This window comes from Oryx dammah, unplaced genomic scaffold (assembly GCF_014754425.2).
Source record: "Oryx dammah isolate SB20612 unplaced genomic scaffold, SCBI_Odam_1.1 HiC_scaffold_27, whole genome shotgun sequence".
NCBI classification, from domain to species: Eukaryota; Metazoa; Chordata; class Mammalia; order Artiodactyla; family Bovidae; genus Oryx; species Oryx dammah.
The window spans coordinates 14,447,620-14,571,771 of NW_024070211.1; the positions used below are offsets into that span (position 1 = coordinate 14,447,620).

A 124,152-nucleotide genomic window follows, 5' to 3' on the forward strand; every position below is an offset into this window, starting at 1 on the left:
TTCTTTCTCACCCAGCTTGCCCTGTACACTGAGAAGTTTGAGGAGTTCCAGAACACTCTTTCCAAAAGCAGTGAGGTGTTCACCACATTCAAACAGGAGATGGAAAAGGTAACTGTGGTCCAGATTGGGGGTGGCTATGGGGGTGCAAGCAGCTTCATTCTGAATTGAACACTGGGCCTGCCTTCAGGAAGCCCCCATCCCTGGAGTGCTTCATGTGGCAGTGTTTACAGTAATATGTGATTGATACCATAGAGGGGTAAGAGTGGGCCGTATTTACCTGGATCCACCCTGGGGTGGCTCAGAAAGCACTGATCTCGCCCCCTTGGGACGGTTTCCCACCTTGGTGACACAGATGCACAAATCACCTGACCTCCTGATCATTTCCTTCTATGTGTCACATAACCCAGATGACCAAGAAGATCAAGAAGCTGGAAAAAGAAACCACCATGTACCGGTCCCGGTGGGAGAGCAGCAACAAGGCCCTGCTTGAGATGGCTGAGGAGGTGGGCTGAGTACGGTGTGCAGCCGGGCTGGGGGTGTGTGAAATTCTTGGCCCTTTGCTGTACTTTCTACCAAGAAGGATGCAGTGAGCCCCGAGTGGAGCTGGGATTCGTGCACATGTCTGTCCAAGTCCAGAGGCACCAGCCGACTCCTCAAGGGAGGTAGTGAGCTTAGTGATGGGTCTGTAGTGGAAGCAAAGAGAGGAAATGGAAGAAAGGGGGAAACAGCAGAGAAAGCAAGGGGTGCCGACGTGTGTGCAGCTGGCATGCAGAGCCGTGCAGATTATTTGATTTTGTGGCTTGAAGGGAAGGAGGAGAAAGTAATTGATGGCGAGGCTGCTGTGTGCCAGACCCTGCTGTGTGTATGGATGCCCCAGCTCATTGAGCTTTCTCAAGATCTGTGAGGTGATGTTAGTAGTCTGACTGATAAGGCTAACTGATAAGGCAACAGACTCAAAAGCCAAGCACTTGCTAAGGCCATCTGGTGAATAAACAGAGGAATCCATCACCTCCAAGCCATGCCCCTGCTCTATACCACACCTGTCTCCAGCTGGCAGCCATGTCTCAGCATAAACCAGAACTGTTTACTCGAAAGAGGCCAGCTTTTGACTCTGGCCAGTGCCCGGTGTTGTTAAAATGTGAATGGTGAATGTTTTCCACCAAGTGGCGGTGGGTGGGCGGTTGATGACATGGAACTGAAGGCCCCATTTCTCTCCCTAGAAAACACTCCGGGACAAAGAGCTGGAGGGCCTGCAGGTGAAAATCCAGCGGCTGGAGAAGCTGTGCCGAGCGCTGCAGTCAGAGCGCAATGACCTGAACAAGAGGGTGCAGGACCTGAGTGCTGGAGGCCAGGCTCCCCTCACTGACAGTGGCCCTGAGCGAAGGGCAGAGGCTGCCAACGCCTCTAAGGAACAGGGTGGCGAGGGACCCAGGGTTCAAACACCAAGCTCCCCAAGGGCCACAGAAGCTCCTTGCTGCCCCGGAGCACTGAGCACAGACCCTTCAGGCCAAACGGGGCCCCAGGAACCCACCTCCGTCACCGCCTAGGGTGCCCATGCCAGGGGGCGCTCTGGGAAGGGAGCGAGCCTCTCAGCCAGGCCCAGCCTGTGCGAGGCTCCCGCCGCTGAGGCCCAGGGTGCTCTGACCTGGCTGACATCTGACTCTGCAGTTTTGGATTTTATGGGTCAGTCCTGCATACATACGGCATATGTGCAAGGCCTCATACATTTATATATCTGTAAGTGTAAAACAGGCTTGCATCACAGGTGGGGGTGTGTACACATCAAGTCAGTGCCTCTTCTGTGAGCTGAAGCGTCTTAAAGGGGAGCTGCCGTCACAGGAAGCTGGCAGGACAAGTGTCTTGAGCTTTCCCCTGCCTGATGTGAGGCTCACCCCTCCCTCCCTGCCCTTCAGAGCTCATGACGGGTGACACACCCAGGCCATGACTATGTTTCTCCTGTTAGCGGGACTTGGGCAGCTCCAGCTCTCCCAGCTCCCCTGGAAGCTCCTTTGCTTCCCTGGAAAAGGGGTCTCCAGGCAGAGCGTTGACAGAGCACTTGGAGCTGGTGATCAAACTGCTTCCCTGCCTAGGACAAGGGACCTGGAGCATGCTCTGTGCAGGGTGATGTGCTGGTAGGGAGCCCCTCAGGTGCCCTTCCCCTGCGTGCTGGTGGTGCCAGGACCAGGCCAATGATGCTTCGCAGTAGCCTTATCATTCACAGGTGCCTCTCTAGCCTGCACAAATGATGGACAAGAGATCACCCAAAGGATTCTTTCTGAAGGTTTGGGGTTTTGCTTCCTTTATGTTTGTTTTGCACATGGCAGTGTTTATAATGAGGATCTTCTGAGGAGGAAGGGGTGCCTAGCGGTGGTGCCTGGGCTCCTGGCCTCTAGCACCCCACCCGCCTCAGCACCCTGCCTGGCACCTTGGCCACACTGGTGCTTAGGTTTCCTGCTTGATGAAGTCAGATTATTTATAGTGAGAGAAAGGCAAGGGTCCCCATGGCTTTGCCACAAGCTTACTGGTGGCTTCAGTCCTGGGTGGCCACTGCTGATGCCATCACCGCTGTCTCCACGCGGCAGATGCTGGGCCCCGGGTCCAGCCGTCCCCTTGGCTTGACGAGTCTGCTTCATATATCCATGCCCACAATGTGCATTCTTTTTTGAGATTTGCCCTGATTTTGTTACCCACGTAATAAGAGCTGAGATATGCCCTCCTTGACATCCTGCTTGTTCCTGTGTGAGAACCCCCAGGTCTTGTCCAACAGCTAATGGATAAGAATGAGACTTGGCCATTGGCTGATCCCCAGAAGTCCGCAGAATGGCTACAGATAGTTGTGTCTGTTTCTTCTCTACCCTGACTCCCACCCCTCACACATGCTACGCTGTACTCTGAAACACCTACTGTTTGCAAACTTGCCAGCGCATTAGCCAGTCTTTGTACAAAACTTCTGGGACAGCAGAATGTATGAGTCTTGCATCAGGAAGCAGGGGTACGCTGGGTTTGGGGTACCATAACCCCATTTCCAGCTGGGCCTCAGCTTCATTGTAGCTGGAAGCCATAGACCAAGATGGATTGAGTGGATGAGTTTTTGCTTCTTGCTGTATTTCTTCGAAGTTAGTTCATTGTCTTATAGCTCCCTTCATCTCACAAACAGCCCGCTCTTAACAGCTCTTAAATCCCTCAGGTGATAAGGTTCATAAAGAGTGTGAAGTACTCCTGAATTATGTTAGGACTTAAACCAGAGATGGCAAATGAATGACACACCATTTCCCCTCTTCATCCATGGGTGGTACCACTAATCTGAGTATTTCCTGTTACATTCCTGGTATACCCTCATTTCTCAAGATTCCCCCAGCAGCTAGTGTGAGTGTTGAGACCTGTTTGCCATCTTTGGCTGAGATCCTGCTCTGCTGAGGAACAGAAGAGCTGCCAACAGGGTTTGCTGGGCTAAGGAAGCACAGGAAGAGGCAGAAGTTTCTGCCTGCCCCTTTCAAAGAGCAGGGAGGCCAGCAGTGGCCCACAGGATCACCTGCCCCACTTCAGCTACCTCTTAAAGCCTATAGTGTTGGCAGGGAGGGGACTGCCAGAGCCCAGTATGGTGTGGCAAGTTACAGTCTTCAGAAGCCAAGAATAGCTGCTTGGTGAGCAAGGTGGCCCCAGCTGTGCAGGGTAGAAGCTCTGCTCTCAGCTCAGCCGTCTGTCTGTAGCCATCCAGGCCAGGCTGTAGGTGGGGTCCCATTCTTCTCTCCGTTGACCAAATCTTTTCAATCACTACAGCTGCTCTGCTTGCTCTGCTTTCCAAAGTCAGCCCAGGTTCCTGGGTGCTGCCCACACCAGCCAGGGTCCTGGGCCAGATGCAGAGGTGGCCTATCCATGAATGAAGGCCAGTTCCTTCCTCACTGGGGCAGGTCTCATGCCCGTGACCTCAGTTTTTGGACCAAGAGCTGTGCTGGTTTCTTAGGTTGCTAGCTTTTCCTCTAGGGGACCACCGCGGGTGAGGCTCTGCTGACAGTAACTTGTGTTCAGGGTCTTGTCCAGCTGAGAGCTTCGTGTCCACCAGATTCTGAGAGGTGGCAGCAGCACTTTTTAAAAGGTTTGTTTTCCGTGAGGTTTTTGGACCATGGGCTGCGCTCAGGCACTTTCTATGAGAGAATGTTATGTCTGTAAAGGATGGTTATTTCCCCACCCCTGCCCCCACCCTGGTGTCTGCGGCAGGGGGGCCCAAGCCTGCTGAGGTGGTTCTCCTGCTGCTGCTCCAGCCCTCCCACCTTGCACAGCACAGAGGAGGTCACCCTAGGGACAGCCAGGCACCTGCCTGGGGGAGGGGTGCTGCCTTCTGTCCCTATAACTGCTTCCCTTATGGCCCAACCTGGCCGTCCAGATTTGTTTGAAGCTGTGCTGACAGCTTTTTTGTCTCCTTTTGGTATTCACAACAGCCAGGGACTTGATGTATTTTAAAACCACATTAAATAAAGAGTCTGCTGCCTTAGTTTTTCTCTTCCAACCTTCGTGGTCCTTTGCTACTTCTGGATCCATCCGGCCATCACTGATGTGTCCAGATCTGTGACATCTCTGGTTCGGCCCTGGTATCGTGCACCTTCCAGGGTGCCCTCCTGCCTTCCAGCAGTCACCGCAGGCTTAGGACACTAGCAGATTCTCTTCAGCTGCCTGAGCAGGGCCCTTGGCAAAGTTGGCATGATGCTCATCAGATATATATGATTTTTTCCCATCAAAACTTGTCCCTGGCCTCTGAGAGTTCATGGGCTAGTGAGGAGGAAAGGTGCTTTTAGATACAGAAAAGATGGTTGTGCTGTGGGAGCAGAGAAGAGGTCCTGTTCCCTTCACCAAGGGGATAGAGTTGGATCCCAGAAGAGCCTTAGGACCCAAAAGGCAAGTGGAAGTTCAACATTTAGTGAGGAAGTGGTTGATTTGGCAAAGCGGGTGCACTGGAGGGTAGTGGGATGAAATGAGACTAGCCAAACCACCATGAGCCCCTGTGCCAGGCTAAGGAATCTGGGCTAGGTCTAGAGAGAAGGAACCACTGAAGTTTAAATACGAATCAGTCAAGTCTATGAGGAAGGCACAAAGAGGGGAGACTAGAGAGTTTGGCATAGGCCAACTAGTGGGGCCCAAACTAGGGGAGTGGATGCTGCCGCCATCGCCACTGGGCCTATCCACCGTGGGTTGTAGCTCTGGCACTGGCCCACCCAAGAGAATACACAGGAACCTCCAGGTCCCTTTGATTTCATGCTTTCCATTCCAAGACCAGAAGCTGCACTTAATGCTTATGAATGGGTGTGTTTCTTACTCCTGTTCACCCACCCGAGTTGAGGTGTAAAAGTTGAGACTCCTGTAAGGGAGACAACCTACTGGTACCTCACCCGGCATCCTGTTCACCTGGGCTGGTCTGGCCCAAAGGATTACATATGAATAACTGCCACATGGCAGAGACAAGTGTCCTTCCCTCCAGGCTTCCGCAGGCCTACGTGTCCACAGTGATTGTTGAAGTCTTAATGTCTTCCCTTGTGGAGCAGTCTAGATGTTAGAAGCACCTGGGAAAGAGCCCCAATGAGGTGCCTTTGGAAAGGGTGCCCACCCCTCTGGAACTCGGTGAGGCCCAGGCCCAAGAAAGATGCTCCTGCTCAGTGGGGGGTGGGGGGAGGGGTAGGTAGGTGCGGTGGTGGTGTGCTGGCCCTGGGGCAGTATCTGAGACTGCAGGGCAGCCTCCTGTTGCATCAGATGCTTCTCAGGAGACCTGAGCTGGGAGCCTCCGACTGGCCTTTCAATAGCTGCCTCATTGATCTGGCCTCCTGGGGCAGCACCAGCAGCGCTGGCTCAGCCTTCATCAGATACTCAGGTTTCCCTCCTGGGGACTGGTGTCAAGTGCTGGGTTTGCTCTGACCTGATGCTCCCCACACGTGTCCCCTAGGCCTGGGGGTGGGGAGAGGGTAGGCTTGGTCTTGTCATTTCGTGAACGGCTGAACACACCCCCATCGCCTGCCAGAATGGGTGCTCTGGAGGGAGTGGTATTACCCTCAAAAGAATATTGTTGACTTTTAGTAAAACGGGACAATGACTACCTTCCTTCAGGATTGTTAAAAGGATACATAAAATGCATAATAGGGGGCCTGGACTCATTTGAAAGATGGTTGTCTTCTCTTGCAGTTTCTTTCTGCTGCTGCTTTGTGTTTAATATTTGTCGTTGTTCAGTTACTCAGTTGTGTCCAACCCTTTTTGACCCCATGGACTGCAGCACGCCAGGCAACCCTGTCCTTCACCAGCTCCCAGAGCTTGCTCAAACTCCTGTCCATTGAGTCGGTGATGCCATCCAACCATCTCATCCTCTGTCGTCCCCTTCTTCTACTTTCAATCTTTCCTAACATCAGGATCTTTTCCAATGAGTCAGTTCCTCCCCATCAGGTGGCCAAAGTATTGGAGCTTCAGGTTCAGTACTTCCAATGAATGCTCAGGATTGATTTCCTTTAGGATTGACAGGTTTCTCCTTGCAGTCCAGTTCAATTCAGTTGCTCAGTCGTGTCCGACTCTTTGCGACCCCATGAATTGCAGCACGCCAGGCCTCCCTGTCCATCACCAACTCCCGGAGTTCACTCAAACTCATGTCCTTTGAGTCAGTGATGCCATCCAGCCATCTCATCCTCTGTCGTCCCCTTCTCCTCATGCCCCCAATCCCTCTCAGCATCAAGGTCTTTTCCAATGAGTCAACTCTTCGCATGAGGTGGCCAAAGTATTGGAGTTTCAGCTTCAGCATCATTCCTCCCAATGAACACCCAGGACTGATCTCCTTTAGGATGGACTGGTTGGATCTCCTTGCAGTCCAAGGGACTCTCAAAAATCTTCTGTAACACATTCAAAAGCATCAGTTCTTCAATGCTCAGCCTTCTTTATAGTTCAACTCTCACATCCACACATGACTATTGGAAAAACCATAGCTTTGATTAGACCTTTGTCAGCAAAGCACTATCTCTGCTTTTTAATATGCCTTCTAGATTTGTCATAGCTTTTCTTCCAAGGAGCAAGTGTCTTTCAATTTCATGGCTGAAGTCACCATCTGCAGTGATTTTGGAGCCCAAGAAAATAAAGCCTGTCGCTGTTTCCATTTCCATTGTTTCCCCATCTATTTGCCATGAAGTGATGGGACTAGATGCAGTGATCTTCATTTTTTGGATGTTGAGTCTTAAACCAATTTTTTCACTCTCACTTTTTCACCTTCATCAAGAGGCTCTTTAGTTCCTCTTTGCTTTCTGCCATTAGGGTGATGTCTGCATATCTGATGTTATTGATATTTCTCCCCCGGCAATCTTGATTCCAGCTTGTGCTTCATCCAGCCCGGCATTTTGCGTGATGTACTCTGCATGTAAGTTAAATAAGCAGGGTGACAATATACAGTCTTGACATACTCCTTTCCCAATGTGGAACCAGTCTGTTGTTCCATGTCCGGTTCTAACTGTTGCTTCTTGTCTTGATCTGAATACAGGTTTCTAAGGAAGCAGGTCAGGTGGTCTGATATTCCCATCTCTTTAAGAATTTTCCAGTTTGTTGTGATCCACACAGTCAAAGGCTTTGGCGTAGTCAATGAAGCACAAGTAGATGTTTTTCTGAAACTCTCTTGCTTTTTCTAGGATCCAGTGGTTGTTGGCAATTTGATCTCTGGTTCTCTTGCTTTTTCTAGGATCCAATGGTTGTTGGCAATTTGATCTCTGGTTCCTCTGCCTTTTTGTAAATCCAGCTTGAACATCTGAAAGCTCTCCGTTCACAAACTGTTGAAACCTAGCTTGGATAATTTTGAGCATTACTTTGGTAGCGTGTGAGATGAGTTCAATTGCGCAGTAGTTTGAACATTCTTTGGCATTGCCTTTCTTTGGGATTGGAATGAAAACTGACCTTTTCCAGTCCTGTATCTCCCAGCTCCCCACCTTTCTCTCCTCCACTTCTGACAAAGCTTCCACCATTTTGCAAGGGACTATAGCTTCTCTCTTAAACTGATAGGCACTGAAAGGGTTTTTTGGATTGTCCTCACATAACCAATATCAGCACCTTAATTCAAATGGAGACGTGAAGTCGAGTGAAAGAGACAACTCAATAAATGGTGGAGATGCTCCTCCCATCTTACTCCCTCCACTCTATAAAAGGTCAGTTTCTCTTTAAATGCAAATTACCTACTGCGAGCACAGCTTCCACCCATTCGTTTCCCTAGTTGGAGAGAGCTGAGGGCGGAGGGGACCGGCACGGAAGCATCACTCCAGACCCTAAATCTTCAGGTTAGTTTCCCCCTTGGGGGTGGGTACAGAGGCGGAATGACGCTGATCTCTCGCTCCATTTCGGATCCTGGCTCCCTAGCTGAGATCTTTTTGGCACGCGACTTTAGAGACTGATTGTGGAAAATAGATCCCAGGTCGCCACCACGCATTCCTAGGGAGCTGGGGCTCCCGCTGTAATTCTTCTCTTGCGTCTCTAATTGGACTAAGCTGCTGCTGGGTCAGGCATTTGACGCGCTTGTTTCCCCAGCACCACACCCCCTCAGTGCCAGCCGGCTTCGTGCCGATTTAAATGCTTATGCCCCAGGCGCCACCCCAGAGTGCGGAGTAGAGCTTGGTGGTGGAACCTGGGAGTAAGCAGCTTGGGGAAACCTCGTAAAGGGCCTCCAGACCTCAGGCCAAGGGACCTCCGCGGACCTGGAAGCCGAGGGGGCAGGCCGGGAGGGAGGCCGAGCGGTGCGAGCTTCAGCGCCGCCTTTGTTGGAGGTCCAGCCTGCCGGCTGCCCTGCCGTACCACCCGGCCCTCTCTGACTACAGCTGCAGCCAAGAGGGGACTTCCCCACTGGGGAGGGTGAAGCAGCTGGAAGGCTGTCCCAGGGAACTAACGGGAGTCTCCTGGTGTTTACCGTTGGAGGTGGGGTGGAAGAGAAAGGATGCCAAGTGTCTTAAGTGCGGGGACTGAGCCCTGCCAGCTCAACCATTGATGCCCATCCTCTAGGGGTCCGACATGGGGTCTTCCCAGGTGATCCTATGCACGTTTTGATCCCCTTCCATGCTGAGGTTCGTCGGGGTCTGTCCAGGCAGTTGCTGAATAGAACCGGAGTCTAATTAAAACACCCCTAATCCCCAGCTGGGCTCCTGCCAGCTCACTTCCACCCTGACTCTCCCTACATTTCCTCCGCCGGCGCCACACCCTCCAATACAGGGACTGGAAACCCTGGGAGCAGCTGCAGCCTGAGAATAGTGTCTGGTCCAGTCCTTTCAGGCAAGACCTAGGCTTCAGGCTAAGGCTCGCGGGCAGAGGAGACCTGGATTGGGCCGCAGGTCTTTCAAATACACAGCTGTGATCTCAGCAGTAGGTGCTGGCACCTGGCCTTGCCCATACTGGAGTGATGAGGGGACACTTAGAAGGTCCTGGGGCCATCCTTTGCAGTTCTCAGGGATAGGTGGATGGAGGGATGGCTTTGCCCACACCACCTCAGCGGGGCTGCCTCCCTCCCAGGGCCTGAGGCCTAGCCAGCATCCAATGGAGGACAAGAAGAAGAAAAGGAGTCCCAAGCCCTGTTTGCCCCAGCCAGCCCAGCCCCCAGGCACACTACGCAGGGTCCCAGTGCCCACAAGCCACAGTGGCTCCTTGGCCCTGGGACTCCCTCACCTGCCATCCCCCAAACAGCGGACCAAGTTCAAGAGGTAGGTACAGATGGGAAGCAGGGCAAGGAGGGAGGGGCCCTAACTCTGGCCTGAGCCTTGTGGGCAGCAAGGTAAAGAGGGGTTTAGCCTATAATTACTAAGCAGGAATCCATGCCTTCCCTGGGGCTCCCCCTCCCTCCACTGGCCCCTGAGAATTCAGACCCAGTCCCTACTTTCAGGTGTGTTGGGAAAAGACCAGGTGGGTCACAGGGATCACCCAGTGTGATGATGCACCTCAGAGCAGGGAGTGTGCAGACTTCTAGAAGTGAATCAGAGAAGGCTGTTGGGCACACTGGAGACAGAGACTGTTCTAAGTGGGGGGGGGGGGGGGGGGCCTGCCTGGCAGAAGTATGGAAGAAAAATATTGCCTGCAAGGTTCCAGGAATCACAAAGCGGTCTGGTGGTCCCAGAGTGTCATGGGGCAGGAAATGGTGAGGGGATACTCAAGTAAACAATTTGAGTTCGCCTCCTACCCTACCTTGCCTGTCTACCCTATAGTGCATCCACTAAACACACATTCCTCCTCTGATTACTATGTTTCCCTGTGCCTTTGGCACTGCCTGCCTAAGAGGCATGTTTGGACACAGCCAAGTGAGTGTAGCTGAAGCTCAGGGCTGGGACAGGAATAGTAGGAAGTGCAGTTGGAGAGGCATGGAGGCCAAGCTGTGAAGGTCGTTCAGTGTTCTCCTGTGGGCAATGGAAGATTCAAAAAATGGTTTTTACATACAAGAGGGGCAGAAAAATGTTTTTGGAAGTGGTAAAATGGCTCTCATGGCAATAAGGAAGTAACTGTCCCCAAATTCACTGAGGACCAGTAAGGCCAAGTGATCACAGGAGGATTGAGTGAGGGGTCAGACAGGAACCCAAGAGCCCTGCTCCAGGCGTGGTTCTGGCTGTACCACTGGAAGAAAACGACTTCTGACCTCTCATCCTCACCCCTCTTTCTCCACTTGCTTCCCTTAATGCATCCTAGTGCCCCAGACAGGATCAGAAGAACATCCACTTATGTGGACAGGTGGATAGAAAGATGAATTAGTGCATAGACAGATGGCACAAAAGACCTGGGGTACCTGGCTTCCCCCACCCTGTGACCATGGCCACGCCCACTCACCCAGGGTTGGCAAGGAGAAATGCCGCCCCGTGCTGGCAGGAGGTGCAGGCGGCTCTGCAGGCACGCCCCTGCAGCACTCTTTCCTGACCGAGGTGACCGACGTCTATGAAATGGAAGGGGGGCTGCTGAACCTGCTCAACGACTTTCACTCAGGCCGGCTGCAGGCCTTCGGTGAGTCCTGGGGGTGGGGCTGGAGGGCTGGGTCTCTGGGGGGCGAGGCTGGGACGTGGGTCCCAAGCTCGCTCCCAGAACTGACAGGTGCTGTCCAGGGAAGGAATGCTCCTTCGAGCAGTTGGAGCACGTGCGCGAGATGCAGGAGAAGCTGGCCCGGCTGCACTTCAGCCTAGATGTGTGTGGAGAGGAGGAAGAGGAGGAGGAAGAGGAGGACGGGGTGACGGACGGGCTGCCTGAGGAGCAGAAGAAGACAATGGCTGACCGCAACCTGGACCAGCTGCTTAGCAATGTGGGTCAGGGCTGCGGGATTCAGTTCCTGAGGGCACCAGGGGATGGGAGGGTGCATGCTTCCAAGACCATTCCTGGCCCCTAGGTGAAAAACTGGGGGTACATGGAGGCAAAAGCTCTGGGCCTCTCAACGCCCACCAGAAGATGAGCCCCAGAACATCGAGAGTTTGGTCTGGTGCCCTCCTTACAGAAACCCCCTTTCTCTTTCTGTTGACAGCTGGAAGATCTTAGTAATTCTATGTATCCTTTCTAGGGAACTTGACAGTGGGTGTCCTCCACTCCCAGATATAAAATCAGCTTCCACCTCCCCACCACCCTGCAGGAACATTTACAGATAACCAACGTCCTCACCCCTTTCAGAATTAGCCCCAAACTCCCCCTATCCTGGTAGAGGTGCAGAAAGAATTCCCCAAATGTTAGGTGAAAGAATAGTGGTTGCAGGAAATACGTTCTACGTACTTACCAAAATATTTTTAGGCACTTTAGCTTACACCAATCTATGACAAAGCTTGTCTGATGTCTCCCTATTCTTTCAGCACTGAACAATTATTTTTACTGATCAGATTATCTCCCATCTAGTCCTAAGAGAAGTAGTACACACATCTGCATGATCTAAACCATAAGTGAAAGGGGTAAGGCACCTGGCAAGAGGGGCCAGCAAGGGCTGCAAGCCTAGATCACGGACCTCCCCAGAGTCCCTGACCCCCGCCCCTTTGCAACAGTTGGGGAAACTAAGCTTGTGCAGGCTGGGACAATAGGGCTGGAAGGACCTGGGGTCCAGAGCATTACAGTCCTTGACCCGCACAGACAGAAGCTGCACCTGGCCGAGAACGCCGAGCCCGAGGAGCCGTCAGCTGTGTAGGTGTTAAGACCCAGGCCTTGACTGTCCCTTCTCATTTCCTTCAAACTGTGACTTTTTTACGGACTCTAGTGGGTGTTTAGCGGCCCCCCCCAGGTGCTATGGGAGAGGGGGCACTGGATGGAATTAAACCAGAAGGAAAGAAAGCGGTGTGTGTCTTCTCTCATTGCGCCTTTTACTCGGCAGGGGCGCCCGGGCCCAAGCTCTCGCAGGGACGCCCCTGCGCAACACACTTCTGGTTTGGGAGGTCCCGCTCGGGCGGTTAGATTCCCCGGAGCTGCTCGGGGTGTGTGGGAACAGCACCGGCTCGCGCCGGGTCCTGGCTGGAACCCAAAGGAGGCCACGGAGACGGCGGGGCGGGGCCTGAGCCCATCGGCCCGCGGCGCAGGCCGGTGACGCGCTGCGCAGGCGCCGGGCGGGTCAGTTTGCGCCCGGATGGGGCCGGAGCGGTTGGTTCGGAAGGTGACGGCGCTGCAGGTGCGGGGCGGGAGGCTTGCCTGTGATTTCCCCCTACGGGTTCTCGGACTGGGTGGGACCTATGGACCAGATGAGGCTCTCACATCTAGTAACCTGCCCGCGTGCCCACGTCCGAAGCTACCGACCCACCCCCACCGGCCTGAAAAATGTGGGGACCCCACGGATCCTCGGAGAAGGCGATGGCACCCCACTCCAGTACTCTTGCCTGGAAAATCCCATGGACGGAGGAGCCTGGTAGGCTGCAGTCCATGGGGTTGCTAAGAGTCGGACACGACTGAAGCGACTTAGCAGCCGCAGCACGGATCCTCCCGCGTCCCCCCACCTCCACCCCCAACTGCCACCACAAGCTCTTACGCGATCAGGGAAAAGGTGGGAAGGGCCTTCAGTCGAAGAATTGTGCTGGATGCAGCCCAGCACACTCCCTCGAACCCCCAGAGCCCCAACGCACAGCGTCACCTGTCCTTTCCCCGGGGCCTGGTCCCCTCTTGCAGTCACGCCGATGACCTCTCCAGGAGCGTTCCCCAAGATATCCCCATGTTGCAGTGATAAGCGTTTTCTCTCCCCTCGTTCTCCACACCAGGCCTGCATCCGGGGCTTCTTGGTCCGACGCCGGTTCCAGAATCTTCGACGTGAATATGAAGCTATTGTACGAGAGATCGAGGGTGATCTGGGCACGCTTCAGTGGACTGAGGGCTGGATTCCCAGGCCCCGATTTCTCCCAAAGGTACTACACACCCTAGAGGTAAAATGGGCAAGGGCATTCCACATTACTTGCCGACAAGCGTTCCTCAATGGAAAAGGGAGCAGACTCACCTCCTCACACCCCAATCCTTAGTCCTCATCAATTGGTATGCTAAATCAGAATGTCCAGATCCTTGGAGGGTTTAGCCTCGGGGCTCTCACACCTTTGATTTCTCAGAAGGCAAAATCCTGTCAGACCTGGAAAGCCGCTAGAGAGAGGGCACCAAATCCAGAGCAGGAACTATGGAGCCACTTCGCACATAAAGAGACTGAGAAAGAGACCATCCAGGAGGATATGATACTGAAGAAGTCAGGAGAGAGCTTCACAAACGCCAGCAGTCTTCCCTGCAGAGATGCCAGTGCCTGGCTTCAGGATGAGCAGAGCAGGAGGACCAGGAAACCAAGCCAAGAGACCAGAGACGTGTCAAGGATGAAAAACCCAGGTACACCTCTACCTAGGTCAGGGCAAGCCTCTGCCCTCTGGGCCTAAGCGTTCCCATCTGAAAAGTGAAAGGCTTGTGCTAGATAAGCTGCATCCCTTTCTTCCCTCCTTCTGGTTGGGGGCGACTTACGGGTGCGTAGGGGGAAGGTGCCAGGGTCTAAGGACTAGGCCAGCGCCCAGTGCCTGTCCCCTCAAGGCTTTCTCCCTTTGCCCTCCTTCACAGAAGCTGCAGGTCCAGGACTGTCCCACAGCCAGACTGAGCTCCAGGAGCTCCAGAACCACCGCAGCCACTTGGCCATGGAGCTGCTGTGGCTACAACAGGCCATCAATAGCCGTAAGGAGGTAGGCACTAATTTGGAGCCTTCTTTGCACATTTAGAGCCAAGGGTGGTGGTGAGGGAAAAGCCTCTTGCCAGGCCCAAGAAGTCAGGAGAGAGCTTCACAAACGCCAGGACTGTCCCACAGCCTGGTACAGTGTCTCTTCTTTTCTCTAACAGTACCTAGTTCTCAAACAAACACTGAGATCCCCAGAAGTGAACAACCAGAACAGACATGAGCCCAGCTTGTGCCAAGATCATGGGGGACAGAGCTGTGAAAAAGCTGGATCACAACCAGGCCCACCGCTGGAAGACCAGCCCTACAGAGGCAGGACCCCTGGAGAGCCAGGCCATGTGGATGCCTCCTGCTGGAGGCTCAGATCACAACCCCACAAATTCCCAGAAAGACTGGCCACTCCAGATAAAACAACTGCTGAGGTCAAGTACAGGGACCCATCCTACAGATGGCCTGGGCCACAGCTGCCCACACCATCGGAATACCAGGCCACAGGGAAGAGGCTCACCAAAGAGCTGGACTGTGGAGAAGAGATCTCTGGAGAGACCTGCCTGCAGCTGACAACACTTCTAGAGGATGAAAGCCACAAAGAGCTCAAATCTAAGGCCTCCTGTCCTGGAAAGGCCAGGGCACAGTTGCCCACACTCCATGAGGACCCAAACATTGAAGACAGCTCTCCCAGGGGGCCATGCCAGAAACAGCCTGATTTGCAAAGAGCTGTGCCGCGAGAGTTGGGCGTCTCAGAGGACCATATCACCTGGGATGGGTCTCTGGCAGAGCATGGTGGCCTGGATCTCTGGAAGAATAAACCACCCAAGGGCCAGACCCCCAGTGATAAAAGATCCATGGATAGAACCTCCAGTGAATCTAGCCATGAAGGATGGCAAAACCAGAGGACTGTACCTTGTAGGTCAAGGCCACCTGAGAAACTGTCCACAGGGCCAGACCACACAGGAGAGGATCACTGGAGGGGCAGACAGTGGAAAACAGGACCAGCAGGCTAGACCCTGGGGAACCAGGGAGGACCGGGTGCCAAAGGGCAATGCTATGAAAGGGCAGTGGGGGAGACAGGACCTCATCCTAGCTCCCTGGTCCCAGTTGTACCTCCTGCCCCTGCCCCTGGGTATTGGTGGCTAGTGAGGCCAAGAGAAGCTGGAGCACAGAGCTGGCACCAGTAGAGGGAGAAGGTAGGAGGCTACTTTCATCCTCTGCCCGTGGTTCAACCCACATTTGGGGATAGGGAGCAACCTGGGGCAAGTCAAGTTGGAGAATAAAGGTTGAGAATAAATCAAGATGGAGAATAAAGGTTTTCATTAGATTCTGAGCCTGGTTGTATTTATCTTCTGCCCCTGGTCAGGACAAGCTTCCGGGACCTCCTGCTCACTTTCTGCTGACATGGGGCATCCTCTCCAGAGCTGGCCGAGAGCCACAGCCCAGGAGCAGACTAACATCCTTGGGGAACAGCCCCCTAATGCTGTTGGGCTACAGTGGTGGGGAGGCTCTGAGAATCCCTGCCCCGACCCAGTACTGAACAACTGTGTTTCAGTGTGATCTCTGCCACTGCCCCTCTCACTGAGCCCTGGCTCTTCCTTCCTACCTAATGACCAGACCCACCCTACTCCTGTGAGGCCCCACCAAGAGCAGACCAGATGAGACCCTGAATGCAGACAGATGCTCCTATGGAGGCTCTCCCTGCCTTCCTGGGTGAAAAGGCAAGACTCCACCTCTGGCATTGCTCCCAACCCTGTCTTAGTTGCCTGGCAACAGCTCTGCGTCTCTAGCCAGGGACACACAATGGCCGGTGGCAGTCCAGCAGCCAAGAAGGTAGTGGTGTACCGGAACGGGGACCCCTTCTCCCCAGGCCGCCAGCTGGTGGTGACTCAACGCCGCTTCCCCACCCTGGAGACCTTCCTCTGTGAGGTGACATCGGCTGTGCGGGCCCCAGTGGCTGTGCGTGCTCTCTACACCCCTTGTCATGGCCACCCTGTCACCGACCTGGCAGACCTGCAGAATGGAGGGCTGTATGTGGCTGCTGGTTTCGAACATTTCCACAAGCTCCCGTGAGTGGGCTGGGGGTGGTCAAAGCCTGGGGAGGGAGGTAACAGCAACAGCAACAGTCAGTACTGACCAAGTAGCTCACTCATGGGACATTAACAGTCCTGTGAGGTGGGTGGTCTTATCCCCAGTCTTTAGAAGGGTAAATCAGGATAGTCCTAAGCTGCCTAGGAGTAGACAACACAAGTGGCGCCACTGTTCAAGTCAAGAGTCTGACGCTGATGATCATGCCTATCCAGCCAGGACCAAACCATGGGAAGAACAACATTCTCATGCTAGCTGAGCCCCCTTTTCCAAAGGCTCTTCCTGATGGGATCCTTATCATCCCCATCACCACCACCACCAAATACTCTAAATCCATCCATAGGCATCTCGTGCTCTCCAGTAGGCTGGGATCACCCTTTACAGGGTGTGGCCGTGCTTTCCAAGACGGGAGACTAATTTCAGTGTCTGAGCTTCCAACTCAGATCTGACTTCCAGGTCTTCCTCCACTCTCAGCTGAGAGGTTGCTCGCTGTAACCTAAGGAGCCAGGAGTGGGGAGCTAGACAGACTTAGAATCTAGGCTTGGTCACTCCCATGTTACTTAGGGAGTCCTTGTTCTGTCTCATACAAAATGAGATGAAACCACATACCCCATAAAGGAGAACATCTGAGATACAGGAGGATTTAGACCTTTAATTATGTGGTTTGTGCCCTGGACTGGATGTGCAGCCTGATACATGCAGGGCCTAAGGCAGGTTCAAGTGTCAGCATCTGTTTCTGGACTGAGATGGCTTGAGACTGTTTCACTGGGAAGGGAGACCTGGTGAGCTGGGCCCAGCCCCGCCCTCTGGCAGCTGCTGGGCTGCTGAGTCCACGGCTCCCCAAGATGACCTGTGACCTCTCTGTCCTTTCAGCTATTTACCCCCTGGAGGGAAGGACCCAGGTGGGAAGAGCAGCAGACTGGCAGTGAGTCCTGGGGCGGGCCAGCCCCAGCCCTCTGTTCTCCCCCTCCTCTGGGACGGCTCCCACTTTGGTCTGGGAGGTCAGGGGCCCCAGAAGTGGCTGGATCTGCCGCTCTCCACACCTATTCTGGAGTCAGCGGCTAGCCTTCCCAGGGTGCAGGATTTCAAAATGCTGTTCCCTGCGCCTTTTGCAACCTTTTATCTCCAGGTTGTGGTCCTCAGAGGAAAGAGGATGCTATAAAACAGAGGGATGGGAGGGGATTAAGAATGTGACTTAAGGAGGTACCCTGTGGTAAAAGGTGACCGGTCCCACCCTCCTTACCCCCTCTTCCGCCCCAGTCTGGTTCCTTTCCCTCACCCTACCCACCTTAGACTGACCTACCCCTGACCAAAGGCCTCAATGCGTTCCTGACCTGGGGACCTGATGGGTTTCAGGGTCTTCCCATGACTCGGCAGCTGTGTGACAGGGCCCTTGGACGGCAGCTACCTGCAGGTTCCCCCTGCTACATCCAGTGAGTGCCTGTGTTGGGGAGGCGGGGTCATAGATTTTTGTTTCAGTGAGGCCAAGGAAAAGTAGGTGGATTTGTTCCAGGAGCTCCTGGTGACTGGTAGGGATGGGAAAAGTCCAACATGCTTACTAGGTGAAGGGGGACCCATCCACGGGGTCTCAGACTGTCTTCTGGCCCCAGTGCCATCCTTCATCCTCTCACGTGTAAGGAGTTCTGAGGACCATTCCCCTAACCAGGCTGCTCTTTGTCCCAGTGTGTTCAGGAATGGGGACCTGTTAAGTCCTCCGTTCAGCCTGAAGCTGTCCCAGGCCGCCAGCAAGGACTGGGAAGCAGTGTTGAAGCTCCTGACGGAGAAGGTGAAATTACAGACTGGGGTTGTGCGCAAGTGAGTCTGGGGACTGTGGAAACCCTAATGTCCCCAAAGGGAGCCGCCCTACTGGTTCTGGCCTTCCTGGAGGATGAAAAGGCCAAAGGAAAGTATGTTTCCCCAGAGGAGACTTCTTTCTGTGCCAGAGGGAGAGGCCCTTCCGGCCCAGCCCTTGGAAGCCAGGGTGGAGCCTGGGGGACCAGCCCTGGTGCCCGGAGGACTAGCAGCTGCCAGGCACCTTGGAAGAGCTGTACCCACCCCCTCACAGTCTGCTGAGTATCAGTCCACCTTGTTCACTGGCCCTTGTTATACTCACCTCTCTCCCAGGCTCTGCACCCTGGATGGGCTCCCACTGTCAGCGAGGGAGGCTCTGGTGAGCGGCCATTACTACGTGGCCGTTGGAGAGGATGAGTTCAAGGCCCTCCCCTATCTGGAGCTGCTGGTGCCCAGTCCCTCACTGCCCAGGGGCTGCTGGTATGTATATATGAGGGAGAGAGGAGGCAGGTTAGAGCAAAGGAAGCCACCCTGATTCCATGTCCTGCTCTCCCCCTATAAGCCTTCTCTTTTTTCATTGCAGGCATCCCCCAGGTCCAAAGTCCAGGCTCCACAAGCAGGTGGTAGGTGACCCAGGGTGTTGGTGGGGGGAGGCGGGGAGGGCGGGAAAGAAGGAAGTGACTAGCTTCCCTCTGAGGCTCTGACCTTATTGTACTGTATCCTCTCAATAATTTTGTGAAATAAAGATTGTTATTCCCATTTTCTAGAGGAGAGGCTGAAGTTCAGAGGAGTGAAATGGTTTGTTCAGGGTAACACAGCTACTGACAGCAGCCAGACCAGAACCAGGTCTGAAAGCCAGCTTATCTGGGCTCTATGAAGATCTTCAGGACTCTGAGTTGCTGGACCTGATGCCAGATTGGATGCTGGGAAAATCAGTATATCTGGCATAGCAGGGTCGAAAATGCTTGTCAGCTTCCCATCTTATCCCAGGCCTGAGCCCTCCCAAGAGATGAGCCAGTGAGTTGAGGGTAGGAGGACACAACCTGATTTCACTGGGCATTTAGAACACCAGGCATCATCTACTATGTCCCTGGATAAAGCAGCCTGATGGAAGAGGGAGCAGGGAGGGAAGACGCAGGCTGTGAAGATGGATGGCTTCTCCTCTCCCAGGCTGCCAAAGGCATCAGAGGCATTCACACCTGGACTGGGAATGGAGAAAGCAAGGACTGCCTGCAACCATGGCCAAGGCTCAGTGTTCCCTCTGCAGGGCCACAGGGCACAGGCAAGCCAGTCCTCTCCAGACGAAGCCAGACAAATGGCGCCATCCGCTTTCTATGCCAGACCCCAGCGAGCTACTGAGCCGAGAGGCATGCTCCCCAAGCTCTCATTTCCATCAGGTGAGGGGACCCCAGAATTCAAGGCCTTCTCAGCCAGCCTCTGACAGTGACATGGGATGGTCGCTGGGGATGACACAGGAGGGTGAGGGAGCTCCATGGTCCAGAGCTCGTCTTGACTTCAGCACAACTGTCTCTTACCCCCTCATGTGCAGAGCCAGTCCTTTGCCTTTTCATGGGGGCCTGGTTTACGAAAAGAAGCACGTAAAAACTCGAAGCCATGAATTTCAGGGGTGGGATTTGGAAGGGTTGGGGATGGGGGCCAAAGGCCTGCCCCTGAACTAACCTCCATCCTCTGCGGTCATGAGCGAGGCTCAGGGCCAGGGAGGGGGCTGATAAAGTCTAAGGAAAGAATGTTGAAGGCTCCTCAGCCTCAGCGGTGGTCTCTTGCCTTCCACATCAGGAACCAAGGGAGTGTATGGGGCTCCCCACCCAAGGAAGGAGACGGCAGGGGCCCAGGAAGTAGCAGATGATGAAGACACCCAGACAGAGGAGCCCTGGGATCAGGTGGGCTGGGGCTGGAAGCTGTGTGTTGGCTTTTGTTTTGCTTGTATGGTTTGTTTTTTTGTTGTACCCTGCAGCATGTGGGATCTTAATTCCCCAACCAGGGATCAAACCCACACCCACTGCATTGGAAGCCAGAGAAGTCCCTGGAAGCCACATATTGGGACAGGAGTTCTGAGCTGGAAACCAGCAGCCCTGGGTCCCAGAAACAATTCTCCCTTGTGTCTGTGAACAAATCTAACCTTCTCAGAGCCCAAGTTCCTATGTTAAATGAAATGGTGGATCCAGATTTCTGGTCTCTTCCTTTCCTGGGGTTGGGAAACCCCAGGCTAAAGGTTGGAGGCTAGACTGGGGTGCACAGGCTCCGTTCTGTGTGGCCTTCTTCCTCCTCCAGCGGACAGCACAGATAGTGGAAGAGGCCCTGTTCCTGGAAAAACAGCCTGGGGCTGGGGCAGCTATCTCAGCCTGATGCCTGGTCTACCATCTTGAGATCCGGCAGCTCCAGCCAAGAACTGGGGACCTTCACTCTGCAGTCACCTTTTATCCTTAGCCTCCAGCAGCCTGTTCTCAAGGAACCAGCTTCTCCTCTGGGCTCACAGGGTATGATGCAACCCCTTCAGTCCGGCTCTTCTGCTCATAAACCTACACCCCCGTCTTCCTTTCCTTTCAGAGCAGAGAAGCCCCAGCTACAGAGGCCATTTCCTTATGAGAAAGGAGAGAAAGGAGTAGCCAGCTGGGTTTGGGGGAGAGACCACAAACATGGGAGTGGGTCTGTCACAATAAAAGAATACTTATTAACCTCCATCTGTTTACTACAGATTTATTACAGACAACTGACTTAGCGACTCAACAACAACTGCTCACCCAGCATTGTTCCACACGCTGGAGTTGGGCAGTGCCAGGGCCCACATGCGTTTGAGGGAGGCAGGCAGTTGAGGATTTACACCCACCTCATGGGAGGGACAGGGAGGCTAACAGCCATCTCCTCTCCTGCATGTCATCTGCTATTCTTACGCACTTTCCCCTCAGTTCCCCCCTCAGCCAGCGAAGGCTGAGCCCTGGAGGCCTTCTGTTTGCATTTCTGGCCCAGAGGCTGTAGCTGGCCTTCTCCTTGCAGCTGGGGTTCTGCAGTCCACCGCCCAGCTGCTGGGATAGTCCAGGTCAGGCCATAGTAACAGTGACAGGTTTGGGGACCTGATGAGACAGCAGAGAGAGTGCTGCTGGGGTACAAGGGCTGCTGAGGGTGAGGGTGAAGTCTCTTGTGCTAAATCTGAGTGGTTGAACAGCACGTGAAAGTTACAAACCCTTTCACTCTTGTTCTCTTATTACGATCCATGAGGTAGTTATTATCCCAGGAGGTGAGGAAGCTGAGGCTGGGGCTGGGGCTGGGGTGGGAGGCCTAATTCCCAGGCTCACTGCCTCTACCTCATGGCCCAAGGGTTTCCTGGAGATAGCAGAGCTGGAGGTGGCCTTGGTTCACTCAAAGTGCAGACGGTTGCCCTTGGGTCTTGGTCACTGAGCTTGTGATGCAGAGTGTAATTCCTGCCACGGTGAGCACCATGCCAGCAAATGCTCCTGGGATAATGGGTAGAAATTGAGGAGCTCTGAGACTAGCCATGCCAGTAGGAGCTGACACAGGGCTGAGGGAAGGGCTCAGATGGGAACTACCCAGGGGAAGGCAACTCTGATGGCAACAAGGAGGCAGGAGAGCTACAGAGGAAAGGGCAGGATGAGGGAAGAGCCTCTCCTCACCTGGTCACAGGAGACGGCTCTGGAAAGAAACTAACCCAGGGGTGTCAAAGTCCAAGTAGTGGCTTCCCGAACTTGCAGTGTCCTGACTTACGTTTTCCACCAATATCTTCTCCAAGGACCTTCCCAACAATCAGTGTAAAGATGATGGCCAGAGAGTTACTGATGGGCACAGCTAGGGTCAGATCTGGGTGATCAGAATGAAAAGAATCTCTGAGATGCAAAAAAAAAAAAGTCTTTCTAGGCACAAAACACTTTCATTACATCATCAAGACTGTTTTAAAAAAGGTGTCTCATGACCCGTTTTCAGATAAAGTCACAGCAAAGCTCAGGATTCAAACCCAGGTCTCCTGACTTCAAATTCAGTGCTCCCTCAGGATTCCAGCAAGAAAACCTAAACTACAAGGTCTGGGACCATCTTGGTTTGCTGGTAAGGATGAGGTCTTTGCACTGAAACAGAACTACCGTGATCTCAAGGACATCTGGACAGAGAGACAGGTACCCCAAACCCAAAGGCTACAGTCGTATGAGTGCAGTAACGCCAAACACAGCGCCACTTACCAAGCACACGGCTGCTCTGTGTACACATCAAGTCAATCTTCATAACAATGCAGGGAGCACATTAGCATCATAATGGAAACAAAGGCTCAAAGACACCACATAAATGGAGGCAAACATTTAAACCGAGGTCTGCCTGACTCCAAAGGTAGTAGAACTAAATGGATAAGGACAAAGCAAAACAGCAGGCGAAGCACATTTGTTTCTGTTTCAGTTCGGGCTTGGGCCTCATGGAATTATGTAAGACAAAAAAACGTCAGAGATAGGAACGGGTACAGGACAGGCCCCACAGGGCTGGTTCTTAAGTAGAGGTCACCACAGTCCAGGATCTGTTGCTTAGTTTTGAAGCTCTGACTTCAATAAATGAAACTTCAAAAAGACTTAGCGGAGTTAACAATACTCTTAACTTAAAAAAAAAAAAAAATGTATTACACTTAAATTTTGTACATTTGAAGCTATTTAAGAAGACAGATTTTATGTTGTGCTCTTAAAACACATACCAATAAATAAATAAATAAATAAAACCAAAAAAACTAATGGATAAGTCAGAAACTGAGTTACTTATTTGCAAGACTCATAACTGCCAGGCAGGCTGTGCACGTTGGCTCCTCAGCACATTCTTTCCCAGCCCTCCCAGGCCTCACCTGTTCCAGGCAGAGGAGGAGAGAACTGCACAGCTGCTCATCCCCTGGGGGGCGCGGCATGGCTGCTATTGGCCATCCAAGAAACGACAACTGCTGCCTACTCAGAGCGCTTTCCTTAACCTTACACAACACAGAATGTAGTGGTTGCTAAAGAGTGGTTGGCAACAGTAGATGGGAGAGGGAAGCAGCATAGTGTGAGGAAAGAATAGGACACTGGAGTGAAGCAGATCCAGGTTTCCCGACGTGATCTTGGCTAGATCAATCAAACCCCGAGCCTGTTCCCTACCTGAAAACCAGTGACAGCAAAATAACAGCGTCGTCTTACAAAAGGGTTGTTGTAAGATGAAATATGATAACGTGTGCATATCCTCGCCTGAATAAATAGTGACCACTGTTCTGATTATTAGAATGGATACAGGCAGGGTAAGTGGTGAGATAAGAGGATCCTAAAATTCCAATTTGCTCAAAACTTGGTAAAAGGCTAACTGCAGGCATTTTTCCAGAGCACTCAGTGTTCTGGGCAGCAGGGAGTGCCAGAGGCTTTCAAACTTTCTTTTAAATGAAGTCTTATGAGAAGCCCAAAATGTGAAACAGATGAAAGTGGAGTGATGCTAGTTGAAGCTGACATGGTAGATCTGGAGGTGGGCCTAGCCCCTCCCATGACTTCTGAGGGGTTTCCCAGGGTTATTTGGGGTCCAAACTCCCCTCAAATCCCTGGTGGGGGGGTGCCCAGGTGAGACTCCAGGTGAGTTATAGCAAAGTTATAGCAAAAACTTCTCTTAGCAAAGTTCAAGAGCATAAACTTTAGCAATAGATGGCTTCGCATCCTTCTGCACTGACATTCTGTGGGACTTAAGAGATGAAATAAGTTGCCCAAAGTTTTGTAACTTCATTGCCTTGGTGGAGACAATCATGTCCACTTTATAAGGTTGGGCTGAGAATTTTTTAAAATGTGTAAAACCAGAACAGTATCTGGTGCAGGAGAGGGCACACAACAATAGGGGGAAAGAAATTTATCCTTATTGAGCCCTCTAGTCTATCGTGCTCCAGGTACTGCTCCGGATGCTTCTCAATACTGAACTCAATTCTCGGATGCTTCTCAATACTGAACTCAATTCTCTCAGTGCTATAAAGTCAACCATAAAAAATCAAGGTTCAAATAAGAGACTTGCCCAAGGTCAGGCAGGCAGTTAGCAGTGGAAGCAAGAGTGTCAAAGGCAGCCCTTGGGGAATTTGCTGTCGGTCCGGTGGTTAGGACTCTGTGCTTCCACCGCAGTGGGCCTGGGTTTGATCCCTGGTCAGGGAACTAAGATCCCATAAACTGCATGGTACAAACACACACATACACACACAAACCCTTCACACAGCCAAAGGAACTTTCTTTCTCTGCTGCTGCACAAGATTGCCAGGCTTCAAACCAACCCTGTGCCTGGCAGCATACTCATAACCAAACCACCATACTCTACTGCCTAGAGAAGAGGGTGCAAATATGGAACCAATCCCTCACTCATGGCAACAAGGTGTTTGAGACATTCCCTCCATCCTAAGTATAGCGGTTCTAAGCCAGAGACCCACCTGCTGATGCCAAGGTGAGGTAATAGAGAAGGGAGCCACACTGGTTGAGAGAAAAGGGCATCAGGTACTGGAAACAGAAGAAAACTGCAGTCAGTGTGATTGCTTAACTGAGCAGGGCTGCCTTCTTTGAGCTTCGAGATAAGCCTTTCCTTGGAGGGAGGGGTAGCTGTAAGGGCCTAGGGCCCAAGCCATCTGAAAAAGACCCTTCCAGGGCAGAGGGAACATCACTGACTGAACCCCATGCCTTTGCCCTGAATGCCCTCCCCCTCAGCCCCGCTGGTTTCTATCCTCCTCATCCTGCAAGTCCCTGAGTGCCAGTGTTCCTCTCTCCAAGAAACCTTCCCTCAGTCACCTAGCTCCAGCCTCCCTCCTCTGAACTCACAAAGCACTTTATCTGTACCTCACTCAAAGCCCTTAGCCCTGAGAGGCAGTTGTGTCTATGACTTTCCCACCAGCCGAGACTGGCAGCACTGAGCTCAGAAGTAGTACTCTAGATTCTCCCTTATCCCCCTCTCCCAGGGCCAATTTGAGCCCTAAGCCCTCCCTCCGGAAAAGTCTGTTGGAAGGATCACCATAATAAAATATTACTAGCGGCTCAAGGCATCAGAGACTTGAGATCTAATTATAATATGTATAAGGCCCACTGCTAAGTGCTTTAGTGCCTCACCTCACTTAACCCTCACAACTGCCCTGTAAGACGGTTACCCTTATTATCCCCATTTTACAGATGACGAAACTGAGACTCAAGGCAAACAAGACTCATCCAAGAGCTTCTGGCGAGTAAGTGGTGGAGCGCAGATTTTTACCCTGATCTGTTTGACTCCAGAGACCAAATTCTTAGCTGCTCCCCTCTAGAGAGGACTCATTCACAGACGCACCTCGGGATTCAAGAACAGGGTTTTCATTTCCTGCAGCAGCTGCCGGGCCCAGGTCTGCTCATGAACCTGCTGCAGGCGAGAGGAGGCCCGCTTCAGCAATGGCTGTGTGCCACCCCACAGCGCGGCCACCAGCACCAGAGCCAGCACCTGCTCTGGATGGAGATACGAGTGACGTCCCCGCCGCCCCACCGCACGGCCTTAGCCCTCCTCCGGCCTCCCATTCCCACCCCGCCGCCCCCACATCCCTTCTTTGCTCTCCGACGCCCCGGGTGTGATTGGCGGGTAGGACAGGCCCCGGGAAGCCGGGGAGATGGATCCTGGAGCCCAAGTTCGGGGTTGTAGCAGGGGTCAGGGTTAGGTGGTGGAGGGGGAAATAATCGGGATAGCAGTCTGGAAGCCAGGGGAGGGGCGGGGCCCGCTTACCCAGGGTCGCCGCCATGGCAACGCCGATCCTCTTCACTTCCGGGAATAAAGGGGGCGGAGACTCGTAATCCGGAAGTGGCTCCAAAGCCTCTTCCGGTTCTACTCACGTTGCTGCTTTCTTCGCGTCACCGCCGGGATGGTGAGTTCTCGTGTGTTAAAGGTGTTGCCGTGGGGGTCCGTACTGGGGCAGGGGCCAATTCTTGGCGCTGACACTGCCGTCCTGTCCCCACAGAAGCCGATCCTGCTGCAGGGCCATGAGCGGTCCATTACTCAGATTAAGTACAACCGCGAGGGAGACCTACTCTTCACGGTGGCGAAGGACCCTGTGAGCGTCGGCCGAAGGGCGGGCCCGCCGGGACCTTGCGGAGGGGACCCGGGAGCGGGCGAGTTCATTCTCCCGGGGCGAAGGGTGGACAAGCTAGTTTTGCTGCGAGAAAAACCAAGGAGTGCCCCGTTCTGAGAAGTAGGGAGAGATCATCCCGGGGTTTGGAGGGCAAGAGCATTACACTGATAGATGTGGGAAAGGACTTCATTGTTGATAGGAGGAGGGAGTAGCCAGGGAGAAGAAAAGCAAGGGGACCTTGTGGAAAGGGGACGGGGACGTGGGTCATCTTGCTCATGGGGCGGAGAGGAGCTCATTCCGGGGAAGAACAAAACTATTCTACAAGGATAGGGGAACAGACCACCTGGAGAAGGGGGAGGTTGATCCTGGGGCGGCGAGGGATAAAGGCCTTAAAGAAGGTGTCCTTGGTATCATTTCAGTCATCCCCCTTCCTGCCACTCACTCACTGCAAACAGCCCCTCTGAGTACTGCGTTTTGAGGCACCTCCATACGGAGAAAGTTAACCCTAGTGGCTAAACGTGGCGGCTGATACACCTGATTTGAATCCTGAGTCCTGTATTCACTAGCAGTGTGACTTTGAACATGGCATTTAACCATTATAAACTTTCAGAGCCCCTTTTTACAAAATATGGGTAGTAATAGTACCTCCCTCTTGGGGTTGTCTTTAGAATTAAATGAGATTATTCAAATAAAGAGCTTACTTGAATAAAGAGTGTTTGTGAGTACCATATTAATGTTAGACACTTACATTTTAAATTCCTTAGACATTATTTTATTGGAGTCTCACAGCTACTCTTTGAAAAAGGCGTTATTGTCCTGGCCAGTTTACACGTGGGGAAACTGAAGTTCAGAGGGGAAAAGCACACATTTTGATAATACAGTGAGATTGTAGCAGAGCAGGGACTGGAACCCAGGTTTCCCTCCTACCAACTGCTCCTGTTTGGACAGAACACCAAAACACTACTCTTTTGCTAGGCTGATACTCAGCTTGACCTTTTATTCCTCAGAGGGTTTAGGAGTCTGGGGAAAGGCTGGTATGATGGAGACTTTTTCGCAAGCAGGAGGAGAATCCAGGAGTTGGTCTTCTTACCAGCAACCTGCTGTTCCCCAAGAGATGAGCAGGGGAGGGTAGAATCTGGCCTGGCTAGAAGCTTCTGGGGCAAAATAGGCCATGGCTCTGCCTGCGATGCCTATCATCCTGTCACATTGTCCTTGATCCTCCAGATTGTCAATGTATGGTACTCTGTGAATGGTGAGAGACTGGGCACCTACATGGGCCATACCGGAGCTGTGTGGTGTGTGGACGCTGACTGTATCCTTATCTTTGTTCTGAGTCTGTGCTCCCAGGGTCTGCCAGCAATGGAGAAGCTGCTGACCTGAAGCTGAGAGTTTGAGATGCTCTGGTGGGGTCTGGAGAATGGTGCTACCTACCTCCTACTCCTTGGTCTGTTCACTAGTTTGGGGAACACTTAGGACAGGTTCCAGTTCTGAATGAGGAGGTTAGGATGAGAGAAGGAAGACTCTCTGGTGCTGAATAGGGAGGTGATTCACTTGGCCTTCCAAGAGGACAAGGACTCAGGTGAATTCTGTCATGCTTCTTAACACCCTCTTCAGGGGACACCAAGCATGTCCTCACTGGCTCAGCTGACAACAGCTGTCGTCTCTGGGACTGTGAAACAGGTAAGCCTGGATCCTTCACTTTTTCAGCAAACAGTGAGGACCTACAGTATACTTATTGAGGCCAACAGGTTCTGGGGAAATAGAAATCCAGAGATGGTTCCCAGTCTAGGGAAAAAGAGACAAGAAAATAAGGAAGACAGAGGTGAAAAGAGGCACTCCAGTGAGATACAAGCTTTGTTAGAGGTAGCACAGTGCACTGTGAAAGCCGAGGGGGAGGCCCCTGAAGGCTGAAATGGGGATGGGATCAGCCTGGGAAGGCTTCCCAAAGCAAGGGTCATATGAGGCGATCACTGTGGCACATGCAAGAGTGAAAGCACAGCGAGTGTCATGTCCAAGTCATCTGATCTGGCAGGAGCTCCTGCTTCTTGGGGATGAAATAGGCAGCAGTGGAGCAGCTGAGGCAGGCTAGGGCCAGAACGGGCCTTGAATGTGAGCTCAGGAACACAACTGTTCTGTAGGACTTCATGCTGGGGAGGGTCCTGAGCAGGGAAGAGCCTGTTTAGTTCTTTTTTTTATTTTTTTATTTTTGGCCACACCCTGTGGCAACTGGGATCTTAGTTCCCTGACCAGGGATCAAACCCACACCCCCTGCAATGGAAGGCAGAGTCTTAACCACTGCTGGGGAACATTGCAGGAACAGACAGAAGACAGGGGAGCCTATTGAACTGCTCCATTTAGTAAATATTTTCTGGGTACCCAGATCTCTCCCAGGTCTTTGCTGGGCACTGGTGACATGCAGAGAAGTTAGAGCAGGTCTTTGCTATGGAGGAGCACATTCTCCACAGAGGTGGAGACATACAGTGCCACAGTGGCGGGATGTCTGAGGAGGGACTGTGGAGAAGTTAAAAGACCTGACCCAAACCACAGCAGCGAGGGAAGAAGACTGGCCGGGGGGCTAGAGTCACCAGTGCAGGAGGAACAGTGCATTGTAATGATAGGCAGGGGTAGAGGGCATCCTCCCGGCATCAGCAGGGGGCAGGGACTAACCGAGACTCTTGCCTGTTCCTAGGGAAGCAGCTGGCTCTGCTCAAGACCAATTCAGCAGTCCGGACCTGTGGCTTTGACTTTGGGGGCAACATCATCATGTTCTCCACAGACAAGCAGATGGGCTACCAGTGCTTCGTGAGCTTCTTTGACCTGCGGGATCCAAGCCAGATCGGTGCGCTGGGGTTGGGGCACAGGACTGGGGTGGAGGTGAGGGGCACGGCTCCAGAGCCCAGGGCCTGACATGTGCTGCCCCACACAGACAGCAATGAGCCCTACATGAGGATCCCTTGCAACGACTCCAAGATCACCAGTGCCGTCTGGGGACCTCTGGGAGAGTGCATCATTGCAGGCCACGAAGGTGGAGAGCTCAACCAGTATAGTGCCAAGGTAAGGTGGGTGAGGCCTACGCCCATCAGAATGATTCTCTGTGAGAGGCAGGATGAGCTTGGGGGTTGAGAGCGAGGGCCAGACTCACACAGACTTCACCATTTTCTAAGTATGTGATCTTGGTCGTATTACATAACTTTACAGAGCCTGTTTATCTGTAAGATGTTTCAAGCATCAGATGACCTCAGGTGTTTGGAAAAACTTGTCATAGAGTACTCAGGACATGTTACCAGTGATCACAATTAAGCGTTTCCCTGCCCCCACTGAATGGCAGGCCCCATGCTAGACTCAGGACAGAGAAGGGAATCAGACATGGACCCTGCCTTGGGAGACAGGCTGCAAACAGTTAGCACATGGGTCAGGTTGTGAGCTGTGCCACTACTGAGGTCTCGACCAATTACAGAAAGTGCCCTCTGTCACAGAAGAGGTGGCATGCACATTAAGCTGTGAAGAATAAATGGAGCTTCAAGCCAAAAGAGAGGGTTGTTCCACAGACACAGGAGCAGTGTGTGCGGAGGCACAGAGTTAAGGGAGTAGGCAGATTCTTCAGGAATGGGAGTTTGGTCTCACTGGAGTGCGGTGTTGGGGAAGGGGGGCCAGGACTAGATTGCGGGTCCCGCGATAAGGGGGCTATGATTTCCCCTTCGGCAGGAGGAAATCTTCAAATGGCTATGATGATCAGGTTTTCTCTTATTTTTTAAAATATTTGTTGATTGATTGTATATTGGCTGTATCGGGTCTTGGTGGTGGCACCCCAGAGTGTGTGAACTCAGCTGTGGCTCTCAGTCTTCATGTGGGATATTAGTTTTCCGACCGAGGATCAAACCCACATCCCCTGCATTGTAAGATGGATTCCTAACCACTGGACCACCAGGGAAGTCCCAGGTTTCTTCCTTTAGAAAGCTCTCACAGGCCAGACTGGAGAATGCATCAAAACTAGGCAGTAGTGACAGGGATGTGGGGCACCTGGCAGGAGACATTCAGGGTGACCGGTGAGAGGGAGGGTGACCGAAAGGGTGGGGTCCAGGCTGTCTCAGATTTCCCATGTGGGCTCCTGGGTTTATGGGGAATGCTGGGATGTGATATCATAAAGGTTGGTCAGTCACTCAACAAGCACTGGCTGTGGTCCACTGAAGTACCAGGCCTACCTGCAGGAAGGGAATGAGAACCAAGGTGAAGGCCATAAATAGTGCTTGATGCTGGCGAACAGTGGAGCTGATCTGTGCCCTCAGGTAGGCCTGACTGCAAAACTGGTGCTTGTTCCCCAAAATGGAGGCCCCAGATGCCTCCCTACCGTGTGTCCATGGAGGAGACGAGGATACAGTCTTCCCTGACAGTAGGTGAAGTAACTCAGGGAAGGAGATGGCAGTCTTCTGAGGGTCTGTGTGAGGCCCAGTGCTTGAGGCCGTTTAGTCTTCACAAATATTTGCAGAGTGCATGCCAGGCGCCCGTTACTCAAATTCAGGTAAGACCCAGTCCCGGTGTCCTCGCATCAGGAAGACCCCCTGGAGGAGGAAATGGCAGCTCACCCTGGAATTCTTGCCTGGAAGATCCCCTGGACATGGAAGCCTGGGGGGCTGCAGTCCACGGGGTCACGAGGAGTCGGACATGACTGAGCACATGCACACACAGTGTCCTTACAGGGATCCTGGGGACTTGTTTGTTACTAGTCCTAACCACTGGACCACCAGGGAATTACTCCTAGGGGCTTTTAATAATCTTGTTTCCTAAATAGAGAAATCAAGGCACAGAGAAGTTGGGTTTTTTTTTTTGGCCATGCTGCAAGGCTTGCAAGATCCTAGTTCCCCACTTAGGGATTGAATCCAGGCTGTCAGTAGTCAAAGCACTGAGTTCTAACCACTGGACAACCAGGGGACTCCCACAGAGAAGTACTTTTAAGGACAGATTCTGAAACTCTGTGTACTACATAGTCTGGCAGGTTCTGTAAGTGGGAAGGGAAATCAGATGAAAGAGCCCTTTGAGAAGACCTGAAAAATGGCTGGATGAGCATCGGTCCTCATGAACTGTGCCCAAGACCGTGCAAGGGAAGGAGATGCCAGTGGGTTCTGCCTTTTACTGGTTTTGAGATCTCCAAGTCACACCACCTATCTAAACTATAGTTTCCTTTTAAAATTGTGGTAAAATATCCACTTCATAGGATTGTTGTGGGGATTAAAAAAAAATAAGTGTTGTTAAGTGCTTAGCACAGTGCTTGGGAAATAGTGTTGCTGCTGCTGTTGTTATTCAGTTGCTAAGTTGTGTCCACGTCTTTGCAACCCCATGGGCTGCAGCATGCCAGGCTTCCTCTGTCCGCCACTATCTTCCAGAGTTTGCTCAGATTCATGCCGTGGAGTCAGTGAGGCTGTCTAACCATCTCCTCTTCTGCTTCTGGCAGATAGTAGCCATTCAGTATTTTTTGGAAGAAGGATTAAATGGAACTGCTCTACTGTTTCATGATGATTAATTAATAGGTGTCACCATAGTGTGTGTTTTCCTAGGTGGACTAGCACTGTTTATGAAACCTGCACACTTGGGCCAGATTGGGCTTGGTAGTAGGAGTAAATGTTGATTCAGGGGATACTAAGGCAGACCCCACCTGACCTCCTCCTCTTTCATGGGACGAGAAAGAGTCCAGAGTTCTGGCTGAGCCTGGGGTGGTGGGAATGGAGCCGGTCAGAGCCTCCCTCTTCTGTCCGCAGTCTGGGGAGGTACTGGTGAATGTTAAGGAGCACTCCCGGCAGATCAATGACATCCAGTTATCCAGGGATATGACCATGTTCGTCACTGCATCCAAGGACAACACTGCCAAGGTGAGCCTGGGCAAGGAGTCTGGCAGGCCTGCTCCCATCTTCCCCCAAGAAGACTCCTTTTAGAGACATCTCCTCTGCCTTCTCTCTAGCTCTTCGACTCCACAACCCTTGAACACCAGAAGACTTTCCGGACAGAACGACCTGTCAACTCAGCTGCCCTCTCTCCCAACTACGATCATGTAAGGAAACCCACCCAAGCTTCCTGCTAAAGACTCGTAGTGTTTCCAGGATCTAGTTGTTTGTCTAGCAAAGAGGGGAAAATAGTGTCAGGCAGAGAGGAGATCTCAGAGCAAGAACAAAAGTGAATGATGGGGAAGCTCTGGGGGCAGGGCAGGAGGTGGCTGAGGGATATTTGTTCCTTACCCTTAATATCTTCCCAGTCTGATGTAGGAGATACTAAAGGCTTTTAGGGTTGGGGGAAGAAATGGAAAATGGACTTGCCTGCTCTTTGGGCCCATCTAGAGTTTCTTCCCTTCAGGTGGTGCTGGGCGGTGGTCAGGAAGCCATGGATGTAACTACCACCTCCACCAGGATTGGCAAGTTCGAGGCCAGGTAAAGGGGGAAGGAGCGCTTCCAAACAGAAACATCATGAAGCGTCTCTCACAATGGCCACAAACCAGATAACCAAGGAAACTTTCCTTAATTCACTGGCTGCTAGGGAGTGCAGCCAGATTGGGGGCCCTCCTATGACAAGTGTCTGATACAACAGTTAAGAGCATGAACTCTTAGGCTCACTCTGAAGCCCTGCACATCATTGGAGTTGTCTATGCCCAATCACCCTTGACTGTATAATGGGCACAGTGATATTATACTTACCTCATAACACTATGCAGATTAAATAAGTTAATAGTTGTGAAGCTTTTAAGAGCACTGCCCAGCACATAGCAAGGAAGACATTTGGGTCCAGTCTTCTCCCAACTTCATCTTGTTTTGTTCTCATTCATTTCCCCCTTATCCCAGTTTCCCTGCTTTATGGTTTTGTTTGGGGAATGGTTCCCGTTGACGTGTTTTCATAGGAGATGGGGACTGAATGAACTGTTGCTTCCCACCCTGCTCTTTCCTCCAGGTTCTTCCACTTGGCCTTTGAAGAAGAGTTTGGAAGAGTCAAGGGTCACTTCGGACCTATCAACAGTGTTGCCTTCCATCCTGATGGCAAGAGGTAGGGCCTGGTGAAGGGGGCTGAGCCAGCCCTGGTTTGCCCACCTCTGCTCCTTTCCCATGTCCTGTCCCCCAGGCCTGCTTCCCAAAGGGCAGGCCTCTGACTGGGCCCTGGCTGTCTCTTTGCAGCTACAGCAGTGGCGGCGAAGATGGTTACGTCCGCATCCACTACTTCGACCCACAGTACTTTGAATTTGAGTTTGAAGCTTAATAAGCCAGACCTGGGAATTCCCTGGCAGTTTCGTGGTTAGGAGACCACACTTCCTCTACAGGGGCCACGGGTGATCTGCAAGCCTCACCATGCGGCCACACACACACACAAGGAAGCCCGACCTCCATCTGAGCCAGGGTCACAGGAGCTTTTGGACTCTATGAAATAAACTAGTTTGGAAATAAGTGGTTTCTGGTCAGATATTTGATCGTTTTCCCTTCTCAGTGACACCCCAGCCAGCTGATACCAATCATGGATGCTTTTATTATTTGGACCTTCCGCCTATACTTTGGACACTTCACACGTGGATCCAGGCTGGGTTGTAGGCACTCTCTTCCAAGATCCAGAGGTGCTGAGGGGCCTGGAGAGCTTCCAGGAACATCTCAAACACCATCTAAGGACCAGTACTTAGGGTCCAGGCTCACAGGCTGAATCTGTTGGCTGAGAGCCTTCTGTCTTCTGATCTGTCACTATTTGCCACACTTTCTCCCACACTACCTCTGAAGGCTCAGGTGGACGGGTCCCGCGCAGAAACAGGCCTGAGGAGGAGGAGGACAGGTAAGGAAGCTGAGCAGAGGCGAGAACTCCCCCGGGGAAGAGGAGGAGGGTCACCTTGCCATAGTCGCAGGCTCTGGGGCTCCGCCGAGGGCCAGATAGCCAGGGGGTTGGGGACGTAGAGCGGGTTCCGGAGCTTTCGTTGCTCTTTTGGCTGACTGAGCCCAGACCACAGGGAGTGTGTTCGAGTTCTTACTTCACACAGGCATCTGGAGGGAGTGAAACAATGAGCTTCCAGACTTGGCTGTATACTCTAGGATTCTGGGAGGGGGCCCTGGTTAGTAGGGTGACAGATCCCCTAGGGCAGTGATAACACCTGCAAATGTTACTGGGAGTCAGATCCTGAACTACGATAAAGCAGGAACAAGGCAAAGTCCTAGTTCTTAAGGAGTTCTGCTTATCTTTGCCTGAAAGGATCATGGAAGGCTACTTAAGAATGTGCCATTTGAGGGATTTCCCTTGCGGTCCAGTGGTTAAGAATCTGCCTTTCAATGCCGGGGACGTGGGATCAGTTCTTGGTAAGGGAACTAAGATGCTACATGCTACAGAGCAACTAAGCCTGGGCACTGCAACCACTGAGCCCACATGTTCTGGAGCCCATGTGCCACAAGAAGAGAGTGTGCACCACAAACAAAAGATCTCCGTGACGCAACAAAGGTCCCACATTCTGCAACTAAGACCTGACGCAGCCCAGTGAGTAATGAAAAAATTTTAAAAAGAATGTGCCATTTTAGCTGGGTCTAGCAGCAAGTCACCAGGTGTGCAACAACATGGAAATACAAAAACAAAAGCAAGGAAGTGGGAAAGGGCTCAATATGAATACTGATAGGTCTAGACTGATGAGTTTAAAAGAGAAAAAAAAGAGGAAAGTGAAGATACTATAAGCAGTGAGGAAGCTATTCCAATGGTCTACATGGAAAGGAAAGTCTGGATTAGGGAAGTAGAAGGGGCCTTGGAAAGGACTAAGAAAAGAAATTCTTAAAAGGTGAATATGAAGGATGGGGAGAGAGAAAAAGTTTCTAACCTGGATAAGCAGAATTAGTGAAAACAACAGGACGGGGAGGCCACTGGGCAAGAAAAGATCACTAAATATATGATCGCCTTCGTGGAGAGGAGTGAACCCTCCCTCCCCTTGTCTCAGTCTGATGAAAGAAAGATGGCTAACGGGAGCAACAAGTCAACCAAATAATGAAAGCAACTACCACTTGTGTGCCCACTGTTAAGCATTTGCTAGGCTTTAACTCAGCTAATCCTGTCACATACACATATAGCCCACTTCTAAATCATGGTGACTCTTATGATCACCTCCTTGCTACTGATGAAACAGACTCAGGGTTGCTTTTGATCATCCATTAGGTGAATGGTGAGCCAGAATTTGAGCCCAACAATTTGACTCCGCTTTCAACCTCCAATCTATTGCTTCACTAGAATCAACCCTGCAAAGTGGTAGAGAGCCCCAGAAATGATTTTGGCAGCAATTTCCCCCTTCAGTCCTCGTTTTTAAGCTAGGAGTGCATGGTTCTTGGCTGTGGACAGGGTAGGTAGGTCTGAAGGACTGACCATGGACCCACTCATTTCTAGCTTTGCAGAAGTTAGGGGAACATGTGAGATCTGGAGGCAGGAGAGGAGAGGACACACGGTTTTTCTACAAGAGAAACTCAAAAGGGAAAGATATCTTCTTTTTTGGAGGGGAGGAAGGAGGGGCAGTCTTAGTTCCCTGACCAGGGATTGAACCCAGCCCCCAGCAGTGAAAGCCCTGAGTCCTAACCACTGGACCACCAAGGAATTCCCAAAGATGTCTTCTAAGGAAGTAGGTACCCACCCCCCCTGCCTTGTGCCTGCCCTCTGGCCCACCTGGACACCCCCTTAGCTCACCTCTCCTTTTCGGTGTTGCACAGGAAGGTGCCAAAAGGGGAGGCATAGGCGTGATCAAACAGCGCCAGCAGCATCCCCTCGCCAAACTCCAGCGACAGCGGGAACTGGCGGCCCAGCTGCCACACGCAGTCCAGGAAGAGGAGAAAGGTGGGGGCCTCGTGTTTGGGGCGGGCGTGGGAGAAGGCTGAGTGAGCACAGCGCAGCTGGAAGGGGTGGCCAGCCTGGGGAAGGGGCAGAGTGATGGGCATGAGGAAGTGGGGTTTCTGGATAAAGGGGGGTAGGGCTGGGCTGGGTGGCCACTCACCTGGATCCACTCTCGCTCTATTAGTTCCTGGAATCCAGCCATGGTTCGGCTCAAGGGGTCTAGGATGAGTTGGACCAGTGAAGTGATGAGCAGGGTGCTGTCTGTGCCTTCAGCCCCATGTACCAGGATGCAGGCCCCTTCCCTGTGGGCCCAGGGCTCATCAACAGTGGCCTGTTCTTCCCTGCCTGGAGTGGCCAGGTCAGGAATAGAATGGGCCCGTTTGAAGGCTACCTTTGCTTGCTTACTGAGACATGGCTTTGCATCCAGGCATGGAGAGCCCTGCCCACCCTGCCCTGTTCCCTGTCTTGTAGGGCGGTGGTCTTACTGTTCCATGCTCTGGGCTGCTAGGCAGGCGGTGCTCAGAGTCTCCTTCACATGTGACAGCCAGCGGCAGCTCTCTAGTCGATTAAGCCAGCGGTCCATGCTCTGCTCCAGGTCCCCACAGGCCTCCACCAGGCGCACGAAGCTCTCCTGTAGGGGCCGCCCCCTGCACACGCGGGAGTCTGGTCATTGTTCCTCCAGCCTAAAGCTCTGGTGAGCACAGCCTTGGAACAAGGGCTCCAGGCCAAGGAGGGAGACACAGAGCCCTCAGGGGAGCCCATCTGACAAGAGGGACACAAGACCCTTTGGAGAGCCCACCTAATCTGATGGAAGTGACTCCCTAACCTTGAGGATTCCCAATCTGCTGGAGGAGACCCAAGACCCTTTGGGGAAACCTAGTATCGTAGAGAGGCATAGCATTGCCTCCTGGAGAAACAGAATGCTCTGTTGTTGTTTAGTCGTTAAGTTATGTCCGACTCTTTGTGACCCCAAGCAGCACGCCAGGCCTCCCTGTCCCTCACTGTCTCCCAGAGTTTGCCCAAGTTCATGTCCATTGAGTCGGTGATGGTATCCAACCATCTCATCCTCTGTGCTTCCCTCTTCTCCTTCATGGATCACAGCCTTGTCGTGGCGAAGGGGCTTATGTAACTCAATGAAGCTATGAGCCATGCCATGCAGGACCACCCAAGACCAGCGGGTCATAGTGGAGAGTTCTGACAAAACATGGTCCACTAGAGGAGGGAATGGCAAACCACTCCAGTGTTCTTGCCGTGAGAATCCCATGAACAGTATAAAAAGACAAAAAGATAAGATATTGAAAGATGAGTCTCTTAGGTTGGAGAGATGCTCCTGGGGGAGAACGGAGGGCAATTACTAATAGCTCCAGAAAGAATGCCCTGGGAAACTCCCAATTTGATGAAGGTGTCACAGTCCCCTTGATGTACCCCAGCCCAGTGGGAGCTACACAGTACTCCCTTGGGAGAGCCAGTCTGACAAGAGGTATAGAATACTCTTTGGATTCTGGAATCTTCTCAGGAACTGTTCTGTTCTAGATCACCAGGAACCTTCTGCCAGAAAATCTAATTGGTACTTTTTTCAGGCTTGTTTAAAAGCCTTCAATGACTCCCCATTGCCTTTAGGATAAAATCTAAGCCCATAATCATGGTGCTCAAGACCCTTGCTCTGGCCTGGGTCGCCCCTTTAGCCTCCCTACCTCCACCTCACACTCCACACTCCCACCATGCTGTGCTGTGCGTGCCAAGTTGCTCAGTCATGTCCAGCTCTTTGTGACCCCATGGACTGTAGCCCCCCAGGCTCCTTTGTCCATAGGATTCTCCAGGCAAGAATACTGGACTGGATTGCCATGCTCTCCTACAGGGGATCTTCCCCAACCCAGGGATCGAATCCACATCTCTGCATTGGCAGACTGGTTCTTTACCACTAGCACCACCAGAGTCCAAACCAGGGCAATTGACTAGGCTGCCTGCTGCTACACACCTGGAGGGCCTTCCACCTGGAATGTCCTTCTCCCACCCTCTGGCTTACCGCTCCTGTGTTTCAGATCTCACTGCTACTGCTGCTGCTAAGTCACCTCAGTCGTGTACGACTCTGTGCAACCCCATAGACGGCAGCCCACCAGGCTCCCCCGTCCCTGGGATTCTCCAGGCAAGAACACTGGAGCGGGTTCAGATCTCACTAAAGCACCCTATTCTCAGGGAAGCCTTCTTAGGATGACCTGTTCTAAGGGGGGAGTGCCTCCAGTACTGCTGCTTATCACACTGAACTATAATTGCCCATTTACTGCTGATCTGCCAGCCATGTCTGGGCTGGCCACCATCTCAGCCTCTCTGCTGGGTCAATGTCGGTCATGAATAAACAGTTTTGTATTCTGAATAGGGGAGCATTCCACTCTCCTCAAAGCACAAAAGTCCCTCAGGACCTCCTCTTGGTACTACCAGCACCTGGAGATGGTGGGAACAGATAACAACTGTGTGGGTACAGCCCTCAGGGCAGGGCTGGGACCAGTGCAGAGAGAGAGAGAGTGAGTGTGTGTGTATGAGGAAGTTGTTCCTGGAAGACAAATTTCAGTTTAATGTAAAAAAGAGATTTCCCTTTCGAGGCAAAGTTGGGATGCCTAGAGAGGAAAGAGCTTTGTCAATGGGTGCCTGCAAGTGGCCATGCCCACCTGGCAGGGTGGCTGCCAGGGAAGATCAAACAGTCTTGGAAGTTCCTAGAAGACACCAGTCCCCCACCCCCATCCACAGAGAGTCCTAGAGGAAAGAACCTAGGCGGGCATGAGAAAGCCCCTTACGTCTCCAGGGGCCGGTGCAGTCGTTTCCAGCCAGGGTAGGCAGCCTTGGCCTCGGTGCCTCCACCAGTCATGCGGGCCTGTTTGGCAGCCTGGGGCGAGCGCGTGTCCACGATGACGCCCCGGGCCCCGGGCCGAGCCCCGGCCAACACAGCTCTCAGCAGGTCCTCGTCCTCAGAGCAACGCCGCTTCTGGGGCCCAGTCAGGGGCTGACCGGCACGAAGCAGCACCTGCAGACAGGGATCCAGCTCCAGAAACTGTACCCACCCAGGCTTGGTTCAGGAACTTCGCTCAGAGCATCCCTTGGAGCGGATCTAGAGCTGGCTGGGTCAGGCTAGATGGAGCTCAGGAACCTTACGGCCTTCGAATCAGGTCTCGGTGGGTTGTGGCCAGAGCGGGAAGGGGCCCGAGAGTAGGCCGTGGGCGGGTCACGGGTGGACAAAAGAAGAGGAGGTTTCGGGGAGGGGGCCAGACCAGCCGGAGGCGGAGCCAGAGGCGGGGGAGACTCCAAAACTGCGGAGAAGGGCGGGGTCAGCACCGGTGAAGGCAAGATTGAGCCGAGGGGGCGGGGCCATGTTACGGCAGAGCCCGCAGAAGAGCCAGCCAGTGCAGAGTGGAGCCAAATAGGGAGGCAGAGGGTCCTAGCGGCGGGGTCTGGGGAGGGGCGGGGCTCACGGTTCCGCTGGGAGCGTGGTAGTAGCTGAGCACAGGGAAGCGGCCTCCCTGGCGGAAGCGGGCGCTACGCGCCAGGGCACTGTCGTCCACGGCGCGAGGCACGATCACGGCGCGGGGGTAACTGGGGCACAAGCTGAAGTCCTCGTTCGCCTCGCTCAGCCGCCACGCGTTGGTCTGCGGCACAGGGACGAGTGAAGACCCGGTCTATGGCACCCGATGAGTGCCCAGTCCCCGCGCCCTCTCCCATATCCCCAGCCCCGCACGACCGTGCCCACCTCGCGAGCTACTCGCTTGTAGTAGCATTCGGGAGGGTGGAAGTGCCAGGCGTCGCCTAACCTCAAACCTTTGGGACGGTAGAAGAACGGAAAGGAGGTGATGACCGATTCCAGGGAGGACAGCGCCTGGGGAAGGAAGTCAAGAGATCTGGAAAAGATCGGAATCCAGCCCTCCGTCCCGCAGCTGCTGCCTCTCCACGCATTCCAGACAACCCTGCATCCCCTTCTGCTCCCGGACAAACCTGGACGCTGAGCCCCCTTGAGAAGTAAACCCTGCTGACTCCTCCCGTTACGGCATAGGGCAACTTAAGTGCCTCCGTTGCATCCTTGGGATACCTCAATGGAGCGGGCGATGTCCAGCGTCGCCTCCACGCCCTCTATGTCCAGCTGCCACACTCGCAGGTCCTTACAGCGCAGCGTGATGGTGCCCGAGTCACCCGCGACCCTGGGAATGCACAAGCTTTAGGTTTAATGTCCACTGACCCAGGGGGAGGAGAAAGGAGTTTCTTAGGATTGTACGTTATGCAGCGGGGCACCAGCTCCAACTACGCTAGCCCTTTTCCCTCTCCCTGCTGAGCCACGCGCTCCCCGACTACAGGGACGCCCCCGCCACGTCTCACCGCTTCTCGATGGAGTCAACGTTACGCAACAGCAGCAGCCACAGGTCTGGAGTCGTCTGGGGCCCTGGCGACAGCAGCAGGTGGTGGCCGGTGATGCAAAGCGTGCCACGCAGTGGGGGCTCCTCCGGACCCCGCAGGAGCTCGGCTTGGGCCTGGCCGGTGCGGATCAGCTCCGCGAACTCCATTTCTCCAGCGGCGGGCCTGACGCCGGCAGGGATTGACTCGCGCGTCAGGCGGGGTGAGCGCGGGCTCTGAAAGGGACAGGAACTGGCTGGGTAGCTGGCGACTCTGGCAGGACAGCTGTTAAGGAGGCCCCTTGGAGGAAGAAATCTCACAGTTTCACAGGAATTCCCCCACCCCCACCCCATTGCTAGCACTTCTTAGTGAAGACCTCGGGACTAGAACCTGTTAGGGAAACCTCAGTTTCAGCATCTGTGAAATGGGGGAGAAAAATCTTGCTAAAGTCCTTTAAGACTTCGTGTCTGGGTCGCAGGAGGCATTAAAAAAAAAAATCTCTAAGGTGCTGGCACTCCCACAGATTTAAAAAACAAAGAAAAATACCCATCTCTTCTCCTGTACCCTGGTGGGAGGGGTGGAAAGGGTGAGTGTGAAACTAGGAAGTGTCTGCATCCTCTCCTGAAGCTGAGGCTGGGTGGGGAAATCCCTGGGTCCACCTTAAATGCAAGCAGCTGTTTAGCTGGCACCCCTCCCCCACCACAGCTGGCAGTCCCTGCCTGAGGGCGCCCTCTATGGGGGGCCACTTCTGGTATAGTTCTGCCCTCTGGAGCCCCACCCCTCATCACTCCATCCTTTGACCAAAGGGGAATTGCCTATACACTGAGCTGGGCCCTAGGGACCCAAGCGTGGCTGAGGAAGGTTTCCTTCACAGGGTTTTCAGTCTGGCAAGAGACACACTTAAGCTGGTAAATTACAAGAGTTTAAATCTATTTACTGGAGGACCCATCCATCCAGATATTCTTTTATTTCTTAAACAATGATGCCTACAATGTGTTAAGTGATAATAACTAAGAAAAATAAAAGGTACTCCTGCCTTTAAAGAGCCTTCTGGTCTACTAGGTTCCAGGCTTTTGTGTGTATGCAAAACCCTTCTTTCAAATAATGAAATCATAAGTGGATTCCCCCCACACCACACACACATATACATAATATAAACACAAAGTTGGAACTGCTCTATAAAAGGAACTAGATATAAAGAGTATAAATTGCAAACTTCCAGACCAGGAGCATTAGCTGGGATGGGAATTCATTAAAAATGCAAATTATAGGCCCTACCCCAAACATACTGAATCTGAATCTCTGGGAATGGGGCAGTCTATTTTGATAAGTTTCCAGGGGATTAGGATCCATGTTAAAGACTGAGAAACACTGGAAAGTATACAAAAGGCAAAACTAATCTAAGCTGTCAAAAATTAGGGCAGTATTACTGAAACTGGGTTCCCCAGAAACCAAGTTCCCTTACTGAGTTTATGATTAATCACTCTATCCAAAACTTTTTTATCTTATTTATCTCCTCTGTCTGGTCAAAGCTTTGGTTTCTCCAGTAGTCATGTATGGATGTGAGAGCTGGACTATAAAGAAAGCTGAGTGCCAAAGAATTGATGTTTTTGAACTGTAGTGTTGGAGGAGACTCTTGAGAGACCCTTGGACTGCAAGGAGATCCAACCAGTCCAGCCTAAAGGAAATCAGTCCTGAATATTCATTGGAGGGACTGATGCTGAAGCTGAAACTCCAATACTTTGGCCACCTGATGCGAAGAACTGTAAATTTGTAAAGACCCTGATGCTGGGAATGATTGAAGGTGGGGGGAGAAGGGGAAGACAGAGGATAAGATAGTTGGATGGCATCACCAACTCAATGGACATGAGTTTGAGCAAACTCTGGGAATTAGAGACGGACAGGGAGGCCTGGTGTGCTGCAGTCCATGGGGTTGCAGAGTCAGACAAGACTGAGCGACTGAACTGAACTGACTTCAATTCTGTGCTGGTGCTGGTGTTAAGTCGCTTCAGTTGTGTCCGACTCTGTGTGACTCCATAGACGGCAGCCCACCAGGCTCCCCCATCCCTGGGATTCTCCAGGCAAGAACACTGGAGTGGGTTGCCATTTCCTTCTCCAATGCATGAAAGTGAAAAGTGAAAGTGAAGTCGCTCAGCCGTGCCCGACCCTCAGTGACCCCATGGACTGCAGCCTTCCAGGCTCCTCCGCCCATGGGATTTTCTAGGCAAGAGTACTGGAGTGGGGTGCCATTGCCTTCTCCGCAATTCTGTGCTAGATGAACACTAATCAACCAGAGTCAGAAAACTCCCTGGTGGTCCAGTGGTTAAGACCCTGGTTGGGGAACTAAGTTCCCCCATGCCTTGTGCCTAGGCTGAAAACCAACCAAACAAAAAAACCCCACAGAGTCAGATGTCTAAAATTGCTATTGTCGATAATATCATTAATGTACTGAAATTGCTATCCTAGGTATCATCATTAACATACAAATTCAAGCTGTTTCTCTAGGACAAGATGAACTCATCACCCCCGAGCCATGGGCCACCCGGCCAGATAATTATAAACCAGAGACATTCCTGTATGCAGGTCAGGAAGTAACAGTTAGAATTAGACATGGAACAACAGACTGGTCCCAAATAGGAAAAGGAGTACGTCAAGGCTGTATATTGTCACCCTGCTTATTTAACTTACATGCAAAGTACATCATGAGAAATGCTGGGCTGGAAGAAGCACAAGCTGGAATCAAGATTGCTGGGAGAAATATCAATTACCTCAGATATGCAGATGACACCACCCTTATGGCAGAAAGTGAAGAAGAACTAAAGAGCCTCTTGATGAAAGTGAAAGAGGAGAGTGAAAAGGTTGGCTTAAAGCTCAACATTCAGAAAACCAAGATCATGGCATCCGGTCCATCACTTCATGGCAAATAGATGGGAAAACAGTGGAAACAGTGGCTGACTTAATTTTTCTGGGCTCCAAAGTCACTGCAGATGGTGATTGCAGCCATGAAATTAAAAGACGCTTGCTCCTTGGAAGAAAAGTTATGACCAACCTAGACAGCATATTAAAAAGCAGAGACATTCCTTTGTCAACAAAGGTCTGTCTAGTCAAGGCTATGGTTTTTCCCGAGGTCATGTATGGATATGAGAGTTGGACTATAAAGAAAGCTGAGCGCTGAAGAATTGATGCTTTTTGTTGGAGAAGACTCTTGAGAGTCCCTTGGACTGCAAGGAGATCCAACCAGTCCATCCTAAAGGAGATCAGTCCTGGGGGTTCATTGGAGAGACTGATGTTGAAGCTGAAACTCCAATACTTTGGCCACCTGATGCGAAGAGCTGACTCATTGGAAAAGACCCTGATGCTGGGAAAGATTGAGGGCAGGAGGAGAAAGGGATGACAGAGGATGAAATGGTTGGATGGCATCACTGACTCAATGGACATGGGTTTGGGTGGACTCCAGGAGTTGGTGATGGACAGGGAGGCCTGGCGTGCTGTGGTTCCTGGGGTCGCAAAGAGTCGGACACGACTGAGGGACTGAACTGAACTGAACTGAAGAGACATTCTGACTCTGAAACTACTATTAAGAAATGTCACAGAAACTTCACAAGGTGATGATTAATCCCAGCCTCTTTGTTCTTCCCCCTTTTTTTTCTTTTCTTTCTTTCTTTTGGCCATACCACGTGGCATGCGGAACTTCCCCAACCAGGGATTGAACCCGTGCCTACTGCGGTGGAAGTCTTAACCACTGGACCACTGGGGAAGTCCAGTTCTTCCCCTTTAAAAACAAAAAACAAAAACCTAACACTCAAAGACCAAGTTGATGTGGATCTGAGACTTGTCTCTCACTACCCTGCTTGCCCCCCATGCAATAAACCCTTACTTTCTGCAAACACCCTGTCAGAGTTTGGCTTTCTCAACCGTAGGTACATGAGCAAGCTATGCTTGGTTACATTACCCTTAGGAGAGTTGGTCTAGACCAGCAACACGAAGGAGCTTCCTGGGTGATGGTAATACTCCTTTGCTTGATCTGTTTACATCAGTGTGTTCAGTTGGGGAGAATTCACTAAGCCATGTATTTATGACATGTAAATTTTTCTGGGTGTGTGTTATATTTCAGTACAAAGTTTTAAAAAGGGAAATACTCTGGTTGAAGCCCTGGGAGGGGCAGCGAGAGGAAGGTCGAGGAGCCCATCCACAGCTCTGCCCTTACCCGGCACACAGTCCTTGTGGGATCTCCAAGGGAACCTAAAGTTCCTTGGAATATAGCTTGAAATCACTGATCTGTCCCAACAGAGTCAGTGACTTGTCCAAGGTCCCACAGAGCCAGCACCTGAACCCAAGTCTCCTGACTCCCAAATTGAGGATCTGGACACTATTCCTTTGCTGAAGGGCCACAGTCATGAGTCAGGACTGGGGGCAGCTTGTCAGCCTCCTGTCCCCTCCCCAATCCCTTAACTTGGGTCTTGGGAAGAGGGCCAAGACTCTGGTGTGGACGATGCTTTTCTTATCCTGCAACTTCCTTTCTGGGAACTGGGTGTCTCCTTTTGGGCAAAGACAATAAATTTCATCCAAGGGGCCAGAGGCGCAGGGCTCCTCCTGCCCCCACCCGGATGGGCATCACGTGGCTCCTGGGATAACAGTCCAGGAAAATCCCAGCCCTGGCACACTCAGCCTCCCACACCCATCTGCTTACCCTGACACATTCAAGCCTCCTGACCCACCTTGAAGGTTCACCATTGCACACTCCCTGGCACATTTCTTTCACCCTCAGCTTCTCCCACCTCTTCCTGGGTAATACTGCCAGCCTTTCCCTAACCCCAGAGCTGCAGCCTTTCCGTCACTGCTCACCCCCTACCATGTCCCTGGGACCATTAAAATTCCAGGCAGTGGGTGAAGACGAGGAGGCTGAGGAAGCAGAGAGCTTGGACTCTGTGAAGGCGCTCACAGCCAAGCTGCAGCTGCAGACACGGCGGCCCTCATACCTGGAGTGGACAGCCCGGGTCCAGAGCCAGGCCTGGCGCAGGGCCCAAGCCAGGCCCGAGCCCGGGGGACCTGGGGCCATTTGCGGATTCGACTCAATGGACTCTGCCCTTGAGTGGCTCCGACGGGAGCTGGTGAGTCTGGTGGGGTGGGCAGCCTTGCAGAGGGCCCTGAGGGCAGTCCTCAGGACCCAAAACCCCGGGTATGGGGAGGGGATGAGAATGACCCTGCCTCCAGCAACTGCCCTCTTCTGTGGCTTTGTCCCAGGGTTGAGGAGCCAGGAATGGACTTGTCCAGTGTTTGATTCAGGGAGCCTTACTGAGGAAGGAGTCCATCAGTCTACTGACCTCGTGCTCCCGTGGCTCAGGACAGAGTCCTGCCCTTGGGGGCCACCAGGGATAGCTGGGGAAGGCATGGCCTCCCAGTCTCCTCTGCAAATTGCTATACCCCAAAGATACAAAGGAGGCACTAACCACGCTGTCCCCAGAGGAGGCCAGTATTAACTAGGTGGCTCTTAATCTAATATGTCCAAATATAAAAATGTCCAGCCTCCAGACTGGAGATTCCATCTAGTTGATCTAAGATCAGGCCCCAGGTACCTGTACTTGTTTAGCTTAGTTTTAGAGCAAGATCTATGAGGTGGGCTGTAGAGAGCTGGGGTATGAGCGGGTGGGAAGGACATAGCCAGGGCAAAGCCCCTGGGGTGTTGACCGGAAGGGAAGAATGGAGGTTCAGCAGGCTCATGCCCCCTCTCGGCCGCAGCGGGAGATGCAGGCACAGGACCGGCAGCTGGCAGGGCAGCTGCTTAGGCTGCGGGCCCAGCTGCACCGGCTGAAGGTGGACCAAGTCTGTCACCTGCACCAAGAGCTGCTGAACGAGGCCGAGATGGAGCTGGAGCTGGAGCCCGGGGCTGGCCTGGCCCTGGCCCCGCCACTGCGGCACCTGGGCCTCACCCGCATGAACATCAGTGCCCGGCGCTTCACCCTCTGCTAAGGGATCCCTGCGTGTCTCCTGCATCACCCACTACCCATTCCCCAGCCCACCTGGGACTAAGGAAGAGAGGGGCACCCCAGAGGAGCCAGCACCTGGGGAAGGGTTGGGGTAGAGTTGGGGAGATGCTCAGCGCTCTGGGAGCTTAAAGCCCCAGCATCCCTGGGCCCTGCTGCCCGGATAGGGGAAGAGGGTGGTTTGGAGGAAGGGGAGGAGTTCACAGACCCGTAGTCTCCTCAATAAATCTCTGCTTCCCATCAAGGTCTCTCCAGTCCTTTATTCAGGCCCGGGTTCACTGTCTCTCTGGTTGCTAAGGCCAGGGGTTCTACCTCGGGAGAGGAGACTGAGCTTGCGGGTAGAGAAGCTTTGATGGATCCTCACCTCCCACACAGTTCCACTTCTATTGCTCTATCTCATCAAGATGAGGACTGGAAAAAAATTTAACAGTCTAAATCACCCCTATGGAATGTGACTCAGATAAATGAGCAGCTGAAGAAAGCAGGATCTTGTACACCCGGGTTCAGTGCCAGCTGCAACATTGATTCTATCAGACCTGGAGGAGCTCTCTTAACCCCTGCATCTGTCTCTTTATCTTTACACTGGAAAATCCAACACTACAAGTAGTTAGATACATCTTAAGTGAGATAATGTACAGTAAGTCCTCGATAAAATGTGCATTATTACCATTAGCCCCAGTCGTGTTCTTACTGTGGTTCTGGGGCCCAGAGATGGACTGTGAAGCGCTCAGGTTCATAGCACGGGGAGCTGGGGCCTGCAGCCGGGACTCTGGGCTCTGTGTCATTCTGTAGGGCTGTTTTTTAGTTTTGTTTTTTTGTTTTTTGTTTTTTTTTTCAAAAGAACTTCGTGTTTCTCAGCTTTTGTTTCTGCGTTGCCCTCTTTGGCTGACTTTCCAACTCAGGCTTCCTCTCCGCCCCCCCATTTCCTGCCTCCCCCTTCTCTCCGCAGCCGCTGAAGGTGCACACAGCACCACCTCACAAACCCCAACAATGCTCTGTGGGCTTCCCCTCCCCCAGCCTGCTGCCCCAGTGCAGCCTCAGGCGGTGGCAACAGGCTTCTGTCTTCCCAGGGGTGCGGCCAAGGCCCAGCTCTTGGGCCCGAGAGAGGCCACCTAGAGTTCCTCGTAACACTGGTGACCTGGCCCTCAGCCTCTGACGTATGCCACCCTCAGCCTGGCTCCTGGGGAAAGGGAGATTGTTGGCCTGCTTCGTGCTTGTGACAGGGTCCCTTCCTCCTGCCTGTAGCAGAAAGTGCTGCCAGTCTGTCACCTGTACCAGGGGCCTGGGCAGGAGTGTTTGTTCTGTCTCCCACCTGTTGCAGGAGGTGGTGTCAGGCCTTCGCCTCTGACAGGGGCTGTGGCCTTGTCTCTACCTGGGTTAGAAGGGTTGCCTTACTCTCCAACCATAATTAGGGGGTGTTGTCCTGCCCTCTGCCCACAAAAGAAGCTGTGACTCTGCTCCCTTAAAGACATCGGGTTGTTCTGTCTGCTTCCTTGAACAGCCTGTTGTCCAGCAGACTGTCTGTAAGAGGGGTCTTAGCCTCCCCTCTGCAAATAATAAAGCTGTTGCCCCATGCCCTGAGATGGCATGGCTGTGGTTCCATTGTGTGGCTAGCAGCTGTGTGCGCCTGGTATCTATCTGACTATCTAGCATCGTATCCGCCCTCCAGTGATTTTACAGGGATGTTGTTCCCCCCTGACTCTGAGGTGATGTTACTTTTGCCCTCTGACTGTAGTGCAAGGATCACCTGGCCCTCAGACTGATAGCCGTGCAGCTTGCCCTTCATTGAAAGCTGAGTGGGTGTCTCCTTGCCTCCTGCTCACTGGGGCTTCAAGGCGGCCCTTGAATCTCCGGTCCAGGTGCTCCCTGGGGGGGCGGAGGAAGTTCCATCCAATATCCTCCTCCACCTCCGGGTGCCACCTTCGGGGTGAATGGGGCCTGGACTGGGGGGAAAGGACCCTAGAGGGCTGAGAGGCAGGGGGCGACGGTAGCAGGAAGCTTGGGGTGCTGGAGGCTTGCGGTTGGGCTGCTGGGGCCCGGTTGGCTGCGGAGCCCTCAGGAGGAGGCAGGAAGTCAGGGTGGGACGTGGGCGCGGGGAGACAGCCAGTGGCTACGACAGTGAGGGGAGCCGAAGCTGTGTCTGGGCAGCCAGGCTGGGCCAGGAAGACCATGTGAATGGGGCCAGGGGGCTCCTGGGCTGGGCAGGTAAGGAGTACCGGGAACAGGGGCCTAAGGGCTGGGAGTGGGACCTTCGAGCAGAAGGCTGCAGCTGGGCCTAGGGTCAGGCTCCCCTGGGATGCGCAGCCTTTCAGGCTGGGGTCAGAAACACCTGGAGGTCAGGTGGGAGGCAGGCTGAACAGCCAGATCACCTCTTTCCTGTGTAGTCGTTGCCTCCTGCCTCCACCACACTGCCTGCCATCAGAGCCCACCTCACTGGAAGCCTTTTCCTTGGGGATCTCTTAAGTACTGAAAAGGCCTTCAGAAATCCCTGCATCCAGCCCCTCATCCCATGATGGATAAGCCTCCTGAGCCCCAGATTGGGCAAAGTGCTCCCTCCCCATAGTCCGTCAGCAACGCAGAGGCAGAGAGGGTGATGGCCCTGGGAGAGGTGATGGCCTAGGATGTGATTCCCCCCTGGAGCAAGGTGATAGACAGGCTTGAGTCAAGGGTCCCAAGAGTCCTTCCACTTGCTGGTGCAGACCCCAGTGACAAGACTCTCTTGAGAGAGCAAGGGGAATCACCCAGAGCATCCCGACAGACACGTGAGGAGTGACTTTAGCCTCGACCCACACTGCTTGAGAGAAGGAGGGGGGCTTCCTTTGGGAATGGATGGGCATGCAAGGGGATATTTATCATCTGGGGTGGGGGCTGGGGCGGAAGTATCTGACAGGACTCCGGGATGTTAGGGGGTGAGAGGATGATGGGAGAAGGGAAGAGGAAGGGCTATTTTTATCCTGGACAGGGGTGCTGTTGGCCCCGGGCAAGGACCGTCTGGATTTCCATCTGGAAAATTGCCACTCCTGCCCCTGCCAAGCGTCCACAGGATGTCCTTTCCTCTTCCCTTTGCTCCCTCCTGCCCCCTACCCCCGCCCCTGCCACTGCCTGATTAGGCCCAGTGGGTCCTGCTGGTTCCTGCTTCAGACCCCAGGAAGGTGGAGGCCCAGGGAGGCAGAATCAGCTCCTTGTCCATCCCCTCACTTTTAGCTCTCAGCCTGCAGTTTATGGGGGTAAATCCCCACCTGAGCCACACTTTCCAGGTTTCCCCTGCCTCCCCCACCACCACTAGAGTTTTTCTTGAAACAGTTTCCACTGTCTCAGCCATGTCACAGTCTTTCTTCCGTCCCCAGCTCCAAGGCCTGAAGCCTCTTGTGGGGTCTGGAAAACAAGCTGGGTCTTCCCTAGACTCATCCAGACCCTGGACTGGCATCAGCCGTCCCCCACCCTAGCCTATGCTGAAGGATGATTCAGGGTCCCTCGCCCTCAAGGCTCTGGGACAGAGGCGCTTCTCAAGGGAAAAGGGGCCAAGTGATGGAGCAAGAGAATGAGCGGAAGCTCCAGAGGTCGAGAGGAGGCCTCGCTTGGGTGATCGGAAGGCTTCCTGGAAGAGTCAGGCGGCTATGAGAACAAAGGCCCATTTTGCAGAGTACCTAGGATATGCAGCCAGGGTCACTGTCTCTGGGTTGTTCCTTGGGTCCTAGGAGGGCAGAGACCTCAGGGCAAGACCAAACACAAGAGAGCCAGCGGGTTTGGTGTAGCCCAAAGGACACGCATTTCACAGTCAGGCTGACCCAGGCACAATTCTGGTTCTGCCATTTCCTTGAACAAATGACTTCACCTCTCCAAACTCCAGTTGCTTTATTGGTAAAGAGGCAATAATAAATCCCTCCTTACAGAGTGCTGGTGGGAAATCAAAGAGAAAATGGCTGTGATGTGCCGTGGGTAGTAACTGGCATGCCGAAGGTGCTTAACAGAGGTTAGGCAACTACTTGTCCTGCAAATGGTGCACCCAAGGGTGTGTGTGTGGTGGGGGTGTTGGGGGGTGCTGTCCGTACCCGGAATTACTCCTACTCAGCACCTTGGCAGGCCAGTGGGCAGCCCATTCCTTCACACTTGTGGTGTAGCTTTGCAAATGAGCTTGTTTCCTGTGTGTTCTAGTGGGTGTGAGAATTCTAGGCTGGGCCACAGGGTCTATCTTGGAGGAGGGTCCCACACATACCTTCCTACAGACACATAGATACACACACACACACATGATCCTTCCCTCCCTAGCCCAAATACCATTCATATCATCATTGGAAAATGTAGGTGTGCACGGATGTTCAGAGCCAGAGGCAGGGACCACATATATATCACACATCAGTTCAGTTCAGTTCAGTTCAGTCACTCAGTTGTATCCGACTCAGCAACCCCATGGACTGCAACACACCAGGCCTCCCTGTCCATCACTAACTCCCGGAGCTTGCTCAAACTCATGTCCATTGAGTCGGTGATGCCATCCAACCATTTCATCCTCTGTCACCACCTTCTCCTCCCACCTTCAATCATTCCCAGCATCAGGGTCTTTTCCAATGAGTCAGTTCGCATCAGGTGGCCAAAGTATTGGAGTTTCAGCTTCAACATCAGTCCTTCCAATGAACATTCAGGACTAATTTCCTTTAGGATGGACTGGTTGGATCTCCTTGCAGTCCAAGGGACTCTCAAGAGTCTTCTCCAACACCACAGTGGGATCCTATAAATCCATGCACACACCCACAGACTGATGGCTTCAAAGCCAAGCTCAATTCAGTGAAAGCAATGCTGAGGGGAGCTGAGTTTGTGGGTGGAATGGAGGGGCCTCCATCTAGGTGTTATTTGGAAGGTGTCTGAGCTATATTTCCAACGCTTGGTCTAAAGAATGCTAGTCCCACGAGGCACCCAGAAAGGAAACAGTTCTGGGTCCAAATCAACACGGCCTCAGCTATGAAGTGTCCCATGTGAAATTTACCATCAGTGTTGGCTTGTGGAAACTCTGAAAGTCTCCCCAGAGAAGGCGGCTGTTTGCTTTTGTCTAACCCGGTGTTTCTCAGACTTCGGTGGTTGCAGAACCTTTTTTTATTGTATCCCTAGTTCCTTGCCTGCACCTCTGGAGACAAGGGGGAGCGGTGGAAGGACAGCTGTAAGGTTGATTCTTCTCAAAGGATTGTGTCTCTTACCAGAGTTTTTGCGTTGGTGGGGACTTGGTTGTTTCTGTTTTTCAATTATAAAATTAGCACATGGCTGCTTCTAAAAATTTAAACAGTAGGGACTTCCCTGGTGGTCTAGTGGCTAAGACTATATGCTCCCAGTGCATGGGGCCCAGGTTCAGTCCCTGGTCAGGGAACTAGATCCCACATGCCACAACTAAAGATCCTGCATGCTGCAACTAAGATCCTGTGCCATTAAATAAAATAAATAAATATTTTAAAAATTTAAACAGTACGGAGACATATACAGAAATATAAGAAATGCAGTTCCCTTCAATTTCACTCGTGGGCTATGCTCACTGTGAACAGTTTGGTGTACAACCTTCCAGATTTTCCCCTATGTGGCCACTAAAAAGCAAATTAGTTAAGAACTTAATCCCTAGAGGCAGATAGCCTGAGGTTCAGCCACTTATTTCTATCACTTATTTGTTATGAGGCCTCAGACAAATAGCTTTACCCCATTTGGGCCTCAGTTTTTGCATCTGTGAATTGGAGATAATAATAGCACTTACTTGATAGGATTATTATAAGAATAACATGAAGTCATGCAAATGAAGGCTTAGGACAGAATCTGGCTGAAAAGAATCCCTTAGGTATCCATATTCAAATGCAAATAGGAGGATTCCCTGGTGGTCCAGTGGTTAAGAATCAGCCTGCCAATGCAGGGACACAGGTTCTATCCCTGTGCCCCCATACACATTTGCTTTCACATGCCGCTGGGCAATTGGACAGCAGCCCCCACTCTCCATAACTAGAGAAAGTCTGCACACAGCAACAGAGATCCAGTGCAGCTGAGAATAAACACACAAGTAAATAAGTGTAACATTAAGAAATAAATGCAAACAGGCTTATACTCTACTTTCTGTTCTGTGACTTACTTGCCATGTTATCTCTGGAACATCTTTCCGTGTCTATGTGGAGATCTACCTCACCTTTTCAGTGAAAGTGAAAGTGAAGTCGCTCAGTTGTGTCCGACTCTTCTCGACCCCATGGACTACAGCCTACCAGCCTCCTCCGTCCATGGGATTTTCCAGGCAAGAGTACTGGAGTGGGATGCCATTGCCTTCTCCGAAAACCACCTTTTCAGTGGTTTTAGCTAATTATCGTTAACTTGGTTAGTGGGCAATGTGGTGATTTTAAGATGCTGCTTCCTGGACAGTATTGCTGTTTGGCATTGTTGGTGTTGTCAGGAGTCCCAGACATTACTGATCAGTGAGCTAAAGACAGGCCTTACTGTCTCCTGTGAAAATAGAGTGACCCACCAGAAGGGCACCCACCTCTGTCACAGAGGGCAGAGTCAAATGGACGGGAACCTCTGACTATTCACCTGTGTGTCCCCAACTCTAGATCAGAGCCTGGCACATAAGACATACCCATTAACCTGTAATCGGTAGGCTGGCCAAGTAAGAAAGTCGTGCCTCCTCTAACCTACCAAGCGAGGCCTAAGCTCAGAGCTCTGTTTCACAGAGTGGCATTTCCCCAAATATCTCATCATTCATGCAGGTGAGTGATCTTAGGGGGTCATGAATGAACATGTGCAAATGTGAATTTAGGTATCATACCATGTGTTTATTTTAATATACACTGATTTCCATTTATAGATGGTGATACTAATTTTCCATTTTTTTAAAAAAATTAAAGTACACTTGATTTACCGTGTTCTGTACTCGTTTTCCATTTATGGTAGCAAAGTTTTCATTTGAGGTAAATATATTAAACATGAAAAATGGTCTGTGGAAGTGCCAAAAATCAAAAAGGAAAATGAATGTTTAAGGCTGGGGTCATGAAATACCCATGCTGGCCTCAAATAACAATTTTCATTTACTTAGTCCTTACTGTGTACCATGTTAAGTACTTTATTATATGAGGTCATCTATAAATCACATATTGTGTTCACAACAGCCCTGGACACAGGTCCATTTTTAATTTCCATTTTGAAGATAAAGGAACTGAGGGAGGTTTATGTTCTTTTTGTTTTTGGCCACACTGCGAGGCATGCAGGATCTTAGTCCCCTGACCAGGGTCCAGGGATTGAACCTGTGCCCCCTGCAACGGAAGCACAGAGTCCTAACCACTGGACCACCCAGGACTTCTCTGAGGGAGGTTTAGACAGGTGTAGTAACCTGACCAAAGGCCCTCTATCAGTGAGTGACTGGGAGGCCTTGGGAATGAACTTGGGTGACTGACATCCAGAAACTTTAATAGAGTGGTGCGGATTGCCAAATTTTAAGTAATACTTCGTCCTGATAAAACCCACATGATGAAAAATACAGACAGAGGTACATAAGGAAGGGGACTCAATAAGAAGAATTACTCAGTATATACAAGTTATTAGTTGGAGGACCTCTACCCAAAATACAGCTTTAGAATAATCACTCTATTGCCCTTGTTTATGGCAATAACTAACTAGGAGAATCAGTTTTGTGTTCAAACCACTACCAGTTTGTGAGACTAAATCCATCTTATTTGCATATAGGAAAAGACTCATCTTTTTGTTCTCCGTTTTTGTGAACTCTGAACTCACAGGGTTTATTCCAAACCAGTATTATATCAAAGAGGAACACATGAAAAAGGAAGGAATTCAGGATGCATCCCTGTTTTACCCACTAGAAATTACTTGCCATGCCTGTCAACCCTGATTCTCAAGTACCGTGCTAAGGGTTCGGCAAGGGCATCCACAGCCCAGGCTCTTCACTCAACATATGCATCTTCGCCAATAATCAAATCTTGACCAAAGGAAAAGGCCAAGAAAATGCTTTGAATTATTCCCAACAGATTTTGCCACAATGTGGCCCAGAGTACGACAGTAGCCTGGGTCAGTGAAATAGCTTGCCTGCTCTTGACATACGCATTGCCCGGGCAAGAAGCTGGCACACATTTTGGACAGAATGTTCAATAAATGAATAGGTTTACAGTTCAGGGGAGGGAAAGTCTCGTATTTTTTTTTTAAGGGGACAAAACACAGTCTAGGCCCAGTCAGGTGAAACAATGTCTATGGAGTTGGTAAAAGTGAACGAGCTGGCAAGAATCAGAGCTTGTTATGGTTTTTTGTTGTTGTTGTTTTAATACTGATGCTTTATTATTAACTAAAGTTCATACTGTATTCAGGTTTAAAAAGTAATGAATTAATCTGGCTGAGTCAGGTCTTAGTTGCCACACGAGGGATCTTTAGTTGCAGCGAGTGTGATCTACTTCCCTGACCAGGGATCAAACGCAAGCCCTCTGCCTTGACTGCTAAGTGGAGTCTTAGCCACTGGACCCCCAGGGAAGTGCAAAATAGAGCTCACTGTGGTATGATTGGTAAACAACCCTGGGATTGGAAGATTTGGTCCAGGAACTTCATGAAATCTGGGATTTCTGATCAGTTCTACACAGAGTATGAGCAGGGAGATTACATGGGTGGAGGAGCCTGGCAGCCTGTAGTCCACGGGGCCACAGAGAGTCAGATACCCCAGTGCCTAAACAACAACAATGGTGAGCGTCGGGCTCTGTGAAGAGAGACAAGAGAGATGGGACCTGAAATCCAGCCCTCGCTCCACTCTCCAAGTTTGAAAACCCCGGGAGGGCTGGCCCTTTATAACTGGCACAAAGCCCTCTGTGGACCGTGGACAGACCTTAAGTTTGACCGAGAACATTACAAACACCAGTCAGAGAAGGTCTAGAATCTACAAAGTTCCTCCTATTGACCTTGATTTCTTGAGTTGGGAGAAAAGAATGTCCTGTTTCATTCACCCCAGAATCTGCCTTTGTTACTGATTCTGAGAGTCCTGGTGATTCTCTGGATCTGCTTCCTTTTTCTTTTTCTTTCTTTCTTCATTCCTCTCCTCTCTGACTTTCAATGAAAAATTTATATTAAGCTTTAATTTTTATTTTCTTTTTGCTAACCTCATTTATTAACCTGGTTTGATCAGACTAGAATGGTACCCATATTTTGTACGAAGAAATATATGCATATACAACCTCACAATTACATAGGGACCCATACAAACCATACATGCTCCCATTTCATTGTACAGCCATCTGCATACATGGACTCCTACACACCCATGGGTATGTACACATGACATGATGCTCAATGATTAATGTGCCTCGGTAGGCACAAACTTGTATTCACCAGCCAGGGAAATGTATACTCAAAAACATGCATTTTAGGGGACTTACCTGGTGGAGCAGTGGATAAGAATTTGCCTGCCAATGCAAGGGACATGGGTTCAATCCCTGGTCCCAGAAGACCCCACATGCCGAGGTGTGACTGAGTGCGTGAGCCACCACCGCTGAGCCCACTCGCCTAGAACCTGTGCTCTGCAACAAGAGAAGCCACTGCAGCGAGACCACACATCGAAGCGAAGAATAGCCCCCGCTCACCGCAACCCAGAGAAAACCCGAGCAAAAAGCAGCGAAGACCCGGCACAACCAAAAACCTGAAAAATAAATAAACCAAAAACATGCATTGGAGATAGATGGAGAACTGTCTTGGAGGGGAAGGCCTCTTGACAGCGCAATGTCACATTTCTGATGGAGAGTAGATTCCATTCCGTCAGACCTCCTTCCCTGCTCCTTTTTCTCCATCACCTCTCAGGATTCCTTACACTCTTTAGATTTTCCAGGAAGTGAAGAACAGAGCAGAGTACCTGGACAGAGGAGGTAGGGGACTGATTGGAATTCTGCCTCTGCCAAGAGCCCTCATGTGCTTTGGGAAAAACCACTTAGCTCCTCTGATCTGACACCATCTCCATCTTTAAAATGAGGCTGATGAATTACACTAGTGCCTCTTCTTTTATTTATTTATTTATTTTGGCTGCACTGGATCTTAGTTGCAACTCTTGGGAGTTTAGTTGCAGCATGTGAACTCTTAGTTGTGTCATGTAGGATCTAGTTCCCTGACCAGGGATGGAACCCAGGCCCCCTGCATTGGTAGCAGGGAGTCTTAACCACTGAACCACCAGGGAAGTCCCTACACTCTTGCTTCTAAACTCTTCCCTCTAAGGACTTACTTGCCCTTCCCCTGTCTTACTTTTCCCCACTCCCCCATGGCTCTCATGATTTTGAGGGTTTTGCTGACTAAACTACCTCATTTAGGTACTAATTTTGTTGTTTCTAGTTCAAATGTTAATGAGAGACTTAACTAAGTATGCACTGTGTGTGTGTGTTCAATCACTCAGTCGAGTCCGACCTGTGTCCGACTCTGTGCGGCTCCACAGACTGTAGCCTGCCATGCTTCTCTGTCCGTAGGATTTTTCCCGACAAGAATACTGGAGTGGGTTGCCATTTCCTCCTCCAGGCGATCTTTCCAACCCAGGGATCAAACCCATGCCTCCTGCATCGGCAGGCAGATTCTTAACCACTAAGCCACCTGGGAACCAAGTGGCTAAGCCACCAAGTATGCATTGAAGAAGCAATAATGCAATTTGTCAAGCTGAGAAGCAAATCACCTGCAAGCCTTCAGTGTTATTCTGGGGCCTCATTGGCGCATGTGGCTGAGCCACTCAGCAGAATTATGTCTGACACTGCCAGGTCTTGGGGTCTTCTGATTGCTGCCAGGTGTTATACTCCAAAACTCACACTTCTGTATAGGGCAGGGCCTGAAACCTGAAGCCAGGGCTCCGTGGGCACTAAGAAAGTCACAGAAGAAACACGAAGGGTCAGCTACCCAACAGAGTTACCAAGTACCATTTTCCTTAATTTAACACAGCTTGGCTTTGTCTCACTCCTGGCCCCAGTCTTTTACTTAATCGACGTACAGTTGATTTACAATATTGTGTGAGTTTCAGGTATATAGCAAAGTGATTCAGTTATGCATATATCTAGTTTTCTGATTCTTTTCCATTATAGGTTATACAAGATACTAAATATAGTTCCCTCTGCTATACAGTAATCTTTGTTATTTATTTTATATGGAGTGGTGTGTATCTGTTAATCTCATATTCTTAATTTATCCCTCCCCTCCCCCACCTCTTTCCCCTTTCGGTAGCCACAAGATTGTTTTCTAAGTCTGAGTCTGTTTCTGTTTTGTAATAAGTTTATTTGCATTGGTTTTTGGATTCTGTATATAAGTGATATCATGTAATATTTGTCTTTCTGTTCCTGGCTTACTTCACTCAGTGTGATAATCGTAGGTCCATCCATGTTTCTGCAAATGGCAATATTTCATTCTTTTTCACCTGGTCCCAGTCTTCAGGGACGTCATCATGTCCTCTCTGGCAGGTCCAGATTTACCCAGGGTATAGGTCCTGCCTGCATGTTTTCCTGGCCCCTCGCCCAAGGCCAGGTGGCTCCTCTTCTCCCTCCGTGTGACCCCAGCCTGGACCACGTGCAGTATTCAGCCCTAGATTCAGCATAGATTTCTTCTGCAGGTCTACCAGCCTCTCCTCACTGCTGCACCCCAGTTCATCCCATTTTTCTCAACCCCAATCTTTTCTCATCTTGCTCTTACCCTTTCCAAAGCTCCTGAGAATGTCAGGCCTAGAAGGGACTTACTGATCCAAGCTGACACCTTATCTGGTGTTGGTGTTCTCTGTATAATATAGCCAACTGGTGGTTTTCCAAGGGCTGTTTGACTATCACAAAAAACAGGTTGCTCAGGACCTCAGACCCTAGACAGTCAGCTCAACTAAGGCTGGTTCCAGAACGTAAACAGTTCTTTTCTGGAGGCTTTTGCTGTTAATCAGTTCTAAGCCATAATAAAAGTACCAATCGAAAAAATTAAAAAGCCATTTGCAGCCACAGAGCCGAGCAAGATTTCTCAAATGTCTCCCCAGGACTCCTAAAGTAGAAGGGGAAGAGTGTATGTGCGAACACCTTTCCTTGAAAATCTCTTGATTTGGCTTAAAATTTCATGTACATTTTGTATTTTCCTCTATTTGTAATAGATCTTTTTGTTTAACTATGTGAATAAGGTTTAACTATGTGTTTAACACTCATGCTTTGAGAGGTATACACCCGTGACTTCCGGTACCCATGAAAGGTTATAAGTATCTCAGTTTGAAGAGACATGAGCTTATCAACCGTACTCCAATATAAAATAAAAATTATATATATATATTAAAATATATATATATATTAAAGCCAAGAGGATTATTTACCAGTCATATTCTTCCACTTTCCAAAGCAGGGCTTGGTAGGGCAGAATGAGCACTCTTGGAAATCTTTCTAAGCTCTAAATCAGGCCAGCGTTTATCTAAGCTTCTGAGGAAGGGGTGACAATTCCCGGTTAACAGAAAAGGCAGAATGAAACTAGAGGAGAATGATTTCAGCAAAGGGACACAATGAATATTATTCCCAGAATTTGAACATAACTCCAGGGACTATCCTTGAATCCTTTTTTTTTCTTCTTTTTTTCTTTAATTGCATTCTAATTGAATAGATCCTTAAGTCTTACTAACTAAAAAACCACCACTGCTCCCCACTTCCAGTTGACCTCAGCATGGATTAGCAGCTCTAGCTTTGTTCTGCCTGTAACAGTTGTCTGAGTTTGAGCAGAACTTTCCGGTTCCTCTGTTTGCTCATCTAAAATCTGAGGTTAGACTTGGTGGTTTCTAAGACCTTTGCAAATGGGAGAATCTGTGCATTAACCCTCCACATATCAGTCAACATTTATTAACAAGAATTGTCCTGGGTGATGGGACATTCAGGCAAATAAAACACAACCTCTGCTCTTGCTGAATCCCTGATCTCACCAAGCAGGTAGGAAAGGCACATAAATTAGTGTCATCCTGGCACTCGGTGGAAGTTGATGATTGTGGCTGGTGAGAGTGGAATGTCGGAGTACCAAAGAGCAGTGGAGATTGGGGAGGTTTCACAGAGAAGATGATGTCTGAGCTGAACCTTGAAGACTAAGCTAGAGTTCAATAGATGGGCAAGAGTATTCCCTGGCAGGTGAACCACATGTGCAAGGCATGTTGTAGGAACAGTGTGAGTTTTCTGGAGAAGAGGAGCTCAGAAGACAGATTCTGCGTGCGTGTGTGTGTACACGTGTGTGTGTGTTGCAGAACAGACTGAGGAGATGGATTTGATCTTGATATTAAAGGTTCTTGAATGCATAAATTAATTTATCTGAGGACTGGTATTTCCAGGCAGTCCAGAGGACCAGCCCAGGTACTGTAGGGACTCCTGGGGACTTCGGGGTGAGATCCCCACTCTGCTTCAGGCAGAACAGCTTCACTTTTACCTGCTTTATCTACGGGGTTCCGCTCGATTTCATCTGACAAAAAGTTTCCACTGGTAAAGCAGCAAACAAATACAAAAAAAATATGTATAGCCAATAGGGCCATTGAGGGGTTTTCTGCTAGGGAGAAGCAGAAAGAAGCCTCTGAAGCAGACTTTGTGGGGGCTTTGGGGGAGCAGAGGCCTGATGGCTGACATTCAGCAGGGAGGGTCCCTCATTCAGCGTCCTTGGCAGCAGGGGGGACTTGTAATTAGGAGGTGAGGCACACACCCCCGACTGGTAGGGGAAGATCAAAACTCAGGTCTTCCCTAGGGCTGGGGGAAGTGTATGTGATCTCTAGTAGGTAGTCCCCCAACTTGGGGGATGGGCTGAGAGAGTGGGAGAGGGGAGAGGCAGGAAGTGGGCAACTAAACTAACAAAGGTGCCTGTGGCGGTTTACCCAGCCCAGGTGGGAGGGCGGGGCCTAGGTCTCAGCAGGGGGCCACGTGTGACTTTATGGGGAGCTAGGACCCCATTTCAGCTTTTCTGCGGCTGGAGAATGGCGGCTGGGGGGCTGACAATCTCCGGCACTTCTGGAAGTTCCCAGGGCTAGGCCCTAGCATGTCTGATGTTCGGGGAGCCCTTTCAGCCCCCTCTCCATTCCCCCAGGGACCATGGGCTGTAGCTGCAGCTCAAACCCAGAAGATGACTGGATGGAAAACATCGATGTTTGTGAAAACTGCCACTACCCCATAGTCCCACTGGATGGCAAGACCACGGTAAGAGGCAAGACAGGAGTCTTGGTGAGGGAGTCGGGTGGGATGCAGGCGTGGGGAGAAAGGAAGAGATCATCCCTGCAGGTCCTGGAGATGACAGCGAGCCCCCCTGTCACACAGAAAGGAAAAGAACCCCAGAGAGGGAAAGCGACTCTTCTAAGGTCCCACAGCAAGTGGTGGGCAAATTCAGTGAAAAGATCCAGCCAAGCTGAAGTGAAGGAGAGCAGGAGAGTGGGGAGGCAAGCCAGGGTCTCACCCAGTCTTCAGCTCTCTGACTTCTCTCATCCCACACCCACAGCTGCCTATGCGGAATGGCTCTGAAGTGCGTGATCCACTGGTCACCTACGAGGGATCCAACCCCCCAGCTTCTCCACTGCAAGGTGACCTCAACCAGCAGGGCCTGAAAGACAAGGCCTGTGGATCCTTGGTTGTCAGCCTCCATCTCTTCCCCCATCCCCAACTTCTAACTCCTGAACTCACCCTCCCAGTCTGCTCCAGAAGTCTTCTCCCTGACTGCCCCTGTCTTTACAGACAACCTGGTTATCGCCCTGCACAGCTATGAGCCTTCTCACGATGGAGACCTGGGCTTCGAGAAGGGTGAACAGCTCCGTATCCTGGAGCAGTGAGTGCCCCCCTTCGCCCTGCCCATCCTGGGGTATCTCCAGTACCGCAAACCCCTGCGGTCCCGGCTTGCAGTGGGAGCTCTGCAGACAAAAATGGGAGGTTCCGGGGTGCTGAGCTGGAGGGTGGGGTGGCGTGGCCTAACTGGGGGCTCCGACGGAGGGCTTCCAGCCGAGTCTGAGGCTGTGCAGACCATGCTAACTGCCGCCGTCGCGCAGGAACGGCGAGTGGTGGAAGGCGCAGTCCCTGACCACCGGCCAGGAAGGTTTCATCCCCTTCAACTTTGTGGCCAAAGCGAACAGCCTGGAGCCCGAACCGTGAGTGGGGACGCGTCGTGGGAATGGTGGGACGCAGATCCAGGGATCTCGGAGCAGAGGAGAGGTGCTAGGGGTGGTGGCGGTAAATGCTTGAGGGTAATGGGGGAAGACCGGACCAGCGGACCCAAGAAGACTTCGCTTCTGCCTTGAGCAGCTGGTTCTTCAAGACCCTGAGCCGCAAGGACGCGGAGAGGCAGCTCCTGGCGCCGGGGAACACGCACGGCTCCTTCCTGATCCGGGAGAGCGAGAGCACGGCGGGTGAGCGAAGGGGCTGCTGCGGGGCGTCGGGAGGGGGCCGCGGGCTGGGGCCGCTAGCCGAGGTCCGGGGTGCGAGGAGCCCGCGGGGATGGCGGGCGTGGGAACCGCGTTGGCGGAGGGGCGACTCGCTGGAGGCCACCCCTCCCCGTCTTTTGCGTTCCTTCATCCCTTCTTTCGTTCAGGATCGTTTTCACTGTCGGTCCGGGACTTCGACCAGACCCAGGGAGAAGTGGTGAAACATTACAAGATCCGGAACCTGGACAAAGGCGGCTTCTACATCTCGCCCCGCGTCACTTTCCCCGGCTTGCACGAGTTGGTCCGCCATTACATGAGTGAGCACGCACGGCAGGACTCTTCACCTGGGCCCTACCCTATCAGCCTGTCTCCCCCACTTCCTCTCGGGGGTCCCCCTCCTCCCCCCCCTACCCCGCCCATCTCAGCATGCTCCTTCATTCCCCCCACCCCACCCAAGTGGGTGAGGGGCGGTACCTTGTAGCCTCAGGGGTCAGGTGACAGCCCCTGCCTGTCCATTTCCCCAGGTGGGGACTGAGTGAGCCCCCCACCTCCCAGTTCCGCCTTACTGACAGCCCTTCGCCCCTCCCTCGACCTCATAGATACTTCGGACGGGCTGTGCACACGGTTGAGCCGCCCCTGCCAGACCCAGAAGCCCCAGAAGCCGTGGTGGGAGGATGAGTGGGAGGTTCCCAGGGAGACTCTGAAGCTGGTGGAGCGGCTGGGGGCTGGCCAGTTCGGAGAGGTGTGGATGGGTGAGTGAGGGCCTCCAGGACTGTGGGCAGGTGGGGAGGGGAGGCGTCTACCGAAGACCTGAGACTTCTACGACAGTACCTTGTTTCAGGGCAGCTGCCTGGCTCTGGGTACATGGGCTGCGAGTGACCCTCCCAACCCTTTCCTGCCCTAGGGTACTACAACGGGCACACGAAGGTGGCAGTCAAGAGCCTGAAGCAGGGCAGCATGTCCCCCGATGCCTTCCTGGCCGAGGCCAACCTCATGAAGCAGCTGCAACACCAGCGGCTGGTCCGGCTTTACGCGGTGGTCACCCAGGAGCCCATCTACATCATCACGGAATATATGGAGAACGGTGGGCGCCGCCGCCGTGCGCGGCCGCTGGGGGGCGCTGCCGTGTCCTCTGCCCCCTCCCGGAGTTGGGAGGAGATAAGCGTGGCTCTGCACTGAGGTTTTTCTAGAGGAATTTTGCTGAGCCCTCAAAGACTCACCTTCAGGGGCGACCAGAGGGTGTGTGGAGAAGAGGGTGTGCTGTTTGAACCGCATCTGGGAGCCCAGCTTGAGGGGGCGGGCTCTGGTTGTTCAGCCGCTCAGTCGTGGCCCTCTCTTTGCAACCCCATGGACTGCAGCATGCCAGGCCTTCCTCTCAGGTTGTGGAAGAAGACTCAACGCCCATTTTCCCTCACCTGCAGTACTGTTTGCCTTCTTCAAAGCCTTATCTTGATCTAAGGATGCTTGATCTCAGGAGATGAGTAGGTCCCTAGCCCCTTTTCTATATCTTCTCCCCCCCCAGCCTTGGGAGGTCTGATCTGTTCCAAGGCCCTCTTTTTCAGTTCTTGGTGAGCTTCTCCCCGACCCTTCGCCCACTGTTGGACAGATTGAGAGCCCAAGGAAGGGGAGTTTAAATAAATAGGAATTTCTAGGCCCAGCTTTGGGCCAAGTCTCTGTCCCACCTCTGGAGCTCAGTTCCCCCAAGAATACCAGCAGAAATCTAAACAGGCTTATCCAGAAAGTAGTAGTCATTAAGGGTTCTGACTGCTTGGGTTGGAATCCTGGCTTGAGGACTGTGTGGCCTTGGGCTGATCACCACTTCTCTCTGCCATGGTTTCCTCGTCTGTAAAAATGGTGATATAATGCAATAGTAACTTTCTTATAGGATCTTTGTGAGGATGAAAGCTAATGTATATAGAGCAGTTAGAACAATGTCTGGTGTACAGTAATGGCTCAGTAAGTTTGTTGTTATCTGGCTCTGATTCTTTGGGAATATAAGATCTATCCTTCTTTCAGGAAGGGAAAAAAGCTAATTGGTTAATGGATTCTGAAGATGGCAAATACCAGGCCACCTTCGATTGGTAGTTGCTTGGAGCTCTGTTGAGAAGGATTCTGAGGTTCGTTGGGAGTGAGCACTGGGATTGATTAGCAATATCTGCCATGGACACAGTGGAGGAATGACAGTGTCTGTCCACATATTCGCTGCCTTTGGGTGAGGTTTTGTCTCAGTGACTAATTCAGCACTCAAATGGGGACATTCAGGTTGTTGGCATCTTCACACAGGGTTTTAATCTCTTGAGAAGGGCCAGTGGTTACTAGCTCTGTTCCAGCCACTCTAATCCCTGGTCTTCTCCTAGTTACCCTCTGCTACCAGAAAGATGGTCCCTCACTCCCTCATGATACCTATTTTCATACTCCTCTTTTAATATATTCAGCATACATTTATTGCTGTTTACTGTGGGCTGGGAGGAGCTTCCCACGTGCCTCAGTGGTAAAGGATCCTCCTGCCAATGCAGAAGACGCAATTTTGGTCTCTGGGTCAGAAAGATCCCCTGGAGGAGAAAATGGCAACCCACTCCAGTATTCTTGCCTGGAAAATACCACAGACAAAAGGAGCCTGGCGGGCTACAGTCCATGGGGTCCCAAAGAGCCAATACAGCTTAGTGACTGAGCATGCAAGCACTGTAGGCTGGGAATATTGATGGACAAAATAAGAATCTTGCTATCAGAGAAAACTTGCTGTCATTATGCACCCTAGGAAAACCAGTTTATGCCATAGGAAAGTCTTAGCAGGTAGATGATGATGATGATACAATTTATTATTCTTGGTACAATCTAGAGAGGGTATTTAAAGGAAGAGTCCAGCTGAGCCATGACCAAAAAGAAACTGTAGCAGAAGAAATGGGACAAAGAGACTTTGGTGTGGGAACCCAGTGGTCTATGAGAAAAATCTCACAATTATCTAGGGTAGATGGAGAAAAAGAGGCAGGAGTGGAGGGCAGAGAAGAAACTGCAGATGTGGACTATGCAGGGCTTGGATGCCTGGCTGAGGAGTTCAAGTGCCACCCCACTGGTGACAAGAAGCTTGCAGACCCCTCCAAGTGGCATCTTAGTCCCCAGGAAAAGGGCATCACACATCTTTGGCACCCTTACTCTGAACACACTCTCCTCCATTTTCAGCTCTTACTCTTCTTTTTCACACATCAGACATGGATTCTAGACCCCTAGTTAGGGGAGAAGGGTCTGGGAGCTTTCCCCTGGGGCAGTTTGGGTCAGCAACTCTTGCTTCTGTCCACAGGAAGCCTGGTGGATTTTCTCAAGACCTCCGAAGGCATCAAGCTGACTATCAACAAACTCTTGGACATGGCAGCCCAAGTAAGGAGACTGGGGAGGGCCTGAGCATGGGCACAGGGCAATGGGATCCAGATGTCTGGCCCAGGACTGCTGACCTGTACCTGGTCTGCAGATTGCAGAGGGCATGGCATTCATTGAAGAGCGGAATTATATCCACCGTGACTTGAGGGCTGCCAACATCCTGGTGTCCCATAGCCTGAGCTGCAAGATCGCAGACTTTGGTCTAGCACGCCTCATTGAGGACAACGAGTACACAGCCAGGGAGGGTAGGTATGGGATATGAGGGAAGTCAGGGGTCTCCGGGGTCTGGCCTGGCAGACCCTGGTGACCTCACTGCCCTCCCTCCAGGTGCCAAGTTTCCCATTAAGTGGACAGCACCAGAAGCCATTAACTACGGGACATTCACCATAAAGTCGGACGTGTGGTCTTTCGGGATCCTACTGACGGAGATTGTCACTCATGGTCGCATCCCTTACCCAGGTCGGGGTCCAGGCAGGAGCTGAAAGGGTGATGGGGAAGGGCAGCAAATTCATGTTTTTCTACTTCCTCCCGGGCTCAGAATATGAACCTTTCCAGCTGCTTCCCCTCTATCCTCCTAGGGGTGGCACTCGTGCACCCCTGATCGGGTGCCACATCTCCTAGGTCTGGCTTCCATTTCTGTTCCTGAGTCTCTCTTCCTTCAATAATCCCAGCTCTTTTCTTTAAACTCTAACACAGGCAGCCTAGTAGGTAGAAGAGGATCTGGTCTGAGAGGCAAGAGGCCTGCTTTCTTTTTTCATTTTTTTCCAAGTTTTATTTCTTTATTTTATTTTTTGGCCACACCTTGCAGCATGTGGGATCTTAGTTCCCCAACTGGGGATCAAACCTGCACCTACTGCATTGGAAGGCAAAGTCTTAACCGCTAGACTACTGCAGAAGTTCCCAGAGGCCTGCTTTTTATTACCATCTGCCACTGATGGTTTCTGTTTGACTTTGATCAGATTATTGCTTCTTTCTCCACTTGTAAAACGTGAGGTTAGAACAATATTTGACCCATATGAAACACTCAAGAGTGTTAGGTTTTATTATTAATCACTTTGGGCAAGTGACTTTGGGCAGGTGACTTTACCTTTCTGAGCCTCAGTTTCATGATATGAGAAACAAGATTATTTTTGAAAGAGCTTGACTCATAGTAGATGCTCGTGAAACACTGACTTCCTTTCCCTCTGAAGCCTTCCACGTAGAGTGAGAAAGATGTGTAAGCAGCCAATTCCCACTCTCTCTCACTCCTCCCTCTATCTCCTCGACAAAGTTCTTTACCGCTGAATTCAGCCAGGACAGGAATGGAATTTTTTTTGGAAGGAACTTGCTAGGAAATGCTGGGGAAAGGAAACAGAACACAAAGACAGGGTCGGGAGCTCGTGCAGCCCGGTGGCTAGACTTGGCAGAAGCTTCCCACATCCTGAGCAGTGTGCACAGAACTTTGCTCCTGGGAAGGTAAAAACACCTTAGAATTAGGTGTGAGTATGTGAGTATGCAGGCCTTCCCTGGTCTGGACTTGCCCCATCGAAGAGTTCAAGGGCAGCACTGGGGCTAGAAACATATTCTTGTCATCCTGCCAAGAGCTCACACTGCTCCCTTAGAGAATTTTTCTACTAGAAGAATAAAGGCAATGAAAGCACGATGATAAATGGCAACTGACGCATAGTTTCAGGGTCAGGGAGACTATGGGGAGTAATGGGGACCTGGGTAAACTTGCGTCTGTGCCAGCAGATGGTTGCTATTAAGACACAGGGGCCCAAAAAGCAGAGCTGTGTTTTTTCAAGAGAAGTCAGAGCTTGGAGTTTTAGGAAAATTTGCCCATTTCCAAATATTGGTGATGATTCAGATTGTTTAAAAACACAATAAAGGGCCAAGTCAAAGTAGGTCTGTCTGTGGGCTATATTTAGGCTGGGTGTAGCCAATCGGTTTGCACCCTTGACTCTATCCATCAGTGTTGTTTCCTAGCCTATGTCTTTCCGTGCCCTGATTTTTAAATGTGAGGGCCACATAGCTAGAGGCTCCCCAGGGGCAAGGCCTGAGGAAGAGAGGTCTCTGTCGACTAGGTTCCAGTTTGAAGCTTTGTAGGAGTAAAACTACTGTTTTGCTAGGACATCTAGGAGTTAGGCTTCTCTTCTCAGGAGAATGAAGAAGAAACCAGAAGCCACACAGGTAATTTAGAAACAGGGGGCCCAGTTCTGCTGTGACCATTCAGTTCTCCAGAGCAGCATCTCTTGGGGTCCACATGTAATGGGCCTCGCTGGTGGGGCCAGGATCAGTACAAAGGGAGGGAACTGGTTCAAAGATGACTTCATCTGGGTCACAGAGGGGCCTAGTGAATCTTCTGTGCCCAATGCAGGGTCTGCCTGGCTGAGGCCCAGGATCCACCTGGCTTCTTGATGTAGCATCTCATGTGCCTGTTCCCAAAGCTGGAGAAACTTCCCCATTGTCCTGGCTGTGGGCCCCCATCCTGCGCTAGGCCCTGATGGCTTCATCCTTCCCCACCAAATAATAATCATCACAGGCACTCTTTATGCTCCATCTCCTCCTCCAGGCACCATCCTCAGGGCTGTGTACACATTTTCTCATTCAATCCTCACAACATCTCTAGGAGGTAGGAGCTCCTATTATCCCATTTTCCAAATACTGAGGCTCAAAGAGGTTCAGTGGGTCACTCAAGGACTCACAGACAAACACGTCTGTGTCACTGCATGTTTAAGCCATAGCAGACACTCCAAGTGGCATGACTGACCTTTCGCAGGTACTGCCAGTATAGCCTTACTATCCTTACCATCGATGAAGACCAAGATCCCTTTGGATTGGTGCTCACACCATACCTGTTGTCAAATATCTTCTTGACCATCACCCCTGCCTCTGGGCTTCCGAAGCCTGGAGCCTTGATGTCAGTTCTCCCATCAACCTCTAGGGATGACCAATCCTGAGGTGATTCAGAACCTGGAGCGAGGCTACCGCATGGTACGGCCTGACAACTGCCCGGAGGAGTTGTACCAGCTTATGATGCTGTGCTGGAAGGAGCGCCCGGAGGACCGGCCCACCTTTGACTACCTGCGCAGCGTGTTGGAGGACTTCTTCACGGCCACAGAGGGCCAGTACCAACCCCAGCCCTGAGGGGCCTAGGTGCCTGGGGCTTGCAGCCCTCCCACCGTCTGGCTAACCTGGCTGGGGGGGGGTGCAGCTCCTGTGTCACACCCACGTGGCCTATGCACGTTTGGACTCAGCATGTGAATCCCGCCCACGTGCGACACATACACCTCTCATGTCTTGTACACGGGGTCTGCAGTTGGGTGGGCTCTGCACATGTGTCTTGTACATGTGTGGCCTGTGCATATATGTCTTGGACACTTGTCCAAGTTGTCCCTTTCTGGGCACTCCCCTGACTTCCAAGACCACCAAAGAGAGGAGACAGGTCTATGATTAACACCTGCTTCTCCCTGTCCCCTTTTCCTTTCCCCTGGTCATCAAGATGCTCTCTGAGAGCTGAGACCTTATCTAAAATACCTCTGTGTGCTCCTCTTTGGTGTTGGCACACATAAGGAGCTCAATAAATACCTGTTGGTGAAGATTGTACATCTTTCTGCTCCCCACTTCAGTCTCCTCTTCCTTGCAGGAGGGAGTGGACATTCAGAAGATGGAAACTGAGGCACCCTGAATTGGGGTGAAAGGTGGGAGGGATGAAGGGATGTCTGAACTTGTTCCAGCCCTGCTGATGTTGGGTACCAAGAGGAGGTCCTTATACTTTGCGGTATGTGTTCTTTGAAACCCTTCAAACCTCCACCCCAAAGAATTATGGGCACCCTACCCAGAACCTCCTAGAGAATAAATGTGTCCCAAGACCCTTCCTTTCCCATTGTATAAGGGTGACTGCCTTTTCCTTTTTACAGCTACTGATTCAAGAGCTATATGTTCTGATTCACCTTTAAGGTGTTTTTAAACACTGAGTTAATCCACTCACTTAACAAATATTTATTGAACATTGACTGTGCACTAGGCCTGGAAAATCCCATGGACAGAGGAACCTGGTGGGCTGCAGTCCATGGGGTCACGAAGAGTCAGACAGGACTGAGCGGCTTCACTTTCACTTTTCACTTTTATGCATTGGAGAAGGAAATGGCAACCCACTCCCAGTATTCTTGCCTGGAGGATCCCAGGGATGGGGGAACCTGGTGGGCTGCCGTCTATGGGGTCACACAGAGTAGGACACGACTGAAGCGACTTAGTAGCAGCAGCAGCAGCATACTTCTCCCTTCATGTCTAACAAATCATTGGTAAAATTTACTAGGTTATAGATTTATAGTTTACTAGATTATAGATCTGGAGAAGGCAATGGCACCCTCCTCCAGTACTCTTGCCTGGAAAATCCCATGGAAGGAGCCTGGAAGGCTGCAGGCCATGGGGTCGCTGAGGGTCGGACACAACTGAGCGACTTCACTTTCGCTTTTCACTTTCATACAATGGAGAAGGAAATGGCAACCCAATCCAGCGTTCTTGCCTTGAGAATCCCAGGGATGGGGGAGCTTGGTGGGCTGCCATCTATGGGGTCACACAGAGTCGGACACGACTGAAGAGACTTAGTAGTAGTAGTAGATTATAGATCTGGAGAAGACAATGGTACCCCACTCCAGTACTCTGGCCTGGAAAATCCCATGGACAGAGGAGCCTGGTAGGTTGCAGTCCATGGGGTTGCTAAGGGTCGGACATGACTGAGCAACTTCACTTTCCCTTTTCACTTTCATGCATTGGAGAAGGAAATGGCAACCCACCCCAGTGTTCTTGCCTGGAGAATCCCAGGGACGGGGGAGCCTGGTGGGCTGCCGTCTATGGGGTCGCATAGAATCGGACATGACTGAGGTGACTTAGCAGCAGCAGCAGCAGCAGCAGGCAGTGGATAAGGTCTCTGGGAAGCTCACAGGGAAGATAGACAGTAAGCATCACAAAGAAATAAATGGTATGGTATGCTGCAAGGTGATAGTGCTAAGGGGAAAATAGAGCAACGGAAAGGGGAATTAGGAGTGTCATATTTGGGGGAGTTTTGTAGCTTTAAAGGGGAATCACTAGGAAGGTCTCATAGAGGTGAATTTGAGCAAAGATTTGAAGGAGTTGAGGGAGTAAGTGGTATAGGGGAGGAGCAGTCAGGCAGAGGGAACAGCCTGAGGCAGAAACCTGAGACAAAGGGCAAGAAACTTGCAAAGGGCAAGCTCTTGAGACATAAAGGCTGCCTGAGGGAGGAGGATAGATCCCATGGGGCTTTGGGGCCTGTGGCTTCTGCAGAAGCCATTTTGAGACTCACATTTTAAAAGGATGGCTCTTACTGCTGTCTTAAAAATAGATTGAGGGCCTTCCCTGATGGTCCAGTGGAAGACTCCATGCTTCCACTGCAGGGGGCATGGGTTCGATTGCTCTTCTGGGAATTAAGATCTTGCATGCCAAGGCACAGCCACAAAGTAAGTGTGTACTGTGTGCTAAGTCGATGCTGTCGTGTCCAACTCTTTGTGACTCACGGATTGTAGCCTACCAGGCTCCTGTCTCTATGGGATTCTCCAGGCAAGGATACTGGAGTGAGTTGCCATTTCCTTCTCCAGGGTATCTTCCCGACCCAGGGATCAAACTCCAGTCTCTTATGTCTCCTGCATTAGCAGGCGGATTCTTTAATTAAATTAATTAAGTAGGGTTTCTCTGGTGGCTCCATGGTGAAGAATCTGCCTGCCAGTGCAGGAGACACGGGTTCCATCCTTGATCTGGAAAGATTCTACATGGTGCAGAGCAACTAAGCCTGTGCTCCATAACTACTGAACCTGTGCTCTAGAGCCTGGAAGCCGCAACTGAAGGCACTGCACCTTAGAGCCTGTACTCTGAAACAAGAGAAGCCATTGCAATGAGCAGCCCAAGCACTGCAACTAGACAGTAGTCTCCGCTCCCCAAAATTAGAGAAAAGCCTGCATACCCGTGAACACCCAACACGAGGCAAAAAATTAAATTTATAAAAAAATTAATTAATTAAAAAAGAAAATAGACTGAGTTAGCAGTCAGTTTATAAAACTGGGGCGGTTTTGCAAAAAACTCCAGATTTCTGTCTTCTCTTGAGAAAAGAGGAAGATTTGGCTCCTTTGGGTTTACCTGGCCTCATGGAGCTGAGTAATGGCCACCGCCTTTAGGTGGGACATGAGCTTTGCCTTTCACACCCTATTGCTGTCAGATTATGCACCTAAGTGTTAGTGGCTATTTATCATCATGCTTGTGCTATGGTTTTTATAATAAAGAGGCAAATGAAAAAATTTTGCACACCATATTTCTATTACAAAGTGTGAAAATTAAAGATGCCTGAAGATGGCAGTGTGTTTGAAGAAAGATGGGAGGACATATTTCTTTATGAAAGTAAAAAAAAAAGAATCCAGTTTTAAAAATAAGCAAAGTACCTGACTCAAACCAATATAACTATAATACAAATCCACTCATTTGCACCACCTTCCTGACCTCTGTAGGCATCCGAGTTGGTGATTCCTGTTCAGCATTTTATAAAATGCTGCCACACCCATGACCTCATCTGATCCCACCCTCCTCCTTTTTTGGACATGGCTGCAGCCAAAGTTGATGAACTTTGTTTTCTTACACTCTCCATTTTACTAAGCGGGAAATGGGGACACAGAAAGGTTCCTGGCTGGGAAGCAGCAGCACAGAACTGGGAATAGGGATTGTTTTTTGGTCCTTTGCTGTTTCTGTAATAGAAGAGCCCAACACCACCTAAAGGTTGGACAAAACCCCTAAGCCAACCCTCTAACCGGACCCCTGGACACAACCCTACCCTCACCCCATATAAGGAACAAGCTTCACCCCCCGCACCCCGCCCGGGCGGTGGGGGGTGGGGGAGCTAGCAAGCAAGCAAGGAAACCTGTTGTTTGTTCTTGCTCCCTGATGTCGGCTGCTGCCCTAGGGGCCCCAGTAAAGCCCTACCTGAAAAAAAAGTGCCCAGTCTTAGATCTCCTGTTACTTTTATAATTAAAGGCTCAAATGCAGTTCCCATGTGAGAAATACAAGTGCTCAGGCTGTCTTTAGACTAAGTCGTGTCTGACTGTTTTGCAGCCCCTCTCCTCCACCAGCCTTTTCCTCTGTCCAGGAGACTTCCCAGACAAGAATACTGGAGTGTGTTGCCATTTCCTTCTCCAGGGGATCTTCCTAACCCAGGGATCGAATTTGTGTCTCCTGCACTGGCAGGCAGATTCTACTGTAAAGAGGCATAAAAATGTATCTTATTGACTAGAACCATAAGTAACTTACTTGGCACACAGTAAGCACTCACTAAATATTAATATTGTTGTAGTTGCCTCTTTAATAGCCCACCACAGTGCTTTTCAGCCTTTAGCTTTCAATAATGATTGACTGATTGATCTAGTGCAGTGGTTCTCAAGGATTGGGTTGGGGGCACTTTTACACTTCCTCCAATCCTCTCCTCCTTGCCCTGGAGACATTTTGCCATGTCTAAGTACAATTTTGTTGTCACAGCTGCAGACGGCTGGGGGAGTGCTACTGGTATCTAAGAGTAGTGGCCAAGGTGAAAATGTTAGTCACTCAGTTGTGTCCCACTCTTTGGGACCCGCCAGGCTCCTCTGTCCATGGAATTCTCCAGTATCCTTATACTGGAGTGGGTAGCCATTCCTTTCTCCAGGGAATCTTCTCCACTCAGGGACTGAACCTCTGTCTCCAGCATTGTAGGCAGATTCTTTACTGTCTGAGCCACTAAGGAAGGCCACAGTGCACAGGATGGCCCCCCACAACATATTTGGATATTATCCAAAATATTAATAGCTTCAGTATCTTTAGAAACTGCTCTGGGTGGTAAGCGACAGTTTCCTCCCATGTAAAGGCACTCCTTAGCCCTCCTAGATGATTGCATCAGGAGTAAGAAAGGACTGCATTCGAAAAGAAAGACTGCATTTGGAGTAAGAAAGGGTGGGTTCTGCCACTTTGATACGTGCTTCTGGAGTCGAGTAAGCGTTTTAAAAAAATCTGTGGTTGAAAACAACGTAATTATTGTGTGACTCCGAGGAAGTCACAAAGTTCTCAACTTCATTATCCTTGTCTGTAAAATGCGGATGAAAGGCCCCACTCCAAAGCCGCCAATAGGAACAACAGAGATGACCGAGATAATGTCGGTAAAGCTATGGCACAGTCCTTCGTCCACAGCAGTTTCTTGTCGTTTGTCAATTTTTCTCCTCCTCCAAACTTAGCTGAGTGACCTTGCGCAAGTCACTTTCCATCGTAGGCCTCTGTCAAATGAAAGTTGGCCTCTGATCGCCAAGCTATCTCCCAAAGCGGAATGGGACACCCAAGTTAGCAGGCCCACTTTCTTCCCCCGGGACGAATGGTACGGTCCCGGGGCAGCCCCACCCCCCCCCGTCGCGGACCTTGGTACAGGCCCAGGGGGCCCTCCGAGGCCTCGCCGGGCTGCCCTTGCCCCCCGCCGAGTTCCGGGCCGTCCCAGCGCCGCTGATTGGCTGGAGCCGTGCCCGGGCTGCGCGGCTATAGGTGAGCCCGGGCGGGGATGGGCGGAGCACGCGGGAGGCCCGGCCCCTCCCCGCGGGTCGGACGCTGAGCGGAGCCACCGGCGGGAGGGCGGACGGACCGATTGACGGGAGGGACGGGAGGCGAGCAAGATGGCGCAGACTCAGGGCACCAAGAGGAAAGTCTGTTACTATTACGACGGTGAGCACAGTCCTCGCGCCGGGGGCGGGGCCGGGCCCGAGCCGGGCGGGATCCGGGAGAGGGAGCCGAGGAGGTCTGAGGCGGGAGGCTGAGGCGTTTGGGAAAGGCTCAGGGAGGAGGCTGAGAAAAGGAGGCTGAGGCTGAAAGAAGGAGGTCGAGGCTGAGGGCAGAGGCTGGAAAAGGTTGGGGTTGAGGGAGGAGGCTAAGAGGAAAGGAGGTGGAGCTTGAGGGGGAAGGCTGAGGGGAAGGGGGTCGAGGCTTAGAGGGGAGGCGGGGGCGGGGGCGGGGGGGCGGTCCGAGGTCAGGAGGGTCGCCTGGGGAAGCGTGAGATCACCTTGGTGGGGAATTCTGAAGTCTGATGTGGAGTTTGCCGCGGCCTCCTAGAGCGGGGGCTGAGTCCGAGGCAGGAGGCAGAATCTGGTGAAGAAGATTGCCGGGTGACATGTTCTGCTGAGAATCCTAAGATCTCTCACTGCCCCTTTCCTTCCTCATCTCTTCTGCTGAGAGGCCTGCAGGGCTCAGCACCTAGAGGTCACCAGCTCCCCTCCCCCTGTCTCCCAGCGGGCCCTGCGGTTGCTGCTGGGAAATGGGACTCCTGGGGTTGGAAGAAGGATGCAACTTGTTAAACTTTTTCGTTGAACAGAAATCTGTGGAGCAGCAGCTTCTTCTGTTCTAGGTATCGTTTAGGGGCTGAGGCCAGGGGATGATCTTGCCACCTTCCTTTCACTCAGTCTGGAGGAGCATATAGACCATGACAGAAAAATTGCTCTACACTATCAGGTTGGGAGGAAGGACAGCTCAGAGTTTGCTGGGAGCACAGCGAAGTATCTGCCCAGCCTGAGAAGTCAGGCAAGGAGGTGCCATCTCAATTAGGACCTGAAGAGCAGGAGTTATTAACTAGGCCCAGGAAGGATAAAGATAACAACAAGTTGAGAGGTAAGAGAGAGGCGAGCACCTTTGAAAAATGGCTGGATGTACAGTATGTTGGAGGCATAAATTTGAAGGCACAGTGTTAGAAGGTGTAGAGCAGGGGTGAGAAAAGGGTTGCAAGTGATGAGGCTGGAGAAGTAAATGGGGACCAGATCATGAAAGGCTGGGCACACCACCCTACGAAAGTTGGATTATATTCACAAGTTGGGCACTGGTGAATCACTGAAGTCGTATTCAGGTTAGTGACATCATCAGATTTATTGTACCTTAGAACTATCACTCTGGGACAGAAGTTAAATGCATGAATGGAGAAGTAAGGAAAAAGGCAAGGATCCCAAGTATCTAGTTTGGGCAGTTTCATGCTGAATGGAGAAGGCCATTTCAGTTGATAATGTTGGGTTTTGTTTTTTAAAGAAACATTTGTTGAGCTGTCTGGGGAATATCCCAAGTAGAGGTGTCCAGTAGGCAGTGGCCATTTAGGTCTGCAGTTTAGAAGACAAATGAGAAAATGGAAAATTTTGATGATTGTCAGCATACATACATACAGCTGATAATTTTAGTTACAGAAGAGGATGCAGTTACCCTTGTATTCCATATGAGAAGTTGAATAGGGTGAAAAGAGAAGAGGGTCCAGGGTGGGATTCTAAGGAGGTGGACTGAGAAAAAGGCTAGTGTTCTTCATGCTCTGTACTCCTGGGTGTGTAGAGTACATTTGTACATTAGTCACTGTGTATTGGAATTGCCCATTTACTTATTCATACTTTTTATAGACAGTGAACTCCTTAGGGAAAAGGATCATGTTTTGTCTACCTTTGTATACTCAGCCCCCCAAAACAGTGCCTAGCTCGTAGTAGATTCTCAAAAAATACCGTTCATAAAGTGAATAAAGATACAGAGGGAATGACTTGAGAGGTAAGTGAACCAGAAAGTGCTGGGTTACAGTAGCCAAAAGAGGGAGGGAGTGGCCAAGTATCGGCAAGAACTGTTTCCTGTGCAGCGTTTAGAACTGAAGTTAAATTGCTGTAGACTGAAGGGTTGAGTGAAGAGGAGTCATTAGATTGAACTTTTTTTTTTTTATCATACCACTCTGTGTGTAGGGTCTTTGTTCCCAAACCAGGGATAGAACCTGTGTCCCCTGCAGTGGAAGCACGGAGTCTTAACCACTGAACCACCAACAAAGTCCCTTTAAAAGGAAGCTTGTTGAGACAGAGAGAGGCTTGTTGATAAAGAGGAGACGTAGTGGCTGAGAGTTAAGTATGTGCAAATTTTTATGGAAATTAGGGAGAGGTTGAAGATACTGGGGAGAGGGGCTAGTAACGATGGAGATCCCTGAGGAGAGATCAGGTGAGATGGAAACCAGAGCACACGTAGGGACACCCCTCTTTCAAGAGGAAATTCCTTTGGGATAAGAGGTTAAGTGGCAAGAAAAAACATGTTTGAAGGAGAGAAGATGGAAAGTGGAGGGGGCTTTTAGGATGAAGTAAGAAAATATTCCTTTTCATGAGAGTTGGGGAGGGCAGTTGGGTAGAATAGGAATCTTGAAGAGAGATAACTGTTATGAAAGAGGGAGCAGGTAAAAACATTTGAAGCCTTGCTGGGCAGTGGTGAGGGCCCATTTGAAGCTGGAGTCTGTGACTTCATGGCTTTATCAGTTTGCACAGTTTTGTGATCTCCACATTCTCAGTTTAAAAAGAGAAAAAGTGGAAAGACCTCCATCTTTAGAGAAGGGTGATCTCTTCCTTTCTGAGAAACTACTTGTGAGTTTCTCAGTGAGGTCACTAGTTTGGGATTGAAATTTGGCTCTGCTGCTCAAAAGCTTTGAAGTATTGGGCAAGTCATTTTACGTTTCCAGGCCTCAGGCCTCTCCCCTATAAAATGGAGAAACTATGAGAACAGTGTAGAAAGCCCTTTTTAATAAAGTTTTAAAAAGTTTGAAACAGCTGGACTGGTTCCAGGACCCCAGCACAGGTATCAGAAGGATGCTCAGGTTCCTTAAATAAAATGACATAGTACAGTAGGCCCTCCTTAGCCTGGGTTAGTGGATGGGGAGGGCCAACTCTTATCTATAAGGATTATTTTTTTTTTAAGTCTCTCAGCAACCTGATTAAAAACTGTTAAAGACAGGATAATGTGTTTGGGCCCCAACCTCAGGTACTCCCTTAGCTTTCTAGATAAGTTATCTCAATTCCCCAAGTCTAAACCTTGGCTGGATTCTGGGTTGACAGGCAGGGGAGTTACTAGGGATCAAGACCTATACCAGAGAAATGGGTAATCAGGAATCCAGTTTGTATAACATAGCAATGACCTTGTGACTCTTGACTGCCCACAAATTGGGTCTGCATCTTGAAGACTTGGATTTACCTGGTGGCTCAGATGGTAAAGAATCTGCCTGCCATGCAGGAGACTCAGGTTCAATCCTTGGGTCAGGAAGATCCCCTGGAGAAGGGAATAGCTACCCACTCCAGTTTTCTTACCTGGAAAACTCCATGGACAGAGGAGCCTGGCAGGCTATGGTTCATGGGGTCACAAAGAGTGGGACACAACTGAGCCACTGACACTTCCACTTTCTGGAAGTCTTGGCCAGTGCCTTGAGAACATGTTCTACCCAACCCCGTGGTGGTAAAGTTGTCTGAGGAGCCCTGGGAACAGACGTCTCTGACTGCCTTCCCTCGTACTGTATCTCAAAGTCTGTCTGTATGGGACTGTTGGATGCCACTACATGCTGTGCTCTGGCTTGTGACTGTCTGAGAACACAGGCCTCATTAAAATGAAGAGGATGAACACTAGGTGTTCATTGGGAGAACACTAAGGAAATCTAAATAAAGTATGGACTTTTAGTAAATAATTATCAATATTGCTTCATTAATTGTAACAGATACTTTCTGTTTCACTAATGTAAAATGTTAATAGAGGAAATAGTATAGTATCTAAGAACTTTGTACTTTGCAATTTTTCTGTAAACCTAAAATTGTTCTAAAGAATAAGGTTTATTTGAAAAGAGAGAGGGCCTTCCCTGGTGGTCCAGTGGCTGGGACTCTGCACTCCCACAGGGGGCCTGGATTCAATCCCTGGTAGGGGAACTAGATCCTACATGCCGAAACTGAAGATCCAGTGCTGCAGTAAAGATCTAGGATCCCGGGTGCCGAAACTAAGAAGACCTGGTGCAGCCAAATAAATATTTTTAAAAATAGAGAAAAGGATGAGATCCTAAATGTTCAACTGTTTAGAAGTTTCCTATTATCACAGGCCATAGAGTACAGCTTGGATGCTGTTGGTGGCATTCCCCACAGTGCATTGCTCCCTGGAATGAAGCCTATTTCTGGCACTACTAAATCATTGATTAAGAGGTTGGGACCCTTTGTTTCATTGGTAATGCAAGATCTGCCTCATCCTAGTGAACTTCCAAGGAGAGAACTTTGGGTGTGCAATTCACATGATTTTGAAATATTTTCCCAGGAACTTTGTACCAGCTAGACTACAGAGCCCTTTAGGTTAACTGCAAACTGAAGTAGGTACCTGGGAAACCTGATAAAGGTGTTTTTTTTGTTTTGTTTTGTTTTTTAATTTTTGACCACCCTACTTGGGCATGTCTCAGTTCCCCAACTAGGGATCAAATTCATGCCTCCTGCATTGGAAGCCCAGAGGCTTAACCACCGGAACACCAGGGAAGTCCTGCTGATACAGTTTTTAACATCCTGGATTTGGAGTTAGAAGGGTCAACACTCAGATCATTCATTAGCTGTGTGATCTTGAGGAGGCACATAACTTCTCTGAGTCTCAGTTCGTTTCCTTGAATCTTTATTCAGCCTGTGTGATATACAGGGCATATATGTCCTTGCCTTCAAGGAGCAATCTTGGAGATATAAAATAGATATGTAAATAATTGAGATACAAAATTAAGTGCCATATATAAATTGCATGCAGAGGAAAAGACCATTTATTCTGATTAGGACTATGGCTGGAGCTTTAGCTGACCTTTGTAGTGTGAGGAGGATGCTCAGAGAAGGAATGACATTCCAAGTCAAAGAAACAGTCTGAACAAAGGATACTTTGGTATGAAGGTGAATGCGTTCAAGAAGCTGATAATAATCTAGTGTGTTCATAACAGAGATTGGCAGTTCAACTCAGTTCAGTTCAGTTGCATCTGACTCGTTATGACCCCATGGACTGGACTGCAGCACGCCAGGCTTCCCTGTCCATCACCAACTCCCAGAGCTTGCTCAGACTCGTGTCTGTTGAGTCGGTGATGCCATCCAACCATCTCATCCTCTCATCCCCTTCACCTCCTGCCTTCAGCCTTTCCCAGCATCAGGGTCTTTTCCAGTGAGTCAGTTCTTCGCATCAGGTGGCCAAACTATGGGAGTTTCAGATTCAGCATCAGTCCTTCCAATGAACATTCAGGACTGATTTCCTTTAGGCTGGACTGGTTGGATCTCTTCACAGTCCAAGGGACTCTCAAGAGTCCACTCCAGCACTACAGTTCAAAAGCATCAATTCTTCAGCGCTCAGCTTTCTTTATAGTCCAGCTCTCATGTCCATACATGACTACTGGAAAAACAATAGCTTTGACTAGATGGACCTTTGATGGCAGAGTAATGTCTCTGCTTTTTAATATGCTATCTAGGTTGGTCATAACTTTTCTTCCAAGAGGTTGGCAGACTTTCCATAAAGGGTCAGATAGTAAGTATTTTAGGCTTTGTGTGCCTGGGAGGGCTTCCCAAGTGCGCTAGTGGTAAAGAACCCACCTGCCAATGCAGGAGACTTATGAGATGTGGGTTTGATTCCTGGGATGGGAGGATCCCCTGGAGAAGGAGTTGGCAGCCCACTCCAGTGTTCTTGCCTGGAGAATCCCATGGACAGAGGAGCCTGGCAGGTCAGACATGACCAAAGTGACTTAGCATGCATGTGCCATATGGGTGAGTCTCTGTAGTAACTATTTAGCTACTCAACTCTGCCATTATAATGTAAAAGTAGTCATAGATAATAAAACTAATGGGCATTGTTGTATTCCAATAACATCTTATTTAGAAAAATCAAGCAACCAGTTAAATAACCCAAATTTGCCTGCTAACGTCTAGAGCAGAATGTGTGTGTATGTGTATGTGGTATGTATGTTGGGGAAGGGTGGTTGTGGTAAGAAGTTAGAAACATAGATTAAGAAAGTCCTATTGAAGTTGTTCTTTATGCTTTATCCTATAGAAAATGGGGAACCATTAAGGATTTTTGAGTAAGGAAGTGATGTTATCAAAGCTGTATATTAGGAAAATAACTGGTGTGGCAGATAGTTTGAACTGACAGCAGAGGGACCAGTGGAAGGTTATTGCTATGGATAAATGAAGAGATGGTGGGTTTATGGGGCTTCCCTGGTGGCTCTGTCAGAATCCTTGCCAGAATGCTATGGACAGAGGAGCCTGGCAGTTTACAGTCCGTGGGGTCGCAAGAGTTGGACACAGCTTAGCGACTAAACAACCAACCAACCTGGTGGCTCAGTGGTAATCTGCCTGCCAGTGCAGGAGACATGGGTTCAGTCCCTGATTTGGGAAGATCCCACATGCCTCAGAGCAACTAAGCCCATGTGCCAGTCCTTGAGACTGTGCTCTGTAGAGCCGGGGAACCACAGCTGCCGAGCCCACATGCTGCACGCCTTAAAGCCCGTGGTCCGCAGCAGGAGAAGGCACTGCGGTGAGACGCCTGAGCACCATGGCTAGAGGGTAGCCCCCATTCTCCTCAGCTAGAGAAAAGCCTGAGCAGCAGTGAAGACCAGCACAGCCAAACAGGAAAAGAAAATTAATGGATAAGCTAAGTTTTAAAGAGATGATGAGTTTAGTCTTTAATCTATAAAATGGGAATAATACTCCCTATCTTAACTATTTTCCAGGGTATTTGTGAGAATCCAGTAAGAAAGTGATTGCAAAAGTGCTTTGACACCATAAAGTGTTCTGGTGTGCAGGAGGTGAACTGTGACTTACAGTAATTCTGAGTAGTGATGATTATTCTTTCTGTTGTGGGAGTGAATTCCTTGGAGACAGTGAGGTGAGTCACCTCACTGGCTGCTGTTCCCCAGTAGCTTTGGACTGACCCCCCTCACACTGTCTAATGCCTTTGGGTTCCAAGGGAAAAAACTGGGCTAGACAGACATCCTTAAGTGCTCATCTCACTACGGTCCCCTGCTTTTTGTTTTCTTTTGGAGTTACTCTTCCTTGATGTGGGAGAGAATCTTGGAGCCTAGAATGAACCAGACAGAATTTGCCTAGAAATTTGTTGTAAAAATCTGTGGGTTCTCCTGGGAATGTGTGTCTAACTGTGTCACTGACGCTGTCACTCTTTCTTCTTCAGGGGATGTTGGAAATTACTATTATGGACAAGGCCACCCAATGAAGCCTCACCGAATCCGTATGACTCACAATTTACTCCTTAACTATGGTCTCTACCGGAAGATGGAAATCTATGTGAGTTACTGGGAGCTTTACCCCTCCCTAGCCTCTTCAGCTCTGGTTCCCCATATATCATTCATTATCTCATTTTTTTTCAATTACTCATTTATGAAATGTGTTGAGTGACTGTTACGTGGCAGACATTGTAAATGGTAGAGATTCTTTGTTTTTTAAGGTGCTCACTCTAGTGCTGGTAAACAACATGTACACAAATTGTACTAGAGTGTGTAAGGGCAACGACTTAAAAATGTGTAAGATTCAGAGGTATTGAGGTGGAACGTGGAAGGGAGCCTTGGAATGTTTCCTAGAAGTGATAGCTAAGCAGTGTTTTAAAGATTAAATAGAAATTAGCCTGGAGTTCAGGAGGGGACTAGCATTCTAGGCTGAGCGAAGAGCATATACAAAAAGGCAGAAAGGTAGGAACAATATGATGTGTTTAGGGAAATATAAGTCGTTTAGTGTGCAAGTATTGCTGCAGTATAAAGTTGACAAGTGTGAGAGAGGGGAGCTAGAGCTGGAGAGGTCAGCAAGAATTGGATGTGCTATATTAAGCAATTTTGCTGGGCCAGGGTCAAAAAATCTAGTCCCTAAAAACTAAGTGATTGGAACTGTGTTGAACTAGATACCAAGTCTCTATAGTTACTAGAGAGTATGGACTTTCTAGCCATTTGGCCTGGCTCCAGCTGATGTCTTGTGCCACATCTTCCAGTTTTCCCTGATGGCTCAGCGGGTAAAGAAATCTGCTTGCAATGCAGGAGACACAGGAGACATGGATTCCATCCCTGGATTGGAAAGATCCCCTGGAGGAGGAAAATGGCAACCCACTCCAGTATTCTTAACTGAAAAATCCCGTGGGCAGAGGAGCCTGGTGGACTGTAGCCCAAAGGGTCACAAAGAGTCGGACACGACTGAGTGACCAAGCACATAGCAGTTTTTAAAGAGAAGCCAGAACTCTGGATTATTACATAGAGTCTCCAAGGTTTAAAATGTTGGCCCAACTTTGTTTGAAACATGTAGGAAAGAAAGTACATGAACATATCTGTGAGCCAAATTTGGTCCAGAGTTTCCCAATTTGAACTTTTCTGGAGGCTGTAAAAAACAAAAGAAGTATTTATTCAAAACATTTTGTTTATTTGTTTGGCTGTGCCGGGTCTTAACTATGGCACACAGCATCTTCCATCTTCATTGTGGTGTGCTGGATCTTTAGTTGCAGCATTCAGGATCTTTTACTTGCAGCATGCAGGACCTATTTCCCTAACCCCGGGATTGAACCCAGGCCCGCTGCATTGGGAACGTGAAGTTTTAGTCACTGAATCACTACGGAAGTCCCAAGTGAAGTATTTTAAATGAGAAATAGGAATAGGCATGCATTTTAGAAGCAGGGAGGCTAAGTTAGGAGGCTGTTGCAAGAGTCCAAATGAGAAAATAAGGAGGGGCTGGGGGCCCTGTGTTGCCTTATGGTTAGAGTGTAAGGGTTGTTGAAGTCTGTGCTGACAGCTTACGTAACCTAGCAGCAGCAGCATCCTTCCCCACCATTCCAGAGACTGAAAGGAGAGGAATCTTCTGTCCCAGGCGACCATGTCATGTCTCTCGAGCCCCTGGAGGCAGCTGGGGAAGCAAGGAGGGAAGGTAGACGGAGGAGCAGATGGAACTTGGGACCAGAGAGCATTTTCAGGTGTGAAGGGCATCTGGGAATGAAAAACATAAAAGATAGCAGAGGTTTTTCAGAGACTCTAGGGAACAGACTAGCATTTAGATACAGAGAGGGTACCTGAATGTGGAATAGTAAGCACCAAGGCTCCACGGGGCTGCCTGTTGCACATCTCAGCCATGCTCACCTGGCCTCAGTTTGCCTCCCTCCCTGCCACTCCACCCTCAGAACCCTCCATTTCAGCCAGATCAGATTCTGCCTCTTTCCTCCCCATTCTGATGGAGAGGATTATTTACTCCACCTAGTCATATCTTTCTCATTTTCAAGAGTTGCGTTAAGCACTGTTTCTTTTTTTCATTCAACAGATTTTTGTTGAGTACTTGTTATAACCCAGGGACTTTATTAACCTCCATGAGTGATACTGAGATATTAATAATAAAAAAAGGGTCATATCTTTAAGTGAGAGGAGAAATTAACTAACATTTATTGAAGATTGCTAGGTACCAAGCCAGGGCTACTGTTATTTACTTAATCTTTATAGCAACCTTGATTTGAATCACTCTCCACTGTGCCTACCCTACACTCTATTTTTATTAAAGAAGAAAGCCCTTCCTAGCAACTTCCTAACAGATTTCCCTTTAAGTCTCATTGGGTCATTTGCCATACTTAGACCATTCACCAGCAATTTGATCCTTGGGGCTGGGTATACCCAACCAAGTTGAGATCTGTTAAAAAGAGGGAAGGGAGAGAATAGCTCTTTGGGAAGTAACCAACCATGGCTGATAATAGGAGATAGTAATACCTTACTGGAGATTACTTCATCTGTGTGGTATTCTTATTGTAAACTAAAGTAAAAGCCCAGTGTAATCTCTTGCTGAAATCGCTAGACCATGTTCTCTTTCATGTGATCTTTTTCCTTTTCTGGTTCTACCTTTTTTTTCCCCTCAAAAAAAATTTTTTTTTTTAATCTTTTGACCATACTGCAAAGCTTGTGGAATCTTAGTTCCCCGACCAGGGATTGAACCTGTACCCTCTGCACTGGGAGCACAGAGTCTTTACCACTGGACCAGGGAAGTCCCTGGCTCTGTGTCTTTATTGAGTATGAATCTTTAGTCCTCTTCTCTCAACAGCGTTTCTCTGTTGATCTCTTCTTTCTTCTCCTTTCTCTGGGCTATGATCCTAGCATCCCTTTCCCAAAGGACAAATAGCCATTTATTTTAGTGTCTGTCCTGAAATTAATGGCTTTTGAGAGTTACTCCTGAAAGAAATTCCCTAGACTTCTCATAGAAGTTTCTATACCTGAAGGAGACAGATTGAAGTCTTTTTCACACAATTTCACCTTCTTGGGTTCCTTCTCCAGTTCTTTCTCTGCACATCTAATTAATCTCTCCCAGAATCATATCCTCACTTTTCATCCAGGCATCTTCCTATTTACATAATTAAGAATCCTGCTCTCTTCCTTGCCTTGGATACTGATTTTGTATATTCCCAGGCTTCTTACTCATTGCCTTCTGTTCCTTTTTTTAAATGTTTTTATAAAATATTGTGTAGATATGAAAGAATTTTTACAAAATATATATAAAGTATAAAGAATCACATTATTATTATTAATAGTACCTTGTTTAAGAAAAGGAATATTTCCATGACTGTTAGAACTCCTGTGTGTCCTTCCCTGATTCTGTCTTCCCCAGAGTTAACCTTTGCCCTGAATTTGGGATTTATTATTTCCTTATAATTTTACCAGTATGTATCCTTAAATGATACATATTTTACTTTTACATGTTTGAATGTTACATAAATGGAGCCATACAGCATTTATTATGTGACTTGCCTTTTTTGCTTAGTGTGTTCCTAAGTCATTCATGTTGATGATACATATATTTATTTTCACTGTATTTCGAAAGAGTATACCACAAGTTGTCTATTTTATTGGTATTGGTGGGCTTTTGGTTTGTTTCTAGGTTTGAGCTATTACAAACACTGCTGCTATGAACATTCTTTTTAAAATATTTATTATTTCTGGCTACACTAGATGTTAGTTGCTGCATGCAAGCTTTCTCTAGTTGTGGCAAGCAGGGTCACCCTTCTTTGTGGTGCATAAGCTTCTCATTGCAGTGGCTTCTCTTGCAGTGCAGCATCGGCTTTAGATGTATGGGCTCAGTAGTTGCGGTCCTCAGGCTCTCCTGGGCTCACCAATTGTGGTGCATGGGCTTTGCTGCCCGGTAGCACATGGAATCTCCCTGGACCAGGGATCAAACTTGTGTCCCCTGCATTGGCAGGCAGATTCCTAGCCACTGGACCAACAGGTAAGTCCTGAAGACTCTGGAACATGTCTCGTGGTGCCCATATGCTTGAATTTCACCAGGTGGTGTGCTCGGAGGATATAGGCACACAGTCGTCCTTATTGCTGTTTGGCATGCAGATAATGCCAAGATGGTATTTCTCTTGTTACTAGTGAGGTTGAGGATCTTTTAACAGATTTCCCTACTGAAGTTCCCATTCAGGCCTTCTGCCCATTTTTCTTTTTGATTGTCTGGTTATTGTGTTTCTGTTGTAATTGGCTCTTCAATACATAGAATCAGGTTAATTGTTTTTCTTGGCTTATGAACATCCAAAGATTCATGCTTGGCCATCTTTTTTAAGAATTTACTTTGTTTATTCATTCACTTTACTTAAATATTTTTTTAATTTATTTTTTCTTTCTTAATACTTAAATATTTTAATAATGCAATGAATATCCATATTCCTACAACCCGATCACTCTTCTAAATTTTGTGATTACTATTCTTTTGCTTATCATATTATTATGTTTATCATGTATATATGTGCCTAAAAATATATAGTATTTATGTACTTGTTCTTGAATTTTTTAAAAAGGGTTAGCATGCTATGTGTAATCTTCTGGGACTTGGTTTTGTCTCACAATATATATAATTACTAAAATCTATCCAACTTGTTGCATATAGCTATAATTCTCTCCTTTTTCTCTGCTGAATAATATTTTATCATTTCAGTATATTGTAATTTTATCATTTCAGCATATCATAATCTTAATTTGTATCTCTGTTTTTTTTTTAATTAATTTATTGTTTTGGTTGTGCTGGGTCCTCATTGCTGCGTATGGGCTTTCTCCAGTTGCTGTGAGCAGGGGCTACTCTTCCTTGTGGTGTATGGACTTGTCTTGTTGCAGAGCACAGGCTCTAGGTGCCCAGGCTTCAGTAGTTGTGGCATAGGGGCTTAGTTGCCCCTCAGCATGTGGGGTCTTCCCAGGCCAGGGGTTAAACCCATGTCCCCTGTGTTGGCAGGCAGACTCTCTACCACTGGACTACCAGGTAAGTCCTGTATCTAGGTTTTTAATGTTAGGACCAGTTTTTCTGTGATACTCTTAGACATGTCTCTAAGTGTATATATGCAAAATTTTCTTGTGGCTCTTTATCTGGGGGCAGAATTTCTGGACTATAGGATTTGTGAATATTAAATGCCAAGTTGTTTTTCATTGTAGTTGAATGAATTGGCAATATATAACAGATACCTTGATTTGCATCCTCTCTTATGCTTGGAATTAGACTTTAAATTTTGCCAATCAAATGGGTGAAAAAAAAAAAACTGTAATTATGGTCTTGATTTGGTTTTTTTGGGCTGTACCACATGGCATGTGGGATCCTCGTTCCCCAGTTCCCTGACCAGGAATTGAACTTGTGTTCCCTGCATTGGAAGCATAGAATCTTAGCCTTTCGACTGCTAGAAGTCCCAGTGTTGATTTGCATTTTGCTAGTGACCGGTAAAACTGAATGTCCTCTACTATAAGTATCTTCATTTCTTTTGCCCATTTTTCTCTTGGGTCATTTGGCTTTCTTTTCTTACCAATTTATAGTAGTTTTACCTCTCTCTTTTTTATTTTTGGACCACATGGCATATACAGATTCTTGATTGTAACATAGTCATATTTATTGTTTCTTTTAAAAGTACTTTTATGTCTTAAAAAATGCTTCTCAACCGTTAAGGTGTTCTCTTATGTTAATTTTTAAAAAATCTTCATAGGTTTGTCTTTCACATACAGATATTCACTTATCTAGAGTTGACGTTTTAACATGATTTGAAGTAAAGAAACCACTGAAATTTTTCCCCTATATTCTCCAGCTAATTGAAAAGTCTGTTGTTTCCCCACTGAGCTAAGTGCCACCACTTTTATATCTGAAGTGTCAATATTTATTAATTTATTCCACAAATACTTATTAAGCACTTACTTTGTGCCAGATCCTATGTTGGAGTCTGTTTCTGGGCCCTGTGTTCTCTTGACTTTGCCTCTTTATTGCCCTGGCCAGGCTCCTCTGTCCATGGGATTTCCCAGGCTAAAATACTGGAATGGGTAGCAATTGCCTTCTCCAGGATGCTGTTACTACAGTGGCTTAATTATAATAGCTTTTTATGAAGTCTTGATAGCCAGTATTAAGTCCTCCCACTTTGTTTATCTTTTTTTAAAAAAGTGACTTGCTACTTGCTTTTTGTACTCTGAATAAATTTTAGAGACCTGGGTTTGATCCCTAGGTTGGAAAGATCCCGCAGAGAAGGGAATGGCAACCCACTCCAGTATTCTTGCCTGGAGAATTCCTTGGGCAGAAGAGCCTGGCAGGCTATAGTCCATGGTATTGCAAAGAGTTGGACACAACCGAGCAACTGACATTTCCTCTTGCACTTGTCATAAATTTTAGAATTAACTCATCAGTGATACAAACAGATCTCCTGGGTTTTTGGTTGAAATTTCAGTGACTTTGTGCATCAGCTTAGGGAGAATTGATATCTTGAGAATAGTAAGTTTTCCATGAACATTGTATATATATCCATTTAATTACGTCTTTTTAAATGTCTTATATAAAGATTTCCTTTAACTTCTTTATTATGAAATATTAACACAGAAAACTGCATAAAACAAATATGCAATTTAACAAATTGATGTAAACATACACATGAACACCGGCTAGTTCAAGAAATAATAAAGCATTGCTGGTACCTCAGAAACCTGTTCCTTCCTAATTGTAGCCTCTTCTTTTCTCCCAGAGGTAACTAGAATTCTGACTTTTCTGTTAATTGCTTCCTTGCTGTTGATCATAATTCAACTACCTAATTATCCATTTTAAAATGATATAGTTTAATTTTGCTGAATTTAATATAAATGGAATTACACAATATGTATTTTTTGTGTATAGTTGTAGCTTGTTCATATTACTGTATAGTAATTAATTGTAGAATATACCACAATTTATCCATTCCACTGTTGAGAGGGAGTTGAGAATTTGGCTATCAATATAAAGTTTTATAATTTTCTCCATAAAGGTGATGCACCTCTTTTACTAGATTTTTTTTCCCATTACTTCATTTTTTTAATGCTATCATAAACTGTATCTTTTCAACTTTTTATTTATTTATTTTTAGAATTTAACACATGACTTTTCCTTTTATTCATAAGTTCTTAGTATACATTTTGGTGTCACAAAGTGAACTTTTTATTTTTTAATTGTTTCAGTTCAGTCGCTCAGTCGTGTCCTATTCTTTGCAACCCCATGAATCGCAGCACGCCAGGCCTCCCTGTGCATCACCAACTCCCGGAGTTCACTCAGACTCACGTCCATCGAGTCCGTGATGCCATCCAGCCATCTCATCCTCGGTCATCCCCTTCTCCTCCTGCCCCCAATCCCTCCCAGCATCAGAGTCTTTTCCAATGAGTCAACTCTTCTCATGAGGTGGCCAAAGTACTGGAGTTTCAGCTTTAGCATCATTCCTTCCAAAGAACACCCAGGGCTGATCTCCTTCAGAATGCATTGGCTGGATCTCCTTGCAGTCCAAGGGACTCTCAAGAGTTTTCTCCAACACCACAGTTCAAAAGCATCAATTCTTTGGTACTCAGCTTTCTTCACAGTCCAACTCTCACATCCATACATGACTGCTGGAAAAACCATAGCCTTGACTAGACGGACCTTAGTCGGCAAAGTAATGTCTCTGCTTTTGAATATACTGTCTAGGTTGGTCGTAACTTTCCTTCCAAGGAGTAAGCGTCTTTTAATTTCATGGCTGCAGTCACCATCTGCAGTGATTTTGGAGCCCCCAAAAATAAAGTCTGACACTGTTTCCCCATCTATTTCCCATGAAGTGATGGGACTAGATGCCATGATCTTCGTTTACTGGTATATAAATACTACCAGCTCAGCTGGCGGAAAATCCACCTGCAATTCAGGAGACCCTGCTTCTATTCCCGGGTCGGGAAGATCCCCTGGAGAAGGGAATGGCAACCTCCTTCAGTATTCTTGCCTGGAGAATTCCATGGATTGAGGAGCCTGGCAGGTTACAGTCCATAGGGTTGCAAAGAGTCGGACACAACTGAGTGACTTTCACTTTACGTCACATAAAAATTCAGTCCTTTTCTCTTTTAAAATTATTATTATTATTGTTTTGGCCACACCCCATAGCATGCAGGCTTAGTTCCCGATAAGGGGTCTGACCTATTCCCCCTGAAGTGAGGGTGCTGGCATCCTAACACTGGACTGCCGGGGGATTCTCAGTGCTGTTCTTTTCTATTTCAGTGTATGTCCAAGGTCCCTGAGGATCTGATTCTGCTATTAGTTGTTTGTATGACTTCTTACCTCTGGTGCTTTGTTTCCTTGTGTTTTGTGATTTTTTTTAATATGTATTTATTTGGCTGCATTAGGTCTTTGTTGCAGCGTTTGGAGTCTTCTCTTGTGGCGCACAGACTCCCTAGTTGTGGCACGTGGGCTCAGTGGTTGTGGCATGTGAGGTGAGTTGCTCCATGGCGTGTGGAGTATTGGGTCCCTGACCAGATATTGAACCTGCATCCCCTGCATTTCATGGGGGATTCTTAACCATTGGACTGCCAGGGAAGTCCTCTTTTGTGATTTTTGATTATGAGGTCATATTCCTTGAAACTTTGTGGCCTGGAATGAGATAGGTTCTTAGGCTGAGATTTGCTTTTACTTTGTAAAAGAGGCAGCTTTTGAGATTGGCTTTGTCCTTCAGAGGTATGGAATAGGGATGAATTTCAAATAGTAGAAAGGCTTAATCAGAGTCACTGTGGTGGGAAGCTCTGTAGGTCTTGTTGAAGAAGAGTTATTTTCTGGATGGTTATGTTTATGAAAGAGGGTAGCAGGGAGGATTAGATTGGGAAAGGAACCCTGTAAAGTTCCTTGATTACTGTTGTTGTTCAATCGCTCAGTCATGTCTGATTCTTTGGGACCGCGTGGACTGCAGCACGCCACACCCTGTCCTTCAGCATCTCCTGGACCTTGCTCAAACTCATGTCCATTGAGCCATTGATGCCATCCAACCATCTCATCCTCTGTCATCCCCTTCTCCTCCTACGCTGGCCTTTAAAATTGAGTTTAAAGTCCCCTTGATTACTGTGCTAGACTTTAAAATCTTTTCTTTTGTCATTGAATGTTCTAGAAGAGGGCATTGACTTTTTAAAGATTTTTGTGACACCATTATGGAAGATGGATTGGAAGAGGGTTAGACTGGATATAAATGGAACTGATTAGATCAAAAATAATCCAAATGAGAGTTAATTTATTATGACAACAGATTTTTATTGAGCACTTGCACAAGCTGTACAGGGTCTTAGTTCCCTGACCAGGGATTGAACTTGGGTCATGGCAGTGAACCCTTGGTATCCTAACCACTAGGCCACCTGTGAACTCCTCCCCTGTCCTGTTTTTGTAGAATACAGTCAGACCTGCTTCTGGCCTCCCAGAGTAAAATAAGCAGCTCAATTTCTATACAGGTTGAATGTGATGACAAGGAAGTACAGGGTTCTCAGGGGAGCACTTGAGAGAGTTAACTTAACTGAGACTCTGGGGGTCAAGGACAGCTTTCTGGGGAAATTAACTTTTCAATTGCAACCTAAAGGTTGCATAGAAGGTTGTGAAGAGAACAGTATTCTAGGCCATAGCATGTGCAAAGGCCTAAAGATGGGAGAGAATTTCCTTAGAGAATCGCTAGTAGAGTTGTGCTCAGCAGATTGGTACAGTGATTTCATTAGAAAAATTCAGCCCCTCAAACATTCTTGTTTAATTCACGAAGTATTTTTAAGAACTTTATGTTGGTATCCAACCTTTGAAGTAAATGGAATTTAACCCAGAAGACCCTGGCATTTAGGCCCAGATTTCCTCACTAGTTTTTATTTGTTTGTCAAATTAGCTAAACTGCTTGGCTCTTACAAGTGCTTTGAATTTGGTATTCCCTAGGCTAGAGCATAAAATATTTTAGGAGGATTCTAGAGAAGTGAGCAGGGACCAAATTATTTTGGTTTTTCAAGCCAAACTAAAGAATTTGAGTTTGATCTTGTGAATAATGAAGCCACTGAAGGGATTTTAGAGGGGAGTGACATGATTCAGTTTGAATTTTAGATTGCTCTGGCTGTACAATTGAGAATAGATTCACAATTGTTAAGGTTAAGAGTGTGATACCAGTTAGAAGAATGTTGCCACTATCCAAGCCAAAATGTGTGACTGGGGATGGAAGTGGACAGGTTTGACAGAGACATTGGCGGTAGTTACAAGAGAATTTGAATGTAGCAGATGAGGAGTCAAGGGTGATGCTCTGACTTTTGTCTGGAGCAACTGAATGGATGGTAGGGAGAATAGGAAACCTGGGAAAGGAGCATAGGAGAAGTAAGGTGGTGGGTGCAGTCAATATTATGGAGGGGGGGATAAAAGAACCATTGTGGAGGTGTAATGATTGGCAGTGGATCAGAATGGAAGGCAAGAAGGGCAGAGTTAAAGATGACACTTCACTAACAAAAACAGCATCAGAGTAGTTCTGGAAGTTCAGTTTGAATGTCTCTAGGCTCTCAATAGTCAGCTCCTGGTCTTGTTTTTGTTGACTGTATAGAGTTTCTCCATCTTCGGCTGCATAGAATATAATCAATCTGATTTCGGTGTTGACCATCTGGTGATGTCCATGTGTAGAGTCTTCTCTTGTGTTGTTGGAAGAGGGTGTTTGCTACGACCAGTACATTTTCTTGGCAAAACTCTATTAGTCTTTGCCCTGCTTCATTCCGCATTCCAAGGCCAAATTTGCCTGTTACTCCAGGTGTTTCTTGACTTCCTACTTTTGCATTCCAGTCCCCTATAATGAAAAGGACATCTTTTTTGGGTGTTAGTTCTAAAAGGTCTTGTAGGTCTTCATAAAACTGTTCAACTTCAGCTTCTTCAGCATCACTGGTTGGGGCATAGATTTGGATAACTGTGATATTGAATGGTTTGCCTTGGAGACGAACAGAGATCATTCTGTCATTTTTGAGATTGCATCCAAGTACTGTATTTCGGACTCTCTTGTCGACTAAGGTCCGTCTAGTCGAGGCTACGGTTTTTCCTGTGGTCATGTATGGATGTGAGAGTTGGACTGTGAAGAAGGCTGAGGACCAAAGAATTGATGCTTTTGAACTGTGGTGTTGGAGAAGACTCTTGAAAGTCTCTTGGACTGCAAGGAGATCCAACCAGTCCATTCTGAAGGAGATCATCCTTGGGATTTCTTTGGAAGGAATGATGCTAAAGCTGAAACTCCAGTACTTTGGCCACCTCATGAGAAGAGTTGACTCATTGGAAAAAACTCTGCTGCTGGGAGGGATTGGGGGCAGGAGGAAAAGGGGATGACCGAGGATGAGACGGCTGGATGGCATCACGGACTCGATGGACGTGAGTCTGAGTGAACTCTGGGAGATGGTGATGGACAGGGAGGCCTAGCGTGCTGCAATTCATGGGGTCGCAAAGAGTCGGACACGACTGAGCGACTGAACTGAACTGAGGCTCTCAACAAGTTGTTATGTCCAGTAGAATTTGAAGTGCCTGTAGGATTTGTGAGCGGAACTGGCTGGGAAGCTATTGGAATTGTGAATCTGAAGCTTAGAACATCAAGATGGAGTGAAAGTCTGGGCAGTCAGCTATCTAGAAGGTGATCACCAAAGCAGAGCTTTGACAACATTGTCAAGAGTGTTAAGGGCTTAGTATAGTGAAAACAACTTAGTATTTGGAACTAGTACTTGCTGCTTTCACTATGGGTTTTTTTTTTTTTTTTTTTTTTAATAAAAGATTTATTTATTTATGTCTGTGCTTGGTCTCCACTGCTGCTCTTGGGCTTTCTCTAGTTGTAGTGAGCAGGGGCTGCTCTTCATTGCAGCGCACAGGCTTCTCAGGTGGCTTCTCATGTTGCTGAGCACAGCCCTAGGCTCGAAGGCTTCAGTAGCCGTGGAGCTCGGGCTTAATTGCTTTGTGGCACGAGGGATCTTCGTGGACCAGGGATCGAACCTGAGTCCCCTGCATTGGAAGCAGATTCTTAACTAGTGGACCACCAGGGAAGCCCCTGTTTTTCATTCTTAATATTTGTCAATAAAGGAGGATTAAATGAGAGTCAGATATCTCTCTATCAGTATCTAGAGCCAGACCTCTGGGTTCTTATTCCAGCTTTCTCTCTGTGTAACCTTGGGCAAATTATGTTTAGCCCTTCTCTGCTGTAGTTTCCTTACTGCAGAGTGAAGCTAATAATACTATGAACTTTAAAAGGTTGTCTCATACTGGATAGCAAACAAATAAAACAGTGGCTGGCACAGAGTAAACAATTGCTGTTAGCTGTTTTGAAAATGCTTTATAAACTGTAAAAATATGGGTTATTAGAAAAGAAGAGGGTTATCTTTGAAGGAGACCCACCTTTAAGGGATGAGAGGAAGAGAACTTTTATTTTTATTAAATTTTTTGGCTGTACCAACACAGCATGTGGAACTTCCCCAACCAGGGATTGAACCCATGTTCCCTGCAGTGGAAATTCAGAATCTTAACCATTGGACCACCAGGGAAGTCTTTTTTAAAAAGAGGACAGGCTGAATCAGAATCTTGGGATAGCCAGGAAATTACTATGTCAAAGAAGGTTTTTTTTTTTTTTTTTTTAATATTTATTTATTTGGCCTCCCCTGGGCCGGGTTACAGCATGCTGGATCTGCATTGTGGCAGGTGGGATCTTTAGTTCAGGCATGCAAACTCTTATTTGCAGCATGTGGGATCTAGTTCCCCGACCAGGGATCGAACTTAGGCCCCATGTCTTGGGAACAGAGTCTTAGCCTCTGGACCCCCAGGAAAGTCCCTCAAGGAAGTTTTTATCGGGAGGATGTGATCAGAATTATTGGTGTGATGATGAATTATAAAGGATTTACCATCTATTTCACTCAGTACTAGTCACCCCTTCTTCTTGAACTCTTAGAGCCGTTTGGCCCATAGTTATATATTGTTACATTTAATATTGAAGTAATAATTTGTAAAACAATTTACAAAGAGATTTAATAATCTCATCCACTTCTCACAACTCTCCTGTGAAGTAGATGTTGTTCTCTTTGGTAAATGAGGAAATTGAGGCCCAAGCAATAGACTTGCCACCACAGTTAAAAACTTAGAAGTTTTTTAGATTTAAAAAATGGGGGAAAAAAATAGACTTGCCTAAGCAATAGAGCTTGAGTTGCAGTCTAGGTTGTGAGATACTATCTTTTGATAATCATGTTTGCTTAACTAGCTTGTGAGTGTCCTGAGGCCTGAATCTCATCAGTGAGTTCTTTTTGTCCTGTGTAGCTCAGTGCCGAGTGAAGACTGGCCGTGCTCAAGGCTAACATGCTTCTCTCCCCTCTGTCTTCCAGCGCCCTCACAAAGCCAATGCTGAGGAGATGACCAAGTACCACAGTGATGACTACATTAAATTCTTACGCTCCATCCGCCCAGATAACATGTCCGAGTACAGCAAGCAGATGCAGAGATGTGAGTGCATTCTGCTCCCTCTCTACTCTCAAGCCCCCGTTAGGCCCCCCTTCTAGTTGGAGAGACTCACGCTCCCTTCGCTTGTATCCCCTATTCAGGTGATACCTGATTTCCCCTGCTTCCTAAGGGCACCACAGTGCTGCTTTTATCTCAGGACTGGCTTTGTTTCCTGATTGTAAGGAATAGAGACTGAACATTGTCCAGTTAGGTTCACAACACCATCCCCCCCAAAACATGATTGTTGTAATGGAAAAAGCACTGGTCTGGGAGAGGGAGACAGGAGATACAGGTCCCAGCTCTGACTCTTAACTGACTGTCAAGTCACTTCTCAGATTTTTCTTTTGTGAAGTGGACTGGATGGCATCCCATGCAGCTGTAACTGCTCTGACTATGTGAGTGTTAGTTGAGAATTTAGCAGCTACTTAGGACAGACTCTAGATGATGTCATCTTTGAGTTGAGGTGATTCTGCCCCTGCCCCCTGGAACTTAAAACCAGATCATTTCAGAAGCCGCACTCAGCTTGTAGGAATTACGGTGATTGTTTTAGTTGTGGGGAAAAATATGTTCAGATTTGGGAAGAAACTATCATACATGATTTCTCCCTTGTGTTATTTTATAAATTATCATGTAGCGCCTAAGATCTCGTAATAAAACAGTATAGCGGTATTGTCTAGAAGTTTTGAGTAGTTTATGATAGTTTATTTTGGAATACCAGGAAACCTATGACACTTCCTTGTTACTACTGGCCACAAGGTAGTCTGATTCCTAAGGCAGAAATTTATTTGTTACAATAATTGTGCACTGCTAATGATTACAGAACTACAGATACCTTTTTGGAAGCATTAAGCTTCTTTACCACCCACAACTCCAGGACCAGCTGCCCCATCTAAGGTATTTACTGTCTAAATTGGCAGGGTCTTACTTCATTTTAGTCTGTCTCAAGGTGAGACAGATTCATTCCTTTGCTCTCGATGCCTTTAGGGGGTTCCAGAACTTATTTAGGCCAGTGATCAGGCTCTGCTCTCAGCAGAGAGGGCTCTCATTAGTGAAGCAGCTTGGTTTTGCAGCAGAAGAATGAGCTCTGATGTCTTAGTTTGAAACCTGTGGCTCTCCCACTTAGCTATGTGTTCTTGAGGAAGTCCCCTAGCCTCTTTGAGCCTTGTTTTCTCAAAAGGGAAGACGGTAGTGGCTGTTTTATAACGGAGTTTGGGGGGATAAGTAAGATAATGTATTTAAAGCACCAACTGTCAGTGAAAGTGAATAGTAGCTTTTGCTCTTATGACTTACAGCTTTTATTATTTTCAAATCTTCCAAGGCAGACAGCATATTAAGCCCTTGGGTGTGCAGTACTTTGGTTCTGGCTCCCAGTTTGCTCCTTTTTTCCCAAAACCAGCATTCTAAAGTTGTACATTAAAAAAATTAGGTCTGAGATTTTCTATCATTGGAGGTGGAGGTAAGAAGGATGAGGCTTTCTAAGGACTTCAGGGTACTTACTGACAAGAGCCAGAGAGATGCCACTTAGTGCAGTGCTTTATAACCAGAGGTGCCTGTACAGAGAGAACAACAGGGATGACGAGCTAAGCTCTGTTTCAGTATTTTCCAACACCTAGCCTAGGAAGTTGGGCTTTCCTGGTGGCTCAGTGGTAAAGAATCCACCTGCTAACACAGGGGCCCTGGGGTTCAGTCCTTAGGTTGGAAAGATCCCTTGAGAAGGAAATGGCTACCCACTGCAGTGTTCTTGCCAGGGAAATCATGTCCCAAGGACATGGGAGCCTGGAGGACCACAGTCCATGGGGTCACAAGAGTGTGACATGGCTTAGCAACTAAACCACCACCATGAACCTGAGAAGTCATACCTCTAAGAAGACCAAATAAGTCAGATTTCCTTGCTCTTGGCTAGAATGTAATTTAAATGCTTTGTGTTCACTTTGAGACTTTGAGAATCTAAATTAGAAGTTCTGATCTAATATTTAATAATGGGAACATAAATGCATTTTGGTGGAGGGCAGATAGTCTATCAAAATATGAGGCTCATGGTAGAAACATGATAAAAGGAACTTGTGCTAATAAAATGTGGAGGCATGCTTTTTCATTTTGTAAACCTACAGAGGTGAAATGACTTTCCCAGCAAGATAGTGGTAGAATGGAGAATGGAACTTGAGTTTCCTGACTCTGGAGTATTTTAATTTATCTATTTATTTTGCCTGCGCTATGCGGCATGTGGGATTTTAGTTCCCGGACCAGGGATCGAACCCACATCCTCCACATTGGAAGCATGGAGTCTTAACTGCTGGGTGCCAGAGAAGTCCCTGGAGTATTTTAAAACATGTTGCAAATAAAATATTTCAGGCACACAAAAAAGTATAAAAATAATGTAATGAACATCCATGTTCCTGTAATCAGCCTAAGAAAGACAGTATTACCAATATTGAAGCCCCGGACACCTCTATTTGATCACATGCCCTTTTCTTCTACTCCCCTCTCCACCCCGTTACCACCGCCGCCGCCACTAAAGGAGTAAGCACTATCCTGGAGGCAGTGTTTAATCCCATACATCTCTCTCTGCGGTAGGTTTTTTACTGCCTTCTCAACCTACATCTGCTCCCATATCTCTCACCCAGTATTGCTCCCCGTCAGTCTAAAGCCAGGCTACGAATGAGAAAAGTATAGTGGGAAGAGAGAAAACCCATAGAAAAGTCCTCTCTGGTCTCACAGATTAGTCCAGGTGAGGGTCTGCTCTCCCATTTTACCCCTTTTCTGTCTGTAATCACACAGCTCCTGGGAATAATGGACTGGCCATTTGAGCTGCATATTGATGTGGGGCCTGAAGGAAAATATTTTTTCTCATTTCTAAAAGACCGATTTCTTCCCACGAGGGCTCCACATCAAACAGGAGTATAAGCAAAGCTAGAAACCCAGACAGGCCAAACCCACCGAAGGAGGAAGCCGCCAGAGAGGGAAATCAATTGCCAATGGATAAATAAATAGCCTGGCCTGAGGGACCAAAGTTCTTATTGACACAGCCTCCCAGTGTTTACCTGGGAAGTGAGCGAGAGGGCCACCTTCTGCTTGCCCCCTTATGCATACCATCCTTCCTCATAGCACTGCTCTTGGCAGGGCTACAGATCAGAGCACCCTCCCAAGTTTAGGACAGTACTAGGATTGGTAACTGGTGGCTGTTGCAAACCTTGAGCTTCAGCTGTGTGTCAACAGGTCACCACAGTCTAAGCTGGCCTCTCCTACCCTCCTCACCCTAGGGCTCCCTCTCTTTGCTCCAATTTTATTGATAATAGTGGATGCAGTGTGAAGGCTGAGGCAAGCAGCCTTGCCTCTAACTTCTGGGTATCATTGATATCTCAGCAGTTTCCTTTTTTGTGAGCGGAGACTTGGAGCTATAAAGTTCCTCTCTAGCTCTGAGTCTGTAGAGTTCAAATGTGCTTCCCTTCCTGTCTTTTTCATTTTATTTGCATTATTGTTTGCATGTGTTTCCACATTATGTGTTAGTTTGTACTTTTACCCTTTTAGGCCTGAAATAATTTTCCTCCAATTGTCACTTGTTGTAGTAGAAAGAGCACTGAACTGTGGGAGTCAAGACACCTGGACTCTGGTTCTACCACTGCCTGGTTATATAGCCTTGGGCAAGTCAGTTAACTTCACATCTGTTTGTTCCTCTGCACAGTGGGGTTGATATTGGTCCTGTCCATCTTTTATGGAGTTGTTAGGCAGATTCAATGAGATTATGTATGTGAAATTACTGGGGAAAAGACCAGAGTATATTTTCCTGGGCTTTTAGGACGGACAGACCAATCCTTGAATACTGCCTCTGCCATTTACTGGCAGTTACCTCTTTGAGCCTGTTTCCCCACTTATAAAACAGGACCAAATCCTACCTCAGAAAGTTGTGTGAACATAGATGACACCAAGTATTTAAAGCACTTGGCATGGTGTCTGGCATGTTGTTAAGCATCAATGGAGGATAGTATAGGTCTCTGTTCTTTGCTCGCTTGTTGACCCACTGGAGTAAGATCCAGGAACAAACCCAGGCTGGAATAAGAGGCTAAATTTTTCTCCCTCAGGAGTGAAACAACATTTTCCAAGTACTTACTTGCTGAATGCTTCCCCATGTAAGGTTTCTATTAATCTTCTCAAGAATTAGGTGAGGTGGATATCATTGTTGCTTGTTAAAGATAATGAGCCAAAGCTCAAGGAAGTTAAATGACTAGACCTAGTCCCACAGTCAGTAAGCAGGAGGGCCTGGACAAGAACCCAAGCCTTCTGAATCCAAATGCTGTGTTTTTTCCATCAGCTCATAAATATGTAAACAAAACCAAAAGGAAATTGTGGAAACTAACCTTTTCGTGTTTTTTTCAAGTCAACGTCGGTGAGGACTGTCCGGTATTTGATGGCCTCTTTGAGTTCTGTCAGCTGTCTACTGGTGGCTCTGTGGGTAAGGAATATACCCTTCATTAAGGGCTAATCTGGGCTGTACCAATGAGGTCTGTCTTTTAGGCCACTGTCCTAGTGAGGCTGACCTGTGACCATGTAAAATGGTCCTGTGGGTTTTTACGTTAGGTCCTTAAAATGTTATTCTGCTTCAGTCTGAGGCCAGGTTCAATCTGACATGGTATAGATATGTGTCCTAGCCTGTCCTTTCCTACTAAGACATCCTGTATACAGGAACTCCCTGCAGACCTCATGGGGTTGTTGAGATGCTGAACATAAAAGTAATTTGTGAACTGCAAAGTGCTGTAAAAATAGGAAGTGTCATCATCTGTGTCTTACAAAAGAGCACGGTCAGAAACACTTCCCACGTATCTCCCACTTCCATTAGTAATATCTACGTTATCTCTGGGATCACCCTACCATTTCTTAACAAATATTTATTTTTCTGTGATCATTGTTTTTTCTCCTCCCCTCTCCCTACCACCTCCCAATATAATCTCAGAAAACAAAGAAGTATACAGAGGAAAAAAACTGACTGCAATCACACTGTCATGGATAACCATCATTACCATTTTGGTGTTTGTACATCCATGCTTTTTCTTTGTGCATGTATCCAGACAAAACATATACTCATCTATATTTTACAAAAATGTGTATGTATAGTTTTGTGCCTCCCTACTACATTTTTTACTTAGTAAATTTTTTTTTTTTTTTTCCGGTCATGCCATGTGGCTTGCAGTATCTTAGTTCCTGAACTAGGGATTGAACCTGGGCCCATGGCAGTGAAAGTGCGGAGTCTAACCACTGGACTGCCAGGGAAGTCCCTACCTAGTAAATCTTTGAAATTTAGCTGTAATAAGGTTTAGCATGATATCCAGTGGCTACATGATTATTCTATGTTATAGACCAACCTCAGTTGATATAATTAGTCCACTCAAGTTGCTGTATGTTGGTGTTTTTTTGTTTTTTCTACACCATGCAGCGTGAAGGATCTATCTTAGTTGCCTGGCCAGGGAGTGAACTTGAGCCCTTGGCAGTGGAAGCATGGAGTCCTAACCACTGCACTGCCAGGGGATTCCCTCACGTTTTTATTGCTGTTAAAGTCGTACTGCCGCAAAGGCATTTGCACACATGGTGTGTATTTTTCTCACTTCTTCTTGGACCTATTTGTACTTCAAGCCTCTGTCTACTACATTTGGTATCTTCAAAATATTTTGACCGTGAACCACAGTAAGAAATACATTTACACTTAAAATCCAGGTTATGGACGCACTTGCACACACACATCCTCTCTTGCTCTGCAGCTGGTTTCACAAAAGAGTAGTTACCTTTACTGTTACTCTGCTATTTTTATTCTATAGTCTATCTCATTTAAAAATATATATATATATATACACTATCCATAGCCCACTAAACCAATTTTAAGGCCTATTAGTGAGTTTTACCACTTTCAGTTTGAAAAACAGGGTTTTTAGAGTAGCCAATATTGTGTTTATTCCCATTGGAGTAGACAGAGGGAGAGGGTTAGCTGGTGAATTGTACAGTTCAGCTGTTAAATAGGCAGGTCCTATCTCTCACTGGGTTCCCATGGTTTTTTGGGGAAAGGAGAGAGAGGGACTTTGTGACAGGCTTGTGTTCTTTCTTCCGGTGCCCAGCAAGTGCCGTGAAACTTAATAAGCAGCAGACGGACATCGCTGTGAATTGGGCTGGGGGCCTACACCATGCAAAGAAGTCCGAGGCATCTGGCTTCTGTTACGTCAATGATATCGTCTTGGCCATCCTGGAACTGCTAAAGTATGCCTTCCTGGCCTTGTCTTGGAGGAGCACCTTAGGCCAGGTCCCCACTCCCTCTCCCCCGGGCTTGCCTCCCTAGTTTGCCTTTCCTAGCGGCGTGCCGGCTAGGATGTGTTCGGTGAGTGTCTCTGGCCATCCTCTCCTTGACGAGGCCTTGATTGGATCTGAGCCCACGGCAAGATCAGGGGCAGGTGCTGCTCAGATCCTGCCTCCAGAATGTCTCTGTGTGGCTGGAGTTGACCCTGGCTGTAGAGTAGGAAGATCGGACTTGGTCGGCTTGGTCAGGCCTCTGGAGACACCCTGCCGCTCTTCCACCTTCCTTCAGCCAGTTTCCACGTCTCTGGTGCTTAGAGATACCTGAGGGAGGCAGCCAGCCCGGTAAGCTGGGACCTGGCGCCCTTGGCGCGTCCCACTCCCAAAGAGCCCCCAGAACCCCCTGACCCCCTTCTGATCCTAGGTATCACCAGAGGGTGCTGTATATTGACATTGATATTCACCACGGCGATGGCGTGGAAGAGGCCTTCTATACCACAGACCGAGTCATGACTGTGTCCTTTCATAAATATGGAGAGTACTTCCCAGGAACTGGGGACCTACGGGTGAGAACTCCCTTCAGGGACCAGCCAGCTCACCCTCAGCTGCCAGCTCTAACTCTCCTGTCTCATACCACCAAAACCCACTTCCTGCCTCTTCTGCCATTTGGAGACCACACACCTGCCACGCTCTTTCCCTTTCTTGTTCTGGAGGAAGGGAATGATGGAGCATACAGGGTTGTGAGGGATGGGCGCCCCCTGACTCATTGCATTTCCTCCTGGCCACAGCTGAGTTGCATTACACTGTTCAGATGTCCTAGACAGCTTGAATTTTAGGCTAGAAATATCAGGTACTCTCCCACAGGCTAGGAATTGGGACCTTTGTGGACCAATTTAAGGGTTATTAGTATTTTTAGGTTACCTTCCCCTTTGACCATCTGACTGAAAGCTGCTCTCTCCCCAGAAATGTACATGAGATTTTATGTTTGATATTGAATAAGTTAATAGACACCTCCTCCTACTGAAGCCCATCCATGGACCTCAGGATAAGAATCCCTGGAAGCTAATTCATTAAACTCTTCTGGCTTGTGTTAGCATGGATACAATGAAACCATCCACTTTGTCATCCCAGTGGCCCTTGGGTGAAAAAGTGGCATTAAGTCAGTTTGCTATGGCAAGCGTTAGAATAACTGAGCATTTACAATTTTGAAGAATTCTTCTTCCCTTTCTGCTTGCTTTCCACACCTCCGTAGAGCTGACGGTGGGGGAGCAGAGGAGTGAGCAGTAAAGTGTTCTGGAAAAGGGTTGCTGTGGGGTGGGTGTTAATTCTGTGGTCCAGCCCCCACCTTTAACCCAGTCATGCTGTGGGGGTGGTATATTCAGCCTCTGGCCCCAGAAATGATTCTCAGCCTGAGTGCAGACTCAGTGGTTTGTCCAGAGACGGGAGCTAGAGTTGTCCCGCCAGTGAGGGGAATGGTGCTAACTTGCTCTGTCCCTGGCCCACCTCATGGACCCAGCTTCTGTCTCTTAGAACCACTGCCTCTTTCCTTAGCCTTCCAGCCCCTACCCTTGAGCTTCCTCCTAGCTTCATCTTTCAGTTTTACTTTAATGTCCTTCTTGATTAGGATATTGGAGCTGGCAAAGGCAAGTATTATGCTGTTAACTACCCTCTCCGAGATGGGATTGACGACGAGTCCTATGAGGCCATTTTCAAGCCGGTAAGTATTATGCTGTTAACTACCCTCTCCGAGATGGGATTGACGACAAGTCCTATAAGGCCATTTTCAAGCCACTGGGCTGTAAATGGGATTGGTCTAAGGGAGGGGTAGCAAAAGCACCTCAGGGGTTTCTCCCCAAGAGAAGCTGGCTGGAAATGAGACGGGGTTGAACCCTGGATTACATGCTGTATGGCCAGTTGAGAGGACAAAATTTCTCCAAGTATATATCTGAATCTTTTATCCAACACTGTTGTTATACAGGAATGTCTAAGGCATGATCTGTGTCCTTGAAGACCTCACAGTCCATGGTGTAGTCCATGGTGTGGGAGGCAGGCACATCCCCAATACATGTGGTTAATGCTGTTTTTGAGGGATGACCAGAGGAACGAGAGAGAAAAACTGCTGCCTGAGCTGGGGAAAGGGTAGTCAGAGGTGATTTCACAGAGGTGGTGACATTTGAGCAGGACTCTGAGAAACGAGGAGTTACTCATGTGAAGAAGGAGGCGGGGGGCGGGTGGCAGAGGGAACAGCTCCAGCAGAGGCGCCAATATGTAGCATGTAGGCCTGTATGATGTGGGGAGGGGTCTTGAAGGATGTGGTAGAAAATATTTGTTGGGTTAGTATTTCAAAGGGAGCTTTGAAGGCCATGCTGAGGAGTTAAATCTTCACCTGTGAGCAACAAGGAACCAGCCATTACTAGAGTAGTAACCTGGTTAGGTCACATAGTAGTTTAGCAAACACCAGGTGCCCACTATTGATGCATACCTTGTAGTAAGGGTGGCAGAGAAGCCTGAGTTGCAGTCTCTGTCCTCAGTCACATTGGAATCTGGTTGTGAGAATGAGATATACAAAAATGAGGCGGCTCTTTGTAGTGTGAGGCTCAAAGTCTGTAGGACCAAATGCATAGAGCAGATGTAGCTAAGGGTCAGAAGAGCTTGGAGCCAGTGGTCTTGGACCTAGAGAGCAGGGAAGGATGTGGGGAATTATTAAGGAGGCTGTTTTAGGCTCAGGATTACTAGTGCTAGAAGACTCCTGGAAAACTGAACAAAGTAGGGAAACAGGAAGCCCAGATTGGCTCTCCATTTTCTCTACTCCTCAGCCTGGGGAAGAGTGAAAAGGCAGGAGTGGCGAATAAGGAACAGAAGAAAGTGCTGCACCCACACTTTTCAGCCTGAACCCCAAAAGCTTTTCTTGAGGCTGGTGGTGACCAGGTTGTGTCCTTTCAGGTCATGTCCAAAGTAATGGAGATGTTCCAGCCCAGTGCAGTTGTCTTGCAGTGTGGCTCTGACTCCCTGTCTGGGGATCGGTTAGGCTGCTTCAATTTGACCATCAAAGGTGAGTCCAGGTAGCATAGAGATGGGCGGGCAGGGTCCTGCTGGGTGCTCCTGTAACTTGGCACCCCTTCTCCCACCAAAGGGCATGCCAAGTGTGTGGAATTTGTGAAGAGCTTCAACCTGCCTATGCTGATGCTGGGAGGAGGTGGCTACACCATCCGCAATGTCGCCCGGTGCTGGACATACGAAACAGCTGTGGCCCTGGACACGGAGATCCCTAATGGTAATGGCTCCAGGGCCAGACTGGTCCGGGCAGTGCGTGAGCTCCTGTGTCCTTGAGCTCACACCCCCTTCCCGCTGGCTCTGCAGCGTCTCCTTTTCAGACTCTGATTCTGTTGCTAGCCTCTTGTGATTTTCAGACCATAGCCATCAGTTTTTTCCCGAGTCCTTTAGCTGCCCCTGTCCATTCTCCCTTGACTTTTGGTCTGGACAGAATTATCAGTAGTTATAGCTTTGGAATTCATACTCTGTAGGGTAATTGGGGTAGTGAGGGGGAGAGTACTCTCAGTGAATATTACCTAAATTTTTCTAAACCAGGGGCGTCAGCCTTCTCCTTATACACAGGCACTCACATACACACACCCAGACACCACCGGTGTGGACCCTGGAGAATGGCTTTGGCTTTTAAACACTTGAAATCAAAAATAAAAAATAAAAAAAATAAACACTTGAAATCCTATAGGATTTCCCAAGTCTCACCCCATCTTAAAGGCATGCTTCTGTTTGATAGCTGGGCTGACAGGCCCAGATAAACCTGCAAATGCTTTTCTCAGGGTTCCATGGTGGCCAGATCTCTTAACTCTCTCACCTGCCCCCACCCCAATTAGAGCTTCCATACAACGACTACTTCGAATACTTTGGACCAGATTTCAAACTTCATATCAGTCCTTCAAATATGACTAACCAGAACACTAATGAGTACCTGGAAAAGATCAAGTGAGTATACCCCCACCCCACACACCCCTAATTGAACATTTCAAGCTCCGGTTGGTTCCTGATCAGAGCCCAGCCAACCTCTCTACCATTGGCCATAGACAGCGGCTGTTCGAGAACCTGAGAATGCTGCCCCACGCACCTGGGGTCCAAATGCAGGCCATCCCTGAGGACGCCATTCCAGAGGAGAGTGGCGATGAGGATGAAGAAGACCCTGACAAACGCATCTCAAGTAAGACCCAAACTTCGGGGGCCTCTGCCTCCCTACTCCATAGGCCCTTGTCCAAGCTGCCCAGCTGTTGAGAATCCCAGTGCTCGTACCTGTAGGAATAATTTAGAGTCCAGGTCCCTTTCCCTCGGTGTCTTTTGCGGGAACGTGCAGAAAAGCATTCTTTGCTGAGAGAAAGAATCTGCTCTCTCACTGGAATGTCCCATTCATTACCTCCCAGTCTGTTCCTCGGACAAACGAATTGCCTGTGAGGAAGAGTTCTCCGACTCTGACGAGGAGGGAGAAGGCGGGCGCAAGAACTCTTCCAACTTCAAGAAAGCCAAGAGAGTCAAAACAGAGGATGAGAAAGAGAAAGATCCGGAAGAGAAGAAAGGTGAGTTTGGTTGGGCCAGGACTTGGGTCTTGAGCCCCAGGCTCTGGAAGATGAATTTATGTAGGGCACTGTGGGGGTGGGGAGCTGACTTGGCACTGTCAGCTCCTTGGGGTACTCCCTCAGCTACATGGGCCTTCCTGTGGTTCCTAGAAGTGGCCCACAGAACAGCTACGTGGGCCTTTCTGTGGTTCCTAGAAGTGGCCCACAGAAGAATGAAACTCAATTCGTCATCCTCACTGGCTGATAGAGCCCTGCCAGGTTCCAGAGCCAGGGACATGCCTGGGCTCTCCTTGGTCAGGCGGGGCTCTCACATACCACCCAAGCCTCCCAGTGCTTCACCCGTTTCCCAGGGGGCTGCCTCCACCCACTGGGTTTAGGCTTTAGCAGGCTGGGAAACCGGTCCAACCTGTTTGTTCTCTACAGGTCTAGCTGGGAGGGCTTGGGACGTACTTTTCTCTCCACTGAGCTGTGATGTTGGGAAGGGGTTTCAGGAGATCCCATGAGTCTTTCCGGGGGCCTGCCCTTGACCATCCTGCATTCTTATGTTCTAGAAGTCACAGAAGAGGAGAAAACCAAGGAAGAGAAGCAAGAAGCCAAAGGGTGAGGAAAATGTCTGTCTGCTCCCTGGCATTGGAGCACCAGCCCCTTTGTCCCACCACACCAAGAGGGAAAGCACAGGGACAGCTGGTCCAGCTTACAAAGGCCTCTTTCAGGGACCAGTCTGTTGGTTTCTGCAGTTCTAGGCAGAGCTAGGAAGCTCTAGCCTTCAGCAGTCACCTGGGCAGCCAAGGGCCTGAGGAAGTCACTGTGCCCTTCCTTTTTCCGAGGCCTCTAGGGTGGGTTATCTAATGCCAGTCTCTGCTCTCTCCACAGGGTCAAGGAAGAGGTCAAGTTGGCCTGAAGAGACCTCTCCAGTTCCGGCTTCTTGCCAAATCCCCACCTTTATCCCACAGCCCTTCAGATTTTATATTTTCTATTTCTCTGTGTATTTATATAAAATATATTAAATATAAATATCCCCAGGGACTAGACAGGAACCAGGGCCCTGAGGTCAGGGCACACATTACTTTTCTAGTAGTTGCCTTGCAACCCATCCCTCCAAACTCTTGAACCCTAATGGGTACTGGGTAAAAGGGATCCGCTTAAGCAGCCATAGGACAAAATCTTGAAGTGCCTGCTTCGTAGCTTTGAAAAGGTGCCCTTGCTGAGCATTTGAGAAGGGGTGGCTGGGTCTTCAGGGACTCCCTGTTGTTTTTAGGCTCTTAAGGTAACATCAGCCATTTTTAGGTTGGTTCTGTTCTCATGCCTGCCCTCTCTGTCTTCCCCCAATTCTGCAGGTGAAGATTGGTAGTCTAGTTTTCATTTTGAGATACTATATTCATTTTTGTGAGAATCTTTGTAATAAAATGGTACATTTCTATACTCTCTTGAGCTCATCTCTACTCTGTAGTACCCCCTGGGTTCACGTCTCTGCCCTTCTGGTGTCCATGAGAACCTGGGCAAGCCTTCAACAAAACCCCAGACTTACCTGTCTAATCCCCCCATCAATGCTTGAGGTTGGCCAATCTTCTCACCTTCACCCCCAGAAGACCACTCATGAAAAAGCACCACTAAAGGGACAACATTTATTCCTTTTTCAAATGTTACAGTAAAACCAGGTGGAAGAGAATGGTTTTAGCAGTTAGAAAAAAAAAAAAAGTACAAATCTGGGGTTTGGCCATTAAAAGTTATTTACAACAATGGGAGGGGGAAAAAAGACAACAAGAAGTTGTTTCACATTACAGACCTCCCGCCCACCCCAAAGCTTAATACTTGCTTACCAAGTCAAAAAAGGAGACACGGGTTGATTCACAAGCTGGAGGTTTGAACTTGAGTAAGACATTTATAAAAACCTAGACAGGGGCAGTGTTCTCCCCAGCCCAGGTGCCACTAGGCACAGCACAAGAGACTAAAAACTCAACAGGGGAAGGCTGGACACTCAGGGTTTGGGAGTGTAGGCACCCCCACATCTGGCTCAGGGATTTGGGGAGTAAACAAAACCTACTTGGAAAAGAATTGGGGAAGAAAACCAGCAATTGCCTTCGGCACAGGTGGGGACAGGGAAGGAGGTAGGGCCAAGGGCAGGAGCATTTCACATCACTAACCTAACTTGGGAAAACTGCAAGGGACCATCTTCAACTGGCCTTAAGAGGAAGACCAGATGGATGATGGGAGAATCCACAGGAGGGAGAGAAGGAGAGGAAACGTGGCTAGGGGGCAACAGCCCCTTCCTTTCTGGGCACAGGAAGGCAGCCGGGGCACCAGGTCCAGGCAGTGACCTCACAAGGACAGCACAGTTTTTGCAGCTTAGAGATCACCCACCTGCCCCCACCCAGCTACTCATTCTGCTCGCTGGCTGGTGCAGGGTCACTCTCTGGCCCCGAGGGAGTGGATGGCTCTGCGGCCTGGGGCCCTGCCTCTTCTGTGTCTCCTCCCTTGGCGGCAGCGCTGGCCTCTGCCCCTTTGGCCTGGGGCTCCTGGCTCTCGGGGGTGGCAGCAGCCTTCCCTTCCTGGGCAGTGCCCTCCTCGCCGCAGGCACTGATCTCCCCCTGCTCCTGCTCTTCCTCTGTGGGTGAGGAGGCAGACGAATCACCCCCACCCTCCTTCCGATTTCTCTTGAAGGACAGGCCACTCAATTTGAAAGGCTTCTTGAAAGAGAATTTCTTCTTCTTCTTGGGGGTCTCCTTCGGGGCGACTTCCCCCTTAGCCTCAGCGCCCTGGCCAGGGGGTGCTGGCTCGATGGCATCACCGGTGGCCCCTGCTGCCTCCTCTGTTCCGTTCACGGGGGGCGACTCCCCTTCACCTTTGGGGGATAAGTCTCCATTGCTTTTCACGTGGCCGTTCTCCTGCAGGGCAGAGAAGACCGCAATGAGGGTCGGGGCTCTAACTCCCCTCCCCCAGCCCACCCAGACATCGGGGTCCCGAGTCATTCTACTGCACGCACCCCCAGAGCCTAGTTGTAGCCTCACCTCAGCGGCATCCAGTCAAACCTCTCCCTCCTGCCCCGCACAGGGATACAGAAGCCGCGACCGGCAGGAGGCGCTGGGGTCTCGGGGCCCCCCACCCACCTCTCCCGGGGCGCGCTCTCTATTCCGCGCAGGACCGCCCGAGGCCGCGGATCCCGGACGGGCGGGGGAGCCGTGCAGCCAATATTGGGCGGGAAGCCGCCCCGGGGCGCTGTTCCCTGCACCTGGACGGCCTATTTTCCCAGCCGCAGGCTTTGTGTAAAAGGCCCCCACCCACCGCAGGCTCTCCTCACATCGCGGCTCCTCCCTTCAAAAAGGCCTTGGGATATTGAGGTCGGGTCTGCGGGGGGAGTGCCCTCGCCTCCGGGCACCCGCCCCGCGGCCCCCGGGCGCCCCCTTGGCGCGGCCCAGAGGCGCCTTTGTTCCCCGCGCGGCACTCGGGGCGGCCGGGGGGCAGCGCCGGGGGCCGGGGCCGCGAACAAAGAAGGCGGCGGGGCCCGGCCGGCGCCCCCTCCCCGCTCCTCCCCTCGCTTCGCCCGCGGGGGCTGCGGCGCCGAGAACAAAGGGACCGGGCGGGGGAGGGGGCGCCGCGTGTCCCGGGCCGGACAAAGCGCGCGGCCCCGGACCGGGGCCCCAGAGGGGGCGAGGTACGGGAGGAGGGGGCCGGGTCGGGCCGTGCCGAGCGCACCCACCTGTCCGTTGACCTTGGCGGGGGAAGCGCCTGCTGCCTCCTCGGCGGTCACGTCGCCCCGGGGAGCCTTGGAGCTCTGGCTGCCCATGGTGGGGGGTTCTGCTGGGGGGGCGCCCGGAGCCTCCCCGGGCTCGCGCCGCAGGGGATAGTTCGGTCGGGTGGGCCTGGCCGGCGGAGGGGTGGGGCTCGCGTCTGAGGGGGAGGGGTATCGGGGGTAAACCAAGCTGACCCCCGCTCCGCGCCCGACCTACTGGCTGCGCCCACCACCGCTCCGCTCTGCGCCGCGCCAGAATGCCGCCTGCCGCCCGCCGAGTCTCCTATATATATGCGCCCGGAGCTCGGGGCGGGGCCGGACATTTAAATGAGCGCCCAATCAAGGGGAGGAGGCGGACCCAGGCCGCGGGCCCCACTTGCCCGGTGGGCGACGCTGGCGGTCTGGTTCCCCAACCCACTCGGCTCCCGGGAGCAGGTGGGGTCCAGGGCGGGAAGGAGGGAGGCGGGTCCCTACGCGAGGTGGGCAGAGAGGGGGCTCCTAGAGGAAAGAGAAGGGAACAGTCGTCCCCTCCTCTCACCGTCCACCTCTCAGGGTGGACGCCCTAGCTCCTGAAGTGGCCCCCATCGTCTTGGTCCCGCATTGGCAAGCTCTGTCAGTCTCCCCCTAGAACTGATCGAAGGACTCACATGCCCAGACTCGTCAGCCGGCGGACTCCAGAGAATGTGGTCATGGCAGCCGCAGGGCCCTAGCGGGGTTCTGTGCCCCCTCAGGCCTGGAGATGGGTCCGAGGTCCCGCCCACGTGCTGCCCGCCCCACCAGCCTGGGAGGTCTGCCCCGCCGCAGGGTTAGTCTGGTGAGTCTGGTGAAGTCGTCCCTCATCCCTCCTGTCAGTCCACTGGTGGCCAGTCACACTAAGCCCCCACAGACAAACTCACCTTTGGTCCATCTTTTCTCAGACCCATGACAAAGTCCCACCTGGGGTATCTTAGTGGGTATCTCCATCCCCATTAGAAAGCTGAGGAGCCTGAGGCTCAGAGACCTGGACATAACCTGTCTGACTTCAGCACTCCCCAGTCACATCTGTTCCCCTACATCAGGGTTCCCCCCAAGACAGCAGAGGAAGCTCAGGAGAGGGCTCAACAACCTTTAAAACACTCCAGTTCCTCAGGAGGAGGGGCCTTGGATGGTCCCTTGAGGCCAGCCCCCAAGCTGCCCAGTCCAGCCTTCAGCCCTGCCTGAGTAGGGGAGCCTGGAGACAGGAACAGGGTGGAGGTGACTGGAAACTGCACCTGGAGCCTCTTGCCACTGGTCCAGGCCAGGGGGAACCCCAGAGTCCTGGCTGGCCCCGGATGTGTGCATCCGGCTGCTGCCCTCAGCCCCCAGGAGGAAGGAGATGGGGGCTGGCGGAAGCCAAGTGTTGCAAAAGCAAGGCTGTGTGTCCTGGACAGCTCAGCACGGCCCTCCCTTGTTCCCTCCCTCCTACGAGTAAGGTCTCCTGGGAGGCCTGAGGCTGTGAGGTGTGGAGACACCCCAGGGCCTGAGAAATCAGGAACTCCCACAGATCTGACGACAGGGCTGAGATGACTTCTACCTGCAGCGCTCACTCCTGTAGCCTCCACCCCCACCCCTACTCAGAGACTACAGAATACTCTCGGCTTCATTAATCCCCTGTTTTTCAGAGTGGACAGATTCAGAAACAGAAAATGACATGTCCAAGGGTACACAGCAAATACCAGTAACAGGGTAAGACAGAGTTGGAGAGACCTGTAAAAAGGGGCTGTGGGCTATAAGGAAAGTCCCGGAAGCAGTCTCTCTTGAGATCTGGGGCTGCCTGGTCAGAGTGGGAGGCAAGAAGAGCCAGCTCTTGGGACGGGAAGGCGCACCATGCCCTACGGCAACTCACTGACAGGACAGTGACCTCCACCCCTGCCAGTAAGGGATGGACATCGTGACCCGCATTTCTGTCTTGACCACAATAGGGGACCCACAATGCTGCCAGGCGCTGCCAGCTCCGGCTGGCAGAGCTCAGATGAAGGCTGTGTGAGTCCCGGACGGGTTGGAGTCAGAGGTTAAGATCCCAAGACCCCCAATTTCCAGGCTCTGCTCTGGTGGGGATGAGTGGCATATCGTCAGGATGATCCCCGGAGGAGAGGGGAACCATCAGGGGCTAAAGGATCCCGAGTCCCCAGAGCCCCAGGAGGAGGCTGGTCCACAAGGGAGCCCTGCATCCCCCACCAAACATGGAAGGAGGCTGAGGAGGGGGCACCTGAGAGCTGAATCCCTCAGCAAATCCAGGTCCCGGCTGAATTCAGCTTCTGGAAGGGGGAAGAGGCTTGGGATGCTGCGGGGGTGAGTGGGGGTGGTACGGCAGCCCCACAACCCCCTCCATCCACACTGCAGCTCCTTTCTCCCCAGCTGCTGCCAGCCCAGACAATGCGCCCATTGTTCTGTATCTCCAGGGGCCTGTGTGCAACTGTGTGTGTCTGTTTCTCTCTGTGTGTGACTGTGTATTGCTCTGTATCTGTCTGTGTGTGAGAGAGACTTTGTGACTCTTGTGTGTGTGTGTGTGTGTGACCAGGTGTGTACTTTTGTAGTTGTGTGAGTCCGCATCTTTGTTTGGCAGTGTGTATTAAGGGTGAGAGAGAGAGGCTTGGTGACTCTTGATGACTTTCTGAGACTTTCTGGGTGTGTGTGCCTGTCTGTCCTTGAGGTTGGGTTGGTGACTGGCTGTGACTGGGTGTCACATGAGCGAGTGGCTACTTTGTGTTTGAGTGGCTGTGTGTGCCTCCGTGGATCAGATCGTGGTGATCAGGACCTTTGAGATGTGAGCTTTTGCCAGGACAGAGTGGCAGGGGCAGGAGGCATGGGGACTCTGAGATGGACAGGGGAAGGGAAGCTGAGAGGCTAGACTTTCCCACATCTTCCATCTGTCCCAGTTCTCCCATGAAGGCTCAGACCCTGGTCCTGGCCTGAGATGCTCCTAGTCCCCATGGACAGAAGGGAGTGGGGCCCCAGGAGAGCCCTGAAGGGGGGTAGGGAAGGACAAAAGAGAACACCACCTCATAAAGACGGCTGTGGGGGCACGGGAGGGTCCTGTGGTGGAGATCAGATTAGACGCTAGGTGAGATGTGAGTGGGCAGGATCTTATCAGGAATGGAGGACGGGACTTCCAAGGGGAGGGACCAGCATATGCCAAGGCCTGGAGAGGGGAAGAGATACCAGAGGACGGCTAGGTCCCAGTGGAGACCTCAGGAATGGTGACTTGGAGCAGCCCATTTCCCAGCCCCAGGGTCCCCATCTCCTTCCAGGGAGGATCACCTGGACCCAGAGACTTTCTAGTTGTAGCCCCAGCTCTGCCTTCCGCTTTACCTGTCAGCCAGCCCTCCCTCCTCTCGGGCCTTGGCCTACTCATCTGTGCAGTGACAGCTTGGCCTCTGTGATTTAAGTGCACAGAGACTGGAGTTCCTCCTTCTGCTCCTACGTGGCAGAGTGTCAGCTGTGAGTCACGCCAGGCCCCTGCCCGCAGGGGTTTCCCACTGGGGAGGCTGGCAATGCCTTAAGAGGAGAAGAAAGAGCCAGAGCAGGGTCAGATGCGAGACCTGTGGGTTGCATGGAAGAGGGCCCTCTGGGAGGGCCAAGGGATGGAGGAAAAGCTTCCAGTAGCACAAGGGAACAGCAAATGGTCTGTGTGGAGTGGGGATGAAGGCAGAAGCCTGTTCTAGAGCAAAGTTAAAGAGACAGGGTTCTGGGATCTGGGGACTGGCTGGTACAGTGATGGAGTGGGGACATGGGAGTGAAGATTTCTGAGTTTTCTGTTTGGGGTCCATGATCCCATGACTGAGAGAGGGAATCAGAGGAAAATAAAGCTGGCAGGGGGTTGTGGAATTTAACCTTGTTGAGTCTGAGGTGCCCAGAGAAAATTCGGGGGGCCATCCAGGAGGTAACCTGTACGCTTCAGCACATAGGCATGTGATCATGTTTCCTGAGCCAAAGGCCAGGGGCTGGCTAATGACCTTAAAGGGATAAAAGACAGAAGGTTTTAAGTCAGAACTGACCCCAGGAAATCTGGATCTCTGATTGCTGCTAGTAAGAGGGTGACTGGAGCCAAGCAGTGCATGAGGTCACCCAGGAAGTCCTGGGGCAGTGGGAGCTCTGCCATTAGCCAGGCCAGCAGCAGGAGAGGGCCCCAGGGAGGGAGTCAATGGGAGGGGGAGGAGAAACCCTAGAGCGCAGAATCATGGGGATCCTTGACCACTCGGGAGAGTTTTGAAAAGGCAGGAATGACCAACAGTAATAACCATAGCTGCTGCCAATACATGCCTGCTACACCACTGCGTGACCCAGTGTTCCCCCTCTATAGAGGTGGACTCTGAAGCCCAGCCAGGTGGAGTGTTCATTAAGCAGAAGAGGAGGTCAGGTCTAAGAGAAAGTGGTTTCCAGGAGTTCTGAGGAGCGGCCTCCACAAAGGGTCTCGCTGCTTTTGGTTTGGGAGGAGACTTTAGGGATGTCAACAGGGAGCGCATGGCAGCTGCAGGACCGGGATCCCTGGAACTGGACTCCCCAGCACCCTGGGTATGCTGGGTTCTGGCTGGGTTGTTAGCAGGCCAGTCCTGGGCCTGGAACCTGAGTCTGGATACTGGGCACCTCTGGGACACTTCCCTGGAACCCACCGTCCAACCAGTCACCACATCACAGAGACAAGAGATCTGGAAAGTTCCCTTTCAGGATTTTAGGCCACTCAGCCCTTTTATTTCTCCCTTTCGCTCCCTCTTCCCCTGTTGTGTGTGTGTGTGTGTGTGTTGGCAGTGGTTGTGCAAACTGGACAGGATCCAGCCACTATCTAATAGAGCTGTCTCTCTGGGGCTCAATTTCTCCAATAGCTAAGAGGTGTGTAATCCCAGCTCACCTGCCTATCTCCCCCAGGCTCAATGAGGTCACCAGAAATTCAACCCAGTTCTGGGCTGCCCACGGCCTCTCCCTTGCCTCTGCCCCTCCCCTTTTCCCAACTTTCAGTTTCTTTTCAGATCCTCAACACCTTTAGGGGGAAGAGGTGGCCAAACCAGTGGAATGTGGATTGCTAACAAGTTTCCAGCCAAAATCCCCCATTTAGGGGAAGTCCTTTTAAAAGGGAAACTGAAACTCTCTCCTAGTCTAGTGCCAAGTCCCACCCCTTCCTCTCCACATAGCTCAGATCTTGCCCCATCACCTCTCCCATTCAGCCTCCTCCCCCAAATGATTTGGATCCAAGCTCCAACCACCTGGACTCTGGACAAGTCCCTTCCCCTTACTGAGCCTCAAAATGCCCACTCCATACAGCAAGGACATCCGGCGCCACTTGGGTTGTGGCAAGGGTTCAGTCTCTGACTAGAAGAACCTTCAAAGTCAACAATGCGATGTTGGAGAAGACTCTTGAGAATCCCTTGGACTGCAAGGAGATCCAACCAGTCCCTCCTAAAGGAAATCAGTCCTGGATAGTCATTGGAAAGACTGATGCTGAAGCTGAAACTCCAATACTTTGGCCACCTGATGCAAATAACTGAGTCATTGGAAAAGACCCTGATGCTGAGAAAGGTTGAAGGTGGAAGGAGAAGGGGACGACAGAGGATGAGATGGTTGGATGGCATCACTGACTTGATGGACATGAATTTGAATAAGTTCTGGGAGTTGGTGATGGACAGGGAAGCCTGGCATGCTGCAGTCCATGGGGTCTCAAAGAGTTGGACACAACTGAGCAACTGAACTGAACTGAACTAAAGGGTTCAGTAGGTATTGTTGTGTTGAAGCAATGGTAGTGGTAAAGAACTGGCTCCATCACGTCCCAGCTATGTGGCTTTAGGCCTGCTCTGAGCCTCAGTCTCCATATCTGTAAAATAGAAATGATGATTATACCCACTTCTCAGGGTTATTGTGAGATGAATGACCTAGTATCATAACATAAAGCTCTAAGAACTAAGCACCTGAGGTGCCCAGCACGTGGGAAAAGTTGACAATGTTCCTAAGTGTGATTACGTGAAATCCTGGGCCAGGGCCATTCTCTTCCCTTCCTTCCCTAGAGAGAGGAGATTGGTGTCTAGGACCACCCTGGGATAACCTTGTATCCCCTCCATCCACTTTCTTCCTGGGCAGGTGGTGGAGGGACTGTTCTAAGGATGCTGAACTGTTCAGAGCGAAATTTACTGGGCTCAATCAGTTCCTTAAATGGTAAAGGAATCTGCCTCTCCCCAGAACCCTGAGGATTCCCTTCCTTTTCTCTCACACTCCAGAAGTATCCCCCAGGGACCTTCTTTTAGTGATTTTTCCCAGAAAAGACATACTATGGACACCCCTTGACGTGCACATCATCTGTCTCCTCGCAGCTCCTCCTCACACTCTCCTTCCCTCCCATCTGTCTGCATAGGGGGGTCTGGCATTTTTGGGGACCAGCCTGCAATGCTCCAGGTTGTGCCTCAGAGATGGGACTTCCAGCCTTACTTCCCTCCTCTTTCTTCTTGGCCTATTGATCTTCAACTCTCTTGGGTTTTTAGGTCCTCAGGGCTGACCTTCTCCTACCTCAGGGCCTTTGAACAGTCTGTTCCCTCCACGTAGAATGCCTCTTTCCACTTCTCTACTTGCTGAATTTCTGCTCTTCTCTTTCTCTCTCTCTTTTTCTTGCCATGTGGCATATGGGATCTTAGTTCCCTGACCAGGGATCCAACCTGTGCCTCCTGGAGTGGAAGCATGGGGTCTTATTACCCACTGGATCACCAGGGAAGTTCCTCTGCTTTCTCTTAAACCACTCCCAAGGACTTTCCAGATTCCCCAGGAGGAAGAGATGGCTCTCCCACCATACATTCCACACTCCTGGGCTGGGAGTTCCCACTACTCAGCTGCCCAAACCAGGAACCTGTGCTGCATAACCAGGCCACCGCCATCAGCTCATCCTCCCCTGTCTCCATTTCCACGATTGGCCCTTCTCACCAATGGACCTGGGCCATTTCATCAGCCTTCTCACTTGTCTCTCTGCACAAGTCCAGCCCCTCCATTCATTCTCCTCTACCTGAGAATTACTTTCCAATAGCGGGTGCTCAATGAATAATCTGTTGACAGATGGAGTAAATGAGTGAAGGAATGAATGAAAGAAATGTAAAATCAAATACATCCTGCTTGGCTTCAAACCTCTCTGTGGCTCCCTACTGCCCTCAGAGGAAAGTCTGTGCCTTACCTTTGAGATCCTCACTGACTCCCCATAGCACACTCTGGGCTTTCCCCCAAGTTCTAGCCTGCTCTCCTTCCTGTATTCACGTGCAATTGTCTTTCTTCTCTGCTGTGCAAGAAGGGATGTTGAAACAATCCATGATGGGAAGAGATGGTAGGAACCTGCACTAAAGAGAGAGGGGAGAGTGAGCCAACACCAGCACTTCCTGGGTTGGACTAGACTCTGTTCTCGGGGCTGCGGACTAAGAGCAGGGCCTTGGAGCTTCAGTTTGAGATGCCTATTAGCGTCCCTGTGGAGACATCAGGCTGGCAGTTAATGGATTTATGAGCCTGGACTCCAGAGGTGAGCTTTGGAGGCCTCCCAGATTTGAAGCCACAGGACTGGACAGGATCTACTGAGAGAAGCGGCTCAAGAAGACACCGCCAGTGCCTCTCCAGCATTGAGACTCTGGATGGGGAGCCAGCAGTTGGATTCAGCTCATGGGCAGAGAAAGGAAGAGAACCAGGGGCAGGGTATCCTGAAGACTGAGGGAGGAAATGGCTTCTAGAAGGAATGTGTGATCTGTCAGGTCAGATGCTGCTGAAGGTGGAGGAAGACAGAGGAGGAGAGGTATAGGAGCGGTTTGGGGGGCAGAAGTGACAAGTCTTAACAAAAGACAGGATGATGGGAATCAGGAGGGAGGGCCAAGGATGGTGCCTGAAGGTCTGGCTTGGGAAATGGGGGGAAGGAGGTGCCCAATCACACACAGGAGGTCTAGAGGAGGAGCAGTGGGGCACCATAGAAATGGAGAGGTCAGCTTTGGAAAAGGTTAAGTTGAGGTGCCTTTGGAATGTTGTTAGGATCTAGGCATCTGGAGTGAGATCTGTGTTGGAGAGAAGATCCCTGTATGTGTGTATCTATCTGTCTCTGTCTCTCTTCTCTGACCTTCTCTATGTGTATCTATAGGAGAATCTGTATGCTATCTTCAGCCAGATCTCTCCAGAACTCTGGCTCCCTTGGAGACCACCCTGGATGTGCCACAGGGACCTAAAGACACAGAACAACAGGCTCAGGACACAGATCAAAAAAGGACAGAGTTGGAGGCCATATAAACCAGGGAACAGTTGGTCAGGCTGGTCCAGACAGCAGTGAAGGTGGCCTGGACTAGGCAAGAGCAGAGGGCAGAAGTGGAGATAAAGTGCAGACACATTCAGGGAGTGGAGAACACCAGAGATGGGGATGAGGTTCCGTTGGAGGGAGGGGGGCTAGAGGAGGAAGGGAGCCGACTCTGGGGGCCCACTGGGTATGGGAAGTGGGGGCTGCTGTCCTGCAATTACCTGTTGATATGACTGAGACATCCCCCCAAAAGGACAGGGGATGGGTCACCAGTGGGTCTTATGAAGTGGGAGAGGGATGCTGTGGACCACAGGGCAGTTGAGTCAGGGTACCTGCCCAAAGATGGTTCAAGCCATCAGCCCCCCTCTGCCGGATCCCTGCAGATCCACTCCCAGCCTCAGTCCCAGGTAGGCCCTGCAAGAGAGTCCACAGGGGACAGGGACAGGTGCCTAGAGCCTTGGACCTAGCTGAGGGCCGGAGACCACTCATTGCCCACCAGAGTGGACTCTGAGACCCTGGGAGGGCTGCAGGCCTAGAGATGCCACAAGGGGATCATGTTCCTCCCTTGCTTTAAACCTTTCCATGGCTCTCTACTTCCTCCCAGAGCATGTCCAACCCTTCGTCCTGGTTTTCAAGGTCCTAGAAGCTCCAGGCCCAGCTAGCTCCACCTTAGGCAGAGAGCCCTGGCTGCCAATCTCATGGTTCCCTCAGTGGGATGACAGCTTCAACGACACCACCACAGCCTGCAAATCACCAAACCTTTCTCCATGCTGCCAGTTCTGCTTGCATTGCTTCTTCCTGTGTAGCTGCACCCAGGGCCTGCCCATCTGTGGAGACTCAACTCAAGGAACTCCTCCAGAAGGCTTTCCTGGGGGTCTTCCCTGGCAGCCCAGTGGTTAAGACTCCGAGCTTCCACTGAAGGGGGCATGGGTTTGACCCCTGATCTCTAGTCAGGGAATTAAGATCTCACATGCCATGTAGTACGGTTAAAAAAAGGGGGTAGTGGGGGTTTCCTGACCTCACAGAGGAGTCACTGCCCCAAACAAACTAATGTCACTCTCCTTGGCACCTTACTGAACTAGCGTATGCCTCTGCCTTTTTCTATGACCTGTGAGAGTCTGGGGAGCTGGAATACGTTGGGTTCACCCAGCATACCCCATGGGGGGTCATGGGTGCAGCGGGACATTCAAGGGTGGCTGCAAAGGTACTCCCAGCTCTGTGGGTTCAATCTAACTCAGTGTGTGTGGCTGGGGAGGACACAGATCATTACCTTCCAAAGTAGGGAGAGTCAGAGAGTGGTGAAAGCTGCTTTATTTGGTCAGTGAAGGGTGGGAACACAGAGATCCCGGAGAGGATGAAGGGACAAACTTGACCCACAGAAAGGGGACAGAGGACTGTGCAGTGCTCCTGGGCCATCTTCCTGCTCATCCTGGCTTGGGACAAGTTAACCTCGGGACCATCCTGTGATGAACCTGAGGCTATCTCCCCAGATTCCTGGAAAACAGGCATCAGTGACACTCCTCTGGGACCTGGGGCACAGGGTGTGCAGCTGAGCACACCAGACTGTCCTGGCTCCTGTGCGGCTCTACTGTGAACTTGTGGGTGTCCTTGGACAAATCATTTAATGGCTCTGAGCCTCAGTCTCCTTATATGAGGATAATGGGAACATCAATGGTACCTACCTCAAAGGTTGTGATGAAGCATGAAAAGTTTTAGCATAATAACAGGCTGAAACTAAATGTGGAATAAATATTAAGTGTTATGATTATAACTATTTTATCAAGAGACCTGGGCTGTGGTCCCAGTTCTGCCCCGTTTTCCTCTCTAGACCTGCCTGAATTTCCATCTATAAAATGGAATGTTGAAGGATTAAAAGAAATAATGGATGTGGCAGAGGCTCCTAAGATGCGTGATCGTCTTTGCCCCTCTGAGGTTCCCCTCCCTGTGGTTGCAGAGGGGTTGCCACCTTCACTCTGTCAGGTCTTTACTGGGCTGTCTGTCCAGGCAGGATCTGCTGCCCCAGGGCCAGCCCATCTCCTCCCCTCTGTCCGTGGGGCAGAATGAGAGGAAAGGGCTGTGGTTGCCCCAGCAGGGCCTGTGGTTACACAGGACGAAGGACTTCCTTCCGGACTGCAGGATGCTATCCTGGGAAGGAGCCAGAGATCGTGGGACTGAGGCTGCCGAGGGGAGGGGTTGCTTCCAGGGGGATGTCCAGACCAGGCAGGTTAGGCCAGAGTGGGCCAGTGGAGTGAATCAACTCAGCAGTGACCTCACTTCCAGAGACCTTGGAGGGCCCTGTTGAAACCCATCTCATCCCCATCCCCCTACCCCCACCCACCACCCCCGGCTCCCAACATCAGAGAGACAACAGAGAGACATAGCCAAAGGGGTATTACAAGATAGATAGCTAAAAGCAAAGGGCCACCCAAGAGACAAACATGCAGGCTGTTCCCTCAAGCCAGAACATTCTTCCCAGAGTCTGGAGTGGCTGCTCTCTCACCCTTCAAGCCTTGATCTACAGTTACCTCAGATAGGACCTCCTGGCCAACCCATCCATTCATGCACCCTTTAGTGAGCCCCTGTTATGAGTCAGGCATTGTTCTAGATCTGTGAACAAGACACAGGCTGTGCCCTCTCCATACAACATAGCACTTGGCTCACTTCATCCTTCTCAAGCACAGCGCACTGTTTATCTCTGACTTCTCTTTATTGTTGTTTCCCCATCAGAATGTAAGCTCCATGAGGGAGCCTCAACTATTCTTTTCACCAATTTGAACTCAGTGATTCAGAATATAAATCTGACACAACCCTCTAAAATAGGCCCTGATAAATACTTGCTGAATAAATGAATGGAAACAGAGACCAGAGACAGACAGACACAGAGAAACAGAACCATGTTCAGAAGTGATGCAACATTCAGAGATGCCCCCAAATGTGAAGCACACACAGACACACACGGGAGAGTGTCCTTCAAGCAGACCAATTCACTTAGGTCATTCAGCTTGGTCACCAAGCCTGGGGCTGGGGTCACTCGTCCTGAAACTGACCCAGTTGGTAGCCAAGGGCGTGATCTATTCTGGTTTCCACGCTCCCTGAGCTGGGTTCAAGTTGGCATTGTGTTTGAGGAGCCCTCTTTGAAACTCTATTCTACCTCTTTAGTTGTCTTTTGATGAACAGAACTTTTAATGGAGACGAATCTGTCAATCTCCTTAAAAAATGTCTGTGGTGGTTTGAAAAGGGCAGGGATGAATAACCCCGCAGAAATCCACGCCCAGCCCGTGGAGCCTTTTTCACTGCGGCTCATTCCCTCTGGGTCCTCGAGTTTGGAAGGCAAGGCGGTCTGACCTCGCGCCCTGAGGGCAAGGCGGACTGACCTCGTGTCCGGGCATCACCCTTCCCCACCCCTACCTCCGGCAGGCCTCGCCTCTAGGCCCGCCCCTCCGAGGTCGCGCCCTTTGCGGGCCCCGCCCTTCACCGGCTCTCGGGCGTGCCGGGGAGCTAGATCTCCCTTCCTCCTGCCCGGGTATTGGTAGTTAGTATTCTCCCGCCGGTGCTTCCACCTAGGGAGTGAAAACTGGGCCGCCAGGACGGGGGCAAATCCTGGCTCTGAGATTACGCCCACTGCCTTCCGTGGACAGTCGCTTCAGGCCCCACCCTTAACCACCCAGTTCCGCTCCCTCCTCTCCCTCCCAGGCACAATCAAGCCAGCCTATCCAACCCCTGACCGACCCTCGGGTCTGGGGATCCGCCCCTTCCACAGACCCCGCCCCCGCCGTAGGCTCCGTCTCTCCCCTCTCGGGGCCTCCGCCCCGCCCTCCCGGGGGCCTCCGCCTCCGCCTCCGCCCCCGCCCCGCCCCGCCCCGCCCCGCCCCGCGCATTCACAGGAGGCGCGGGCGCGCGCCGTAGCAGCTGGGCCAGTGGCCCTGGGGCACGTCCGCCACACCAGTGGTCCCCGGCAGCGGTAGCAGGTTGTGCGCAGGCCAGTGCCAGGCGGAGCCCGGGGGGCGGCTGCGCTGCGGGCTCATCCAGTAGTCGCCCAGGCTTCGGCGGGCGGCGGGCGCCGGCAAGACCGGGCTCCGGGCAGCCCTAGAAACATAATTCCTAGTCCAGGCAGTGCCAGGGCGTGGCCTGGGGGCGCCCGTAGGGGAGACAGGGCAGCGGTCACCCCAGGAGGCGCGACGCGCTGGGAGGAGGCGGCCGCCTCGGATCAGACGCGGCGGGGCGAGGGTCCGGATCACTCCTGGCCCATGCTGGGGAGGAGGGAGATTGGAGGCCTGTGGGTCTGAGTCTGTGGGTCTTCCCAAGGACCTGTGCTCCTCCTCCCCACTAGCTGCCAGACCTGGGGCCTTTATCTCGCCGGCACCCTACTCTGGACCCCTTCACCAGGACACAAGAAAATTCACCACCAAGTGGGCAGTCTCGGTGAATAGCATAATGTCCAGGCCGCCTGGTCCTCTTCGGCCTCTTTTAATACCTGCTGGGACGTGGAGGGGAAGGCCTGAAAGTCCATATTCCCCTCGGACCCCAATGTTTTTAGCAGGAGGCCTCAGCTGTCAGAGCAGACTGGGGCAGCACCAGGCCTTCTGGCGGGGTCTAGCCCGTGGTCTTTCTTCACCAGCCGCTTCAGGGGGAGGGGGTTGGTCACCACTGCTGGGGGATTCCCTGAGACGCTAGTCCTGCAGGGTCAGGGACAGAAAGACAAGGACAGAGGCAGCAAGAGGGGCCCAGGAAAGGTCAGCTGCTGTTTGGATTAAGCCTTCCTTTTATTTCAACCAGGGGCCTCCATCTTCTGCTTACACATCCCTGATGGTGTGCTCAGGAAGACGCCACACCTCAAAAGGCCTCACTGTTTCCAGGCTTCAGAGCTCCCCACCTCTGACCCCCGGGCCCTTACAGGAGCCTTTCCCTTGCTCCAGGAAACTCTTAAATCAGAGGCAGAAAACTCCTCAGCCAACTCTAGTTCAGAATTCTTATCTGGAAGCCAGGGATGAGTCTGTGGGTCTTCACTAAACTGTCTGCCAAGTTCAAATACACATATATTTCTGGAAGGAATCTAGAAATCTAGAAAGGGTCCCTGATACCTGTCCCACCCTCCTGCCCCCCCAAAAAGTTAAAAACCCTAACCTAAGTTTTTTTGCAGAAAGGGAAACTGATTCAGAGAGGGACAACGAAAAGCCAGCTTACTCTGCCTGCCCCTACAAAGGGTGAGACAACTTCCCTGTGCCCTTGTCCTGCTCAGGGCATGGGGTTCAGGGCTCATAGCCCAGGCTGGGCCCTGCTCCCCCATCCCCTGGGGAACATGTTGGCCCTGTGCCCTTTCCTACACTGCCAGTTTGGGCTGTTTCCCCCAGTGACTCACACTGGCTGCTGGGAAGAGCGGGCAGCTATTCGGAGTCCCCGGAGTCCTGTACAGGCTTGTCTCTCCACGCCCCCCACCCCCCGCCATAGTGTGGCCATATTTGGGGATTTCACCTTCTCTTTTCTCTCGTTGGGGAATTTCCCTCCTCTCATCCCTTCCTCCTTTCCCTGTCACCAACCTCTGACTCCCTGATGGCTCTTGCCCAGCAGCAAACAAACAGGCTCTAGTCTTTCCTATCTTTGAAAAAGAAGAAATCCTTCTTTCGACCCTGGGTCCTTCTCCAGCTCCCCTTCACAGCCAAGATTCCTGAAAGAGTTGTGGGCACATGTTGTTTCTACTTCCTCACCCTACCCCTGCAATCTGGCTCCCTCCCTCACCATTCTCAAGGTCACCACTGACCTTGTTGCTAAATCCCAGGGATGCTCATGAGTCATTATCTGACTTGACCCTTTAGCAGTGACTGACTTTGACACAAACACTCTTTCCTATTTGAAATATTTTGGGGCCTTTGTTTTTCTGAACACTGCAGTCTTGACTTATTTACTATCCTACAGGTTGCCGCCACGTGGCAAATTTCTCATCTGTTGCTCACTGCCTAACCATGGGTGTTCTTGAGCCTTGTAGTATGTCCCGGGGATCTTGTCGGTTCCTGTGCCTTTAATGCCCACCTTTGTCAGAGACTCACTTCTCTCTCTCAGCCCAGACCCCTCTTCCCTGCCTAAGACCTGTCTCCTGGCGCCCTTCTTCTGGATGTCCCACTCCACAGCAGACACGCCCCCCACCTGTCCCTCCCATGCTCCCCAGCTGGGCTGTTTCCTCCGTTGCCTGAACTGGAAATCTGGGCTTGCTTCTAGACTCTTCCCTGCCTCTCCATTTTCATAGTCAAGCAGTTACAAAATCCTGTCCTCTCCAGGATGTCTAAAATGCAGTTGCTTTTCTCCATCTCTGCACACACCTGGTCCAGGGCCCCATCGCCTTTTACCTGGGAGGTTGCAGCAGCTTCCTGAATGATCTCTCTGCTGCTACTTGCCATCTCTTCCATGGTCTGTTCTTACAGAGCAGCCAGGGCTTTTTCCAAGACTTGAATGTTTCCCTCTTCACAGTGTCATCAGCACCATGTTCATCGTGACACAGACCAGTCTCGGGGTTGGGGATATTTCCCACCGCCTTGTCCTTGTGTGGGTAACCGCTTCAGATTTTCGTTTCAGGGTCAGTTCCTTAGGGAGGCCATTCCAGACCCCCCAACTGCCTCTGCTATTCCTTCACCTCACCACACTCGGCCTCCTCTCTGTGGACCCATCAAGCCGTTGTTCAGTAGCCAGTCTAATCGACAGACATTCTACCAACTCCTGAGCCCTTCCATTCTCGGCCCCAAGATGTCAGGATGAATACGACACAGCCTCCGCCCTCGGTGAGTCTAGTGTATGGGTAAATAGGCATTCAACAGGGATCGGGGAAGAAGTGAATACACAGTGGGAC

The 124,152-nt window shown here is 50.1% G+C and overlaps 11 protein-coding genes across 23 annotated transcripts in view; 8 read left to right on the forward strand and 3 right to left on the reverse strand.

Moving 5' to 3' along the window:
- Positions 1-4,494, forward strand: part of TXLNA (taxilin alpha) — a 12,589-nt gene extending 8,095 nt beyond the window's left edge. For 3 of the 4 annotated variants that reach the window (XM_040228013.1, XM_040228014.1, XM_040228015.1), the window contains exons 9-11: positions 16-108; positions 408-503; positions 1,221-4,494. In XM_040228013.1, coding sequence (XP_040083947.1) covers positions 16-108; positions 408-503; positions 1,221-1,547 — 516 coding nt within the window. In that variant the 3' untranslated portion in view covers positions 1,548-4,494. Of the gene's footprint in view, positions 1-15; positions 109-407; positions 518-1,220 lie in introns of all 4 variants that reach the window. The other variant, XM_040228016.1, reaches the window with a different exon arrangement.
- Positions 4,495-8,181: 3,687 nt separating this feature from the next.
- On the forward strand, positions 8,182-12,267 carry CCDC28B (coiled-coil domain containing 28B). 3 transcript variants are annotated; one of them, XM_040228026.1, is made up of 7 exons: positions 8,188-8,282; positions 9,205-9,281; positions 9,500-9,689; positions 10,805-10,971; positions 11,070-11,263; positions 11,480-11,502; positions 12,070-12,267. In XM_040228026.1, the coding sequence occupies exons 3-7, from the start codon at positions 9,526-9,528 to the stop codon at positions 12,122-12,124; spliced, it is 603 nt and encodes a 200-aa protein (XP_040083960.1). In that variant the 5' UTR covers positions 8,188-8,282; positions 9,205-9,281; positions 9,500-9,525; the 3' UTR covers positions 12,125-12,267. The 3 variants fall into 3 exon arrangements, with proteins under 3 accessions (XP_040083961.1, XP_040083960.1, XP_040083962.1); XM_040228027.1 differs by lacking the exon at positions 9,205-9,281 and having other exon boundaries at positions 8,182-8,282; positions 9,502-9,689; XM_040228028.1 differs by lacking the exons at positions 8,188-8,282; positions 9,205-9,281 and having other exon boundaries at positions 9,589-9,689; positions 10,705-10,971.
- A 262-nt stretch (positions 12,268-12,529) lies between these two features.
- On the forward strand, positions 12,530-15,431 carry IQCC (IQ motif containing C). The gene is made up of 5 exons (XM_040228024.1): positions 12,530-12,598; positions 13,179-13,322; positions 13,518-13,782; positions 14,005-14,123; positions 14,278-15,431. Exons 1-5 carry the CDS (start codon positions 12,557-12,559, stop codon positions 15,115-15,117), a joined length of 1,410 nt encoding a protein of 469 aa, XP_040083958.1. The 5' UTR covers positions 12,530-12,556; the 3' UTR covers positions 15,118-15,431.
- Positions 15,431-25,414, forward strand: DCDC2B (doublecortin domain containing 2B). Of its 5 annotated transcripts, XR_005718926.1 has the most exons (12): positions 15,431-16,173; positions 17,066-17,117; positions 17,549-17,625; positions 17,876-18,007; positions 18,317-18,463; positions 18,567-18,606; positions 19,155-19,380; positions 19,781-19,884; positions 19,986-20,159; positions 20,276-20,481; positions 25,135-25,187; positions 25,322-25,414. XR_005718926.1 is itself a non-coding variant. In XM_040228020.1 (10 exons), the coding sequence occupies exons 1-10, from the start codon at positions 15,785-15,787 to the stop codon at positions 20,348-20,350; spliced, it is 1,416 nt and encodes a 471-aa protein (XP_040083954.1). In that variant the 5' UTR covers positions 15,431-15,784; the 3' UTR covers positions 20,351-20,683. The 5 variants fall into 5 exon arrangements, 4 of the variants coding, with proteins under 4 accessions (XP_040083954.1, XP_040083956.1, XP_040083955.1 ...); XM_040228020.1 differs by lacking the exons at positions 25,135-25,187; positions 25,322-25,414 and having other exon boundaries at positions 20,276-20,683; XM_040228021.1 differs by lacking the exons at positions 25,135-25,187; positions 25,322-25,414 and having other exon boundaries at positions 15,874-16,173; positions 19,251-19,380; positions 20,276-20,683.
- TMEM234 (transmembrane protein 234) lies at positions 20,685-26,042 on the reverse strand. Of its 3 annotated transcripts, none has more exons than XM_040228031.1 (5): positions 25,709-26,042; positions 25,286-25,437; positions 24,408-24,474; positions 21,725-21,817; positions 20,685-21,456 (listed from the first exon to the last, which is right to left on the reverse strand). In XM_040228031.1, exons 1-5 carry the CDS (start codon positions 25,722-25,724, stop codon positions 21,362-21,364), a joined length of 423 nt encoding a protein of 140 aa, XP_040083965.1. In that variant the 5' UTR covers positions 25,725-26,042; the 3' UTR covers positions 20,685-21,361. The 3 variants fall into 3 exon arrangements, with proteins under 3 accessions (XP_040083965.1, XP_040083963.1, XP_040083966.1); XM_040228029.1 differs by having other exon boundaries at positions 20,686-21,075; positions 25,709-25,775; XM_040228032.1 differs by having other exon boundaries at positions 20,686-21,075; positions 25,286-25,354; positions 25,709-25,764.
- On the forward strand, positions 25,762-33,469 carry EIF3I (eukaryotic translation initiation factor 3 subunit I). The gene is made up of 11 exons (XM_040228025.1): positions 25,762-25,847; positions 25,941-26,033; positions 27,276-27,363; positions 27,666-27,731; positions 28,741-28,890; positions 28,978-29,105; positions 31,805-31,915; positions 32,005-32,094; positions 32,394-32,467; positions 32,982-33,074; positions 33,203-33,469. Exons 1-11 carry the CDS (start codon positions 25,845-25,847, stop codon positions 33,282-33,284), a joined length of 978 nt encoding a protein of 325 aa, XP_040083959.1. The 5' UTR covers positions 25,762-25,844; the 3' UTR covers positions 33,285-33,469.
- A 59-nt stretch (positions 33,470-33,528) lies between these two features.
- Positions 33,529-40,774, reverse strand: LOC120854204 (myotubularin-related protein 9-like). 2 transcript variants are annotated; one of them, XM_040228018.1, is made up of 10 exons: positions 40,218-40,774; positions 39,934-40,042; positions 39,598-39,723; positions 39,323-39,496; positions 38,651-38,877; positions 36,344-36,505; positions 36,019-36,160; positions 35,715-35,935; positions 33,897-34,048; positions 33,529-33,823 (listed from the first exon to the last, which is right to left on the reverse strand). In XM_040228018.1, the coding sequence occupies exons 1-10, from the start codon at positions 40,583-40,585 to the stop codon at positions 33,693-33,695; spliced, it is 1,812 nt and encodes a 603-aa protein (XP_040083952.1). In that variant the 5' UTR covers positions 40,586-40,774; the 3' UTR covers positions 33,529-33,692. The 2 variants fall into 2 exon arrangements, with proteins under 2 accessions (XP_040083952.1, XP_040083953.1); XM_040228019.1 differs by lacking the exon at positions 33,897-34,048.
- A 4,071-nt stretch (positions 40,775-44,845) lies between these two features.
- Positions 44,846-46,888, forward strand: FAM167B (family with sequence similarity 167 member B). The gene is made up of 2 exons (XM_040228033.1): positions 44,846-45,343; positions 45,972-46,888. The coding sequence occupies exons 1-2, from the start codon at positions 45,086-45,088 to the stop codon at positions 46,200-46,202; spliced, it is 489 nt and encodes a 162-aa protein (XP_040083967.1). The 5' UTR covers positions 44,846-45,085; the 3' UTR covers positions 46,203-46,888.
- A 1,429-nt stretch (positions 46,889-48,317) lies between these two features.
- LCK (LCK proto-oncogene, Src family tyrosine kinase) lies at positions 48,318-68,545 on the forward strand. The gene is made up of 13 exons (XM_040228034.1): positions 48,318-48,421; positions 60,251-60,360; positions 60,656-60,737; positions 60,889-60,979; positions 61,197-61,295; positions 61,450-61,553; positions 61,736-61,885; positions 62,168-62,320; positions 62,473-62,652; positions 64,867-64,943; positions 65,035-65,188; positions 65,271-65,402; positions 67,867-68,545. The coding sequence occupies exons 2-13, from the start codon at positions 60,256-60,258 to the stop codon at positions 68,067-68,069; spliced, it is 1,530 nt and encodes a 509-aa protein (XP_040083968.1). The 5' UTR covers positions 48,318-48,421; positions 60,251-60,255; the 3' UTR covers positions 68,070-68,545.
- Positions 68,546-73,503: 4,958 nt separating this feature from the next.
- On the forward strand, positions 73,504-106,752 carry HDAC1 (histone deacetylase 1). The gene is made up of 14 exons (XM_040228035.1): positions 73,504-73,658; positions 80,925-81,037; positions 94,360-94,477; positions 98,850-98,924; positions 100,576-100,714; positions 101,172-101,313; positions 102,372-102,464; positions 103,691-103,799; positions 103,881-104,021; positions 104,626-104,734; positions 104,833-104,963; positions 105,181-105,333; positions 105,885-105,933; positions 106,207-106,752. Exons 1-14 carry the CDS (start codon positions 73,610-73,612, stop codon positions 106,232-106,234), a joined length of 1,449 nt encoding a protein of 482 aa, XP_040083969.1. The 5' UTR covers positions 73,504-73,609; the 3' UTR covers positions 106,235-106,752.
- A 192-nt stretch (positions 106,753-106,944) lies between these two features.
- Positions 106,945-109,359, reverse strand: MARCKSL1 (MARCKS like 1). Its single transcript, XM_040228036.1, has 2 exons — positions 109,031-109,359; positions 106,945-108,218 (listed from the first exon to the last, which is right to left on the reverse strand). Exons 1-2 carry the CDS (start codon positions 109,115-109,117, stop codon positions 107,709-107,711), a joined length of 597 nt encoding a protein of 198 aa, XP_040083970.1. The 5' UTR covers positions 109,118-109,359; the 3' UTR covers positions 106,945-107,708.
- Between the last annotated feature and the right edge of the window lie 14,793 nt (positions 109,360-124,152).

What these genes read in the sequence shown, in the direction of transcription:
- LCK (XM_040228034.1), top strand. Translation starts at nt 60,256, where the DNA reads ATGGGCTGTAGCTGCAGCTCAAACCCAGAAGATGACTGGATGGAAAAC. An exon ending in CACTGGATGGCAAGACCACG is followed by an intron (nt 60,361 to 60,655) that starts GTAAGAGGCAAG and finishes CCACACCCACAG; the next exon opens with CTGCCTATGCGGAATGGCTC. An exon ending in AACAGCCTGGAGCCCGAACC is followed by an intron (nt 61,296 to 61,449) that starts GTGAGTGGGGAC and finishes TGCCTTGAGCAG; the next exon opens with CTGGTTCTTCAAGACCCTGA.
- LOC120854204 (XM_040228018.1), bottom strand. Translation starts at nt 40,585, where the DNA reads ATGGGGTGGGGGTGGGGGAATTCCTGTGAAACTGTGAGATTTCTTCCT. An exon ending in ACAAGCGAGTAGCTCGCGAG is followed by an intron (nt 39,497 to 39,597) that starts GTGGGCACGGTC and finishes CCTGTGCCGCAG; the next exon opens with ACCAACGCGTGGCGGCTGAG. An exon ending in TAGAGCGAGAGTGGATCCAG is followed by an intron (nt 35,936 to 36,018) that starts GTGAGTGGCCAC and finishes CCCCTTCCCCAG; the next exon opens with GCTGGCCACCCCTTCCAGCT.
- MARCKSL1 (XM_040228036.1), bottom strand. Translation starts at nt 109,117, where the DNA reads ATGGGCAGCCAGAGCTCCAAGGCTCCCCGGGGCGACGTGACCGCCGAG. An exon ending in CCGCCAAGGTCAACGGACAG is followed by an intron (nt 108,219 to 109,030) that starts GTGGGTGCGCTC and finishes TCTGCCCTGCAG; the next exon opens with GAGAACGGCCACGTGAAAAG.
- DCDC2B (XM_040228020.1), top strand. Translation starts at nt 15,785, where the DNA reads ATGCTCCTATGGAGGCTCTCCCTGCCTTCCTGGGTGAAAAGGCAAGAC. An exon ending in CAGACTGGGGTTGTGCGCAA is followed by an intron (nt 18,008 to 18,316) that starts GTGAGTCTGGGG and finishes CCTCTCTCCCAG; the next exon opens with GCTCTGCACCCTGGATGGGC. An exon ending in TCACTGCCCAGGGGCTGCTG is followed by an intron (nt 18,464 to 18,566) that starts GTATGTATATAT and finishes TTTTCATTGCAG; the next exon opens with GCATCCCCCAGGTCCAAAGT.
- HDAC1 (XM_040228035.1), top strand. Translation starts at nt 73,610, where the DNA reads ATGGCGCAGACTCAGGGCACCAAGAGGAAAGTCTGTTACTATTACGAC. An exon ending in AGTCTGTTACTATTACGACG is followed by an intron (nt 73,659 to 80,924) that starts GTGAGCACAGTC and finishes TTTCTTCTTCAG; the next exon opens with GGGATGTTGGAAATTACTAT. An exon ending in GCCATCCTGGAACTGCTAAA is followed by an intron (nt 100,715 to 101,171) that starts GTATGCCTTCCT and finishes TTCTGATCCTAG; the next exon opens with GTATCACCAGAGGGTGCTGT.
- EIF3I (XM_040228025.1), top strand. An exon ending in TCACGGTGGCGAAGGACCCT is followed by an intron (nt 26,034 to 27,275) that starts GTGAGCGTCGGC and finishes TTGATCCTCCAG; the next exon opens with ATTGTCAATGTATGGTACTC. An exon ending in TCTCTCCCAACTACGATCAT is followed by an intron (nt 32,095 to 32,393) that starts GTAAGGAAACCC and finishes TCTTCCCTTCAG; the next exon opens with GTGGTGCTGGGCGGTGGTCA.
- TMEM234 (XM_040228029.1), bottom strand. An exon ending in CCCTGTTCTTGAATCCCGAG is followed by an intron (nt 24,475 to 25,285) that starts GTGCGTCTGTGA and finishes TTCTGTTTCCAG; the next exon opens with TACCTGATGCCCTTTTCTCT. An exon ending in CCTCACCTTGGCATCAGCAG is followed by an intron (nt 21,818 to 24,407) that starts GTGGGTCTCTGG and finishes CTGATCACCCAG; the next exon opens with ATCTGACCCTAGCTGTGCCC.
- CCDC28B (XM_040228027.1), top strand. Translation starts at nt 9,526, where the DNA reads ATGGAGGACAAGAAGAAGAAAAGGAGTCCCAAGCCCTGTTTGCCCCAG. An exon ending in AGGCCGGCTGCAGGCCTTCG is followed by an intron (nt 10,972 to 11,069) that starts GTGAGTCCTGGG and finishes GGTGCTGTCCAG; the next exon opens with GGAAGGAATGCTCCTTCGAG. An exon ending in TGGACCAGCTGCTTAGCAAT is followed by an intron (nt 11,264 to 11,479) that starts GTGGGTCAGGGC and finishes TTCTGTTGACAG; the next exon opens with CTGGAAGATCTTAGTAATTC.
- FAM167B (XM_040228033.1), top strand. Translation starts at nt 45,086, where the DNA reads ATGTCCCTGGGACCATTAAAATTCCAGGCAGTGGGTGAAGACGAGGAG. An exon ending in AGTGGCTCCGACGGGAGCTG is followed by an intron (nt 45,344 to 45,971) that starts GTGAGTCTGGTG and finishes TCTCGGCCGCAG; the next exon opens with CGGGAGATGCAGGCACAGGA.
- IQCC (XM_040228024.1), top strand. Translation starts at nt 12,557, where the DNA reads ATGGGGCCGGAGCGGTTGGTTCGGAAGGTGACGGCGCTGCAG. An exon ending in GGAAGGTGACGGCGCTGCAG is followed by an intron (nt 12,599 to 13,178) that starts GTGCGGGGCGGG and finishes TCTCCACACCAG; the next exon opens with GCCTGCATCCGGGGCTTCTT. An exon ending in GGCCCCGATTTCTCCCAAAG is followed by an intron (nt 13,323 to 13,517) that starts GTACTACACACC and finishes TTGATTTCTCAG; the next exon opens with AAGGCAAAATCCTGTCAGAC.